Source organism: Cupressus sempervirens, chromosome 3 (assembly GCF_028749045.1).
Source record: "Cupressus sempervirens isolate cs-2001-9-10 chromosome 3, ASM2874904v1, whole genome shotgun sequence".
NCBI lineage: Eukaryota > Viridiplantae > Streptophyta > Pinopsida > Cupressales > Cupressaceae > Cupressus > Cupressus sempervirens.
Genome location: NC_143120.1, coordinates 1,060,694,542 through 1,060,838,720, shown reverse-complemented (window position 1 = coordinate 1,060,838,720; position 144,179 = coordinate 1,060,694,542). Strand labels below are relative to the sequence as shown.

Sequence of the window (144,179 nt, the reverse complement as noted above, 5' to 3'; positions counted from 1 at the left end):
GCTTATTTTAATTAATTGAATTTGATTATTCAATTAAATAGAAAAAGGAATTTATGAGGTCATGTCTCACTTTATTAAATTAAATAATATCTTTGAAATTCTCTCTTCAGTTAAAATGGAAACTCTGAGTGAACTACTTCTTGAATTAGAATCAATCTAGTTAACTTGCTCTCACACTTATGACAAGTTCAGTTAACTACTTATCACACTCAGATCTGAAACAATTAACTTCACCTGCACAAGAAAATTTCCATCTTAATTGAATCTTCTATCTAATCTTAACCGTTCATCAAGATTGATCTTAACTGTTGATCCATTCCTGGATTCTATTTAAGGGGCTCCCAATCCCCCATTACAGAGGTTGGATCTTAATGTTATTGAATTGCTATTTAATTGAATACTCACTTTCATAGCTTTATATGTGCTTCTACTTAATATCTTAATATCATTTAGCTTAATAATGCATACATTTAGCTTAGTTTCTTTTATTGTTTAATAGAATAAAATTGCATATCATATAGATTACTTGCATACTCATACTTGGCATAAATCCTTCATTCTAGAAAGTTCTATTTGCCTGCATCTCATTCTAAGAGCACATAAGCAAAATCATTCTAGTTAGAAGGAAATGGGTCACACTGTTAGGTGTCTTAGATAAAAAAAACTCCATGTTTATCCCAAGATGATTTCATAGGTAATACCATGTTAAAGTGTGTGTGAGGTTCAGAGGCCCACAAATTCAAGCATACATTTCTAGCACCCACCATGGGGTCGAGAAAATCAATTTCTCTAGCCTCATTCATCTTAATTTCTATCATTTTCATTATTTTGTCATACCTATCCATACAGTTTTCTGAATTTTCATGTGAGAAATTTCATTTTCACACGAAGATTTGATAGTCTCGCATGTTGCTCTCCACTTTCTCACATGAAAAACTGCCCTATTGAGCAAGTCTTCATGTAGTACCTTAGTTTCTCATGTAGGTTGGTGAAAGATCTCACACAAGCCTGCACAAGATTGTGCACAAAGTTTTAAAATAGCATAGTTAATTTGTCATTTTTTAGCATGTTGTTCATTAACTTTTACTAATGTGTTTTCTTTGAAGCATCATTATTCTATGTTTCTAGTTCTCTATAGCTTAACAGTTGTCTGCAAGATGTTTGATGAAGATTCCTTATACAAACTCTCCAAACATGAACTGGCTATTTGTTTGTAGGATGATTGTTGAAGATACGTTTGTCGAATAACAACATTAAAACCCACTAAACAATGTGTCTTCTTTCCTACTTTCTAAACATAGTCTATCTAGGGCTTGTAAACTTCTTAGGGTGCAAGATAGGGGAATAGGGGAGTACGCTCTTTACCACTTGGAGGTCATGACCAAGGGTAAATTAGAAACCTAGAAGCCTCTGAAAGATGGCATTTTGAGGAAGGAAAGTAGCTTAGTGGTTCTCTAGTATGAGTCCTTTTCTATGAAGGGATGATAATTTTATTTTAGGGAATCAAAATCTTGAGAAAGTACAAGTCTGGATGGATTAAGCTAAGTTAGTAATTAACATGTTCTGCATGTTTGGGTGAGATAATAAGGTAGAGGATTATGCTCTTTCCCCTTGAGGGAAATCAAAAACTCAGACCCTTAGATCCAGACCATCAGTTTGAGTCAGTCCTTTAGTGGGCCTTCTGAAATGATCCAACCTCTATGAATGACCCAAGTGAGCACACTCCTTTAGTCAAAGATTCCAACTCACTATAATCAAGATGCTTTGTAGAGAAAAAGACTCCAAATTCATATTAATTTCTTCCTATTTATTCTTGATATCACATATCAAGAGGAGGCTTTATCTATTGCACTGGCCAACACCGGCCCCAGACTTGCTAAGCAAGTGTGTGCATTCTCAAATGCTAGTGTGGGCTGCTAGTCTCAACTCCACTTGTAGAGACACTAGCGATTAATATGAATGAAAGCCAATTAAAAACCTTTATTTAGAAGCTACTTGATTCATCTTTGAAAGGAGACATAATCTTTGTGCAAGGAGGGGCAAGAATCTCTCCTATAGATCTCACCATAGGCATGCTACTAAGCATTTGAAGGTGGTATATGCACTTGACCCCTACCATAAGAGAATTCACTCAATGTATATGTAATTGAGCCCTTTGAATACACTAAAAATATGGGCACCCTCTAGGAGGTGACACGACTATGTGAGGTGCATGCATGCGCATAAGTTGTGGGACAAAGGTTTTTCCTTCTCTACCATTTCTATTTCTAGGGATAAAGTGTGTTTGTTATTGAGTCCTAAACATGTCCAAACCTGCTTAAACAAACTAAAAGTCAAGACTTCCCAGTCCTTCTAAGTTGCTTTGCCCTTAGTTGGATTATATTTGACTACTGATTGCTTCCTGTGTCCTATTGAAAACACTATTTCTTGTTTGAAACCCAATGCTACTTCACAAATCTGAAAATCAACCTTGCAATCTATCTGTTATCTATCAAACAAACCTCCAATCTATCCAAAGTAGTTCAAAATTGTTAAAAATCTCTTCGAAATCCAACTCTGTTGTCAATCTGGTCCTGAATTTCATGCACAATTTTCCAAGACTTCACATGAGATCCTTTTGTCCTATCACTTCCTTGTGTGGCTCTATCCAGGTTCTTGCATGAACAGTTGCACCTCTTCATGTGAGATCTTGCCTCAGTCTCCTTATTTTGTTGTCAAACTTTTCACTTCTTCATGTGGCCTAGAGCACATCCTCGCATGAAATTTTTATGATGTCTTGAGTCTTTGCATGGCCCTGTGTACTTTCTCGTGTGCCTCTTAGAGAATCTTCACATGAGATCTTGAATCTGAACTGTCAAGTTGGTCTGTTAGAGCTATTTGCACTCTATACCAAGTCTATTTCCTACATCATTTTACTACTTCTCTATATGAAAATAGTCCCAAAAAGTGGTATTTTGCTTAGCTAAAGATTCATGACATATACTTTGACTAGTCTCATCTTTTAGTTGTCTTGATTCTTGTTCTTTAGTGCTTTTCATACTCTATGTTATGATAATCATAATCTTTGGCTATTCTAGCCTTCAAATCAGACTACTCATACCTTAGTATATGGTACTCTTCCTTTTTCATTTTGAGACTACGTTTTAGTAATATCCTTGTCTTGGTTTTTTCTTCTTGTCCCTATCTATGATTATCACAACAAGAAGTGGCAACATGTTCTATCCTCTTATACTTAGGCAAGGTCACGCTAGGGGTCATAATCATGGCAGAGGTCACCTTCCTTTTTTTTACACAGTCTATATCCAATTCATCTAGTGAGGCATCTTCACGATTTCCCTCACCTATCAGATCACCTCGAGTCTAGAAAATGTCCTCCATAAACTTATGACAAACCAGGAATCCCTTGTATCAAGAGGATCTAGAGACTAGCAAATGTTTCATATTTCTGAAAAAAGTGTTTGACTTCCTTTTCAAAGGACCTTTCCAATCGCAACATGTTGAAACTAAACACATTCCTATAATGGATGATCATGAACCTAAACATGGTAGTCATAGTAGACACCAAGAACAACTTAGGAATGACAAAGAGAAAGACCATGATACCAGTGAGGAATAGGAAGAGGTGGAAATACTTCCCAAACACATGGAAAAATGCCAAAAAGACAAAAACTTTCAAAAGATCATGGAAATATTGCTCAATGAAGAGAAAGAAAAATACTTTCTCAAACTTGCCCAAGAGGGAGCCAAACTACCCTCTCATTTCAATGTGGAAACCATCATCACACCTGAAGAGGAAATTGAGACTTACAAACTCCAAAAATAACTAAAAATCATGCAAGGCCAACTAGCTTAGATGATGTGTGAGAAAGAAAAGCCCGAAAAAACATACACCTTAGATGCTCTTTGTCCATTTTCATTTGACAAGAGCACAGACATGCCTCCTTTCCCAAGAGGAGTAGAACTACCTAAGTATGACAAATACTTTGGAACCACTAATCCCCAAGATCACTTGTAGGAATTTGGTGCTTTGTCTATGGAATTTATGCATAACCAAACATATCTCATGCATTTATTCCTCAGAAGTCTAGGTGGTTAGGCTTTGGAGTGGTTCTCACACTTGCCTCCTGGTATCAAAATATTTGATGAAACAACTAACTTGTTTGTCTAGTAGTATTCTCATAACATTCAACACCTTTTCAATATTTGAGATTTATGCAACCTTAAGCAGAAGGTTGGGGAACCCTTCCTCACATTCCTCCAAAGGTGGAGACAACTTTACACTAAGTATTCATGCAAGATTCCAAAAATAGAAAAGCTTGACATTTTCACTGATAATATCTTACCTAATTTTGGGTATAGATTCCAACTTCAAGGTCCATGTACCTTTGAAGACATGATCACATAGGCCATTTGCATCAAGGAATTAATGGTCAAGAAGGGTGAACTCACTCTTTAGAAGGACACAAAATAGGGTTCCATATTCAACAAGGACAAAACCAAGTATGTCAACAAGAACTGAGAAATTGTGCATGATGAGGTTGTTGATAATGTCACTCCTAAACCTACTAAGGTAGCCTTTAATCTCATAGATAGTCTCAATGCAGCCAAAAATGTTGAGAAAGCTCTACCTGACAACAAAACATCTGGGAAAAAATTGAGAAACTCATGGGCTACATGCCATAAATGAGAGTATACACCTTTGGGTGAACCTTTTGATGTGGTTTACAAAACCTTGTTACAAAACAAGCTTATTTCACCACTGGAAAACTCTCGCCCTTATGATCCGCAACCACTTCCACCATAGTGGAATGAAACTACATTATGTGAGTGTATATGAGAAATATGTTAGCAAGTAATACTAATATATTAAGAGAACAAAGCATTAACTAGCATAAAAACCATAACATATATGAGAGATAAAGTGAAACCCTCAAATGAGAATATGAGCCATAGAATGGCTCTCCCAATGAGGATGGTCACTTGATTTAGAGATAAGTCTATTTGCTAGGATTTGGGATGTATGCTCGAGGATTCTCAAACTAGCTTCAATGGTGTTCTTGATGGATTTTGGCTTGGGTGAATGGCTTTGATATAAAACTTGCTCTCAAAATGGCATTATAACTTTAGCTCAAGGATTGTGATGATATGGCTTGGGAGGGGATTCAATTTATAGGCTAAGGGATTGAGGAATGGAGGGTTAAGATGCAAGGAGAGATGAAAGCTTAAGGAGGTATAGGATGCACTCAAAGGGGAGCAAATGGATTGTGCTTGTTTAGCACCAACCAAGGAGTGACACATGTCACAAGGTGAGTGGGTGGAGGAAAGGACAAGGATGAGTCAACGAAAGAGGCTCAAGGGATAATATCTTTATAAAGACCCTTCATTATGGCTTGTAAGAGCATTCATTGTTGGGTGGTTGGGATATTTTGGAGGGAGTTGAGATTGTTGACTTTTCTTGGCTTAGGAAAGTATTAAGCTTACTTAGGGAATGTGACAAGGTTAGGGGGGGGATTAGGAGTGATTTAGGATTAGACTAAGCTTGTTAGATATTTGCAATTGGATGGCATTCAATGAGGGTGGGTGAGTTAGTGGCTAAGCTTGGTTAGTATGGGTGGATGGGGTGGATTAGGCTAAAAAAGGGGTTTAGGATAGTTTAAGGGTTATTAGATTTGAGTGTTTTATTTATCAAATAGATTTATCTAATAAATGAGGATTTTGGAATTTAGATAGAAGAATAGGATTAATTGATAAATAATAGGTTATTTGATTTATCAATTAGGACTATAGATGATTAATTAAATTAATTAGCTAGGTGATGGCAAAGGATTAATTAAATAGGAATTTAATTAATGAATCCTTTAGAGATAACTAAATAGGATTATCAAAGCAGTGTAATCAAATTTAGGTGTCTACAGTGAGTACCACCAAAATAAGGGGCACAAAACTAGCAACTGTATAAACTTTCACCACAAAGTCTAGACATGATTGATGCTAGCAACATTGTGGTAGATGGACATAACAAGAATTTAGATCAAAAGGTGTTCAAAGAGCCCTTCCCAACTTATGAAAAAGGAGAGAGTTCAAAACCAAAACCTAACAATAAGGTCAACTATATATATTCTAACAATGATGATGAGATAATCAACATGGTTGAACATGTTAATTTTGAATACTATAATGTAATTACCATTAAGGGCAAGAAAGATAATGATAAATGCAAGACACCATTTATCTTGAGGGGACCTACTTCCAGTATAATAGACAACACACCTTCACAAAACTATGCTAACACTATTACATGCTCTCGTGCCAAGTTGGTGCTCAAAGGCCCTATGCCTTCTACTCCTGATCTTGAACAACATAAAGACAAAATCCTTGTTGGTCCATCTAGAAAAGGTGCAAAACCTGCAATGAATTTAGTAGCTACTAGCTATAGTGTTCTTGATCAATTAAAATGAACTAATGCTCAAATCTCCATCTTTGAGCTGCTTAAAATCTTGCCTGCTCATAGGAAAATCTTGGATAAAGCCCTCACTAAGGAAAATGTTCCTCAAGATCTTGATCTTGAGCAATTTCAATCTATGGTAAGTCACCTGACCTCACCCTAATTTATGACATTCTCCAAGGAGGATGATAACTCACTAAGTCACCCACACAATCAACCTCTACACATTTAGGTTATGATACATCAAACACGTGTTCATCAGGTACTCATCGATAATGGAACTAGTCTAAACATTGTGTCTACTACTTTGCCTAAACAATTGAATTATTTTGAGGACTACATTGATCCTTTCCACAAGATCACTATCAAAGCATATGACAAATTTGAACGAAAGTCTCTAGGTTTTTTATACTTACCCCTTTACATCGATCTTGTAGAAAGGGTTGTCACTTGTCAGGTCCTCGACATTCCCTTGGCTTATAAAATTCTGCTAGGATGGCCATGGATGCATGAGATGTGTGTTGTGCCATCCACATATCACCAATGCATCAAATTCTCATTTCATGGCTCCACAGTCACTATTCTTGCCACTACTAGCTATACTTGTAATATGCTCAAAGCTGCTAAGAATTTCATCCTTGCTAATAGGGAATCTATTGATTATCATGACAACAAGCTGAAACAAATTGAGTAGTGATTCAAGTTGAAAGAAATTAGCTTGGGGGAGTACCATATTAAACCAATTTTGTCATTAACATCTCTTCCTAAGTCTCCTTATCATTACAGAAGACCATCTGAGGCAAAGAAACCATTTGTACTGACACCTCAAACCAAGTACAATGGCACTTTTGTCAAGGCTATAGTTCCCTTAGAGGATGAAAGCAAAAATAGAGCCATTGCTACATGGCTTTACAACGGAGGGACTCTAGTAGACTTAAAAGAGCAAGCTCATGAGATCACTCCTGAGAAGTATGGTCATGATCTTAGACTCATGAAGCACTTTGGCTATAAGGGAATTGGTTCTATTGGATGCAATAACAATGGTCTAGTTGATCCTATCAAGGCAATAGCTCAAAGAAATAGAGATACATCTGGTCTAGGATTTAAGAAGGTTCCTTTTCATTTGGGGGCTAACAAATTCATACCAGAGTTTGAAGATTCATCTAAAAATGAGTCACAAGCTGAGTCAAATACTCAAGATGACCAATTTGACGATAAGGATACTTATCCTTATCCTATTCCTCATGATCTACCTAAATGCTTTGTTCAGCCTAATGACTTTGTGCCACATGTCAACATTGTAGATGATGCTAGTGATTTTTCTATAGACAATATTGATCCACACAATACTCATTCAGAAAAGGGAGAGTCTAGTCAATCATTGCATATTGAGTATTTGTGTAAGAACCCACATGATGAAGGTGAGTATGTCCCCATCACTATTTGGGAATTCTACAGCCTGTCACCATGTAGCACTAATTGAAAAGAATATGAATTTGACTCTCTTTTAGAAGCAACTACAGATAAAGACATTGACCAAGTTCATGTCTACACAAACCAACTCAAAGTGGGTGAAACATCTAGGGTAAGATCAGACGGGTCTAATCCAACTAATGTCCTTGAGTCGTTAGTTCCTGACATTAGTACTCAAAGGTATTCGAACACACTTTTGGATGATGTCACTCTAGGTCTCAAATCGCTAGTCCAAGCATTTAATGACTATATCATGAATGCAATTGAACTAGCCACTACTCTCTCACTCACACATCTTGAGCTTATAGATTGGAATCTTAATGCATCTAGTGAAGTCCCCACATTCTAGAATGACTATGCTCTTGCCTATTACCTAAACATTGTCGAACCTATAATGTCTTCCACCAATGAACAGAGCATCAACATGACTAAATCTAATATCAAATATCTCAGTCATACAATTAAAAATTAAAAATGTAAAAGGTCCAATGGTGAAAACCACATTGTGGCAATGTCAGAACCCAAAAAAGTAAAAACAAAAGATGTATCCAAGGGTGAAAATCTCTCTGAGGCACCTGTGGATGAGATATTTGATGCACTTCCAAATCACTTTCAAGAGAGATCATCAATGTTGATAGTGCCAACACAGCCAATCAACCTGGGCACAAAAGAACATCCTCATATGATATATCTAGCACAGTCACTATCTCCTGAAGAAAGGAAGGAATTCATTGCCTTCTTTTGAGAGAAGAAGATAAAGTTTTCTTGGACATATTCTAACATGCCAAGACTAGATCCTGACCTCATTATGCATCATTTTTCCATCACATCAGGCATTAAATTAGTTAAATAGAAACTTCAAAAAATGCATCCTGATGTCGCATTGCTCGTAAAAGTTGAACTGGAGAAGCTTCTGAAAGCCGGATTCATCCATGCAATTAATTATGCTGAATGGATATCCAACATTGTCCCAGTCTCCAAGCATGATAAATCTATTAGAGTTTGTACTAACTTTCATGATCTCAACTTAGCATGTACTAAGGATGATTTTCCACTTCCCAACATTGACATGATATTGGACATGACAGTTGGATATGAGATGTACTCACTTATGGATGGGTTTTCTAGTTATAATTAGATAAAAATTGTGCTAGAAGATCAAGAAAAGACTACTTTTACATGTGCATGGGGAACCTTCTACTAGAATGTAATGTCATTTGGCTTGAAAAATGCTAGTGCAACCTATTAGAGAGTGGTAACTGCAATTTTCCATGACATGATGCATAACACCATGGAGGACTACGTGGATGATACCTTGGTCAAAAGCACCAAACATAATACTGATCTACAAGATTTGGGACCCATCCTAGATCCTATGGAAAAATTTAGTCTTAGGCTCAACCCTAAGAAATGTGCATTTGACATCACACCAGGAAAATTACTAGGATATATCATGTTTACTAAAGGAATTGAGGTGGATCCAGAGAAAGTTCAAGCAATTATGGATATGTCTCCACCTCAAAACATTAGCCAAATGATAGGCTTACAAGGCAAACTCCAATCTATTCGCAAGTTTATATCATAGTTGACAAATAGATCACAACCTTTTACAAACACTTTACATAAGGGTGTGAAATTCAACCAGAGTTAGGATTGTGAGAAAAGCTTAACACAGATAAAACAATATCTCTAAGAGGACAACAATAACAAGGAAGGAGTTGTCTACTACTTGAGTCACACACTAATGTCTTATGAGAGGAATTATAGCATCATTGAGAAAGCTTGCTTGGTAGTTGTCTTTGCTTCTCAGAAGTTGAGACACTACATGCTTTCCCACACTATATAGCTAGTGGCTAAGATAGATCCACTGAAGTACTTGCTCAATAAGGTGGCTCTCACAAAAAGATTGCCTAAATGGGTCATGATACTCAGCGAGTTTGACATTCAATATGTTGAATGAAAAGCTATCAAGGGACAAGCAATTGTGAATCAGCTAGTAGATGCACCTATGTAGAGTCTTCTCTCGATGAACATTGATTTCCCTAATGAGTCCATTTTGTAACTCACACACAAAATGTGGGTGATTTTCTTTGACAGGTCCTTCACATAACAAGGATTCGGTGCCAGATTACTCTTCATAATGCCATAGAGATATTCATTACCCAAAGCATACAAGATTATGTTTCCTTTTACAAACAATATTTCTAAATATGAGGCTTTGATTAATGGTATGAAGATTGTAGTTGAATGGAGAGTGGACTAGTTAGACATCTTTGGGGACTTAGCTCATAATCAACTAGGTTAATGATGTGTATCAAACAAAGGATGAGAAATTGATCCCTTGAAAATTCATGGTTGATGATTTGAAGAAGTATTTTGTGCACATCACCTTCTAGAAAATTCCTCAAGTAGATAATAAAGTGGTTGATGCTATGGCTACTTTGGCCTCCTTGCTACAGATGCCTGAAAATGATCTCCAACATGAGTTCTTGGTGGAAGCATCACACTACCCAGCCTAGAACAGCCATGATTCTAAGATGATTTGTTCTATTGTAGGACAAGACTCATCTCGCTACCACTACATATATTCCTACCTTAGTAACCAAACCATTTTGGATGGTCTAACCCAGAATGAGAAATGTTACCTTATCTGTAATGCTTCATGGTATGTCATTATTGCTAATGATCTATTTAGGAGAGGTCTTGATGGAACACTCCTTAGGTGTTTAGAACCCGAAGAGTCCAAATGCACACTAATTGATGTTCATGAGGGCATTTGTGGATCCCACTCAAATGGCTTGACACTAGCTCACAAACTCATTAGAGTTGGTTACTATTGGCCTAAAATGGAGCAAGAGGCAACCAATTACACTAAGTCCTACAAGTAGTGCCAGCTCCGTGGGAATATGATTCATGCTCCAGTCAGGGAGCTAGTCCCATCTACCACAATATGGCCATTTCAACAATGGGTCTTCAACTTGGTGGGTTAGATTCACCCAACTTCTTCTAATGGACATAAGTTCATTATCACAGCAACAAACTACTTCACAAAGTGGGTAGAGGTAGTACCTCTCACAATAGCAAATGAAAAAATTGTAGCTCTTTTTGTCACAAACTACATCATCTGCAAGTATGGTGTACCATCCTCCATCATTACTGACAATGGAGGATAGTTTAAAAATAAAGATCTCAAGGAACTATGCAAGAGATTCAAAATCACACAACATTGGTCTTCTATGTATTACCCCCAGGTTAATGGCCAAGTCGAGGCATCCAATAAGGTGACCCTCAAGATCCTCCATTGCATAGTCAGCAAATCTAGGAGGGACTAGCACCTCCAGATTAATCCAGCCTTGTGGGCATATAGGACAAGCATTAGGACTCCAATGGGTACAACACCCTTTGCTTTGGTTTATGGAGTAGATGATCTGCTTCCGATAGAGGTCAAGATTCCTACCTTGAGAATCTCTATGAAAGGCCTTATTACTAATGAAGATTATAGGATGGCTTGGCTTCAAGAGCTAGTGCTACTAGATGAATGTTGACAAGTGGTGTGTGATCATTTGCAAGCTTATCAGTAGTGAATGTCAAGAAGCTACAATTGGAAAGTTAGGTCATGCGACTTCCAGCTAGGTGATCTTGTCTTGAGAGAGAAGCCTAAGAATCAATAGCAATGAGTCCAAAAAGGGAAGTTTAAACCAAATTGGCTTGGTCCTTACATAATCATTGCAATGTATGGATCTAGTGCTTACCAACTTTCTACATCTGAGGGAGAAGTACTCAAGGAGCCTATCAACACTCTCCACCTGACGTGGTTTTACGGCTGATCTAATGTCAAAAGCTCTTTTGTACATATCTATATGTTCTAAAAAAATCCTTTAAATTAGAAAAAGTCCTCAAAAAAAATCATTACCCTAGTGAAAACCTAGCAATAGGCACCTTGGTAATACCAAAAAATTGAAAAATTACAAAATACAAAAAAAATCAAAAAAGAGAATAATATAAAAAATTGAAAAGCAAGAAATGTGCCATTGGTGAAAACCTAGAAACAGGTATCATGGTAGCAAAAAAATAGAGCTCTACCAAGAAGGTGAAAACTGCGTAAATAGGCACCTTTTGTTCCCAATGCTCCATCTTGTAGCACATCTTTTGGCTTCTTGTATAGTTGCTTTCTTGTCTTTCCTTCTTTTCCGCTCACGTATCCATGGATTGAATCTTGTCGCAACTCTAAGACACTACCCTTCCGTGTCATAGGGTCTTTTTTGTGACAGTCGCTAGTTGTTGCAACTGCGTCTACCTATTGTCACTAGTGTCACTACTTTTCGAGATTCTCCTCATAGAATCTCTTTTGCAATAGTCACTAGCTGTTTTAGCTATGTCTGCCTACTATTTCTCAAGTCATGTTTCAAGATTCCTTTATGGAAGATCTCTCTTGCATCAATGACCAACCATTCTGGTTGTGTCTATCTACTATTGCTTGGTCCTCTTAGGTTCTTCACTTCGAATATTCCTCCATAACCTCAATCACCAGTCATTCTGACTGTGTCTACCTACTGTTGTCACGTTACTGAAGATATTTCTTTTAGCTATGTTCTGGACACTGACACTTGACATCAATTCCATGACAAACATTGCACTCAAAATGACATACTTGTTTGGATATGTTGAGCTTTTGTTTGTTTGTTTTTATTTTGCTTTCATGATGTCTCCTCAAGCAACTTGATGATGTCATTTATGACTAGAGAAGTAATGACTAGGGGCATGATCTTTTCTTTGCTTTCTATTTGTGGTTTAGTTTCAATAAGTTAAAACATTCATATAAGAGGGGTGTCCACTATAAGAGCCTCCATCTCATATTGGATGGCCATGTGTACCTCAACTCCTTTTATATGGATATCTCAATAATGGTGTCCCTTCTCCTTGCTTGTTGGAGTGAATTCTTCATGCTACAGTAAATACTGATACTCATCTTGCTAAGTGAACATATGTGTCACTGTGAGTATATCTAGCACACTTTTGTCTTAGGTTACGAATGCAAGGGTCGTTGCAGATAGAATACTAACTGAATACTTAGCATAAGATAGATCTCTTGTGTGTTTGGGGCATCTTCTATTGAAATAATGGGTGTTGCACACATTGCATAATATTGTTATTTTATTATTTTATTTTTATTATGTAATGTTGTACCTAAATGGACGTGCAACATGTAAAGATTCTCATGGAATATTCTTGATGAGTTGTATTGTAACATTGTGAAAATATTTCATGTAATTATTTAATATTGGGGAAAAAAAGAATTAAATGCCCAATATTAAATGTGGGGTCAGTGGGTTAGGTAGCACATTGTTTTAGCACATGGTTTATGTAATACCACTTAGTGGTTTTGTGGGACTTGCTACTATATAAGCAGCCACAAGGGTAATTGTTGTAGAGAGAAAGAATGAGAGTGACAAGGAGAAGACAAAAGGCAAGAGTCAAGCGGGACAAGGCTTGACAAGTTAGCCAAGGGAGCATTTGTGAAGGTTGAAAGCATGGCATGGGATGTGTGGATTCATGCTTGTTCACATAGTTTTTTCAATTGTGGCTATGGCCATGAAGGCTTCTATGGTTGTATGGCAATGGTATTTTTTGCTGAATAATACATGATGATGGATGCTTTTGGAGGTTGGGTTTTTCCCTCAATGAGGATTTCTCAGGGTATATCTTGTGTCACAATTTTGTGGGTATGTTTTCTATTCTCTTGCATGTGGATTTTAATTCCGTGTTTATTTCAGATTTATTATGGGTTATGTGAAAATGGTTATATTTTTTGTTGCCAAGTTTCCTTACAAGTGGTATTAGAGCTATGGTTTTATTATTTGTAACCCTAGATTGAATCCATGGGAATGCATGAGAGGATAAAAGAAAAGGGCAAGATATATGAATGATGTATTGCAGATCTAAAGGTTTTCGATTTTCTGTTATGATGGGATGTTAAAAGATTTGGGCATGTGAAATTGTTGGACAAAAGAGTTTTTTGGATGTTTCATTTAAAATGAGGGTTTTAGGGGGTAGCATGCAGAAATGACCTCCTGGGTAAAAACAGACCTCACCATTGGATCCGGGTGGACATTTCCATAAATTTTGATATATAATATGCCCTAGTTTGGCCATGTTCAGAGAAAATGAAAAAGTTTTTTGGTTTCAGCCCATGATGGCCGTCAAATTTAATCCCGTCGGAATTTTCATCACTGAAAAAATAAAAAATGAAAAATCGCACTAAAAATGGTAAAAAGACTGTCTTAGTAAAACGGCCATAACTTTCTCTCAGAATATTGGATTTCAGAGTTCTTACAGGCGTTGGAAAGCTAATTCAGAGAACTACAACATGGTGTAGGTTTGGTTCTATGATTTTGAGATTTTTTTAGGTTTTAAAAGTCCTAAAGTTAGATGTTGTTAATTTTGAGCACGGATTAGGGCATAACTTGGGCATATAGAGTTGGATTTTTGGACTTCGAGTAGTCAACGAAAAGCTCTTGGAGAGCTCTACACATTGGTTCAGATTTGGTACAGGTTTGGCATGATTTATTTGTTGATATATTTATCTGAATAGTTTATAGGTATATTTTGACTATGGTAACTTGTGAGTTTATGGCATTGGAGATTTAAGTTTTTGATATCATTGTATACTCAGTTCATATTTCAGATTGGTCTCATGATGATATGGTTATCAGTGTTTGGTTTGGATATGTATGATGACTTGTTGGATCTACAAGTTGTGTAGTGTTGTAAGCAGTCTATACTTACAGGTTGCATTTATAGCTTGGTTATGGGTTGTATTTGCCCATTGATCTTCATTATTAATGCATATTCAGATTGGTGGCTTGGATTTGGGTTGTCTATGCCCTAAGTCACATGATTTACTATTTTTTTCATGTAGAAGGGATGAGATGTTGTTACTAGGTACAGTCATGGCAGAGGATTGCGGTTGACTATGCTGACAGGTTGGACACTTTGAGAGCCAGATGCTTGGTTCATGGATGTGATCATGGTGTCATGGATTTTTGCATGATATGATTGGCTATACAGGTACATCCTTGATGTTCATTAGCTTGGATTTCTGATTCAGTTATGGTGGTATATCTTCTTGGTTGAGGATCATGGTTATTTGGTTTCTTTTGAGGAGCTCATGATGTGCACTTTGAGTTCTTTGATAGTTTGATGCCTTCATTGATTCTCATGGTTAGAGGATGGGTTTTTCATCATATATCATGGATAGCTTGGATACACAATTTAGTGGGAGCTTGTGATAGTGATGGGGTGACAGTGCAGGATTAGTTCCTGGTTTGGTTTATATCTTCTTGGTTTGGAGAGGATGGATTCTATGATGCCATAGGTGACTTGGTACCATGGTTGAGTGGGTGTTGTTGGCATTGATATATTTATTGAGTGTTTGCAGATGTTGGAGGTTTGTCTTAGATCCTATTGCTGCAGAAGCATCTTTGACATTTGCATGGTGCACTTGTTATCTTCATGGTGTTTGAAGATGGTTAGATCTTGAGGAATCATGGAGTTCTTGGTTATCTTCATGGTATGTGGAGATGGTTTTCTTCATGGTGTATGGAGATGGTTGCATCTTGAGGACTCACAGGGTTCTTGGCAAAGGTGTGGTTTATGCTTTTATTTGGCATGTTATCCTTGGTATGAGGATGGTTTCATTATTATGTCATGGTATACTCTTGATACACGTTTAGAGTTGTGACATGTTATGGTATGTTAATATGGAGCATGTTATCTCTTTTGTTGAGATGGTAAGATCATGTTGCCATGTTTATGTTCCTGAGGCCATGGTTGGAACTTTGACATTGATCTTGGTTTAGTTTCTTGGTATTGAGTACACTGATCATAAGCTGGATACTTCATGATATTGCTATGTTGCATTTGGAGTTGGCATGGATTGATTAGTTACAGGTGCTCATGGATACTTAGAGACGGTGGTGATGTTGTTTTCTCTTGGATTAGAGAAGTATTTGTTGGGACAATTGATGGTTTCAGCAGGAAGTCCGAGGGGCAGTCACCTGATATGGACTTGAGAGGAGATTGTTCTTAGATGAGTCTTGGTTGGAGACTTGGGTATCTTGATGAGCATTCTCATTCCCCACTCTTGGTCTACTCAGTGGTTTGCTACTTGAGAGGTATAGCCCATTATTTTCTCTCAGTTGCATTATATTTATGCTTATCTTTCATGGATATGGATCTTGAACTACGGCACATGAGTTAGTTCTGAAGGGTTCATTTGAGAGATGGTTTAGCATTGGTTATCTCCATGTGCATTTTTTGTTATGCTGGTTGAATTTGGGAGATGGTTTTATTGGGCATATTCCTTGGATTAGGAATGGTTATTCCTTGATTTAGGAATGGTTTTATGAGTTTGATCTTCTTGTGAGAGGCTTACATCCATGATGAGTTATATGGTATGGTTTGGGTGTTGTTGAGGCTTCTTGTTGGGGTTTTATGGAGGAGATCATACTTGCACAGTTTACATCTAGAGGTGTGTGTAGAAGGACATGATACAAGTTATGATTTGCATGGTTTCTCTGGTCTTGGTTATTTTCTTGGATGTTCAGTTTTGACTACATTGGATTTGAGATTGGTTGGAGATTGTGATCATTGGTTTGTGCTCATGTATGTCATGTGAGAGATGACATGGTTATTTCTTTATCTCTTTCCTTTTTTGGTTGTGGAGAACTTGGGAGACTATTGGAGACTTGTTATGAGAATTTTTCTTGTAGGATATCAGTTTATGTATTGTGGATGTCCTTGATACTACATGGATTCACTTCTTTGAGATGTGTTGAGTGGATTGGTTATAGATTTGACATTATCTTTTGCAGTGGGAGCTTCTTGGTATATATGTGGTAGGTATTTCTCTTGAGGCTTGTGATTGCAGGTTGTAGATTGGATATGTTGATGATATGAGATTCACTTGTTATACCTTTGAGGTATGGATAGTTGGATGGGTTTGGCACTTTTTGTGGGTGCTATTTCAGCTATGGATATTTTGACAACTACGGATACATGTGATTACCTTTGGATCAGGTTATTGTGCTTGGAATTTTAGTTGGTACAGGATTTTATGATCTTCTAATGTGACAGGTTGGGTGGCTTTCTCTTTGGATGGCTTCTATGTATGTCCAGTGGGAGTGGCATAATAGGAGGTGAGATCATTCATGTTCGAGATGCTGGATACTTTGATTTTGTTGTGGGTACCAGGATTGAGAACTTGGTGTATTTTGATCCATGATGGTGGATGTGCTTGGAGGGATTGTTCCCTTGTTCATTTTGTGTGGCTACGGATTGACCCTATGCAATGTATACAACAAGTGGGAGATTGTTGAGATAATGGGTGTTGCACACATTGCATAATATTGTTATTTTATTATTTTATTTTTTATTATGTAATGTTGTACCTAGATGGACGTGCAACATGTAAATATTCTCATAGAATATTCTTGATGAGTTGTATTGTAACATTGTGAAAATATTTCATGTAATTATTTAATATTGGGAAAAAAAAGAATTAAATGCCCAATATTAAATGTGGGGTCAGTGGGTTAGGTAGCACATGGTTTTAGCACATGGTTTATGTAATACCACTTAGTGGTTTTGTGGGACTTGCTACTATATAAGTAGCCACAAGGGTAGTTGTTGTAGAGAGAAAGAGTGAGAGTGACAAGGAGAAGACAAAAGGCAAGAGTCGAGCGGGACAAGGCTTGACAGGTTAGCCAAGGGAGCATTGTGAAGGTTGAAAGCATGGCATGGGATGTGTGGATTCATGCTTGTTCACATATTTTGCTTGATTTTGGCTATGGCCATGAAGGCTTCCATGGTTGTATGGCAATGGTATTTTTTGTTGAATAATACATGATGATGGATGCTTTTGGAGGCTGGGTTTTTTCCCTCAATGAGGGTTTCCTAGGGTATATCTTGTGTCACAATTTTGTGGGTATGTTTTCTATTCTCTTGCATGTGGATTTTAATTCCATGTTTATTTCAGATTTATTATGGGTTATGTGGAAACGGTTATATTCTTTGTTGCCAAGTTTCCTTACATCTTCCATGCAAGCAACATTCTAGTCATCCTATTATTTGTGCTCTGATGCTTATGTTAACTTGCTACATCAAAAGGGATACATGTTCTAGTCATTCTAACTTCTTGTGCCTCAAATGCTTTCATTTCATCCTAAAAAAACTATAACATATGTCCTATTCATATTTCCATGATTGCAATGTCAATGGGAATTATGACATATGGGATTTTGTCCTATGCTCGGTGATGATAAATTGTCAAGACTTGGTAACTAGACCTAGGGTTGCATTTAGTTTAGGGTTGCATATTGCATAGGATTGCATTACTCAATTCAGCATATGATTCAATTGCAGATCTACTTTCATCCTCTATACTAAGGGATTCTTAGTCTCTTCAATGTATCATGATTATTCATGTCTACACACACATTGGATTCTCTAGTTCATCCTTTTGTGCTCCTGGCTAAGATACCTATCACTGTCAAGCAAAAACATGGAACACTACATGAGATGTCAATCTATTCACCTATGCATTTCATTTCATACATCCATAAAGTCATTTCATCTACATAAACAACTCAAATTGAACACGCATCCATACATCAACATCATATTTTGCATTCTATGCTCATAGCATATAACATCTCATGTAAATCAAAGAAAAAGAAAAACACTAACAATGATGTGAACACAATAATACTTAGCTCCAAACTCTCATATAAATATTGAAGAATGTTTTAGTACAAAAAATGAGCACTACTCGAGTGCTATCAATCAAAAATGGTACAAAATGGTGTTGGAACACCAATCAATACATAGCCAGAATCACAAAATACAGAGGTACGCAAAGATCTAACTCTGTCCACCGCCCTCTCCTCTTGGAGGAGGAGGAGGTGGTGGCATGTCTAGCCTGGCTGGTGGGTGTGCACCTCTAGAATCTTGAGCATACTATGAAAAATGTGGCACCTGTTGAGCCTCATTAGGCACTATTGTGGAGTATGCTATGAAATAGTAGGCTGATTGGGTTGATTGAAGTCTAACCTCATCTTGTAGCATCTCCACCCTCTGCTCAGCTATGAAAACCTACTCTCGTAATCACTGGATCTCTTTATCGTGCTCTACTATCTATGTTTCCTTCACCGCCACCCATATCTACAACTTTCCCAACTATCAAGAGGCCTATCTAATCCTCTCCCTCACCCTCCTCAAGGCATCTTGAGGCCCCATACTAGGTTTCTCCTACATCTCCTCATCTAGTATCTTAGGTTACAGCTCAAGTTCTTGCTCCTCTTTTCACGATCTGTGTCATCAGCCCTACTCCCCACCACTACCACTAGCACCTGGATTAGACCCCATGTGGCATGGGAGAATTTACACCTGTCAGACCCTCTGTCACAATTGTGGTGATGGACCCTATGCTTGCTGGTACTATGTTGGCTATTGTTGTGCTGGCTACTACTGTACTAGACCCTATATGGGTGCTTGCTGAGGTGTCTATGTTGTCATCCCCAAAGGATCTATGAAACATGGGAAAGGGTGGCTAATGAAGTACAACTAGTATGCAGGTGTCACCCCTACATCTGATACCTCACTAAGGTAATCCCACTATGTCACAACTAGGTTATGGACATCAATCATGGATTGTCTAGGATCTAACCTCACCGACCAACCCTACTCCAAGTCTCAAGCCAATCTGGCATATGTGCAGTACTCCTGTGACATATCCTGAGGTCAGTCATACTATCATCACACCTATGTGATAGGAAACCTCTCAATAATCTATGTCACTCGGCCCAACATTGGTCGCGAAGAGAACATCCACCTTAGCTCTCTCAGAGCATCATCCTAATCCTCAATCTCTCTCCAGGGCCACCCTACAATAGAGACCAGGTCATCAAGATGGGTCCTCCAATGCTATGTCTTACCCAGACCTACCTGGGTAAGGTGCCCTCTATATCTACATATGTAGGGCTCTATGGGATCTCAGGCATCCTCAAAAATTGATCTACACACAGGAAGGTGCTCCCAGGCCCAGATCTAAAGCACATAAACACTGGTAGCCATACTTTTCTGCCCATGGTAGACAATCTCATGCATCTCATAGAACATGTGGGTGAGTATGCACTGGCCCCATCCAAACTACTTAGGTGAGTCAAGCATCCTCTGCAACATAACCCCCCACCCACACTCCAGTCCATGTTGTCCTCTGTTTGGCACTAGGAAGCAACTGATGAAAATGGCTAACACTGAAGCCAAGTTGTGTGTTGGGCCATATGTATGGATGAGCTCATCCCAAGTGATGGCTCACTCTATCACCAAATCCCACTGGAATATGGCCCTCAGTTCCTTTGTGCCTACTCATGGAACTATGTCGTATACCACTCTTAGTCCATGAAAAGGGATATACAGTATCTGGTAAATATTCTTAGGGGTGATCGTCATCTCTCCCTGTGGTAGGTGGAAGGTTTTCATCTCTGAATGGAAATGCTCCACCAAAGTAGTTAGCAAGTTGTGATTCACTAGCACTGTTGTGATCTGACATAAAGAAGATAAACTCAATCTATCTATGTGAGCCATGTCTACATCATCAAGGCTCCACAAGAGAGCTCCATATGGCAGACAGTGGGACCTAAACGCGACATCATCGAACAATCCTACACACATGAACAACAGCAACATGAAAATGGTCAATACTTGCTCAAAAAGTCAAAACAATGACAAAATGAACCCAAATTCAATGATAAAACATCAAAAGTGCAAGTTTAAATTCACATGAAATGCCATATTTTTGCACAAGAATGCATTTCTTTATACGAGAATTCATTTTTTCACGCAAGATTTTGCATCTTCGCATGAGAAACAAAAAAGATCATGAGTGAAGTTTGCCCATAATCTCATGCATCTTGCACAAGAGGTGGGTATCTCCTATGCAAGATTTCCCACTGACATGCGCGAAGAAACACCAAGATGGTGGATCTTCACATGAGAAAAGACTGGCTTCACACGAGGAAGGATAGTCCTGCACAAGAACCAATTAACCAAACCTAAAAACATGCTAAAAGTATGCTACAACTACCTCAAAATGCATTAAAAAATTAAATGTGAAGCAATATTATCAACCACTCATTGGAGATCGATAGTTTGTTGGCTAGCTGTGTTGTTAGGAGCACTTGAAACAATGAAATCGTACAAAAACTGCCATCTTCCTCTCAGACCTCTCCTTTTCACTAAAGACAAACAACACAAATGATTTGAAAGTGACCCCTTGGGCCCTTATATAGGTTTTGATCTAATTTTTCAAAGTACTTTGATTTGTGCAAAAGTCACCCCTGGCTAATTTGACTGCTCTAAATTCATTTTTGAGATCGAATTCAAAATCTAACACACCTAAGTAGCTCAAAATGCATTTTAAAATTTTGGGACCAATGCGATTGAACACTTGTGTAGTCTAAATTTTTCTGATACATTGCAATTCTTGGAATCTTTTCAACTCAAAATTCTTCATGTTTTCAAATTTTATGTTGGAAAAAGTCAACTCAAGTCAACTATGGTCAATTTTGGTCAACTTTTGGTCAAACTTGGTCTTCTAGACTTTGAAATCAGGTTGAATTGACTCTAAATTTTCTTTTGATCATTCTGATCTCTTCCACATTTTGTTGAATCTCGTATTTCTTCTATATCTCTCAGCATACCTCTTTACATCATATTTTTGGTGTGTCATCTTTCGATTTCGTTCCTGAGGGGGTAGGATGATTACATCATTGAACTGGAATTCCAAATCAATCTGAATCTTTATTGCTCAGGGGCATCTTGTTCCCATCTTATGTCTTCATCACTTGGGGCATCTCATCACTGGAGGTATCTTATTCCCCTCTTTTTGGCATCTTTTCCATCTATCACATTTTATAAAGAGTTCAATGGGCAAGTATTGGAACAATCTAAACCCCGATTCTTGAAGATCAAGCCTCATTCTGGGGATGATTCTATGACTCATAATTGGATTTTGTTATCTCTTATCAATCTTGAGTATCTTGATGTTCTGTTTTGGATCCTTCAAGGTTAAACTTTGTTCTAAAGAAAACCTTTAAAATGCTATTATTCTCAGGTATCTAGATATTCTATATGGATCCTTAAAGGTTAAAGTTTGTTCTGAAGAAAACCTTTAAAATGCTTATCAATTCAGATATCCAACTGCTCTACTTGGATTCCTTAGGATTAAGCTCTATTCTAGAGATGGTCCTTAAAAGCTTATCAATTGGTCTCCATAACATCAACTTTAGAACCAATCCTATTTCCTGCTCTATGCATCACACTTTCTGATTTTCTTTGAATCGAACGTGTTGCTCGCACATTCATTCAAAGAAGGGAAAAATGCAATACCCCAAAATTGGCTCATTTCCATAATCACCAATTTTGGTCTAATTTGATCAATTCTAAAGTCCTATTCTACTAGGCAATTCTTACTCTAATATTCACCACTTTGCTTAATTGTCAAATGCAAAAAAAATGCTAATCTATATTAATCATGCTATTTATTTAATTCCTAAAGTATTGACTTGTATTAGTCACATTAAACATATTGATTAAGATTTAATTTAATTTAAAGTATTTATACTTTAATTAGATTAAATTATCTCCTAAGGCTAATGTACTAAGGAATTAAAAATATTTAATAACTATGTGTATTTTAATTAATTGAATGTGACTATTCAATTAAATAGAAAAATGCATTTATGAGGTCATGTCTCACTTTATTAAATTAAATAATATCTTCAAAATTCTCTCTTCAGTTCTAAAATGGAAACTCTGAGTGAACTATTTCTTGAATTAGAATCAATCCAGTTAACTTGCTCTCACACTTATGACAAGTTTAGTTAACTACTTATCACACTCAAATCTAAAATAGTTAACTTCACCTGCATAAGGAAATTTCCATCTTAACTGAATCTTCTATCTAATCTTAACTATCCATCAAGATTGATCTTAACTATTGATCCATTCTTGGATTCTATTTAAGGGGCTCTCAATCCCTCATTACAAAGGTTGGATTTTAATGCTATTGAATTGTTGTCGAATTGAATACTTACTTTCATAGCTTTATATGTGCTTCTGCTTAATATCTTAATATCATTTAGCTTAATAATGCCTACATTTAGCTTAGTTTCTTCTTTTTTTAAATAGAATAAAATTGCATATCATATAGATTACTTACATAATCATACTTTGCATAAATCCTTCATTTGAGAAAGGTCTAGTTGACTACATTTCATTCTAAGAGCACATATGCAAAATCATACTAGTTATAAGGCAATGGGTCACACTGTTGGGTGTCTTGGATAAATGACTCCATGTTTATCCCAAGATGATTTCATAGGTAATGACCATGTTGAAGTGTGTGTGAGGTTTAGAGGCCCACAAATTCAGGCATACAATAGCTTCCTTCTAGTATTTGATAGCAATGTTATTTTCAATCATTAGAGTCCTTGCACAATCCATGATAGATTTGTTCCTCCTTTCAACTATTACATTCTGCTTAGGAGTTTCAGGAGCTAATACCTATCTTTTGATTCCTCTTTCAATTCAAAAGTTATTGAATTCATGGGAGATGAATTCACCACCTCTGTTTGATCTTAAGTATTTCAGTTATTTCCCTATTTCCTTTTTTACTCTGGCCAAATACCATTTGAACTTCTAAAGTGCTTTTGACATCTCTCTTAGATACATAATAGTCATCATTCTAGAGTAGTCATCAACAAAAAGAATAAAGAACTTTTCTCCAATATAGCTCTCAATTCCAATAGGTCCACATAAATCAGTATGCACAATTTCTAAAATATCTTCAGACTAGTAGTTTTTACTTTTAAAGCTAGTCTTTCCCATCTTACCAATCTGACAATTCTTGCATAGACCAACATTAGGTTTCTTTATACTAGGAATACCTCTTAATTTCCTCAATTTTTAATCTTTACCATGTTATCAAAATTCACATGACATAACCTTCCATGCCATAACCAACTTTCTTCAACTTGAGCAATAAAACATGAGCACTCACTAAGATCAAGATAAAACAGGTTTACCTTTTGTTTGTATGCCTGATCCAATCAGCTTTCCTTTGTCATCTAGTAGTCTTGCCTTTCCATGCATGAATTCCACCTTGAATAAAATATTGATTAGTTGTGCCATACTCAATAGATTATATTTTAGTCCTTCAACTCAATAGGTGTTATCACATACAAGCTCTTTGGTTAAGGAGATTCGGCCTTTTCCTCTTATACAACAAGGTTCATTATTTCCTAATCTTACACTACCACCATCATAGTCTTAAAAATGTTCAAACTTAGTTTTGTCACCAATCATATGATGTGAAAAAACACTGTCTATGATCCATGTATCATTTTTTCTCACGTGAGAGATAAGTGCCATCTTATCTTCCTTATCATTATCAGATTCATCTTTCATAGCAATGTAAACAATTTCATCTTCGCTATTATCAGAATCTTTAGAGTCCTTAGCCATAAAACATGTTTTCTTACCTTTGTCTTTGAATGATTTGAAATCTTTATTTCTATTGCACTTATGACCATTCTTCTCATCCTTGCTTTGCTTGTTTGGGCACCTAGCTACAATATGACCAATTTCCTCACATGATAAATAGATTAGGGGAACCTTACCTTTGTATTTTCCTTTGCCTCTAGAATATTTCTTTGCAAGTAGAGCTTCAACTACTTCAAGATCACTGTCAAAACTTTCTTTTGATTCATCTTCACTTTCTAATCGAGTGTCCTTTATTTTCTTACCCTTTTCTTTGAGTGAAATCTTGGTCTCAAATGTAGATTCAATGTTCTTGGAAGCTGGAACATAATTGTCATAGTTATCGAGCTCAAAACTTGTCAACCTTCCTATTATGGCATCCAAATTTATCTTATGATTTTCTTCAAATCTTCTTTCTTGAATTTCAGATACTCTAATTGCATAAATGGGAAGCAATGTTCTAAGAACTTTACTTACAATTGTTTCTTCCTTGATATTTCCTCCAGAAGCCTTGATTGCACTGATAGTTGCTTTGACCCTTTTAACATATTTGGCAATGTTTTCATCCTCTGTCATTCTCATCTGATCAAATTTTCCTTTTAGACTATCTACTTTGGCTCTTTTCACATTTTCATCACCTCCATAGATATCCTTCATCTTTTTCCACATAGAAAAGGTAGTTTTACATTCCTTGATATCATCAAATTCTTCATAGCTTAGGGCAGATGCAATGTCTATCATCATGGTGTTATGAGTCTTCTTCTCAGCAATGTCATTAATAGATAATTTATTAGAAAGAGTTATGTATTCTTCATCAAGGTATTTCAATCATGTATCTCCAATGGAAGCTGGATGAAGTCTCATTAGTTCCTACCATGCTGAAAAGTTATCTCGATTAAGCCTTGGAATTTCTCTCTTGTAAGACATCCTAATCTTCAGCTTAGGTCCTTGAAACCCTTCCTACAAGCACCTAAAGCTTTGATACCAATTTCTAGAAATATAGATGGAGTAACTAAGAGGTGGGGTAGTGAATCAGTTACCACAAAAAAAAATCCACATATCCCTTAGATGTCTGATAAAACTAGTTACTGTTGTCACTTAGTAAACATACAAAAAAATGATGTAATTCGGTAGATGTTGTGTATGTTAATTTTAATAGATTTTTAAACATTCACAATGATTAACATGTAACTATTAAAAAAAAAACATGAACACATGAGACACCAAATTTAATGTGGAAACCCAATATGGGAAAAACCACCAAGTAACTAGTTACTAATTTTCACTCTTCTAAAGTGAGCCCTGTTAGGAGCCAACCTAGTTAAAGGTTACAAAACACACTATTAGGTGTGACCTTATTAGAGGATTTAATCACCTTTTTAGGACTGGCCTTGCAAAATTTCTTAAAATAATTCAATGGAATTGTCACCTTGTTAGAGGATTTACAAATGGTTGTTAAACCAAATATGCAAAGAGATTTAGGAATCACTGCTACAATGGTGAGAAAGTAACAATGAAATGACCTAAATGAGATGCAATTGAATTGTTGATACAAATCTATGTTCTTCTTTATTAGATCCTTCCTAATCAAATATATCTTTACTACTCCTCAAAGTTGGCTCACACTTTCTTCTTCAATCAATACACTTGCATGCTTGCTCATCTGTACTTTTGAATTCTCAATTTTACCTTCATTTATACCTTTCAAATTATCAAGTCAGCCCAATTACAACATACGATTACCAATAATCATTACCTCAGTCGGCTACAAACATTACTTTAAATAATTAAACTTTATTTCTCAAAGTAACAAAATCCTTCATTAGCTGACCCTACTCGGTAAACACTATTCTAGAAATGATTTCCTATGTTAACCAAAAAAGGCTCGGTTAACATTGCAAACTCTGCAAAATCTTTTAGAGGCTGAGTGAACTTGGTAAACACTAACTTTCTTTTGTTAACCATGAGAGATTGGTTAACATTGATTTCTGCCACAAAATCCTTTGATGCTCGAGTGAGCTTGGTAGACACTGTCTACACAGATTAATGTCCAAGAATGCTTTGTTGACCAATTGAGCTTGGTTGACATTGAGAATTGGCTTGCTAACCAACTGAGCTTGGTAGACACTAACTGATAATTGATATGACATTTATGTAACATTAAAGACAACACATAATTAGACAATTGCATCCAATAGAGTGACCATACCATAGTTCAAAAGGTGTTACATTTGTTCCTTTCTTGACTTGGACTCGATTCAAGGTATAAACTGCAGTACTTACAACTTCTCTCCAATACTTTACTGCAACATTTTTTTGCATCATCAATGTTCTGGCACAGTCTATTATAGATCTATTCAATTTTTTTTGCAATTCCATTTTGTGGGATAGTTCTTGGTTCTAATATTTGTCTTTTAATTCCTTTTTTATTGTAGAACATCTCATATTCTTTTGATGTAAACTCTCCTCCTCTATCTGATCTCAGGCACTTCAGACTCTTTCATGTTTCTTTCTCAACTCTAGCCAAATACCACTTAAACATTTGAAATGCATTATATTTTTTCTTTAAGAACATAGTAGTCATCATCCTAGAGTAGTCATCCACAAATAACATTATCTATTTGTCTCCTTGGTAGCTTTGCACTTCTATTGGGCCACATAAGTCTTTATGGACTAATTATAGTACTTCTTTGGAAGTGTAGACTTTCCTTTTGAAATTTGACTTGGTCATCTTCCTTAATTGACATTTTTTGCACACTATGTTTTTAGGCTTCTTTAGCTTAGGCAAACCTCTAACTTTTTTTTTTTGCCGATGCTTATCAGATTGTCGAAATTAACATGACACTACCTTTTATGCCATAACCACACATCATCAAATTTAACAACAAGACAAGTTGCATCTTCCACATCTAGGTAAAACATATTACCCCTTGTTTTTTCACCTATTCCTATTAGATTTCCATCAGTGTCATAGATTTTGGCAGTTTTATTTCCAAATTCTACTTTACAACCTGCATTGCCTAAGTGTGACACACTCAACAGATTGTAGTTCAATCCTTCTAAATAGTATGCATTGTCACATGAAATTTTCTCTGTAAGTTTAATTGAACCTTTTCCTTTGATTTGACATGGAGCATCATTTCCAAATCTAACACTATTTCCCTCATACTAAGTAAAAATAATAAACTTACTTTTGTCTCCTATCATGTGATGTTAGCATCCACTGTCTATGATCCATTTGTCATTCTTGTCCACACAAGTTACCACTGTTGTTGCCTCATCTTCATCTAATTCATCCTTCATGGCTACATAGACTAATTCATCATCATTCTCATTAAAATCTTCTTCAACAATGTAGCATCTTTTTCCTTTGTCCTTGTAATCTCTACTATCATCTTCTCTTTTTTTCTTGTACTTGTTTTCTTCTTTGTAGTTCTTCTTCTATGTACACCTTGTAACAATATGTCCTACTTCATTGCAATTGAAAAAAATGATAGGGAGCTTACCTTTGAATTTACCTTTGCCTCTATGGAATCTTATAGCTAGTAGTGCTTTCAATTGTTCTACATCTTCCTCATATGTGCTGCTATCACTAGATGCATGTTTTCCTTTTCTACTCTTCTTCTTTGGTTTCACCTCTCAGTGTCTTTCAATGTTAGCTTAGCCTTGAAAGAAGACTCAATATTTTTAGGTCTATAGTTATCATAATTGGACAACTCAAATGTAGTAAGTCTTCCTACTATACCTTCAAAGGTTAGTGTGTTTCTTGGTACAAACCTTAGTTCTTGGATGGCTAAAAATCTAATAGCATAGATGGGGAGTAGGGTTCTTAAGTATTTTCTATTGACAGTCTCTTCTTGAAAATGAACACCTAGACTTCTTATTGCACTTACCACTTCTTTCATTTTGGAGGCATACTGAGCAACATTCTCACCTTCCTCCATTTTCATGTCATCAAACTTTCCTCTAAGGATTTCTCTCTTTTCTCTTTGAATATTCTGATCTCCTCCATAGATATCTAATAGGGCTTTCCACATATTGAATGCAGTATCACATCCTTTGATGTCATCAAATTCAGCATAGTTGAGTGTAGAAGCATTCTCCAACATTGCCTAATTGCGCTCCTTCCTTTTGTTCAAATCATCTATAGAGAGGGGTCTAGTTGGATCTACATGTTCCACACCCATTGAGGTTTTTGAATAATCACCTATTCATCAAAGGTGTAGTTTCATTAGACTTTGTCATGTAGTGAAGTTATCTTTGTTGAGCTTGGGAACTTCTCTCTTAGACATCTTGATCTTGCTACTTTTAGTACCTTTAAACTAAATTAGTAGATGGCTCTGATACCAATTTTTAGAAATTCTTTAGAATAACTGGGGGGGGTGGGGTTGAATCAGTTATTCAAGGTCAAAATGTCCAATTAAAACTTTTTCATCAAGTAAAGTGTGTCCATAAATCAATTCATTTATCCAAGCTTTAAACATTCCTACTCAGCAAGTTACTGTAAATCAACATGCAAGCATAACCCATGAAGAATCAACACATGACACAGTGATTTATGTGGAAACCTAGTTTAGGAAAAACTACCAGTAACATGCTACTCAATTCTCACTCTTCTAAAGTGATGCCCTGTGAAAAGCCTACCCTATTAAAGGCTAAAACACACTCTTAGATGTGACCTAGTTAAAGAATTTATCCACCCTATTAGAAGTGGGCCTAGTTAGAGGACTTTAAAACATTCACTTGGAATGTCACCCTGTTAAAGGATTTACAAATGGTTGTTAAACCAACCTAAGTTCATAGGATTTTTACCCTAACTGATACAATTTCTAGAGAGTAACAATAATGCCTTTTGACCTGATTACAGCTTTACAACTTATCTTGCAAATTTTAGATCACTTCTTTAGCTCATAACATTGCCTAGCTTTTAGTCTCTATAGCTCTGATAGCTTGTCTCCCTTTTTCAAGCTTTGTCTCCTTGAGTCTCCATGCTCAATTTTCTAGTGCAATCCTCTCTTTCTGACCACTTATCGAAGCAAATTATTTGTACTCTATTATTCCTTCTCCTTGATGTCTTCTCCTTGACACCCTTCAACCACTTCACAATTTTGGCATCCCAACAACTCTTGTTTCTTGGCCTGTGACTCCTTAAATAGAAGTTTGGAATTGCTTTTCCCACTTGATTCTTCCTTCCTTTAATTTTAGTTCGAGTGGATTAAGTAAAATTCATTGAATCTAACCCACATTTTTTTTCTTCTAGAAACATCATGAAGAATCCTCTTGAATTTGCTCAAAAATGGTGTACATAGAATTCTATGCTAGTAGCTCATCGTACTTATCCTCCAACTAGTTCACAAAATTCAAGGTAAAAAATTTGTTAGCTCAAATTTGGGAAATCTTTGATATTTCCAATAATGTAGTAGCTTGGCACTATTGAAATTTTGGTGCTCGACACACACTGTGTTACTCGGTATCAACTACATTTTACCAATGCTCGGCACCTACTATGGAATCACTCAGCATCCACTAAGTTTTTCTAATGCTCGACACATGTTACTTTTCTTATTTATGCTTTTGATGAGATTGTGTGTAAGTTTATTAGCATCAACATTTTAGATCATACTACATGATCCATCATCAGGATGAGAGAGCTAAGAAAAAACATAATAGGTTGCAAACCCAAACTGAATAAAAAGAGGAGAGGGGGCCAAGGAGGATAGCACATAAGTCAAGGAAACAAAAGATTGAAAAGGAAGACACCAAAGAGGTCAAAAGAGAGTAGAAAAGAAAAGATGATAAATTAATATAAAAAATTGAAGGAGAGCCTAAAAATTAAATATGATTAATAATAAAAATGAAAATAATAACAAAAAACTAAAATAAAGATAATAATAATAATTAAGAATAACAATAAGTTAAATTTAAAAAAAGAACAAGAAATAGATATACTAAATAATAACATGTTACTTTTCTCAACACATGAACACACTTGGCTCCTTCTATATCATTTGGCACACACTAGATTTTCCATTTTCTTGGCACTAACTGAAAATTTTCTCAGCTTAAACTAGCTTGCTCGACACTCACTAATGAACTTTGTTTAAGCTTTGTAGTCAACCTTGTTCCAACTTATTCCTCCAATGTTTCTAAGTGTGACTTGTAGACACCTAAAAACCTTTAGAAAATAAAGTATTTTTATTTTTCGAAAAATTCCTGATGACATCATCATTTATTAATTAATTAATTATTTAATTAATTTATTTATTTTTATGCCATTAAATCCCTTTATCTTAATTAAAAATATTTAATTAAGGAATCCCTCCCAAAAATGTTTAAATCTTATTTAAACATTATTTCCTTATTTATTAATTATTTAATTAATAAATTGACCAAAAAACCCAAAATAAATAAAAAAATTTATTTTTTGCCCAAAATTTGGACAATTTCCTTAAGACCACTAACCTCTTCCAAAATCTTCTAACCCTTCTTTAATTTTGATTAAAGGCTAATCCCATCATTTCCTACCCCTAATCCCAACTCAAAATATTTAATTAAGATTAAATATTAATCCTCATGTTTATTAAAAAAGTTTTTATAAATATCTCCTCAACCCAAACCCTTGAAATAAATAAAACTTTATTTATTTCCTAAAAATCTAATTTATCCTCATCCTAAGAAGTTCTAGACTCTTCTAGAAATTCTTCATCCTCATCCTAGAAAATTCTAGACTATTCTAGAAAGTCTTTATCCTCATCCAAAGTCTAGACTCTTCTAGAAGATGTCTTTAAACCTAATCCTAATCCCCTCCTAACCTTGTCACATTCCCTAAACATGAATTAAAACTTACTAACCCAAGCCAAAGTTAACAAATATCTCCTCCTTCACCCACCCTCATTAAATTCCATCCACTTGCCTATCCCTAAGCTAATCCTAAACCATCCTAATCCATCTTCTAATCATTTTCACAGTCCTAAGCAAGCTTAAAACCCTTCTAATCAAGCCCAAGTCGAAATTGCTCTCATCTCCCTCAAAATATCTCAACTATAAAACTTTATGAAGTCCACTAGGCCATAAATGACTCTTCCAAGCTGTTTTATTGCTCTTACAAGTCATTATGAGGGTCTTTATGAAGATTTTATCCATTGAGCCTCCTCTTTTGACTCATCCTTCCCCTTTCCTCCATCCTCTCACCCTGTGACATGTGTCACTCCCTAACTAGTTGTAAGGAAGCACAATCCATGTGCTCTCTTCTAATGCAATCTGAGCCCTCCATGAGCTTTTTCCCATCCTTGCATCTTAGCCCTCAATCCCTCAAGCCTCTTGCCTATAAATTGGATCCTCCCCCTTTGAAAAATAACACAATCCATGAAGTAAAGTCATAATGCCATTTTAAGAAGCCATTTTACATCAAAACCATACACTCACACCCAAATTCCAACTCCATTTGAAGCCCTTTTTTGAAGCATAAGCTTGAGCATACATCCTATCTATTTAGACAAAGCCACTCAACAAGAGAGCTTCTTATTGAGAGAGTCCATTAATGGCTCATATTCTCAATTGAGAGCTCATCTTAGTCTATCTTGAAGTTTATGAATTTTTTTTAGTTTGTAGAAGCTTTATTTAAATTTGCTTTCTATTAGCATACTAACATTGCTCATATACATTTTGGCACGCCCGGTGGGACCCCACATGGGTCATCTTCATTAGCTTTTTTAGTCAAGTTTTGTATGTCATTTGCTAATTTTGGCTAATTTTGTTTGTTTTTTTGATTGGTAGGATTGTATAAATTGGTTTTGTAGGTCCACATGAGCATGAAGAAGACAAAGGAATTCATAGTCTATCTCATAGTATTTGCAGATTTTTCAAGCTTATAGGTGGACAAAGCACTTGGAATCCTTCTTCCTCTTCTTGTCTATATTCTTCTTATTCCATCTACTTCTACTTCTTCTTCTTCTTCTTGTGGGAGATCTTGGCCATTTTTTTTTAAGGAAGCAAAATCATACACACTTCTTTTTAGTGCTTAAAATGAACCCCCAAATCATACTTAAATCCATTAAAAAGTTAAAAATTTGCAAAAAAGAAAAAAAGCCTTTTAACAAGTGAAACTAAACCAATTCAATCATTTGCATCCTTGCAACATCAAGGTTTTATATGCATTCATGCAAAGTTAGGAACACTTCATTCTTGGAAATTTAAAAAGAACTTCAAGTTTCCATTTCAAAAGGTTCAAAATCAACACTAAGTGCACACTAAAATCTAAATCAAACTCAAAGCATCAATCAAGGATAAAATGAACCTCATTTGCAAATATTTTAAAGTTCTTTTAAAAATCTCATGAAAACTAAGAGTCCTAAATGGTTGCCAAAAATTGTCCTAAAATCTTGAATATTTCTTAGGTTTTTCATGCATCAAAACAATCTAGGAATATCATTTTTGGGCTTAAAACATGCAAACTAGAACACAAAATCTTCAATGAAAACCAAAGTCCAAAGAGTCATTTTCACTTTTGAGTCCAAAACAATCTTGAATGATCTAAGGTTAAAACAAAGAACTTCAAAGTTCTTGAAACAACACACAAAATCTCAATCTTGAATGCTCAAAGGAAAAAACTTGAATGTTTAATCACTTATCTTTGAATGCATGTTGCTAAAATCACTCTTGAGTGCCATGGATTAAAATCAAGTTTTTTTTTTTTATGAATGCATGATTAAAACAAAAAATCCAATCTTGAATGACATAGATCAAATAATCATCTTTTGGGGCATAAAAAGAATCCACATTTTTGAAATCTTCTAAGTTATAAAAACTAATAAAGATGCTTTTAGTAAATTTGTAGTTGGACTCACCCTCTTTAATCACCCATCACTTTAACCATTGGTTGCAATCTCAGCGCCATCTATGGGGATGGGTCTACCTAAGAGGGTTTTAAGTGCTCCACAAAGATCAAACTCCACTCACTTGAGTCTTTATTAGTTTTTCTAACTTAGAAAATTCTTTGAATGCACATTAGGCTTGCTAACACTTCATTTGGACATTAAAATTGAACAAACTCTTGACGTGGAGGGCCTCCGAGCGCACGCTTGGCAATCGAGTTTCACACATCTTTGTTTTGGGCTTAAAACAAACTCACACTCAATCTTGAATGCCTAACAATCAATGAACATTGCATGGTTTGGACGCATTTTCAATGACGCTCGCATCTCTTATGTTGACGATCTCTCGACTTTCATTATGCTAACAATGCTGTCAAATTGGAATGAACATTGTATGCCATAATCACAAGTTTCTTCAATCATAGCTTACAAAATCTAAATCATAAATTGGAATAAGTGCATGTCTTTTAAAGCCCAAGATCATGTATGTGGTCTTGTTTTACACTTTTTAGGAGGCTTGCTTGGGGATTTCATCACCCCTTGGGATGACCTCAACTCCAGCATTCCAGCAGATTATAAAAATCGGGAAGTGAATCCAAAGACACCTCTCTTGGAATCAATATTTTTTCACTTGGGCTAAGCCTCAAGGAACTTTATACCCTTGAGAAGTGAAAGAGGAGAAGTGGGTTACCACTCCTCTCGGTTGTGTGACATCTTTTTGGTTTCATCTACAGATTTGGGCCTCATGTACCTTGTGTATATCGAGGACTCCCTAGCTAAACCAACTTTCATCCTTGTAGAAAGCTTCCTAGGATGTTGGCGTGTTTGATGTGCTTGCTCCAAACTTTTGTCTTCTTGTTTGTTCATAGCTTTTGAATGAATGTTTGCCAACTTTGTTCAAAATCCCAAAAAAGCAGAAATCTCCCAGCTCAAGGCATACTTAGTGTAGTCACTACCTCATCAAAAAATCATCCAAGCTCCCCCACTACAACCGAATCTATCTAGTTCCTTTCTTTAGAACAATCCCAAATCCAAAGTCTCTCCAAATCATCCCCCCCAGCTAGTTAGCAACCCAATCCAAAATCACACCCAAGCCTTTAGAGAGTTGTTGTCATTCTGCTAGAATTTTCTATCCAATCAATCTGACCAATCCACCAACCTCACCAAGGTTATCCCTTTGACAGAGCTTTGTCTAGGGTAATCTAGCTTTGTCACTTGTTATCCCTCATCACCTTAAGCTAAAGGTTGGGATCTACAAGTGGTCAATCTCGTGTCATGCCCATAGGATCATTAGTTTATCCTTAAGTTGACACAATCTCCACCAATCCAGCGCATAGGAAAGAAAAACTCTCACTTTTTGACAGCATGCCCTTGAAGTCTTCCATCCATAGGAAAGCCAAAAATCTCCAGCCAATCCTCCCTAGGTATGTCATACAGCTTTGACTCTCCCTAGGAAATCCTTCATCAACCAATCCAAAATCTGTGCTTAATCCAAAATCCAACCATGAGCTTCCATGTTCATCTGTATGCAAGACCCCATTCCCATCTGACTCATCATCAAAACATGAAATCCCAAACCTATCATGATGTGTTCGGTCGTATTGTCCTTGCTCCTACCACCTCCTATTCCAATGATGATGAAAATCTTGTTGACTATGCTGAGTATATTGAAAGCCTTAGAAACATTCCCCCAAGCATCCCCCAAAATCCAAGAGTTATTCCAAACTATCTAGTCATGCCATCTGATATCCCAGCTTCTCCTCCATCACCCAATCAACCAAGCTTCCAATCTTCCACCCTCATCACACTAGCTATTCCTATCAATCCACCACCTCCACCTCTGACACATGAGTCTCCAAGGAATCTCCTAGAGGAAATACAAGAAAAGCCACCTCCAATAGTCGATAAGCCATGTCATCTAATCCAACCATGTGAAGTAGTCAGTGATGAAGCTTCCCCATCTATAATATCATCCCCATCTCCCATAGCTATCATCCCCATACCATCCATCAAATTGCTTAAAATCCTTCCACTTCCCATAAGCATCAAATTCCCACCACCCATCGAATCGCTCCAAATCCCATCCACATCTCCTCCTCCAAGCATTATCCAAATCCCATATAATGAACCTCATGCATCCACTCCCATCCATTCCTATCAAGATCTTGTCCAAAAGCATGTTGAAATATCCTCCGACAGAACAGCAAATCCTGCCATCCCACTTATTCCCCTACATGATCCAGTTTTACCATCCCCTCCATATCTAAATCCTACCATCTTACTTACTCCATCTCAAGATCCCTTTCCCTTAGCCTTCCCAACTCAAGATCCTATCCTCCCATCTCCTCTACTTCATGATCATACATCTCCCATAATCCATGATGATAGATCCATCAAAAAAGAACTAATTATCATATCCAAAGCTCCAACTCCTTCAGCTAGTAATGGACTCACATCTTGTGTTCCAAATAATGAACATCATATTGAAAAAAGAAATGAAAATGTATTTATAGATGTTGGTATCCCCGCTATTCCTGCATGGTCCCAAGTCCTTCCATCTCCACCCCAAAGTTCCCATCCATCTTATTCCACATCTATTTTGAGCCCTCATCTTACTCCTTATCTCCAACCCTCCATTTTGGGTCCATATATCCCTTATCTAAATCCCACACCCTTTTCATCCATTTTGGGTCCTTGCATACCTAATATGAATCCTTTATCCCCTCCATCTATTTTGGGACCTACACCTTTGTTGTTTCCATCTATTTTTGGCCCATATCCTTCCTTCCCTCCATCCATTTTGGGCAATTATATCCATCCATATCCTATGTTCCAATCTATCCTTCCATCCCCTCAAATCCACCAGCTAGATCATCAAAGGAACTCACCCTTGAATCCCTTCCAACCTTTAAACCCTATCACTCCATCAATTATCCCTCCATCTCCTCCATGCTCTTGTTCCCATCCCATGGCTAATAGAAGCATATTGGATGCCAAAATACAAAAGCATAAATCCAAAAATCCAAGTCTCAACATGTCCCTTCTAAAATACATGTTCAAAACAAGAAACATTTAATCCCAATCAAAGAAAAAGTCAAGAGGCCACAAAAGCCAAAGCTAAAAAAGTCAAAAATCATGTGGATACCCAAGATGCTCATAAAAGAAATGCATCTCAAAGAAAAATCTCAATTGGCATCCATTAATGCTACTCAAAAAGCCTCATCCATCCATCCTTCATCCAAATCCCCATATAAGAATCCTTCATCCCCCCAATCCACTTTTAGTCCATCTGCTTATTATCCTAAATTTCCCATCCTCCATCTTCCAACTCTACTTTTAGTCCTTATCTTTCTCTTCCTCCATTTTCTCCTCAACCTCGCTCAAAACCATCTTTCCCACTACTTTATCACCTCTCAAGGTGTGTGCCAATGATGATCTTTCCATTTTCCTCATCCATTTACCCACAAGCCTTATGTCTTTGCATCCATTATCTGTCAAACTCTTACCCACCATTCCACTTGTTCAATCCAATCCTTTTTCATCCATCCTACCAACATCTATGAGCCAAAAATAGCTAAAGAAAGCCAAAATCATTCCAGCTAAGTCCAAAGTCAAAAAGTCAAAAAAAAGTAAAGAAAAATAAAGCATCCACTGGTGAAACCTTGGCAATTCAAGCGCCTTGGACAAGTACCATGATGAAAACTTGGAAAACAAGTGTCATGCGTAATCCAACCATCCCCAGCTTAGCTTATCATCCTCATGCTTTTGGTCACATCTTGCCATCCAACTCCATCTTCCAATCTATCCACCTATCCTCCACCCTCCACCTTCCATCTCACACCATCCACTTATCTCCTGCAGCTTCAGCCAACCATCCCAGCTATCATCCATCTCCCTAGCCCCTTCAGCTTTTTCCATCCTAGCTTCAATCCTATCACATCCATCATAAGACCTCCTTCCACATGTTATCTTATTATTGGGGGCACTATATTCCTTGGAGATCTTGTCTTGTCCATCCTCCCTTGTCATCGGTATCTAGCTCTAGGCTATCCTCATGCAAACCCAATGTCATCTCTTTATATCCATCATAATCCTAGCTATCTACCATCCTATCTAGCCATCTCATCCTGCTCCTCTAGCTATCCTTGGTCACAAAATCTCTCATCATCATTGGATGCATCCTGCCAAATCCATATCTTTCGCTATCACTCCACCCTTAGCTTTCACATCTTGCACAACATCGAACCATCCCACTATCCTATCATCCTAAGCTTTTGCCTGCTTGTAACTATCTTGGTCAGCTTCAACTTGTAAATATCTTGGTCTGTTAGCTTGTACATCCTCTTTAGCTTAGTACATTGTACCTATCCAGCTTTTGTGTTAGTTCCTCCTTAATCAGCATCTTGCACACATCGTACATCTTGGTTAGCTATCTCAATGCATCCTTTAGCTAGATCTCCTGTCACCAAAGTGTTATCCTTCTTAGTTCAGCTTGCCAGATGCATCACTCATCCAGATCCACCAGCTTAGGTGCTCTCCAATAGATCCTTGTAGGATATAGCTTTCCTCATGTCTGATCTTGGTCCGTTAGTACCTCGTCCTACCCATCTCGTTGGCAAACGGTTCTCTTTTTTATTTTCAATTTATTTTGATTTGGACTCTTCCCTGTTGGGTCTTGAAATATCTTTTCCAAGCAATCTCCTTGTTCCCTCCTCAAGGTTTCCATGATCTTCCATATCATGGTATACTATGAATGGGGCAATCAGAGCGTAAGGTCTTGATCATATCTTTTGCTTGTTTTCTTTTCTACTTGTGGGTTACCCAGTGTCGTTTCCACACTGCTTCCTCTAGGATTTATGTGTGATACTAGGGCAATCCTTGCGTGTTTGTTTTGAGTCAGTTCATCAGTCCTCTGGATAGTTGGTGAAAAGGCCTTGATGTTCTTGGTAACCTTGGCAATTAACCAACAATCCTATAGCAAATCTAGTGCTCAACTACATGGTGGTACTTCTCTTTGAAGTATCCCCCCGCTCAAAAAACTTTAATGGTTTTCCTTCATCTCCATTATCCCCCATCCATATCCAGCATTTGTCCCTCCTACCCTAGCTTATGCATCAGTATCTCTTTGAATCACTCCTCACCTTTAGCTTTAGGGATCCACAATCCTAGTCTTAGGGATCCACCAATCCAAATCAATCTACCAAGCCTCATCTTTCGAGATCCACAATCCTAGTCTTAGGGATCTTCGAAACCCATCTTTCGCCAATATGACTCTTTGAAATCTTGTTGCATCAGATTTTTAATCCCCTCATCCATCTCCCCATCCTGGATTCCTTTTATAGCACTCTGCTCCTTCATCCTCTGCAATCCCTGAGATCTTAAGCTTGCTTCCTCTTGTGCCTCTGATTCTCCCTTTATCATTCTCCCGTAGTGAGAGTTTGAGCTAACTAAACCTCTTCTCTTAAGCCAATCTGAGTCTTCTTGCTCATCTCAAATTCTTGTACTTTTCAAGAAGTCGTCGAGCCTCGCTTTCTCTCCCTGCCACCTTCTTGAGGGGGCATCTTGTAGTCCATTCTCTCCTCTTCTGCTCTAGGCTTGGGCATCTTATTTTCTTATCTTTGATGCCATGCCACTTGTGGCATCACATCAAAGAGGGGAAAAATGTAGACACCTAAAAACCTTTAGAAAATAAAGTATTTTTATTTTCTGAAAAATTCCTGATGACATCATCATTTATTAATTAATTAATTATTTAATTTATTTATTTATTTTTATGCCATTAAATCCCTTTATCTTAATTAAAAATATTTAATTAAGGAATCCCTCCCAAAAATGTTTAAATCTTATTTAAACATTATTTCCTTATTTATTAATTATTTAATTAATAAATTGACCAAAAAACTCAAAATAAATAAAAAATTTATTTTTTGCCCAAAACTTGGCCAATTTTCTTAAGACCACTAACCTCTTCCAAAAATCTTCTAACCCTTCTTTAATTTTGATTAAAGGCTAATCCCATCATTTCCTACCCCTAATCCCAACTCAAAATATTTAATTAAGATTAAATATTAATCCTCATGTTTATTTTAAAAGTTTTAATAAATATCTCCTCAACCCAAACCCTTGAAATAAATAAAACTTTATTTATTTCCTAAAAATCTAATTTATCCTCATCCTAAGAAGTTCTAGACTCTTCTAGAAAGTCTTCATCCTCATCCTAGGAAATTCTAGACTATTCTAGAAAGTCTTTATCCTCATCCAAAGTCTAGACTCTTCTAGAAGATGTCTTTAAACCTAATCCTATCCCCTCCTAACCTTGTCACATTCCCTAAACATGGGTTAAAACTTACTAACCCAAGCCAAAGTTAACAAATATCTCCTCCTTCACCCACCCTCATTAAATGCCATCCACTTGCCTATCCCTAAGCTAATCCTAAACCATCCTAATCCATCCTCTAATCATTTGCACAATCCTAAGCAAGCTTAAAACCCTCCTAATCAAGACCAAGTCGAAATTGCTCTCATCTCCCTCAAAATATCTCAACCATAAAACTTTATGAAGTCCACTAGGCCATAAATGACTCTTCCAAGCTGTTTTATTGCTCTTACAAGTCATTATGAGGGTCTTTATGAAGATTTTATCCCTTGAGCCTCCTTTGTTGACTCATCCTTCCCCTTTTCGCCATCCTCTCACCCTGTGACATGTGTCACTCCTTGATTGGCTGTAAGGAAGCACAATCCATGTGCTCTCTTCTAATGCAATCTGAGCCCTCCATGAGCTTTTTCCCATCCTTGCATCTTATCCCTCAATCCCTCAAGCCTCTTGCCTATAAATTGGATCCTTCCCCTTTGCAAAATAACATAATCCATGAAGTAAAGTCATAATGCCATTTTAAGAAGCCATTTTACATCAAAACCATACACTCACACCCAAATTCCAACTCCATTTGAAGCCCTTTGTGAAGCATAAGCTTGAGCATACATCCTATCTATTTAGACAAAGCCACTCAACAAGAGAGCTTCTTATTGAGAGAGTCCAGTAATGGCTCATATTCTCAATTGAGAGCTCATCTTAGTCTATCTTGAAGTTTATGAATTTTTTTTAGTTTGTAGAAGCTTTATTTAAATTTGGTTTCTATTAGCATACTAACATTGCTCATATGAACTTTGTTTAAGCTTTGCAGTCAACCTTGTTCCAACTTATTCCTCCAATGTTTCTAAGTGTGACTAACCTTTGTATCTTCAAGTATGCTATCAATACGTTATTTTAAACATTGTCTTAGTTGATCCTTGCACTTCATTACAAAACCATAACTCAACCTTTCCCTTAGGTGCTCTTGTTACATCTTTTTGATTAAATCCTCTTCATAAATCAACTAAGTGACAGTACTTGGATCTTATAAGCAATTGTCATTCTAGAAAATAGCAAGTTTGACATCAATGACAAAACAATGATTGAAAACATTCTTTTAACAAAAATCTCCCTCTTTCAATCAATCTTCTTCTTACAATGATCTTTTCAATCAGATTCCCAACAAAAGGCAAGAACCAAAAAGATACTATATGCATAATAAAAACTTGTTTATCCAATAAAATTGTAGAAGTCTTAGTATGTCTACAAAATTTCTATTTAGGGCTGAAAATTGGTGTCCAATACCTTCTTCAAATTTTTGCAACTTGTATTTCACCATGAATGACATAGGTTACTATTTTTGCTTCTTGAAGGTTGGTGGCTTCGAATGTCTCGTAAGGCTTTTTGGATGCCTCCAATCATTTTAATTCATTTTCCTTGAATTAAATTTTAGGTGAGAGTAGAGCTTTTAGTAAGGAAAATACTTGGATCATTATGTCTCTCTCCCTTTGTAACATGATTGCATCAAATGTCTTATTTACAACTGTAGAAATTGAGAAAACCAACTTCATAGATCCTCAAGAACACCTGCATGCAAATATCTTGCAACGAAGAGAAACCAAAAAATAGAAAAAGAAGATCTTAGAAATTCTCAACAATATTAGATCAAAAATTTATTCCAAGTTATGAAAACAAAAGTACAAAAGTTCAACCTATAAAGTTGAATGAAACCCTAGAGGGAAAAAGAAACTAGATTTGTGCAATATAATTAATATAAAATATTAATTATATGCACCTAAGAGAGCTTAAGAACTAGAGTAATAAATAACTTACTCTAACACCCCCCTTAAGCGAAGCTTAGGAGGAAGCTAACCTAGCAAAGCTATGAAAGTAAGAAAATGGGTCCCGGCAAGAAGGCTTGATTAGGTACCCAAAACAAGGAAATCTCTATAAACTAGAGACAAATGAGAAAACATAGTGGGAAAAACCCATCTCCAAAAAGAGATAGAACAAACATGCTGAAAAAACATGAAGGAATGATGGCCTCAAGAAGACCCCACAAGGACAACTTCTAAAGCCCCAAGCAGAGACCGCAACTGAAGATAGTGTGGCGATGCAAATGACTTGGTGAAGATGTTGGAAACTTGTGCATCATTGGAAATGTACTCCAAAGAGATAACATCATCTTAGATCAAATGATGAAGTGCATATGAAGCTCAATGTGTTTAGTGCATTGATGCTCCACTGGGTTGCAGGAAATATGAATGGCACTCTGATTATCGCACCATAGAATAGTGGGATGATCAAGAGGAAAACCAAACTCAGTCATCAACTATCAAAGCCATAAAATCTCCTAACTTGCAAGTACTGTGGCTCAATACTTAGCCTCTATAGATGAAAGTGTGTGAGCCTACTACTTCTTGCATGACCATGTGATAGGACTAGAGCCAAGATAGAAAACAAAGCCAAAAGTAGACTTATGATCATAAACATCACTAGCCCAATCTGAGTTAGTGTAGCCAACAATGTGAGGTATCCTTGATGTGTAATGAATGCCATACATCAGTGTGCCTTGAATGTATCTCAAAATACACTTGGTAACTTTCCAATGACTCTCATGAGGCTCATGTGAAAACTAAGAGACAAGATCCACTATGAAGGAGAGATTAGGACAAGTGTCTGTCAGGTACAACAAGCTACCAACCAACTGCCAGTATAATGTGGGATCCACTGAAGGTGAAGTACAAGAGGTAGAAAAAGTAACACCTAACTAAAAAGGTGTAGGAGTAGGCTTCCAATCAAGCATGTCAAATTGTTGAAGCATTTCAAGAGCATACTTCTGCTGGTAGACAAATATTCCAATAGGGAACTAAAAAATCTAGAGACCAAGAAAATAGTGTATCAGTCCAAGATCAGTCATCTCAAACTATTCCATCAATTCTCTCTGAACATCCTTAATCATAAAAGATGAGCTACCTATGAGAAGAAGATCATCAACATATAGCACAAGGATCAAAACCTCAGCCTCAAGATGCTAAATGTAGACTGTAGGATCAGAATGGCAGCGTGTGAAGCCTGTAGAGAGCAAAAAAGAGTCCATCTTCTCATGCCAAGACTAAGGGGCCTATTTGAGACCATACAATGAGCATCAGAGTCTACAAACCAAGGAGGAATCTTGTACAAATCCCTGAGGCTGCTCCATGTAAGTCTCCTCAGTAAGAACACCATGCAAGAATGCACTCTTCACATCCATCTAAAAAGTGGGCCATCCCCATGAAGCTGTGAGGGATAAGACAAGGCGAATAGAGTTCATCTTGGTGACAGGGGCAAATGTCTCAGTGTAATAAATACCCTCAACCTATGAAAAACCCTTCACAATAAGATGAGCCTTGTACTTATTAATGGAACCATTAGCAGTAAACTTAGTATGATACAACCATTCGCATCACACTACCTTTCTTCCCTTAGGAAGAGAACAAAGATCCCAAGTATGATTCTTCATCAAAGAACAATACTCCTCCATTGCACTGTCCCACTCAAGATGTCCTGTCGCTACTACAAATGTCTAAGGATCATCACAAATAGCATAACTGAGAAGACTAGAACCCACATTATGTGAATAGGTGTGACGAGAAGTGGTAGGGTCACCAGCTAGCGATCTTGTAGCCTCAACTATAGCTCTAGCCCATTTAGGCATCTAGGGAGGATCCTGTGGTGGAAGTAAATGGGGATCAACATGATCATTGTCCTCATCATCTGAAAAAGAAACTAGAAAGGATGAGGGAGTGGTGATAATTGAAGTAGACTTTGGAGGTAGGGTATCTACTGCAGGAAGGTGATCATCAAACTAGACATCCCATTGAAATAGGACCTCTTTGGAATCAGGATCAAACAACCTATAGGCCTTAACATCCTCACAATAGCCAACAAAAATGAGGTGTTGGCTCTCCTACTCCATGGCTCTCCTCTGAGCATCTAGTATAAATTCCCATGATTCACTACCAAAAACTCAGAATGAAGAAACATCAGGCTTGACATGAGACCAAGCCTCCTCAAGAGTCATATGTTGAACTACCTTGTAAGGCATCTGATTCTGAATATAGTTGGCACAATTGACTGCCTCTACCCAAAAACATGAATCCATGGACCTAGACTAAATCATACAATTAGCCATCTCCTAAAGGGTTATATTCTTTCATTTAGCCACAGAAAATTGATGCTAAAGACCATGTTCAAAGCAAAAATCCCTAAAAGCTTGGTTCACATACTCCCCCCCATTATCTATGTAGGTCCAATGAATAGAAAGACTAGACTGCTTCTCAAAAAATGTCTTAAAGACTCAAAATGAATCAAAGACATTAGACTTGTACTTCAAAAAGTACACCCATGTATGTCTGGTGAAGTCATCAATGAAAGTAAGCACATATCTAGCACCTGAAAAAGGAGTGGGAAATGACATGAGGTCACTATGAATCAACTCTAGTGGTGCTAAAGCACAAGTGGCTCATCCATGTGGAAAAGGATTCCTATGTTCTTTGCCAAGTGCACAACCCTAACAAACACCATCTATACAGGGAATCTGGGGAAGCCCAAGAACAAGTGCATGTGTGCTCATCTGCTGAAGATATCTATAATTGACATAGCCAAAATGCTCATGCCAAAGTCTACTTACTAAATCTGCATGTGCAACAAGACATAAACCTATGTCATCAAAAGACTCAAATCTATCAAATCTATAGAGGCAAGATGTAGAGTCAACACTCCCAGTAGCCACAATCATCTCAGAATCATGTAAGTCCTAGATAACCACATCATATGGTGAGAACTCAACTATCTTACTAGAGCCAAAGTGGCAAATTTGATAAATAGATAATAGGTTCATCGATATATTAGGGACAAGAACAACATCTTGAAGAGACCCCCGAGCTAATGCAATAGAACCAAAAACCATAATAGAAAGATGTGATGAGTTCCCAATAGAAATCTATGAAGTAGGACAAGAGGCAAGTGAGGTGACCAACTGTTGGGTGTTTTTCATATGCTGAGAGGCACCAGAATCAAGAACCCAAGTAGGCCTAGAAGTCATAGCTCATGCAATAAGAGCATGACCTTTCCTTGCAGGTGGTGATGAAGACTTAGGAGCTGAAATGTGATGCCCCTACATGGCTTCTTCTAAAGCCTCCAAATTTTTCCAACACCTAGAAATGGGATGTCCATCCTTTCCACATAAATTTTAGGTCTCAGTTGATTTCTTCTTAGTCTTGGAGGTAGACTCAGTAGACTTTGAAGAAGATTTACCCTTGGAAGGGTTAGCTAAAGGTTTGGCATCAATTTTTGGTGTATCTTTCTTCAGTTTGGCTTTCTATTTTGGTTTTCCTTGAGAAGTTTAAGCAACCAATGCTTGGCTAGAAGAGCTAGAGGCATCCACCTATTGGATCTTAGCCTGCTCTCATGTCAAGTGATCACAAAATTCTTAAAAGAAGGAATCTAATGTCTATTACCCAAGGCATCCATAGTAGAGTAGAAAGTGGAAGAAAAGATTTGATACTATCCTCACAACTTTAAGAGTATCAAAAAAATGCACTCATCATCTCTTTTTTTTTTACCACATCCTTGCAAGACTATACGCAGAGGTTTGAACTTCATCAAAAAGTCTTCAATAGCAGGAAAGCTAGCTAGTTTCAAAAAGGTCAACTCTACATCAAGCTATAGTGCCTTGAACTCATTCACTATGCCAAACAATGTGTGGAATTTAGTCCAAATAGCCAGTGGAGTGGTCAGACCATCCAAATGAAATAGTAGACTATTTGAGATGTTCAATACAATCAGTCCCATGGCTTCATCCATTTTGTTTCTGTGTTGAAGAACCTCAAAAGGGCACTACAGAATAGGTTGGTTCACATCTAGACATGATCAATAGCCTCTTGACATGAGAAGCCTAGCCATTTGTGTCTTCCAAGTGTGATAGTTGTGTGGCGTGAGTCGGATCACAGAAGGATCTGACATTGAGAGAATAAGATAGAAGTAGAAGGATATTATTCTAAAGTAAATTATAGAATAGAAAATGCTCCCCCCACAACGAATAAATATATCCCCCAAAAACCAAAGCAACAACTATTGAAAAACACAAAAATTGAGAAAAGAACTTAGAATTCAAATGTAGAGAAGAGGAAAATAGAAGCCTCTACTTCAATGCAAAAATTGGAAGTTTAAATGAACTCAGAATCAAACAAAACTAGCACCATTGTCTCTATTTTTGAGTCAGCTTTTCGGCACTTCTTTTGAATCAGGAAAAGACCTTTGTATGCTCAAGTTATAGCCGAAAAATTGACTGCTACTCCAAAAAGACCACCTCACTAGAAAATTACAGTCACTATGTTAAATTTGATGCCTATATGGCCATCACTAGGCCATCACCAGAAAAAAAAAATTGGTGGCTGGATTGCTGACATCAACAATCAAATTGATGACATCACCTCATCAAAAAATGATGTCAGCACAGGGTTTGGCAGTGATGATGTCAGCAACTAATAAGATGATGTGATAATCCAAAAATTGATGTCAACACTAGTACGGTGTCAAAAAGTGACATAAGCAGTCTACAAGTGATGTTAGCATGTTAGAACGATGACAAGGAGAAAACTGCCAGTATGGCGCCTGGAAGGAGAACCTAGCAGTGCCACTATCTATGGGAAAGTGGAGGCGGTGATCTGGTGGCAGGTCAGCATCGGAGGAGCTGTAGTAGGGAGTTGTAAGATGGTGGTCATCGAGCATTCGATGGGTGGTCCTACAGTAGTGCCTAGGCGCGATGGTAGTGGCCACCCAAAATTTAATTTTTTTTATTTTTTTTGTCTGCGTTAGTACGACTGTACTAGGGGGGCCAAAAAAAATTCCAAAAAATGCCCTGTAGCCAAAAACAAAAAATTTTATATGAATCATGACTGGAAATGGCCTTCTAGATCCAATGGCAGTGCCCCTTTGACCCTAAAGTGCTCCAAAAAATCACCCTTCACCCTTTTGAAGAAAAAATGCTAAAAAAGCTAGGGTTTTTGTCTTTGAATTGTGGCTTCAAGAATCTTTAGCTGAGGAAGTAGCAAGTCCTCTCTGATACCATGTAGAAGTTGAGAAAACTAACTTCATAGATCCTCAAGAACACCTACATGAAAATATCCTACAATGAAGAGAAACCAGAAAACAAAAAAAGCAGATCTTGGAAATTCTCAACAATATGAGAGCAAAAATATACTCCAAGTTATGAAAACAAAAGTACAAAATTTCAACCTATAAAGGTGAATGAAACCCTAAAAGGAAAAAGAAACTAGGTTTGCACAATATAATTAATGTAAAATATTAATTATATGCACCTAAGAGAGCTTAAGAACTAGATTAATAAATAACTTACTCTAACAACAACCCTATCCAATTTTGTAACACTTTGATTTGATTTCTCAAAAAAAATTGTAGTCTTCTCTAACTTAACTTCTTCTTCCTTGATTTCCTTATCTACCTCTCTCACATGTTTAATAGAATTTATAAAGTAATGTAAAATGTATTCCCTTCTTCTACACATTCTTCAATGTCTTTGATGTTCTCACCAATTACCTTCACATCATTAGCTATAGAAGCACATACCTTGAGGAATTTCTCTACTATGTACACATTTTCTACTTTTTCCTTAGTATATTCCTCTAGATAAATGAATTTTGTATCAAAATCATTAATAATTTTTTTCTAATTATCCACAACATCACTACCTTGAAGTGTTATTTGCATAGGCAATGTTTTTCTCAACCTATCCAATGCTCTACCTAGAATCCTTGTATGTTTTTTTTTTATTCTTTCCTAATTTCTCCTCAGTTTTAAAAAAGTTTGTCAATAAATATTTACTAAGGTATATTCATCATATTATTCTAGATTCTCATCATTTTCCATGCTATCAATTTCTTTTCTCAAGTCACTACCAAAATTGTCTGCATACTTAATGAAGTTGAAGTCTTTGTTATATTGTCTAGTTTCTTTGTCTCAACCTCTGCACTAACTACAATTTTATCATGTGTAACTATGCCTTGATATGATGGTGTGACTGATGAAATGTCACTTTGGTCAACTATATCAATCATGATGAATGAAGTTTTACCTTTGTATATCATCTCCCTTGCCTCTTCTTCAGTTATAACCTCATCCTTCTCTTTCTTGAATTATGTTTCCTTATCTTTCTCCTCTTCATTACTAATTTTCCCTACCTTATTGGTTTCTTCAAACATGATGTCTTGAATTTCATTGTTAGATACAAAAGTTGTTCGCAAAATTTTGTTTTTTTCTTCTTTTTGCTCCTCTTGCAAAGCATCAAGTGTAATCAGTACACCAAAAATTAAGAACTTTGGTTTCTTAACTATGCTAAAGAATTATTTTACATATTTTGTCTCTTCAAGAGGATTTTCTATCTACTCTCTAATAGATATGTTAGCTAACTTAGGTGGTGATGGACTCTTGTAATCAATCTTCTTCAATACTTATGTTATGGTCTTTTCAGGTTTTTTTGTTATTTCTTCATACATTCTAGCCATGATCTTGACTAATCTCATGTTTTTCCTCATTTTTTTGGCTTTATCTAAGATCCTTTTTCATTTCATCAATTGCAACTAGAGTACATAGATCAAAAAGCGTTTGTTCTCAAATTCTTTGATCTTCTTCCAAAAATTGCCTTCTAATATCTAGCTTGTCATTAATAACATCTAGTATACTATTATGATCTCTAACAAGTTCCTTTTGAAATTTAAAAGATATCTTACAACATAGTTTTATGTAAAACTTGGTCACTATCCTCATTCCTTTCATAATAATTCTCAAGTTGATCAATCTTGCCTTCATTTTCAATTATTATTGTGATCTTCTTCATATTTGGTTTTGATGAGGGCATGACTTGAGACATAAATGAGCACAATAGAAATGGAAATTGTCACTATCTGAAATAAGAAGTTATTACATGAATTATAGTATAAAAAATCTCAACCATATATCCTATGGGGTGCAACAATATTAGATTCTTCAGAAAAAAAAACCCTTCTTATAGTACTTTCTCCAAAAAATTCCCACTAACTATCTTTTCACCACAAGGATGGGTCTTAAATAGCCTATTTTAGTTTTTAGGGGCCAAAAATCAAAATTAAATTATGACATTTGGTGGTTGAGTGCCAAAATATAACATCTAGAAATCAAATTAGAAGTAGCTGCACAAATAAAAAGCTTCCAAAAATAGTGGTCAAACTTTAGGGAAGCATAAATTTTGATATGGGACTCTGATTGATGAACTATTGATATTGTCATAAATCTCTTTGAGTGCTTTATAGCCCTAAGGATAGCCTATGGTGTCCCATATTTTTTTAGGTCATATGAGGTAATTTAGTTCCTTGAATCTAACTCAAAAGGGTTTCTAGGAGGTCTTTTGGAAACTTAAAACTACAATAACTTTTAAATGGTGAAACGTGTTGACCTGATTCTTTTTATAGAGTGCTTAAATTTTGCAATTTTATTGTGAACCACACCCTTAAATTATTCATAATTATAGAACTCCAAAAATATCTCATTTTCCTACATTTCACATTTGACAAAAATTTTCACGTATGCCAAAAATGCTAGTACAAAAAAAGTAATAGTGGAAATTTGAGAGTTGGAATCTCTAATTTTCCTGATGAGTATCCATAAATGAAAACACATCAAATTGAAATTGTCACTAGACATATTTTTGTGTGATATAGGATTTACCCAATACCATTGGATGCTCATGCATCAGGTTTACATTTCTTATTTCATCCTTATTACTTGTTTCTACAACTTCTTATTTATCTTTTTCATTTTCTTTATCCTTTGTTTTAGGTGCTTCATTAGGCTTATTAGTCATAATCTTTGTGACCTTATCTTTCTTGAGACTAGGTCCTTGAGATTTATCCTTTTTTCTCATTGTTCTTGTAGGTGTATTTCATTGATTTCTCTATTTTAGCTAGTGGAGTAACTCTTATGTAAATCCTTGTATCTTTTTGAGGTTGAGGTGTAACATATATCTCATCAACCCCAATGATGGGTGTATCTTGTACCTCTTGTTCTTCCATACCTTTTGCTATAATGCCTAGCTATCAATTTGTGCCTTTGCAAAATCTTCACTTCCCATATTTAATGATGTCCACCATTAATTAGTGATCCCTTCCTTTTCTATTATCTTACTTTCCTTTTCCTAGGACCTCTATAAAGTTCTTCTATGATTTAGTTGAACTTTTCTTTCTATGTACCCAATCTTTCTGCATTAGTGTCTCTTGGTGACACAATCATAACCTTGGTATATTGTTCAATCATCTCATTATTTACTTCATAACCTAGTAAATATATCCAATCTTGTATTGCTCCAACTATTTACATGCAAGTAAAGTTTGTTTCAACTATGAAAAATATTGTCTTTGCATACTTGTCAACAAGTTTCTTTGGAATCATAACTCTTTGTCAAATAGTACTCTCAAACCATTAGCTAAAATCACAAATCCCAAGTACACAATCTCCTCTTGCATAAAAGAACACTTTTTTAGATTAATCAGCAACTTCTCTTCTTTCAACCTCTACAATACTTGTCTAATATGCTCAAGATGTTCTTCCTTAGTCTTACTAAATATCATAATATCATCTAAATAAACAATCACAAACTTACCCAAGAATCTTTTTAGAACTTTATTCATCAACCTCATGAAAGTACTAGGTGCATTAGTCAAACCAAATTTATAAAAACCATCTTTTGTCTTGAAAGTAATCTTCCATTCATCACCTTCTCTGATTCTAATATGATGATAGCCACTCTTCAAATCAATCTTGGTAAAACACTTTGCTCCACTCAAACAATCCATTATTTCATCCATCCTCAACATATAGATGTGATATTGTTAATAGCTCTAGAATTAGTACACATTCTCCATTCTCCATTCTTGTTAGGTGCTAATACAACATGTACAGCACATGGGCTCAAACTTTCTCTAATCAAACATTTCTGCAACAATTCATGCACTTTTCTATTAAGTTCTTCATTCTTTGTATGTGTCAATCTATATGGTGCTTTGTTTGGAAAAGTAGCTCTAAGAATCAAATCCATACAATGACTTATGCTTCTTAGTGGAGGTAAACCATTAAGAATATCCTCAACAACTATATCTTTATACTCATTCAACAATTCTACAATTTCTGTTGTCACTTTGTCATTACCAACTTCTGCTACTTAGTCATTGCTACCAACACTTGGTCCTCTAGGAATTCTAGCAAAACAAACTCAATTCTTCTTTACATCCTTTTCAAATTTCTTTCCATTAACCAAACAAACTTTCATTGCAATACAACTGACCTCATCTAGACTTTCAATCAAAGGCAACAATGTTTGTTTCTTCCCATTTACCCAAAGAGTATGTTGATTTAATCTTCCATCATGCACAACATATCTATCATATTACTAAGGTCTACCCAACAAAATATGACAAAAATCCATAGGCATAATATCATACAACACTTCATCAAAGTAATGGCCAATCTTGAACTTCACAATACATTGCTCACTTACCAATATCTTATGCTCATCTTTGATCCATGAAACATGATAAGGTTTGGGATGTTTCAGCCTCTACAACTAAAACTTTGTAACCATCTCTTCTGATGCACAATTTGTAGAACTTCCACTATCAATGATTACCTTGTAGCATTTTCTAGCCATCTTATATCTAGTCTTGAAAAGACTTCTTCTAAGGACAGGTTCCTCATCACTTCCCTTATTACATAAGGTTCTTCACACCATCAGATTTTCTCTAGCCTCAAGTCCACTTGGTGAACTCTTAATGTCCTCTTGAATCACAAAATTTCTATTATCCTCCCTACTTTCAAAAGATCTACATTCAAAAGATCTATGCCCTTCTTTACCACATCTGAAACAATTACCACAAAAACCACCTCTAGGATAAAAATTGCCTCTTCCTCAGTAAGATCTTGTAACTCCTTGGTATGAGCTACCATCTTTCCACTTGGTCTTGTCTTGGTAATCATTCTACCATTTAAATTTTCTTTTATACTGCACAAAACTTTTAGATCTGCCACCTTCACCATAAGATCTACCTCTGCCTCTCTCGAATCTACCACCTCTACCTCTTTATCTTTGTTCATGCTTCTTTGTCAAGATCTCCTTAGCTTTCAAGGCATATTGATATGCTTCTTCCACACTTTCCAACTTCATAAAAATTATTTCATCTTGAATTCCAAACTCAATCCATTTATGTACCTTACAATTTTTTTGACATCATCATTGATGTATCCAAATCTGATGTCCAATCTATAGAATTCCTTGATATACTCCTTCACAGTCATGTCCTTTTATTTCAAATTTTGCATTTTCTCAACAAGCTAACTTGATAATCAGTAGGAAGGAATTTTTCCTTTACCTTGTTCACCATCTTTGGCCAAATTTTGGTCTTCTCCTTTCCTCTCCTTTCTCTATCAATTTGCAAATGCTCCCACTATAGTGTTGCATGACCTTTCAACCTAGTAACTGCAATCTTCACCTTTCTATTATGAAGAGTTTTTTCATACTCAATGAACTTCTCCATATCTAAGATGTAATCTAACATAGCATTGGTATCCAATTTTTGATCATAAGGAACAACTTCTACAACAAGCTTTGAATTTTCCCTAGACAACACTCACAACAATCTTTCCTCGTCTTGATCTTCTTCAGGTTCTAGATTCATCATCACTTACATCATCAAGATGTGCTTCTCTCCTCTAGTCTATCTCCACAGCATCTAATCTGGCTATAATTTGTTTCAATTGATCCAATATAGCATTATCAACATTTCATCTACCACAAACCATCTTTATAAATCAAGTTCCTATAGGATCATAACCCTTTGCAAGTTATAGGCCAAAAACCACAGATTTGCAACCGTACAACCAAATCCAAATCAAGATTCTACATGATCCAATCTCCACAAGGATGAACCTCAAGCTCTGATGCAAGAAAGGATAGGGAAAACTAGGGTCAATGGCACACCCAGCTCTCTGAACTACCCTACAAGAGTTAACACAACAGAAGCAAACACAAAGAATAGCAATCAAAGGAGGAAGAAGAGTAAAATATTTTTTATTGATTCTTCAAATATTCAACATACATGCCCAATTGTAAGGCCTTCTAGGTTATGGCCTGATAAAAAATACATTCATACACAAAGATCTAGTATCAAATTCGCACTTTCCAAATTTTCTCTATAATCCTTTTCAAAATTGCCTTAAAAACTCCCTCGCTCTAAGCCTAAACACCCTATTTATGCTAGCCAAAATGGATTATAAAACATTCTAAAACATAGATAATCCACAAGTTGTCTATTAACAAATATTAAATGAAAATAAACTTAACATTAAATATTCAAGTCAGTCTGCATCAACAATTAGCTATCTAGAAATTGATATCTGATAAAAATTGTGATATCTCCTAGCTTTGATTAAGTTAGAACTCACACTTTGAATTGTGGGTAGATATTTTGGTTCTATACAACTCCTTTATTTTACAAAGTTTGATTCATCAAGGAAAAGTGTGCGTCCATTCTGAAAGTTGAGCACAGAAAAATGTCTCGCAAAACTACCAAAAATTGATGTTCTGGGAGAATTGTCATATCTCCCATCTCATAAGGAGTTAAAATGTGTGCCTTTGATAATATATATTACTCTAGGCCCTCTTCAATCCTTAAAGTTTTATATCCTTCAATCATCGTGTAAAATTAGTTACACAATCTGTAATAGGCACCCAAAAACCAGAAAATACAACTTCAGCAAAACATAATTTCAGCACCAAGATAAAAATTGAAAACATGCAGGACAACAGTGCAACCCAGGATGCTCTTGTATTAGTATCAAAGCACTTAAATTGAAATTTTTTAGTACAAAAATTGAGATTTTTTGGTACATAAATCGATTTTTTTAACACAAAAATGGAGATTTTTGGGCATACAAATCAAGATATTTTGTACAAAAAATGATCTTTTTCATACACAAATTGATACTTTTGGTATGAAAATCAAGACAATTCTGTACAAACTTGTCATTCTTCTTGAAGTGCTTTTGGTTCTTTGTAGATATGCTTCCCGAGATTCTCTAGCATGTAAATTGAGATAATTTTGTATGGAATTGGTACAATTCTTGAGGTAATTTTGGTGTTGGTAGATGTACTTCTTGAGGCATTTTGGTACAAATATCGAGGCCATAAATATTTTTATTTTCCCTTCTAGCTCTATTTTGACCTACATGTGGTTTTGTGGTCGTAATTTGCTCATCTAGACTCTATTTTTTGCAAACGAGATATTGCCAAAAAGTTGGTTTCGAGCCCGTCATGATGTAGTTTATTTGGATTTTTGATGTTGTTTGGTTGCCAGTTTATCTAGTCAAATTTATAAGTTCTATTTTGCACTCCAAGAGACATATCTTGAGACATTTTTTTTCCAGATTCTACTCCAGTCACATCCCATTCATTTTTTTACTTTTTTGCATTCTAGTGGATATCTTGGTTATTTTGGGTTTGGAGATTATTATTTTTTAGATGATATTTCATGGGTTGTACTATCTCTTGTATTAGTCTTATAGCTCTTTTGATCTTTATTGACACCATATTGTGGTATTTTTGCAAATACATTGAGATAAAGTGTCACTCTATTGCATTTCAAGATCTTGCACATCTTTGAGTTTTGTTTTACTAACACTAAATTATAAAGTTCCTTGGGGAAATTTCATGTTGGTTATGTTTTCCATATTCCTTTGTCAAGTGAGTGTTCCTTCCATGATATTAGCCTCATGATGTCTTGATGACATGTGCTATTATAGGTGTTTGTACTTCTTTTGCACTCTTGATGTTCCTGGTTCTTCTTTCTATAGGAGATATTGCATTCAATATAAGTGTTCATATCTTACCTCTTAGAATTATAGGGGGTTATGTTGAATTTATTTCTTTCTTGGTTGGATGGAGTGATCCATGTATTTAGTATTTGATTCTATGTACTAGGTGATGGCATTAGCTAAACACTTATGCTTTTCAGTGAGATGGATCATTTACCATATAGATATTCTTTTATCCCTTCTTTTGGAGGTCATGAAGATACCTTCCATCTTCAATTGATCAACTCTTCAAACTTAGTCTTCTCTACTTGGTCATGTTCTATATAGTGGTGGTTCTTCAAATCAGCAATTTGAAAGTGATTTTAGCTTCATGCTTCAGTGGTGTTCTTAGTGATCATTGTTTTGTTCCCATCTGCTGGACATTCTTTCCATCTCTTTTTGGAGTATGTTTTTTCCCATGTGGTTTTCTCTATTTCTCCTCTTTTTAGAGATTTAGTTTTACTTGGGTACCTCATTAGGACTTGTTGTTGGGACCCAATTCTTCCTTCAGTAGTATTTTCTAGGCTTTTAGCTACTCCTAAGTTTATCTTATGCGGGGGTGTTAGAGTAGTAAAATATTTTCTTATTAATTAAATCATATTGATTCAATTATTAAGTCACTTATTATCTCTAGTTTACTTAAGCTAAACTTTGGGCATATAATAATTATTTCTTTTATTAATTATTATCATGCAACCTAGGTTAGTTACATGTTAGGGATTTGATATTTTTTTATAAGGATTGATCTCTTTGTAATTTATTAATTCACTTTTGATAATAGTAATCTCTCTCTTTTTGTGATAGGTCTTTACTGGCAAGTGATTCTTGGGATCTATAGGGTTGATCTTTCATCAACTTCAATAGTACTTACAAATACTTTTGCATACCACTCCCTAAATATTATTAGTAATACTTATCCATCCTAGGGAAATGTACATGTATATTTTCTCTATGGATAAGGTACCGTAGTCCACCCATAGAGAGAAGAAACATATTTACTCTCTATGGTGATACCAAGGAATTTATCCACATGTAGACACACATACACATACATGAAAAAGACACCAAAATGCATACAAGAATGACTACTAGGTATACAAACATGTTAGACCATTTAATCCTTCCTTTTTTTTGTTTTTGGCACACAAGATTAACTACCAGGCACATAAACTTATTAAACCATTTGATACTATATGTTTTTCATACATATTAAGCCACAAAAACCTTATTGGTCATGATAATCTCTCTCTCTCTCTCTCTCTCTCTCTCTCTCTCTCTCTCTCTCTCTCTCTCTCTCTCTCTCTCTCCCCCCTCCTCTCCTTTTATGTTGGTAGGATATAATCGTGAGGGGTATGATCCTTTGTGATGCTCTTGCATTTCCTATGTGATCTTTTTTGCTTTGTAATATCTTTCCAAATATTATATTAATGGGTGATAATTTTCTTTAGCTAAGGTCTCTTTCACTAGTTGATTTGGGTTTTAGTTTGTGTCTTTTTATTTTTCTTTTATTTCTTTTATTTTTCTTTTTTTTATTTTTTATTTTATTGTGGTTTCACAACACACTCCCAATTTCTCCTAGAAATGGGGACCCCGTAGTAAATTTTTATTTTCCAGACCCTTAGTTTAAGGCCTTGATCATTTTGGGACTCCCTCAGGAGTCTAGATCTAGCTTTTTTTTCTCTACCTGAGAAAACCCCCAAGTGTCAAAACTAGAGAATTTGGGAGATTTTCAGGTGTTTTAGTGCATGGATGCACACTAGCACACTTAGCACACATGCACACCTATCCAGGGTACACAAGTGTGCTAAAGACACAAGTGCACACCCATTTCCTTTGGATATGTGCACATGCACACTTGCACATGTGCACACCTCTAAAGGGTGTGCACACCATCCATAGGCCTATATAAGCCCATGACCCCCTCTCCTCTCCTCACTTCTCCTAGCAAGCTCTTGATTCCCATACCTCCACACCTCCAAAGGTGTGCTCAACCCTACACACACCACCAAAACACATAAGTGTTAAAAAAAATCAAAGGTTCAAGGTGCACATATATGCACCTTTTTTCCATATTTTTGCAATGTAAAAACCTAAGGCATCAACACTTAAGGAAAGGTGTGCATGTGCACACCTCCCTAAGGTGCACACATGCATACCTTTTATAAGAAACCTTAAGGAATGCATAATCAAGGTGCGCATGTGCCCACCCTTTGCACAAAAAAACATTAGGGACATTTTTTCCCCTTTGCACCTAGAATGCACATATGTGGTAAAATGGTCATAAAATAACCATTAAGTGCACCTTGTGCACGTATAAGGGTGCACTAGGTGTGCTATTTTTCATTCTAGGATTTTGTGTGAGAAATTGACTGTTCTAATTCTTTTCAAGTTTTTTGGGATAGGTTTTTTGTTAGTTAGGGTTTTTTGGGGTTAGATTTTTAGCTCTACAAACTAATATATTCTTTTTGTACATATAAAAATGTATCCTTAACTTGTCAAGGTCATAACTTTTGACTTAGAGCTTGGAATTCAAAACCATTTACATTGTTAGAAAGAAGAACTAAAAATATAATTTCAATCTCTAAAATAGTGAGCCTTTGGCTTCCCAGTTTTAAAGATTGGTGAAAGTTTCAACTTCAAATTTTGAGTAGAAGAATCTGAAAAGGCTAGTTAAAAATGCCTAGAAAAGCTTATTTAAAAAGATATGAAAAAGTTTCAAAAATTTGATCATTTTGGATAATCTAGATTACCTGGTCTCTAACTAAGAAGGATTAGGCAATCAGAGAGAATAAAAAATCAACAAATAGAATTCACAGTGCACAAAGTGCACATAATATAGAGGTGTGGCACATAATGTGCAAGTACATGGATCATCATAGCATCTTCATTATCAACAGAAATAGAGATCTCACCAAAGCTGGTAACCTTCACCTTCAAAGGAGTCACATATAAGTTTTGATTCATGAATTTACACTGAAGATCAAAGATATAGAGGTTGGACATGTGAACCAAAACAAGTTCCTCATCTTATGAAACTATTAATGACATGATTCAATATAGGTGCCTTGGGATTTTAGATAGAAGAAGTAGAAGGAGTTCAAATTTATGAAAGTATTTGGCTATAAAGAGGGTATAAATCATCAAAAAAGGGAAAACTAAGTACACAAGAGTGCTCCCAAACTTAGAGAACTTTGATATTTTGGTGAATTGAGCAACTTGCACAAATTCTCTTAAGGTGCATAGGTGTGTAAGGTGTGCAAGGTGCATTATTCAAAGAGGTGCACTAGTAGTTAACTACCAATTCCAAATTTAGAACTTTCCATGCACTAAAAACTCATTCTGACGACAATTCAACTCCTAGAAACTCCTAAAAACTCGAGGTCAATATTTTAATGCAATAATATATGCTTTTGGTACTCTCATTCTAAGTGTAGTTATTCTTTTCAAAGTGTGTTATTTTTGTGGATTATTGTTCATGATAATAATGGAGCCAATAGTTTTGTTGTGTTGATTTGATTGCGTGATATTTTAGTTTTGGTGTTTGTTGCATATTGATGAATTTTGTTGACGTATAGAGTTGGAGAAAAGATCACCCTTTTTTTCTTACATAGCTTCTCATCTCACATGAGTGCACTTTCCATGGCCTTGTGATTTGATAATAAGTAAAACATCTTTTGGTTTTACTAAGTTTACATCAACGATTGCACAGTGGATTTGAGGAAGTGATGCTCCTACTTTCATTGGTTTCCTACTAGATCTTTTCAATGATTTAACTTGCAGACATGTTGTTACCATGGTTTATGTCCATTAGGAATTTCCCTTTCATGTTATTTACTTTCATCTCTCCCTAACTTATCTTTTCTATTTTATTTTCTAACCCTTGGTTAAACTAGGAATTAATATAGTTGCATTATTAGATTGCATTCATAAAAAATAGAAAATACCCTAAACATATTTTTTTTTGTGGTTAATTTTGAAACGACAAGAAAATTGATCATCTTATCTGAAATTGGTTCAAACCAGAAAAAGACTCTTTGTGAAAAGAAAACTTAGCTTCAACTAAGAAGATTTTAGTAGGTTACAAGATTGCCCAAAACCTTGGAGTTGATCCTAGATCAGCTTTTCAATAGAGGAGTTCAAAAGGATTCCTACCATTAAGCATCATGCAAAATGACAGCTCAACATTTTTCTATAGGGCTCTTATACATGGTAAAGGAGTTTGGATCCTAGGTTTGGGGGATTATTCCCTTGAGATTGGTGATTTTCTATCTTTTTGTGACTTTTCATTTATCTCTTTGTCTCTTCTCCTTCTTCCTTTATCGAGAGTATGACTTTCCTCATACTCCCACTAAAATGGGGGTTAAATATACAATCTTAAAATGGAAGCACTTAATTTTGAAACCTTTTATGACTCCTTAATTTGGTTTTGATATCTATATCTTATTCTCAATCTTCCCCAAATTTTTGGGTCATTTCTCATCTTTCGACATGGTCCGTTAGGTGTTATTTTATAATCTTTTTGGTCATATCGTCTAGCAATTTTAGAATCTTCTAAATCTTTCTACATTTCCTCTAAGAATCAAAGACCTCTATTATTTGACCTCCTTGGGAATAGATTTACCTAGTTCAACCTATTCCAAAATTGGTTGACCCAAGTGGACCTTTTCCTAATTTTTTTAACTTTGGCACTCAAAGTGTCTCAAGTCTCTCAATTGTTTGACTTTCCTCTTGGTTTGACTTGCTTTTTTATTCATCCCAAAAAATAGTATATAAGGAGGCTTGGTAATTTTTTTGCATCCACCAAGATATCTTCATCATCCTACAAGAAACCAAGAGAAATTTTAAATAGACGATGAAGAAGACATTGCCACCCACATAGTTGGGGAACCAATCCCACTATGCACTAGTGCAATAGCACCTAGGGTAAGGTCAAACCCTAAGTCTAGTTTCTAGTTTGTTGATGGTCTAAAAAATCATGGGGTTTATAAGGAATAAAATTAAATTCCCAAGGTGTGTTTAAGAGATTTTAGTTGAAAGTTTTTTGATTTAGGAGTCTAATTTGGTCAGTTAGGTCCTAATAGTTGAACATTGCAAAAAAATTCTCTAGGAGGAAAATTGAGGTAAAATGATAGAGAAGAGGGAAATGAGTGCATTAATATGGCCCTTATATGTTCTAAGTTCATTGTAGGAGGTTTCATAACATTATTTTCAAGTTTGGAGAGTCTAGGAGAAAATTTGCAAAAGTTGTCAAAAAGTTGCATTGACAACTTTACAATTTTGCAAAACTACTTGACAACTTTTTAGGCAATTTTGGAAAACCAAAAATTTTGGGTAGTTATGGTTCAGATAGAAGTCTAGAACAAATAATGAAGATTATATAATAATTTTCCAAGTTAGTTCCAAGGGTTGGACAATTGGATGTACGGACAACATTCAGCAACAGGACAGTTTTGAGCATTTGAGCATAGTTTGGTGTTTTTGGTTGGATTTTTGGATTGAATGTAGGACTATTTTTGATGAAGTATAATCTTGTGTAAATTTCTTAAACTTTTGTGTTATTTTTTTGGTTTCAAGTAAGCATTCAATAATGTTTTAAAAATTATTTGTTTTTGTTAATCATGTTGTCAAGTTTTGAGTAACAATCATGAAATGGGCTATAGCTTGAGTGTCCTTGGTCTAATCACCATGACTCTTGGAGACCAAGAAATAGACTTTTTACATATTTTAAATAGGGTTTTTTGAGGTTGTGGAAGGGAAACTATATTTTATCAAGTGAGCCCTAGGCAAGCTGGCAAGCTTGGCAAGGTGCAAGGAGATGGTTGTAAAGAGTTCTTGTGAAGAATAAATGATTGTCTAGGGTCAATATTGAATTGGTAAGGTAGGGGAAATTTGTAAAGGAAGCCAAACTCAAAGGAGGAGAGTGGATATAGATTTTGATACTTGCAAGAGATTAAACACTGGCATCGCTTCCAAAACCCTTAAAATTGGGGTTTTCTAAATTTGTACAGTACAAACATTGTTGGAACCCTAGACCTACAAAATCTTAAAGGGTTGTGTTAGCCAAAAATACCCTACCACCAAAAATGAAATTCAAAAGATAGGCCACTCAATAGTCACCTAGGGCTTCATTTTTTCAAATATTTGAAAGTTCCTCATGAAATAATTTAACTTTGGCTATATTCTTTTATCCTAAATCTCACGGCCCTCATTTCTATTTTATGCCTTCAAGTTTAAGTTGTGACCATGTGATCACCCCTTAGTCACATAGTTGTAGCAGATTAAGTGCTAACTAGAGATTAAGTGGTGAGGGTGCAATTACACTATGTTCACATCGTTATAGAGTTAGTTGGCATAATGAAGGTTAGGGTCCTGACATGGCAACTATATTATTTTTCTTAGTCACAAGGTTAAATTGGCAGACTATGGTTTAAGTTGCAACAATGTGACAAGGGAAAAATCTTTAGTGCTTCAAAGATACATTCTACATTGTTAGATCTACCAGGATCTACAATCTATGCACCATCATGAGGATTTAAGCTGGAACTATAGTTAGAGTTTTGATCGAGCCATTCCCTTTGTTTCGCTCGGTCACAAGCTTAAGAGATGAACCTCAAGTCAAAGTAGCGATGGTGCAAGTGTAGTTAAGTCCCAATCTTCCTAGGGTCAAGGAGGTTAGTAAGAAATGACAAGAGCAAGCTACAAGATAGTGATAATAGTGTGTTCACACAGTCCCAAGCATTTGGTGTTAGTTGAAAAGAAAGGGGGCAATTTTGATTGTGACTATATATAATGGTCAAAGTAGGAAGACTTCAAAGCTAGTAGGACATGACAATATAATTGGTCCACATGACTCTTCTTAGGGTGGAAGCTATTTGAGTTATGCTTAAGCAATAAAATCACATTCTATAATCTTTTCAATTGATGACTCTTCTCTATTTTCTCCAACATTGCTCTACAAGTTCACTATAAATTCATTTTTCCTTTTGACTTAATGATATTTTGCCTTGTCTCTTTCAGCCATTGATGTACTGTGTAAGATTTATTTTCCTCTCTTCAATGTTTTGTGGCTATTTTCAACTTGCATGATTGTATATCTTTTGGCGTATGAATGATATATAAGTGGACTCTCTTCTTCGTTATATTATTCATTTTGTTTATCTAATCCACATGTGATTGTTGGATTTAAACAAGTTTGAATCTATATATCTTTGATGTCATAATATTTCAATATGTGCATGTATGGGTAGAGGTTAGTTTGAACACTCTATTTTGGTGCATCACCTCCTTAGGATAGACTAGGTAGTTTATTTTCATGCATTCATTCTCCCCTTTTCTCTCCAAGTATAGTTTAGGTGCATCCTAATATTATAGGAAGTCGACCTTCTCTGGAGACTCAACCTCATAGTTCAAGTCCCATAGCTTGGAGGTTGTTTTTTTGTTTCACAAGCTTGTCCTTAGGTAAAAAATTTGGACAAGAGAGAAATTTTTTGTGACAATATTTTTTGGCACACCCAGTGGGACTATCATATTGAAGATTACAATTTCATTGGTATCAAAGAAAGATTCCATGCCTATGCTAAGGAGATAGTACTACATTCAGTATTCAAGCCTTCAAGTGGCTCTTTCCTTAAGTACTTGGTGACTCCCAACTTCAAATACATCTAGTCCCAGACCAAGTTGTTGTGATTCATGCCCAAAGTTTAAACAAGGGCATCTTCTAGAGGTAATTTTCAATACATGGAGCTTTCATTTTCAAATCCTAGAAGAAGGAAAGATAGGGTATCTCTATCACCAATTAGGAGTGCAGTAGTAGCACATAGACCTATGAGATCCATCTTTTCCACTCTTCCTAATAGATCTCAACCTATGATACCATCTTCTTGTATCAATAGATCACTTGTTTATGTGGCCAAAGCACATGAATTTGCCACCTTTAATGGTTGAAGCTCTCTCTTATTGCCTCAAAGACATGATATACTAGTATCAACCCTTAAAAGTGTACCTAATTTTACTAGTGAAACCTCTACCTCCCCTTGTGGAACATATTCAAGAGGTTTCAAATGTTTGTAATATCCATGTAATTACAGAGGATGATGTTTCTATTAGGATTCTAGCTTCATCCTTAAAAGGAAAAGCATTTCAATGGTAAAGAGGTTTGCCTCACAACTCTATTATTGATTGGGATTGGTTAGGAGTAGGGCTTTGTAAGCATTTTGAGGACAAAAGTGATCACCTATCACTTTTAGAGCAACTGACAACCATCAAGAGAGTACCCCATGAATATATGATTGATTTTAATTATAGGCTTAAAAATACATGGGATAGAATACCTACTACAGTAAAGCCTTCCCTGAGTAATGCATTCTTGTATTATCTCCAAGCTTTTAATAGTGATATTGCTACCACTTTGCGATATATGGGAGGGGATACTTTACCATATGCATATGAGATAGCAATAAGGGTAAAAAATATCTTGATACAAGGAGGGATGTTATCTCCAAGACCTCCAATGCCATTCTTTCCTAACATTCCCAATCATCAGCCTATTGTATCCCTTATTCCTACTTCCTCTGCAAGTCAATCCCTTACTATGGTCCCATTAGCTTCCACTTCTTCTAATGGAGTTGATAAGATTGAGGCCATAATGCAAACATTGATGTAGAATATAGATAAGAGGTTGTAGGATCATGAAAGGAAGATGGAGGACAATAGTATAGTGATAATAAAAATGAGCAATGAGTTGGTGACTATGAAGAGGAAACAAGTTCAAAATAATAAGCCTTCCCAACTCCAATATCAAGGTCCCATACATAATAGATCCCCAAACTAGAGTCATGTTTCCTACAATAAAAAAGACCTATCAAAAATTGTAATGCTACAAATACAAACCTAAATTCCCCTCACAATTATAATAGACCTATAAATACCCCCTTCTATGAATACCAACCTAAATAGGGCTTTAGTCCCTTAGAACAATCTTGATCAAGATTAAGATTCCTACCCTTCTTGTAACTACTATTATGGATAGTGCATATATTAGAAGGAAAAGGCTTACTTGGCATTAACTACACAAGAGAAATTTGTTGCAAGTATGAATGTTGATGATATTTCTATGGGGATCATTGTAGATATGTTACTATGATGGTATGTTACATTCATGACTGAGTTTTTCATTGATGTCAACATAGTCATTTTTTGTGGCATCTAATAGAAGAACAACGAAAAGATCAAGCTAGTACAGATGACTAGTTTAGTATTCTAACTATCTGAAGTTATGGGAGATACTTATAACTATCTAGTATATGTAGTTAATGTCAAAAGAAGAAATGATAAATCTAGAAGAAGTTATGTAAGTTTTGGTGATGTCTATTGTAAGATAGAGTTTACAAAGGCATGTTCTAGTAAACTTGTTATATCTCTTAGCAGAGTTGTTATTCTAAGAATTGAGGTTGAGGATTTGAAGAAGACATGTTGGTGATGATGTGGCTAATATCACTCATCATAATATTGTGTGTATAGAAATATATTCAAGTTGCAAGGTGAAATATTAATGATATCACTAAGTGTAATGTATTCTTAAAGTGGTCCTATAATGATTAATTAAGAAGGTCTAATAGAAAACTCAGGGAATTATTTTTTGGACTTGATATAAAGGAAGGAAATTTTCCTTTATTATATGTCATGGTTGATGATTAATGATAAGTAGTAGTAAGAGAAAAATGCAAAGTTAAGAAAAGTAGTGCGGAAATGAAGGAAACTTTATTATCGAGGTTTTGCTAAGTGATCGGAGGTTTGATATTTGGATTCAAGGTTTATGACCTAGTCAAAAAGGTCTAACAATGATTGGTTTAGAAAAACAAAACAAAGGAAATAAAAACATAATAGTAAATTGCATGTTTGACCAATGAGCTCTTCTTGTAGTTGAAATTGCATGTTTGGGCAGTGGGATCTATTGAATACAATTGATTAATTGTGTATTGTCTTTGATGTTACACATAATGTCATATCATTAACAATTAGTGTATTTTGAGCTCACTCAAGAAATTAAGACCATTTTTTGTGTCTACTAAGCATTCTAGAGTTTTTCCAAAAAGCCAGTGTCTACCGAGTTCACTCGGGTGTCTAAGGAAAGTCTATGGAAGATGAGTATTAACTGAGCTCACTCGATTAATGAAGGAAATTCTGAATGGAACTAGTGCTAATCAAGCTCACTCAATTACCAAAGGATATGTTCAAGTATGCAATTTTGACTGAGTTCACATAATTAACATAGGAAAATCATTTTTGAGTTAGTGTCCACCGAGCAGGGTTGGCTAACAAAGGATTTTCTTATTTTGGCATATTGAGTTTAATTGATTTGATTAATGGTTCTAGCCAACTAAGAATAAGAATATTAGTAATTGCAATTTGTATTTGAATTGACTTGACAATATGAAAGATATAAATAAAAGATCAAGTTGAGGATTAGAATCAAGAAGATGGATATGTGAATGTATTGAAAATTTGATGATAAAAAGAGGAAGTGAATCAGAAGGATAAGAAGAATATCCTTGTGGAGCTAAAAAGATATATTTGATCAAGAAGGATCAAGTATACAAGCTAAAATTGAGATTTGTAAGCAACAATTTAGTTACAACCAAATTAGTTCATGTCATTGTTACTCTCTAACCATTGTAGTTTTGATCTAAATCTCTTAACAGAGTTGGCTTAATAGCTATTTTTAAATCCTCTAACAAGGTGGTAGTTCTATTGAATTGTCTAAAAACCTCTAACAAGGCCATTCCTAATATGGTGATTATAACCTCTTACAAGGTCACACCTTATAGTGTGTTTTTAACCTTTAATATGGTTGGCTCCTAACAGGGCTCACTTCAGAAGAGTGAAAATAGTAACTAGTTGCAATTGGTGCTTTTTCCCAAATTGGGTTTCCATGTTAAATCTTTGTATCTAATGTGTTCATGCTATTTCTTTTCTATGTTTGCAACTAAGTCAAAGAAATGGTAATCATAGATAACATCTTAAGATTTGCATGCTAAGTAATTACTAAGCAACTATAGTGTTTACCGAGTTACAACATTTCTTTGTTTGCCGAGCATCAATAGAATCAAGTTTTGACAAAATAATTTTGTACTGACATCTAAGAGATCTAGGATTTATTTTTTGTAGTAACTAATTCACCCCTTCCCTCTTAGTTACTCCACTTTTTTTTCCAACAATTGGTATCAGATCTTTTGTTGCTTGTAGAGAAGGTTTCAATGACCTAAGCTAAAGATCAAGATGTCTTACAGAAGAGAGATTCCCAAGTTGAACAGAGAAAATTTTGAATCATGGCAAGGACTTATGAGGTTATATTTGGTTACTATCAGTGATTTAGGTTGTAAGTATCTTGATGTTGAATACAAAACTCTCACTGGAACATTATCAGTAGAAGATATTGCTGAACAAAAGAATCATAACATCATGATGATTGATATTGCATCTGCTCTTAGTTATGTTGAATTTAATGAAGTAAAAGATAGCAAAACAGTGCATGAAATGTGAACCAAACTGAAAGACATCTATGCATGAGATGAAAATGTAAGAAGAACTAAAGTATAAAGTCTCATAGGTCATTTTGATTAGATGAAAATGAGAGAAGATGAAAACATTAAAAAATATGTGGAAAGAATCAAAGAAAGTGTGAGCACAATCAAAGAATCTAGAGGAGACATTGATGACAAAATAGTTATAAGAAAGGTACTCAGAACTCTTCTTCCTATTTATGCAATTAGAGTATTAGATATTCAAGAAATGAGATGTGATCCAAATAAAAAAATATCTTTGGATGCTCTAGTTGAAAGATCGACAACTTTTGAGTTACATAATTATGATAACTATGTTCCTAATTCCAAAGGTATTGAGTCTGCACTTGAAGCTAAACTCTCACTTAAGAAAAGGAGTAAGAAATAAAATGTCAGTCAATCAAGAAGTGAAGAAGAAGAAACAAAAAAAAGTTCAAATAGTGATCCTGAAGATGTTGAAGCCCTGCTTGCAAGAAAGTATTCCAAAGGTAAGGTTCCTCTTATCTATTTTTCTTGTGAAGAAGTTGGTCACATTGTTGGAAGGTGTCCAAACAAAGAAAACAGTGATGAAAATAAAAGAAATAAACATAAAAGAAAGAAGGATTTCAAGAACTACAAGAACTACAAGGACAAAGGTAAGGAATCTTGTTTTATAGCTAAAGATTATGATAAAAGAGAAGATGAAATGGTATATATTTTTGTAAATGATGAGTCTGGTGATGAAGGAGATAAAATGGCACTTATCTCTCATGTTAGCAAAAATGATACGTGGATTATTGGTAGTGATTTTTCACATCATATGACTGGAGATAAAACAAAATTTGAGAACATGGAATATTAGGATGGTGGTAGTGTAAGATTCAGAAATAATGAACCTTGTAACATAAAAGGAAAAGGATATATTTCTTTGACTCAAGAATTTGTATGTGATAATGCTTATTGGGTTGAAGGATTAAAGTATAATCTATTGAGTGTGTCATAGTTGAATAACATTAGATTTAAGGTAGAATTCATGGATGGAAAGGCAAAACTATTGGATGGAAAAGAAAATCTAGTTGGATCTAGCAAGCAAACAAAAGGTAATTTATTTTATCTTGATCTCAGTGAAAATTCATGTTTTAATGCTCAAGTAGAAGAAAGTTGGTTATGACACAAAATATTATGTCATGTAAACTTTGATAATTTGATTAAGATAAGAAAATAGAAAAGAGTAAGAGGTATTCTTAGTTTGAAAAGACCTCATATAGGTCTATGCAAAAATTGCCAAATTGGTAAGATGGGAAAGACTAATTTCAAAAGCAAGAACTATCATTTAGATGAAGTCTTAGAGCTTGTGCACATAGACTTATGTGGACCTATTGGAATAGAAAGTTATAGTGGAGAGAATTTTTTCATTCATTTTGTCGATGATTATTCGAGAAGGATGAGTGTAATGTATCTAAAAGAAAAATTAGAAGCTTTTCAAAAATTCAAGTGGTAGTTGGCAAGAGTAGAGAAAGAAACTGGAAATAAATTGAAATGTTTGAGGTCAAATAGAGGTGGTGAATTTATCTCTAATGAATTCAATGAATTTTGCATAGAAAAAGGAATTAAAAGACAAGTATTAGCCCCTGGTACACCTCAGTAGAATGGCCGAAAGAAGAAACAGATCCACCATGGACTGTGCAAGAATATTGACGATATAAAAGAATAGTCCAATCAAATATTGGAAGCAAGCTATCAGCACTATAGTTCATACCTTGAATAGAGTATAGCTGAAGAAAGACTCAAATCAAACTCCTTATGAACTATGGTATGGCTATAAAAGTAATGTAAGTTCCTTGAAAGTATTTGGTAGAAAATGTAATATCTTGAAAGAATCTAGAAAAGGAAAATTTGATGTCAAAGGTGATGAAGGCATATTTTTAGGATACTCCTACAGAAATAAAGCATAAAAATGTTTGAATTTGTCTACTCATAAACTCATAGAAAGTGCACATGTGAGAATTGATGAGTTTGTAGAAAAGAGTGAAGAAGAAAGGAAAAAATAGCTAGAAGATTATAGAAGATTTGTTTACTATGAACTTGATAACATGCCAAATCTATCTAAAAGAAAGGAAGCTTCACCTCTTGAGTCCCCAAAATCTCCAATAGTTACTAAGTTGCAGGCAATACAATCTAAGTCATAGTCTAAAGGACCTGATTCAGAAGGTACTAAGCTAGAGCAAACCAAGTCTAAAGGACCTGAGTCACAAATAGTGGGACCTAAGCTTGATACTAAATTTCATGATAAAATCAATGAAACTCATTCCAAATCCAAAGAACATGTGTTAGCAAGACATGTCAAAAGGCATCATGCACCTGATCAAATCATTGGAGACAGATCCAATGGAACAATGACAAGTAGCAAATTAAAAGGTACATGTTTACATGTTGAATTTGAACCTAGAAGTGTTAAAGATTCTTTGGAAAATGAAAGTTGGATTGAAAAAATGAATGAAGAAATAGAACAAATAGAGAAGGACAAAACCTAGACTCTTGTTCCTAGACCCAAGGATAAAAATGTAATTGGCACAAAGTGGGTATTCAGAAACAAGTTGAATGAAGATGGAAAAGTATTTAGAAAAAAAGCAAGGTTGGTGTTAAAGGCTATTGTCAAGAAGAAGGTATTGATTATGATGAAACTTTTGCTCCTAGTGCAAGATTAGAAGGTGTTAGAACTCTACTAGCATATGCAGCTCACAGAGGATTTAAAATATATCAAATGGATTTAAAATATACATTTTTTAATGGAATTCTTGATGAGGAAGTCTACATTGAACAACCAGAAGGTTTTGTAGATCCTAGCAAAATGGAAATGGTCTTAAAATTACATGAGGCATTATATGAACTCAAAAAAGCTCCTAGAGCTTGGTATAAAAGACTTCATAATGACTTGATATAGATTGGCTTTTAAAGAACAAATGATAACAGTAGTCTATATATCAAAGAAGGACCAGATAAAAGGATTGTGTTGAAAGAAATATTTGCTGATGATACCTTATTCACAGGAAATGATGACTTGAGAAAATCATTTTCAAAAAAAATGAGTAAAAAATTTGAGATGCCTATGTTTGGAGAAATAAAATTCTTTGTTGGATTATAGATTTAGTAGAAGAAAGGTGGTATCTACATTACTCAATCTAAATATATCAAAGAAATACTAAATAAATTTGGAATGTAAGATTTAATACTAGTTGGAAACCCTATGTCTACTGGATATAATATTTCTAAAAATAATGATTCCAAAGAGGTAGATCAAACCACATATAGATCAATGATTGGAAAATTGTAGTATGTAGTGCATACAAGGCATAATATTGCATTAGTAGTTGGTGTGGTGGAAATATTTTCAGCAAATCCCAAAGAAAATCATTTGATGATAATCAAAAGAATCATGAGATATTTGAAAGGTACTAAAGACTATGGCTTATGGTACAAAATAGGAGGCAATTTGGACTTAACGGAATTCACTAATGGTGATTAGGTAGGAAGTATTGATGATAGAAAAAGCACTAGTGGAGGAGCATTCTTTCTTGGTAAAAGACTAGTGTCTTGGAAAACCAAGAAACAAAATTGTTTCTCTCAATCCAGAGCAGAGACAAAATATATGGTAGCATTAATTAATTATTCTAACATTATTTGGTTCAACAATTGATGACAGGTATGAAGGTAGAGATCAAGGATCCAGTAGTCATATACTGTGATAACATTAGTGCAATCAATATATCAAAGAAGCTAGTGATGCATATTAAAACAAAGAACATTGCTATAAAATATCTCTTCTTAAGAGAATTGATGCAAGATAAAGAAGTCAAATTGGAATATGTGAACAGAAAAGAACAAATTATAGACATATTCACCAAAACATTACTTATGGATGCATTTTTGTGTCTAAGAGGTAAGCTAGTGGTCATTCCCATATCTAAAGCTCATTAAATAAAGTTTAGTAATACATCAACCAGAGCATGTTGAAGATCAATCAGTTGGTGCAGTATTGACAAGGGCATATGACAAATGAATCAATACTTAAGGTACATTAATTTTCATCAAGTATGGAGAAGTATACTATCATATCTCATAGAAATTTTGTTGAAAAGATGGAGAAGTGTGCTATCATAGTAAAGAGATGTCATAGAGGGAGATTGGAAGAGAAGAATTATCTAAAAGAGAGAATGAACTTGGCAGAAGTTCTTTGAAGACAATTTTTTTCTAAAATAGGGAAAAACTAAAGGTAGAAAGAGTTCACACTAACAAAGGGAGTTCTCATGAATGAGAATTAGAATGAAACTAAGGATATGTTCCTTACTTTATTCTTGCTCCAAAAATTTCATTGTAATATGACATGTGTTTCCATCCATGCCAAAGAGGGACATTGTTGAATACAATTGATTAATTTTGCATTATATTTGATGTTATACAAAATTTAATATCATTATCAATCAATGTATGCTAAGCTCACTCGAGCAGTGGAAATAGTTTTCTATTTCTACTGAGCATTCTAGAATTTGTCTATTTTAGAAGGTAGTTTCTACCGAGTTCACTCAAGTGTCTAAGGAAAGCCTACAAAAGATGAGTGTTAACTGAGCTCACTCGCTTAACGAAAGAAATTTTGGATGGAACCGATACTAACTAAGCTCACTTGGTTACCAAAGGATTTGTGCAAGTATGTACTATAAACTAAGTTCACTTGGTTATCATGGGAAAATCATTTATGAGTTAGCATCTACCAAGCAAGGTTGGCTAATGAAGGATTTTCTTGTTTTGGCATATTGAGTTAAATTGATTTGATTAATAGTTCTAGTAAAAAAAAAGATGAATATTAGTTATTGCAAGCTGTATTTGAGCCAACTTGACAATGTGAAAGATATAAGTTGAGGATTAGAAGTAATAAGATGGATATGTGAATGTATTGAAGATTTGATGATGAAAAGAGGAAGTGAATCAGAATGATAAGAAGAATATCCTTGTGGAGCTAAAAAGGTATATTTGATCATGAAGGATCAAGTATACAAGCCAAAATTGAGATCTGTAATTAGCAACTCAATTGCATCCATATCAAGTCATTTCATTGTTACTCTTTAACCATTGTAACAGTGATCTAAATCTCTTAATAGAGTTGGCTTAATATCTATTTATAAATCCTCTAACAAGGTGATAGCTCTATTGAATTTTCTAAAGACCTCTAACAAGGCCACTCCTAACAAGGTGATTAAATCCTCTAATAAGGTCACACCTAACAATGTGTTTTGTAACTTTTAATAGGGTTGGCTCCTAATAGGGCTCACTTCAGAAGAGTGGAAACAATAACTAATTATAATTGGTGGTTTTTCCCAAATTGAATTTATACATTAAATCTTGGTGTCTAATGTGTTTGTGTTATTTCTATTATATGTTTACAATTAAGTTAAAGTAATGGTAATCATAGATAACATCTTAAGATTTTCATGCCAATTAATTATCAAGCAACTATAGTGTTTACTGAGTTACAACATTTCTTTGTCAAGCATCAACAGAATCAAATTTTGATAGAATTATTTTGTACTAACATCTAAGGGATCTAGGATTTATTTGTTTTCGTAATAGGTGTTGATCTCATATTGGTTTTGACAATTGAGTGTCAACACACTTAATTCATTTACTTAGTTCATGTCAAACTAGTAATGCATGTCGAGTATAATATGTAAATACAAGACTATACCAAGTTGCAATGAGTGTCAAGTCACTCATGTGGTGAGTCACTCAAGTGTCAAGTAGATAGACCATGCCAAGTGATTCAAGTGCCAAATGAATAGTAGATGTTGAGTAGTTTAGGTGCTAAGCCAAAAGTAGAATTACAGTTTATGCTGAGCATCAGTAACTATATATGTCAAGTAACACAAATTGGACATTTTTTTTTTATGACACAAACAACTATGTAAATCGTTTTTCAGCCAACATAAGGTTAGATTTTGATTCTTTAAAGATAAGGACAAATCTACATGCAGAATCCCTATGTAATTACATGCAGCCAATCAGAAAAAGGGAAGGTTTAAATGGCAAAATGGATGAATCTTAGTTGTAGATTCATACTTAACTGTAAGCCACCTAAGTCTTCTTAAGGAGGATGAAGCCCTAAACTTTTTATGAGAGACAAGAGAGTTGAGAGCATTGTGAAGGGGTGAATGATCGAAGGTGTGAACAAGATAGTTTGCAGAGTATTCAAGGTGACTTAGTAGTGAGAATGAATTTCAGAATTAGTTAAGTAAAGAATAGAGGATAGAGGATATAGCATTGTTACTTTGTAATTAGGGACATATCTCATAAGTTTTATCAATCAAGTAGACTAAATAGTGTATTTTGCATTGCAGTAGATGTGGGATATAAAATTGTGAAGAAAGATCATACCTATGATCTAGCTAAACTTCAATTGCAACAAATAATGGAGAACCTTGGAGTAGTCAGGAAGATAAAGAGTTCTTAGTGCAAATTTGGATCAATCCTAATTTGCATATTTTTCTATGTACAAAACCCATTTCTATCTTTTGGTAAAATAGGATGGAAGACTAATAGGATAGTTATTTCCCAGATAAATGAATACATTGAGCAGATGGATGAGAACTTTGAAACTATCATGACAAGCTATTTTGAAGACTCTAAGAAGACTATGAAGCATAGGATGAGGATACCTATTTCCTTAGTTGAATAGTATTACAATGACATATTTTTTCTTGTTGATATTGATTATACTTATGTACAGGCTACCATACCTAGGGTAAGATGGCTAAGACCTTTAGGATATGAGATTAATGTTGATGAAGCCTCAGCTACCATCACTACACTTCTTGTTCAAGAAGTTGACAAAATAGCCAAAATATTTCGAAATTATGATGTCATGAAGTCCAAAGTAAAAATGGAGTTAAAGATAGCCTCCACATTTAAAAATAAGGATAAACTGGTTAAGAAACTTAAGGCAAAATTTGGTGAAGGTGTTGAAGAAGAAGAGGAAGGTGATGAAGAGGATGAAGAGGATGAACATGAATAAACTAAAGAACCTCTTACATTAACCCAAGGCATGGGTGAGGACAAAGAAGAAGAAGAGGGTGTCAAGGAAGAAGAAGTCAAGGAAGCACCAATACATGCAAAGCCCAAAAAGAGAAAGGACAAGGCACAACCTATGGTCAAAGATAAGAAGGTTTCAAAACCTAGTCCAACAAAGCCAATAGCACCAGCCACTAGAGCAAGCACAAGAGCTATAACTCAAAAGGCCAAGGAGAAAACAAAAAAAATAGAACAAGGAGACCAAGAGTAGATGAAGCAAAGAAGGAAATACATTTCTCAACCAAACTCAGATGAGGAAAAAATTGAGTCAGATGATCAAGGCCAATTCAAAGTGGTAAGTCATACACCACTTTCTGATCTTGAAAATATATATAAGAATGATAGAAATAATGCAAATCTATTTGGTTTCAAAAATATTGATTTTGAAAAACTTGGAAGAGAGGAGAAAAATCTAGTTGAAGAAGAAATATTACAATGATGTTTAAATTCAAGAACACTCCACTTGAATTTGACAATACCATACCGAAAGGGTTATATGACATTGTTGAATAGAAGTGGCATTATTGCTTTAACCTGGAAAAACAAATTAGAGAATCAACATTAGCCCAAGTTATGCTAGAACTATCAAAAGGACAAATTACTAAGTCAAATAAAAAATATGGTGGAAGTTTGACACCAAAGTAGAGAGCCTTCAACATTCTCCAAAATAACATTGACAATGTTCTAAAGAAATCACCCAAATGTGGAAATTGATTTATGGATTAACAACTATTAAGAAAGGAGAGAAGGACCCCTTTGAGGTAAAGATGATGATAAAGAAGAGGATGACAATGAAGATAGAAAGGAAGAGAAAAATACAGAGGAAACTAAGAAGATGGACACTAACATGGCAACAATTGATCAATAGCATGAGGAATAGAGTTTACAAGACACACAAATGTCAAGTGCTAGTCCTCTTCATGACAAAAATACACCTATAGAAACTATAATTTTCAAGGATGTCTCTAATGCATCAGCTTAGAACATCAATCCATTAACTATAGAAGATTTGAAAAATATTTTAGATCAATCTACACTGCAAGCTCAACTTTGCACAAATCTAACTTTGATTAGTGTAGAAGAACTTCAAAAGGTTGTAACTGAAGTTACAAGGGATAAGGTGAACACACAAGAACCACCTTCCTCCATCCCTATTATTACTAGTAACCAACCCTTGATTCAAAAAATTGAAGATACATCTATCGAGGCTAACACAAGTGCCAAAGAAGACATAATTAAGTAGGGGTAGATAGCCAAAGAAGAGGAAAAGGAGACAACAACAGAGCAAATAAGATAGATAGATACATTTATACCTATAGTATAGACACAAGGTGAAACTCAAGTCATTGTCATAGATCAAGAAAAGGCTAAAGAAGGTGAACAAACACTAAAGGTAAAGGATCAAGAGGTTATTCAAGCATTAGTAACTTTACCAAAATTAGGTTCCTCACCTACAAAACTTCTTTAGAAGCTGAGCACAGAAGCAATACCCCTGTAAATCTTAGTGCTAGGAATAAGCTTGTTTAAGGTTGAAAAGGTAATTCACTATGGTGATATAACTTTAGATGAAGAGATAGTGATTCCAAAATTTGATTATGACACAATGACTATTGATCAAATAAGCATTTTGCAACAACCATTAGAGAATAAGAAACAAAAAGAAATGCTTAGAAAGGAGTACAAACAAAAGAAAGCTTTACAAGAAATTAAAGACATCTTCTTAGATGCATTCATCTTTCCCACTCCAAAAGAAACCAAGCCACTATTGGAACAATTGTAAAACATTGTGGAGATGATTAATAATGAAGAACTAGATATAAATGACAAACTTTTGGAATAGTCTAAAAGAAAGTTCCAAGGAAAAGTGAATGAGAAGATATCTAGTGATATAGCATTGACACAAGTTGCTTTGGAAAATAAGGTTGAGGATGTGAAGAAGGTACTTGAGAATATTTTCTCATTGTACACAAAACTATATGATCCCACACTCTTCACCCAAGACACCAGACATAGAATACTGAGCCTAGAGAATTTAAGCATATCAAGAATACATCTACCTAAGAACCTAGCTTAGAGTGAGAAGCATTTCCACACATTGCTTCAATCATTGAGTCAATTAGCTATGTTAATAGTAGAAGAGGCTAATATAAGAGCCAAATTGACACAAATTCAAGCCTCTCTCACCCCACACATGGACATCCTCCACAAAGAATTAGGCTATGCAAAAAAATTATTGAAGAAAGATCCCAATCTATCTACATGAGATGGCCTAGTACACCTTGTAGCAAAGCTCACCATCTAAATGAAGTCATTAGATGTTACATGTGACAATTGGGATGCAGTTCTAAAGTTAATCATGGAAGTTCATAAATCATTTTTGTACAAATACACTATAAGTGTATAGACCCTTTTGACATAAGTGTCAAAAAAGGGGGAGATAAAATAAGCAAGGGGGAGACAGATTACAAGGAGGAAGTAAAAATCCAAGAAGAAAGTGGGGGAGATACAATAGAATCAAAAAAAGAGATGAATAAAGAAAATGAAGAAGAATGAACAAAAGGGGAGTAATCAGAACTCCAAGTAATATACATTTTTGAGAAATCCAATGCAAGAAATAGAGTAGAGTAGATATTAGATAAAGGCAGAATATAAAGAGTATAAGTGCATTGAAGGAAAAGAGTATCATTCATCAGAGACAAATCTACTCAGAATGGAGAATAGATTTTGGATACATAAGAGACACATTAACTTAGAGGGAGTTATACATTTTTGAGGTATATATATTATTTTCAAAATTTTGAAAATTTTGAAGTTTTCTATATAAGTCAAGTCATGGTTATGTTATACTCGAGAAGAACATATTGTTTGTATATATTCAAGTGTTTTTGACACTCATGTCAAAAGGGGAGATTGTTGATCTCAAATTGGTTTTGACAATTGAGTGTCAACACACTTATGTCATTTACTTAGTTCATGCCAAACTAGTAATGCATGCCGAGTATAATATGTAAATACAAGACTATGCCAAGTTGCAATGAGTGTTGAATCACTCATGTGTCGAGCAGATAGACCATGCCAAGTGATTCAAGTGCTAAGAGAATAGTAGATGCCAAGAAGTTCAGGTGTTGAGCCAAAAGTAGAATTATAGTGTATGTCGAGCATCAATAACTACATATGTCGAGTAACACAGATTGGACATATTTGTTTCTTATGGCACAAACAACTATGTAAACTATTTTTTAGCTAACAGAAGGTTAGATTTTGATTCTTTAAAGATAAGGATGAATCTACATGCAGAATCCCTATGTAATTACATTTAGCCAATCAAAAAAGGGAAGGTTTAAGCGATAAAAGGGATGAATCTCAGCCATAGATTCATACCTAACCCTAAGCCACCTAAGTCTTCTTAAGGAGGACAAAGCCCTTAAATTTTTATGAGAGATAAGAGAGTTGAGAGCATTGTGAAGGGGTGAACGATCAAAGGTGTAAACAAGATAGTTTGCAAAGCATTCAAGGTGACTTAGTAGTGAGAATGAATTGCAGAATCAGTTAAGTGAAGAATAGAACATTGATACATTAGATCATGAAGGATCAATTGGAGACTAAATAGAGGTGATCTATTATTAGGTAAGCAAGTGTCAATTGCAAGATCTATGCTGAGACATTTTGACAGGTAATTTTAGTTAAATCTCCAAGTGGAGTGATCCTAATAGGACTTATCAAATCCATTAATAGGGTGACATTCCAAGTGAGTGATCAAAAGTCCTTTAATGAGGCACACTTCTTATAGGTTGTTGAAATCCTCTAACAAGGTGGGACTTAATAGTCTTTGTAAGCCTTTAATTAGGTAGGTCTTTCATAGTTTCATGGTCAAACAATTGTAGCCTTAATTGGCTACACTTTATTGTTGTAGTAGTGAAGATATGTGGTTGGCATCTGCACCCTAGCTTTTACCTTCTTATTTGGAGGTTTTCTAGGTAATCATATCTAGTGTCAAGTGTGTGTATTTAATTGCTTACATATTTTGGATGCATTTACATTACTTGTTATTTTAGTATGTTAATGCATGTGATGTATGAGTGGTAAAAGTTTTGTGGGTCCAAGTTTAAACTCTTGATTCACCCACCCAATAGTTTACCTTTCCCACTTGTAATTCCAACAATAGATTCACCCCTCCCCTCTCAATTACTCCTCTTATATTTCCAATAGGCTCTTCTTGCATACATTATACCATAACTCCTAACATGAACTCAAAGTCTCCTAACAGGGACTCCATGTACTAAACGTTGTAATAGACTCCTAATAGGGTCCATCCTCTAACAAGGAATATTTATATTTGTACATCATCTTGTGGGCATCATTCCCACATGGGTTTTCCCTCTAATCAAGGGTTTCCCTAGTCAACATATCTAGTGTAATTGTCTATGTGCATCTTATTATGGCTATTGTTTACTTTGGTAATTGTTGGATAATTGATTCACCCCCCCCCCACCCCCCCCAAACTATTATCATGGTGGACTATTGTTTCTAACAACTGGCATCAGAGCATCAGATCCTTGAAGATAAAGTTTAACAAATTTGGGAGATTGATGGCAAGCATTTTTAGGAAAGATAGTTTGAAGTTCGGTGGAACAAATTATGACAAACAGAAAGAAAAGATGAAGACACGTCTATTTTGCATGGGTCCAAGATATTGGATCTTGACAAAATAAGCACAGACAATCATTGTTAAAAAGGATTTGGAAACTTTTACCAGGGTAGAAAGAGATATTTTTATGTGTAACATAAGAGCTAGAGAAGAACTATTGATTGCACTTCCTGGAATTGAATATAATTAGGTAAAGTCACTTGCTACTTCACATTTGATTTGGAAATCTTTGGAAATTAGTTTTGAAGGTGATGCACATTCTAAGAAGTTGAGGCTACAAAGTTGGATTTGTAATTTCAAGATGCTAAAATGATGGAAGATGCATCTGTAAGAACATATATAGGCAAGATATCAAAAATTACTGCAGGTATTAAATCTCAAGTAGGAACCAAAGAAGATGATGAGGTTATATGGAAGATATTGAACAATCTAACACCACCATTTAAGTCAACAGTTTAGATGATATAGTTGTTGATATCTTGTACCAAAGATTTCACAAAGGAGTCATTGCTTGGAAACCTTGAAGCAGTTGAAGTGAGCTTAGATAATCTAGATAATTGACCAAAATAGAGATAGCTTTTAGTGCCTTGAATATTCAACCTAATTTATCAAGGAGCACAAGTGCCAGAGGAAATTTTTTTGGAAGCAACAGATCTAAGGAGGACAGAAAGATTGAAGGAGTAGCCCTTATAGTAAAAAGAGAAAAAGGAGGTAAGAAAATCTTTAAATGTTGGACTTGTGATGAATATGGTCATTATGCATCTAAGTATCCTAAAAGAGAGAAAATTTGTAAGGGAAATTACAAACCTAGAATAGATAGAGAGTGCTTGTATGCAAATGAAGATAATGATTGTAAGGAACAAACAATGAGTGATAGTGATCATGAAATTGGATTTGTGGAAATTAAAGAAGAAAGTCCAAAGAAAGTAGCTTAGGTGTCATAGGTTTAGAAGAAATATAATTGGATAATTGATAGTAATTTTTCACATCATATGACTAGTGATATGAACAAGTCAAGATGGAGGCATTGTTAGATTTGGAAAAAGTGCAACATGTCAAGTTGAAGATATTGGATCTATAACTCTTGATAGTAAAACTAACAGTGAGGATGTATATTTTGTTGATGGTTTAAAGCATAATCTTTTGAGTCTTGGAAAATTAGTGGACAAATATTATCAATTGCAATTCACAAAGAAGACATGCATGATTAGAGAAAAAAATGGAAAGGTAATTGGAATAGGAACTAGATCTAGAGATAATATATTTTAATTGAATCCTACTAAAATGACATGTTTCGTTGCAAAGGTAGATGATAGTTGGTTATGGCCTAAGAGATTTTGTCAAATAAAATTTGATAGTATTGTGAAGGCTAGTAGTATCTTTGCAGTTAGATATTTTCCTAAGATTGTAAAGCCTACTAACACAATTTGCAAGGAATGTGTGTTGGCAAAGCATAACAAAACCTCTTTTCCCTACAAGAAGTTTAACACTATAGAAAAATTGGAGATTGTATGCACAAATCTTAGTGGTCCTAAAAATACTAAAGGATTCTATGGTGAAAGGTATTTTATGATTCTAGTTGATGACTTTTCTAGAATGATGTGGGTTGCATTTCTTAAAGAGAAATCTGAGGCATTTGATAAGTTTAAGATATTCAAGTATAGAGTTGAGAATGAATCTGGTAAGAAGATTAAATGTTTAAGATCAGATATGGGAGGAGAATTTACTTCAAATGAGTTTAACATGTTTTGTGAAGAAAATAGAACAAAAGATAGTTATTAGCTCCAAGAACCCCTGAATAGAATGGCATTGCAGAGAGAAGGAACAGGTTAGTTATAGAAGCAGCAAGAGCTATGTTAGAAGAGAATGATGTATTGAAGACATTTTGGAGAGAAGTTGTGAATACAATAGTCTACACTATGAAAAAAGTGCAAGTCAAGAAAGACACAAACAAGGCTCCTTATGAACTGTGGTTTGGTCACTCACCTATAGTTAAGTATTTTAGAAAATTTGGGAGTAAGTGTTATATCAAAAGAGATGATGATGTTAGTAAGTTTCATGCTATAAGTGATGATGGTATGTTTCTTGGTTATTTATTGAAAATAAAGCCTTATAGATATTATAACCATAGAACAAAAACTATTATGGAAAGTGCAAATCTAAGAATTGATGAGAAATTCAGAATACAAGAGAGAATAGTTGATTACAATTTAGACGATGGTTTTGTTACTAAGCCAAAGAATGATGAGTATTTCTTGAGACTAACAATGATTTGCAGAATGAAGGAGAGCCAAGGTAGGAACAAAGCTTGGAACCTTCAATAGAACCAAGAGTTGAGATAGCAACTCCTACATCAGGAAAGAATATGATAAAGAATCACCCATCTGAGTAGATCATTGGAAGCAAAGATAAAGGTGTGATGACAAGAAGCAAAGTCAATGAAGAACTATGTTTGATATCTCTCAAGTTGAACCTAAGAATGTAGATAAAGCATGTAAATATTATTATTGGAAACAAGCTATGAAAGAGGAATTGGATTAGATAGTAAAGAATGAGACATTGGAATTGGTCCCCAAACCAGCAAACAAGAATGTGATAGGAACTAAATGGGTATTGAGGAACAAGATGAATGAACAAGGTGAAGTTGTAAGGAACAAAGCAAGATTGTTATGTAAAGGTTACTCACAGAAAGAAGGAATAGAGTATGAGGAGACATATGCTCCAATGGCTAGAATAGAAGTAGTAAAATAATTCTTAGCCTATGCAGCATAGAAGAAATTCAAAGTGTATCAAATGGATGTCAAGTCAACATTTTCAAATGGAGAACTTGAAGAAGAAGTGTACATTGAGCATCCTAAAGGTTATACTTTGATAGATGACAAGGATATAGTATGCAGATTGAAGAAAGCATTGTATGGCTTGAAGAAAGCACCCAAAACCTGGTATGCAAGGTTGGAAAAGCATTTGATAAAGCTTGGATATAGCAAAGGTATGGTAGACAGTAATCTCTATTGGAAAGAAAATTGATAATGGTTTGATGATTGTAATATTTGTTGATGATATCATATTTGGAGGAAATAATGAAGAAAGTGATAAGTTTGTAGAAGAGGTGAAGAAAGAATTTGAAATTAGTATGATAGGAGAAATGAAATACTTTCTAAGATTACAGATTGTATAGAACAAAGAAGGAATTTTTATTTCTCAAACTAACTACTTGAAGGATGAGACACCTACTAGAAGCATGCAAACCCATCAGAACACCTATGGTAACTAGACACAAGTTATCTACTAAGGATGAGACATCTACTATTAAATAGAAGAAGTATAGATCTATGATTGGAGGATCACAATATCTGACTCACACAAAGTTAGATATAGTAAATGTAGTTGGAATTGTGGCAAGTTTCTAAGATGATCCTAGAGAAGCACATTATACAACAGTTAAAAGGATATTTAGATATCTAAAGGGAACATTTGAGTTTGGATTTTGGTATGATAGATCTAATGATCTTACTCTAACTGCTTATACTGATGTTAATTGGGCAGGTATTATAGATGACAGAAATAACACTATGGTGAAGCCTTCTTTCTTGGAGGAAGATTGGTTTCTTGATTAAGCAAGAAGCAGGATTATACATCACAAAGTACAGTGGAAGTAGAATATGTTGTAGTAGTAAATTATTGTAATCATGTTTTGTAGATGAAGCAGATGCTAAAGGATATAAGGATAGAAATTAGTAAACCTATTGTCATACATTGTGACAACACAAGCATGGTAAATATGTCTCAGAATCCAGTGTTGCACTCAAGGACTAAGCACAATTCTATTAAGTATTAGATGTTGAGAGAGAAAGTTGTAGAAAAGGAAATTAGATTGGAGTATGTGAGAACTAAAGAGTAGATTGTAGATATATTCACTAAGCATCTTCTGAAAGAGACTTTTGAGTATTTGTGAGGTATGTTTGGGGCTATGCCCTTCCTACATCAGAGTAAAAGATGCAAAAGTGCATCTGTCTGGTGTAAAAGAGTGCCATTATTGACTGGACTAAATGTTGATTCTTCTTGTATGGGGGAGTATCTATGATGGATAGAGTCATTTAGGACTCTTGTTGGATATTTCTATGAATAGTGTCTTTTGACACTTGAGCTAAGAAAGAATCATTTGTTGCAGAATTTGATGCAGTAAAGTTGGTTGTTGAAACTTTTAACATTGATATCAATGGGGGAGAAGTTCAACATGAAAAACAACATGGAAAAATAGCATGTATAGCATGATAGTTGGAGAAGTTTGGCATGAGTATAGTAAGTTTAGAAGAAACATAGAATGGAATATAGTTTTATAGAAATCACATTGAGTTATATCAATGGGGGAGAATGATTGATGGAAAAGATTTTTTTTTTTTAAAGATGAACAGTCTTTTGTTGGTATTCTTGGAACTAGATTTTTTCATCTATGTTGCCATCAATGCCAAAGGGGGATATTGTTGCAAGCATGAATGGTATGGGGGGGTATTGTAGATATGTTACTATGATGGTTTGTGAAATTCATGACTAAGTTTGTCATTGATCTCAACATAGCAGTTTTCTATGGTATCTGACAGAAGAACAATGGAAAGATCAAGTTGGTATGGATGGCTAGTTGAGTATTCTAACTATCCAAAGTTATTGGAGATACTTTTGAGTATCTAGTATATATAGTTAACATCAAAAAAAGAAATGATAAGTCTGGAAGAAGTTATGTAAGTTTTGGTGATGTATATTCTGAGATAGAGTTTATAGAGGCATATTCTGGTAAACTTGTTATATATTTTAGCAAAGTTGTTATTATGGTATTGAGGTTGAGGATTTGAAGAAGACATGTTGGTGATCATGTGGCTAAGCTCATTCATCATAATATTGCATGTACAAAAAGATATTCAAGTTGCAAGGTGGAAGATTAATGTTATCGCTAAGTGTAATGCATTCTTAACATGGTCCTATAATGATTAATTAAGAAGTTCTAACAGCCAACTCAAAGGGGGAAAAAATTGGACTTAGTATAAATGAAAGGTATTTTCCTTTATTATATGACATGGTTGATGATTGATGATAAGTAGTAGTAAGAGCAAAATATGAAGTTGAGCAAAGAAGTGTGAAAGTGAAGGAAACTTCATTGTTGACATTTTGTTGAGTGATCTAGGATTTGATATTTGGATCTGAGGTTCATGACCTAGTCTACAAGGTATGAAAATGATTAGTTTGGTAGAAAGAAAAAAATAAAAAGAACATAATAGTAAAATGCATGTTTGAGCAGTGAGCTCTTCTTGTAGTTGAAATTGCATGTTTGGGCAATGGGCTCTTCTTGTATACATAGTACCACAACTCCTAAGAGGGTTGGAATATCCTAACAGGGATTCAAAGTCTCCTAATAGGGACTCCATGTACTAAATGTTGTAATAGACTCCTAACATGGTTCATCCTCTAACAAGGAATATTTATATTAGTACATCATCTTATGGGCATCATTCCCACCAAGGTTTTCCCTTTGATCAAGGGTTTCTCTAGTCAACATATCTAGTGTAATTTTCTATATGCATCTTATTATACTTTTTTTTACTTTGGTTGAATGGTTAAGTTTGTTTAAAGAAGATAAATGTTTTAATTTTTGGATAACTGATTCACTCCCCTCCCCCCTTAGTTATCTTGGTGGACGATTGTTTCTAACAAAATAAGTTGACCAACAACACAATGCTAATCAACCTATTGATGCTTGTCACCTATGATAGAAAGGTGATTAATCTTTTATGAACCATCATTCAAAGGAACACTTCCATACCAATCATGGCACCATATCTCACAACACTAGGAGTAAGAGAAGAGCTATTGAGGATGTCATTCCTCCACTAGTTCAATCTTCATCTTTAGAGGTTGCTCCTCATGTATCAGTGATGACTGGAAAATCTAATGTTACCCCTCAACAAAAACAAAATATGATCAACCAAAGGTCCACTAAACCTTAGACTTCTCAACATCAACCACATGTCCATACAATTCCTAAAGTTTTAGTCAAAGTAGTTGGTGCTCCTCCCTTCAATGTGGTAGATCAAATGAAAAGGAATAATGTCAATATCTCTATATGGTATGTTGTGGCTACTATACCTTCATAGAAGAAGTTTTTGTAGCAAGAGCTAGAAAGCATAGAATAAAAAATCAGCTACCTAGAGAGGAGAATGTGACAAGCCTGGTGCAACCAACCAAAGAAGGAGAAACAAGTAAGAAAACTACGCCTCCTCCTTTCTATGTCTCTTTAATCATAGGAGATAAGCTAGTCCATAATTGTATGATTGATTCACGGGCTAGTAGTTTGACAATGCCTAAGTGTGTTGCTAATGTCTTAGAAATGAAATATGAGCCCATTGTAATTTGAAATGGCCCTACATGCTTTCCCTAGTTGTACCTCAGTTCAAGATATATCAGTTGTCAAAGTTAAGCCACACTTTTCCATCTATCTTTCATGATATTTTACCACACAAATGGGTGGCTAAATATCTTCTTATTGGTCATACATGTTTTTTAGAACAAGATATGGGGCTAAAGCTTTAATCATAGTAGAACCTTTGTCCCTCAATCATATTGATCCCTACACCCCTATTCCCATAACTATAAATTACACCACTTATGAATAAGAAGGAGACATAGTAGATGAGCCTACTACATCCATAAGAAAGATATCTAATTTCCTTTTAGATGAATGTGTTAGTGCATATTAGTATGATCCTATATAAAAAAACCATTGAGACAGGGCTTGGCACATATTGTATAGCAGATAAGGATGCTCTTGTTCCCAAACTAATGAAGTTCAAAGAGGATACAAGTGGGATATGGAGCATGTACTTTAATGTGTCAAATAATAAAAATGGATCAGATTCTTGTGTGATGTTAATTTCTCCTGCACTAGAAAGGTTTGCATGGACATATGATATCCTAAGGGGTTTTGACCCAAGTCTATTTCAGTATACCATACATTTAAATGATAATGTCAAACCAGTAAGGCAAAAGAAAATGCCAATGAATCTTAGGATTGAACCATTAATGAGGAAGGAGTTATCCAAATCTATTGAAGCCAATATCATTTTCCCAATCAAACACTCATCATGGGTAGCTAAACTTGTCCCTATTAGGAATAAAAGTGTAGAAATCAGACTATGTGTAGACTTTAGGGACCTTATCCAAGCCTCTCTTAGGATAACCATCCCCTTCCTTCTATGGAAAAAATCCTATCTAAGGTTAGTGATTCAGAAATGTTCTCATTCCTAGATGGATTTTCAGGCTACAATCAAGTGTTAATCAAAGAACTGGATAGATATAAGACTGCATTCACCACAAAGTGGGGCACCTATGCTTATAGTAAGATGTCATTTGGACAAATGTAGGTGCCACTTTCCAAAAGAAAATGGATATGGCCTTTAAGAATATGATTAAAAAAATTGTATTGGTCTATCTTGATGATATTAAAGTATATTCCAAGAATGTGATAGATCGCTTTGGCCATCTTAGACAAGTCTTCTAAGATGTAAAGAGTTTAGTGTGTCTTTAAACCCAAGTAAGTGTATCTTTGCTACTAACCAAGGGAAGTTATTAGGGAAAATTTTATCTAAAGATAGCCTAACTATTGATCATAAAAGAACTAAGGCCATTCTTTCTCTCTCCCTTCCTAGCCACAAGAAAAGGCTGCAAAGTTTTCTTGGTCGGATAAATTTTGTGAGGAGATTTGTTCCTAATTTATCTACCATGGTGAAACCTCTTACAACTATGCTCAAGAATAACATGGTATTTTTATGGACCAAGGAAGGCAAAGAAGGTTTTGAAGAAATCAAAGTAACCATTACCTCAGCTCCCACTCTCATTAACCCAAACTTTTATAAGGATTTCATCTTTTACACCTTAGCAGGTGAGTCAAGTATTTCCTTTGTTCTAACTCAATTGAATGGTGAGGATGAAGAACAGCCCATTTCCTTCTTTAGTGAAGGGCTTAAGGAGTATGAAGATAAGTATAGCTATGTGGAGAAACAAGCCCTTGTAGTCATAAGATCTTTGAAAAAAATTAGGCATCTCTTATCCCAGAACAAGATCCATTTGCTAGTGCCCCATGCAAGTGTCAAGGATTTCCTTGTGAGAAAAGATATCAATGAAAAAAGAGCATATTATATTACTAATATGATGTGGAAATCCATGTCACTAAATTGGTATGAGGGAAAGGATTGTATAAATAGATGATCTCATCTTGAGAATCAGATGATGAGGTTGCCTTGGTATTAATAGATCGGCAAGAAGTAGGAGATGAGAATTCAAAGAGCTAGATAGATGACATGATGACCTTCTTGTTAGGAAATGGATATCCTAAAGGGCTAGATAAAGCCAAAAGGAGAGTTTAGATTGCAGCCAATCCCCTATGCCATAGTTGATGGTATTCTTTCTTAGAGGAACTTCGAGGAAACATTATTGAGATGTGTAGATTCATTGAGAGAATGATTAAGGAGATCCATGATGGTCCTGATGGTGACCACTTTTTAGTAAGAATAACTACCATGAAGATAACAAGGGCAAGTTACTATTGGCCATCCTTGTTCCATGATTGCCATAGACATGTAACGAAGTGTGAAAAATGTGCCTTCTTTATAGGTAAGAAGAGGTTAGCAGCCCTCCCACTTCATCCTATTCAAATTGATCTATCATTTTCCCAATGGAGATTATATTTTATTGGTCCTACTAATCCTCCTTCTAGCTCTGGCCATAGGTGGATTCTAGCTGCTATAGATTACTTTACCAGGTGGATAGAGGTGATTGCATTAAAGGATGCTACTAATAATTTAGTTTTTAAATTCTTAGATGGTATTACAAAAAGGTTTAGTGCTCCTTCTACTATTTATTTAGATAATGCTAAATCATCTATAGGAACTTAGATATGTTCATGGGTTGTAGATCATGGAATTTACCTCAACACATCTTCTAACTACTATCCTCAAGGTCATGGATTAGCTGAATCATCTAATAAAAACTTGATCAAATTAATAAAGATGACTATTGAGGATAATCAAAGGTGTTGTTATCAGAAGTTGACAATAGCCTTTTGGGTTGATAGAATAACACCTAAAAGATCCATTAGGAACTCTCCCTTTATACTAGTTTATGGAAGAGAAGCAGGGCTTCATATCTCATTGGAGTTCCCCACTCTAGAGCTAGCCCATCAATTAGAATTGATTAAAGATGATGCTATAATATTAAGGACAACATAATTGATGGAGTTGGGAGAAAAGAGACAAAAGGCTTTGCAAACCTTAGAAACACACCAAGAGCATACCAAGAAAAGTTTTGAAAGAAAGGATAAAGCCAAAAAATTTAGAGCAAGTGATCTTGTACAGAAATAAGATGAAAACAAAGAAAAGATAGGGAGACAATCAAAATTTGATGCCTTTTGGACTGGTTCCTATGTGACAATTAGTAGCAAGCAGGCCAATGCTTTTTAGTTAAGTAGGCTTAATAGTGAGATCTTTCCTATTCTAGTCAATAAAATATATCTTAGACCCTATTTTTGATGAGGGGTGTTGTTTAATGTATATATTTAGAGTAGATTTATTTATGTTCCTTCCTATTTTCCAAGAAGTGTAGAGTGCACATCATGTTGTACCTCTGGAGCAATAGTCTAAAAGGTTTTGCAGAGTTGCAGAGGTAGAAGGGCATGTTTTATGGCTTAGAATATAGTAAAGGTAGTTGAATGGATAGGTTTTTAGAGTTTAGAGACTCCATAGAATAATGGAATTTTAGGTGGTTACTAGTCATATACATAGCAGACTTGCATCCCCTCTGAGTCACCAAAAATGCTAGCCAAAAATGCCCTCCCAACAAAAATCAAATTCAAAAGATAGGCCACTCAACAGTTACCTAAGGCTTTATTTTTTCAAATATTTGAAAGGTTCTCGTGAAATGTTTTAACTTTGGCTATATTCTTTTATCCTAGGTCTTGTGGCCCTCATTTCTATTTTATGTCTTCAAATTTAAGTCATGACCATGCAATCACCCCTTGGTCGCACATTCATAGTGGATTAAGTGCTAACTAGAGTTTGAGTGGTGAGGGAAAGATTAAACTATGTTTGTATCATCACATAGTTAGTTGGCATAATCAAAGTTAGGGTCCTAATAGGGAAACTACATTATTTTTCACAGTTGTAAGGTTAAATTGGCAAACCATGGTTTAAGTTGTGACAATGCAATGAGGGTGAAATCTTCAGTGCTTTAGAGATACATTTCATGTTGTTAGATCTCCTAAGATCTATAATTTGTGCACCATCATGAGGAGTTAGGAAGGAACTATAGTTAGAGTTGTAATTGAGTGATTCCCTTTTTTTTCAATCAATCACAAGGTTCAGAGATGAACCTCGAGTCAAAGTGTTGATGGTGCAAGTATAGTTAGGTCCTAGTCTTCACAAGGTCATGGAGGCTAGTAAGAAATTATAGGAGCAAGTCATGAGTTAGTTATAATGGTGTGTTCACATAGTTGCAAGCATTTGGTGTTAGTTGAAAAGAAAGGTGATGAGGTCATGACTATATGTAATGGTCAAAGTAGGAAGACTTTGAAAGGTAACAAGACATGAAAATATGATTGGTCCACATGACTCTTCTTAGTTGATTGAATCCAACTGACTGATGACATGGTTGATTGGCATACTAATAAATAGAGGAAGCAACTTTTTTGGTAGTGGATCTAGTCTTGTGATCTCCTACAACCACTGTCATTGTTCCCTAGGTCTAATAATATGAAGGAATACTCCATCACCACCTTTTGATCCATCTACTTAGTCAGAATGTTAATGGTCACCATTCCTCTCTTCTTAGAGATTTGTTTGGTGAACAATTGATCTTCCTATGCTTGGATTTGTGCCATGGTCAGATCTTTTCCAACTTTGAAGTAATTCTTCTCTACAAGTTGAATGTAGTTGTTGAGTTCTATCTTAGGGTGGAAGCTATATGAGTTATGCTTAAGCTATAAAAGTACATTCTATAATCTTTTGAACGATTGACTCTTCTCTATTTTCTCTAATATTTCTCTGCAAGTTCACCATGTATTCCCTTTGCCTTTGGACCTAATGACATTTTGTCTTGTCTCTTTTAGCCATTGATGTATTGAAAGCAAGATTTATTTGTTTCTCTCTTCTTCCTTTTATTATTCATTTTGGTTATCTAATCTATGTGTGATTATTGGATTTAAAAAAGTCTGAATATGTATATCTTTGATGCCATAATAGTTCAATGTGTGCATGTATGGGTAGAGGTTGGTTTGAACACTCTATTTTGGTGCATCACCTCCTTAGGATAGACTAGATAGCTTGTTTTCATGTGTTCATTTTGTTGGAAATAATCAAGACTAACAAGGTTACTGAGAGGGGAGGGGTGAATCAGTAAATCTTAAATCTTAAATTAATTTTGCATAATAACATATTCACCATCCATCTAATCTACTATATGCATGAAAAGATAAACATATATGAACACACTGATTTGGTGACCCAGAAACCTTCCAATTAGAAAGTAAAACTAGGGTGGGGATGATGCCCAAAAAACTTCAATACTACAGTATAAATTTGGCCTGTTAAGGCTTACAATGATCACTTTTGATGATCTGCCCTATTAGGAGCAATTAGAATTGCTAGATCCACCTTGTTAGAGAATTTACAAACATACAATGAAGTATGCACTCTATTAGGAGATTTAAAAAAGACTGGTAAGTCTACCCTATTAAAGGATTTACAAACTGATTCACCTGTTAGAATGAAGCAGTGGATCTGGTTACAACTTATTTCTGATAAGATCCTTTATGCTCTAATCACCTGATGTGATAGATATAACTTTTCTGCACCAATGTTGATCTTGTTGTATTCCTCTGTTCTGCTACTGATTTTCTTTTTCTCTTCTCAAAAATATTGCAAAATAAAATCCCATCCAATTTCCTATATATTTACAAATGATATAATACATCACATACATACCATTCCAATATTTACTTAACAAGGTCCACCAAACACAAGTGAACAAAACATTACTGAGTCAGCCAGATGGTAGAAAACTTGGGTTCCTCAAACTAACTTGATGACCTTCTGATACTCGACATCCACTACAATACACCGCATCTAATGCAAGAGCATCCAGAGGTATAAGGGCAATCCTGTGTCACCCAAAAAAAAATGTACTTAGACTTAGTTTTTGTTTGATGTGTTTTCATTTTTGGATACCCATTTGGGTAAAATAAAGGTTCCAACTCTCATAGTTCCACTATCAGTGCGTTTGAAAATCTTAAAACAATAGGAGCATGTATTTGGGCCATCATTTTGGTAAACTAGAAGGCGTGAATTGGCTAGATGAATATAATCATGATTTAGAGCATTCCAAAAAAAGAATCAGGTCAATAGGCCCCACAATTTGAAAGTTATTACAGTTTTTCAAGTTTTGGAGACCTCTTAAGAATGCTTCAAAGTTAGGTTTGGGGCATTAAATGACCTTGAAAAGGGTCAAAAAATGGGGGACGAGTGAAGCTGGTCCATAGGGCTATAGAGCACTTTGAGAGCTTTCCAAAAATGTAAACAGTTCGTCAATCGGAGCTATGGTTCAAAAGTTATGCCTCCCAAAAGTTCGGTTACTATTTCTGGATTCTTCTAGATTTGCACCGACTTCTAACGTAGCTTATGGAACCTTCTATTTTGTTGGTGGATGCCTACTAGCACTTTCTAGAATGTACTCCTAGTCCTTAACCCTCTGGGGTCTATTTAAGGAGATTTTTGGCATTATAAAAGGCAATTCGGAGTGGAGTTTGAGAGGAGGTACTGAAAGGAGAAATTATCTCCAGATTTATGCTATTGTAAGCCCTTAGGGCATGTTCTGAAGTTTATTTTCTCTGTACTATTTGTAATAGCTTATTTTCTTAGTTAATATAATTTTCCCTTTCTATTGTGTCTATGTTGTTCTTGGGTTGTGTCACCATCAAGTGGTATCAGAGCTGGTTTTCCTGAGTGTGTAGACAGAGTGCCGACTGTGAGGCAGTTTGCACTAGGACTGTTTGGTTGTGGGTTTGAGTTAAGAAGATGCCTCCATGAAGAGAGCATGGTAGAAGAGGTAGAGTTGTTAATTTTGAGGAGGTTAGAGCCCTCCAAAGGCAGGTACAAGCATTGCAAGAGGAGCTCCGTAGAGGAGCAAATGTTACCGCAGGTGATGACAGTGAGGATGACAATGAAGAAGAATAAATGGGACCAGAAGGGGAACTTGATGTGAAAGTTCTGAATCCTATAGAGGAAAGGCTTTTTAGGGCCATTACTAAGTTTTGGAAAAGACCTACAATTGAAGTGGGTGTATTTTCAAGAAATCTGAAACCAGATGAGTTGATCAATTGGATCAATGAACTGGAAGAATACTTTGAGTATGAGGATATTAGGGACCTAGATAGGGTTAAGTTTGCAAAGGCCAAACTGAAAGGCCATGCCAAAATCTAGTGGCAAGAGGTTCAATTGGAAAGAAATAGAAGAGGAAAGGAGAAGATCACAAGATGGGATCACATGGTGGACAAATTGAAGAAGCAGTTCATTCCTGTGGACTACGAGCTTGATCTGTTTAAGAAGATGCATGGGTTAAAGCAAGCAGGAAGATCAGTCCAAGAATATACATAGGAGTTTTACCAACTCTTGATTAGAGTGGGGCATGTAGAAGCAAATAAGGAGAAGGTTGCTCATTATATCAGTGGATTGCGACCTAGCATCCAGGAGGAATTAAGTTTGGTAAGAATGACCAGCATTGAAGAGGCATACCAGTTTGCCCTACGTGTTGAAGAGAATTTGAATAAAAGGTTTGAAGGAAGACAAAGAGGGCACGGTCAAGGAGGAAGGGGAAGCCGTAGATCATCTGGAGGCCACAATGAAACCCAAAAGAAAAATGAAGATGTAGGTACTAGCAGGAACCAGAGGAATGAGGGTTTCAATCGCTCCCATGATCAAGACTTTTGAAATCAAAGAGGAAGAGGTAGAGGACATAGACAACGAAGAGGAGTCTTTTGTGGTACCTATTTTCATTGCAATGAAGAAGGTCATCGTGCCTTTGAATGCCCTCAATGACAAGGAAGGACAGATAGGAGAGCTAAGGGCCAAGCTAGGGTTGCTCATGTGGATGAGGATGCACAATCATCACATTCAGAGGATGCAAAAAGAGGAGAGACCTTGGTAAATGAAAGAGTCCTACTAAGTGTTGAGATTGAACCAGGACAATAGAGGAGTTTGTTCCGTACCAGATGCAAGTGTGAGGATAAATGTTGTGACATGATCATTGATGGTGGTAGCACTAATAACTTGGTATCAAAAGAGATGGTCTCTAATTTGAAGCTCAAGAGGGAGAAACATCCACAGCCCTATTGGATTGCTTGGGTAAAAGATGATCATAAGGTCCTGGTAAGTGAACAATGTTTAGTAAAATTCAAAATTGGGAGTTACCATGATGAAGTTCTCTGTGATGTTATTTCGATGGATGTTTGTCATCTATTGTTGGGTAGACCATGGCAGTTTGATAGACATGCAGTGCATGATGGACATGCAAACACATACTCTCTCACAAAGGATGGAGTTCGTCATAAATTGAAGCCCATGAAAAGGGAAGATGAAAAGGTATGTAGCAGTGCTAGGATTTGTCTTGTTGATGGAAGGAAGTTTTTAGATGGCATGAAACATCAGCATATGTGCTATGCTTTGATTCCTACGAAAGATAAAGAAGGTAGTAGTGAAATACCATTTGAAGTTTTAGATTTACTAGGGGAGTTTGGAGATATTATCTCTGATAATGTTCTAGATGGATTGCCACCAGTAAGGCAAATCAGTCATCAGATAGATCTAATTCCAGGAGCTAGTTTGCCTAACAAGGCTACTCACAGGATGACTCCTACTGAAGCAGAGGAGCTAAATAGACAAGTTCAGGAGTTGTTGAGGAAGGGCTTGATTCGAGAGAGCCTGAGTCCATGTGCAGTACCTGCAGTACTTGCACCAAAGAAGGATGGAGAGTGGAGGATGTGTACAAATTCTTGAGCTATAAATAGGATCACCATCAAGTACCGGTTTCCTTTGCCAAGGATGGATGATATTATGGACTGCTTGAGTGGAGCTCAGTACTTCACAAAGATAGATCTAAAGAATGGTTATCACTAGATACAGATTCAAGAAGGAGATGAGTCAAAAATAGCCTTCAAAACCAAGGAGGGTCTTTATGAGTGGTTAGTCATGCCCTTTGGATTGACAAATGCCCCAAGCACCTTCATGCGGCTCATGAATGAGGTACTTAAGAAGTTCTTGGGAAAATTTGTTATTGTCTATTTGGATGATATTTTAATTTTCAGCAAGACTTTGGAAGAACATTTATTGCATATTCATAGTGTCCTTGAAAGGCTAAGGGAAGAGAAACTGTTAATTAATCTGAAGAAGTGTAACTTTGCAAAAAGGGAGTTAGTCTATTTGGGGTTTGTTATATCACTTGAAGGTCTCAAAATGGATTCGGAGAAGGTAAAAGCCATCTTGGAATGGCCTACTCCAAGGTCTGCTACTGAGGTAAGATCATTTCATGGTCTGGTTACTTTTTATAGGAAGTTTATTAAGAATTTTAGTGGCATATGTGCACCCCTAACTGATACAATAAGAGGGGATAGAAAAGAGTTCAAATGGACTGTAGCAGCTGCGAGAAGTTTTGAATTGCTAAAGAAGAAGGTAACAGAACAGCCTGTGTTGGCACTTCCAAATTTTAGAAAGGTTTTCCAGGTAGATTGTGATGCCAGTGGCAGTGCTATTAGGGCTATATTAAGCCAAGAAGGTAAGCCTATTGCATATTTTAGTGAAAAATTGAATGATGCAAAGAAGAAGTATTCTGTTTATGATCAAGAGTTCTATGCAATAGTTCAGGCCTTAAAAAAATGGAGGCATTATTTATTGCCAAAGGAATTTGTTTTGTATACTGATCATCAGGCATTACAGTACCTAAATAGCTAAGGTAAATTGAATCAGAGGCATATGAAGTGGGTAGAATTCTTGCAGAGTTATACATTTGTGTTGAAGCATAGAAGTGGAAAATCTAACAGGGTTGCAGATGCACTAAGTAGGAGGCAGTCATTGCTTACAATAATGTAGGTTGAAGTAGCTGGGTTTGATGAACTCAAGAATTTGTACCCCGAGGATCTTGATTTTTCTGAAGCATGAAAAGCTTGTAAAGAACCTGTTGTTGTAGATAGAACCAAGTGGTTAGACTATTTGATTCAGGATGGCATGTTGTTCAAAGGTAGTCAATTGTGCATTCCAAGGAGTTCCATGAGGGAAAATTTGATTAAGGAGAAACATAGTGGAGGGATAGCAGGACATTTTGGTCGGGATAAGACCATTTCCATTCTTAGAGAATATTATTTTTGGCCACAAATTACACAGGATGTGAAGAAGTTTGTACAGAGTTGCCAGGTTTGTCAAGTTGCCAAGGGGTTTAGTCAAAATACTGGCCTATATCAGCCATTGCCTGTTCCATCAAGGCCATGGGAGGACATAAGTATGGATTTTGTTCTTGGATTTCCAAGGACACAAAGGGGTAATGAATCAGTATTCATGGTGGTTGATAGGTTCTCCAAAATGGCACATTTCATTCCATGCCACAAAACTCATGATGTTGTCCATATTGCAGACTTGTTTTTCAAAGAGGTGGTAAGACTACATGGTCTTCCAAGGAGTATAGTTTCTGATAGAGATACTAAATTTGTGGGGTATTTCTGGAGGAAATTGTGGAAGAAGTTGAGAATAGACTTGAAATTCAGTTCCATGCATCACCCACAAACTGACGGCCAAACAGAAGTGGTAAACAGAAGTCTGGGCAATTTGCTGAGATGTTTAGTTGGGGATAAGCCCAAGGGATGGGATTTGATTCTACCACAAGAAGAGTTTGCTTACAATAACTCTTTAAATAGGACTACTGGAAAATCACCATTCCAAATTGTATATGGGAATAGCCCAAGGACTGCACTAGAATTGAGGAAGATAGAGCAAGGGGAGAGGACAAGTGCTGAAGCGAAAGAATTTGCTGAACATATCAAGTGTCTACATGAGGAGGTTCAAGCACACATTACCAAGATGAATCAAGAATATAAAGCTAGGGTTGATCAAAGGAGAAGACATAAGGAATTCCAAGTAGGGGATCTAGTCATGGTGTACTTACGAAAAGAAAGATTTCCAGTCGGTACTTACAACAAGCTAAAAATCAAGAAATTTGGCCTCTGCAAAATTTTGAAGAAACATGACTCAGGAAATGCATATGAGGTGGAGCTGCCAAATGGTATTCACATTTCTCCCATTTTCAACATTGCAGATTTAACAGAGTATCATGATGATGGTGTAGATGAGGAGCTGGTGTTAGAGCCATGTCCAATTCCTGCTTCTAAGAAGGAGGAGATAGAAGACATTCTAGATCATCGTGTGGGTAGGAGTACCAAAAATAGGCAGTATGAAGAGTATTTGGTCAAATGGAAAGGACGGTCGATCAAGGACTCAACTTAGATTTCAGCAGCTGAGGTTTCCCATTTGGGATTTCCTCTACCATCCATAAAGTGACAGGGTCACTTTTCAATCTACCCTGGGTGTCTGATGTAGGAGCATCCAGAGGTATAAGGGCAATCCTATGTCACCCAAAAAAAAATGTACTTAGACTTAGTTTTTGTTTGATGTGTTTTCATTTTTGGATACCCATTTGGGTCAAATAAAGGTTCCAACTCTCACAGTTCCACTATCAGTGCGTTTGAAAATCCTAAAAAAATAGGAGCATGTATTTGGGCCATCATTTTGGTAAACTAGAAGGTGTTAATTGGCCAAATGAACGTAATCATGATTTAGAGCATTCCAGAAAAAGAATTAGGTCAATAGGCCCCACGGTTTGAAAGTTATTGCAGTTTTTCGAGTTTTGGAGACCTCCTAAGAATGCTTCAAAGTCAAGTTTGGGGCATTAAATGACCTTGAAAAGGGTCAAAAAATGGGGGATGAGAAAAGCTAGTCCATAGGGCTATAGAGCACTTCAAGAGCTTTCTGAAAATGTAAACGGTTCGTCAATCGGAGCTACGGTTCAAAAGTTATGCCTCCCGAAAGTTCGATTACCATTTCTGGATTCTTCTAGATTTGCACCGACTTCTAACACAGCTTCTGGAACCTTCTATTTTGTCGATGGATGCCTACTAGCACTTTCTAGAATGTACTCCTAGTCCTTAACCCTCTGGGGTCTATTTAAGGAGATTTCTGGCATTGGAAAAGGCAATTTGGAGTGGAGTTTGAGAGGAGGTACTGAAAGGAGAAATTATCTCTAGATTTATGCTATTGTAAGCCCTTAGGGCATGTTCTAAAGTTTATTTTCTCTGTACTATTTGTAATAGCTTATTTTCTTAGTTAATATAATTTTCCCTTTCTGTTGTGTCCATGTTGTTCTTGGTTTGTGTCCCCATCAGCATCGTCATACACTCGGTAAGAGTAGAGGCACGGTTCATACTGACCATTGTAAGTAGCTTGAAACTCGATAACCATTGGTGACTCGGTGAATATTGTGTCACTCAGTAAAAACTGAATCCATTGATAACCTTCTTCACTTGGTAAACATTGATTCCTTCATTTACCTTGTTTACTTGGTAAACACTAAGTTCTTTGTTTACCTTGATCACTCGGTAAACACTAAATTCTTTGTTTACCTTGATCACTCGGTAAATACTAAGTTCTTTGTTTACCTTGATCACTCAATAAACACTAAGTTCTTCATTTACCTTGATCACTTAGTAAACATTGCAAAGCTCAGTGACCACTAATTTCTTGGAGAACACTGTTCTGCTTGGTAACCAGTATGAACTTGGCAAACATTGCTGAACTGACCATATGGTCAGTTTCCAAAGGAATGCTCGGTATGAGCTCGATAAGCATTCAGAATCAAATAAGTGTTGTAACTAATGACAAATATATCATAATTCCAACAATCTGCCCCTTAGCATTAGTGACCAAAAACACTTATGAGCCAAAATTATATACAACATCTAACGTACTGATGACTGATTTTGCTGAATATACATGGCTTCCTTACATATAACTCCCCCATACAATATACACAAGGTATTTACATGAGTTATATGACTTTTATTTATAGTATCTCTTTGTCCCTTTTGTACATTTATCTCACCAATATTTCTTCCTGAGTATCTCTTTCTCCCCCTTTTTTTGACAATAATGCCAAAGAATGTATTTACATAGAGACACCAAAATGTGAGATAAACTCAGAATGTACCTGGAGAATGAGTTGCAGAATTTTATCCCAATTCTTTTGCAGGATTTTGCATGTGGGTAGAGCTACTTGAACTTCTGTAGAGAGTTCAATCACATGTTCTGCAACAGAGAAATTGTTGTCATGGATCAATTTTTTTGAATGTGCAATGTGCTTCTACATTGTGTCCATGATGGGAAGGATCATATTCTGAATATCTAACAATATAGATCGGATCCTTGCCTCTTCTCTCAACAATTCTGCCTACTTCTCTGATAAAAATTTGATCTTAAGGTGATGAGATGAGCTTGAACTGGGGTCAAGCTTCAGGTTTTGTGCGCTTGCCTTCAGATCCTCATCTATCTTATTCAATTTCTCTCTTATCTCCTTAGTATACTCAGTAACATCACAAAGCTTAGCAAAAAGAGATGTTACATTATTAAAAGAATTTTCAATGTTGGCCAAAACTGTGGTTAATTCAACCTGTTTTATTGCTATATGCTGAGCAATGTGCTCAAGCACTTTATTATCAAACTTCTTTTCTGCCTTCTCCATCAACTTTTCTTGACCGAAGGTATCCTCATTGAATTTATTGACTGCCTCTTCTAATTGTATCAAAATGTTTTGAGAAGTATCAACATCAACACCTATAGCCTCAGTAATTATATTCCGGGCATTCTCAATTATTCTATATTCCTTATCCCTTTCAAACCTTAGCTACTTCTGTGTAGCCTTCATCTCAATTAGTTGACTAGCATACCTCATTTCTTCAATGGTAGCATTTTCATAGTCAATCTTTGGGATTACTATCTCTATGTCTAAGTCAATATCTTCAGGAATTTCCTTTCTAGTGATCATAAGCCTTAATGGTTGCTTTTGTTTGACATCTGTGATGATTGGTTTGACCTTAGGAATAGACACAATAGTAGAGATGGAAGGACTAGTAGTGAAAACTGGGATGCTTGAAGGTTGAGTTCCAATACGAGTATATACCGGATCAAAAATTGGAGTACTTGCCAAAAATGGTGATACACTCGGTAATGCAGAATCTAAACTAACTGGGTCTGAAGTAGATGCAGATAATGCTGACAAAATTGTAGAACAAATTAGAATTGACAAAATTGTGGAACTTACTTCTATATCAACTGATGATGATGGAGCTGAGGAAGCTAGCTCGGTAGCTGAAGAAGAGGGATGCAGCTTGGTAGGTGAAGTGGTAGACACTTTCATTGATGATACCTAGAGCTGAGATGTGGTAGGTGTAGATGATAAATCTGATGTAGATGTTATCAAACCTGTTGAAGCTGACTCCAACCTTGATGATGTCATAGTTTTAGGTGGAGAGTGAAGAAGGGATGCAATCACTGCTGCTGCAATTTTCACCGGATCATCTTCCTCCTTATCTCCCTCTTCAGCTTTTTCCTCCTTCTCTTCTTCCTCTTTATCTTCCATCAGTGCATGCAGCTCTCCTGGTGAGACTGTGATGGATGGAGTGCTCTCAAACTCATCATTGTTGCTACTATCATAATCTTTGATTTCTACTGGATCTTCATTGGGCTTATGTAGATGATAGATGTTTTTCCACATGTTTGTAGCATCATTTACAACATGTTCAATGTCTTTAATCAAAATCAAACAGGTGTGGAATCTGATCATCATTTTACCTTCATGGCTTTTCATCTTAGTTTTTACTTCTGCTCCAGTGAGACTTGGTCGAAGATTTTTCAAGGATTGCTCATAAATATCTTTTACCATTTGGGTGGCTAACTCCCATCTTGGTTACAATCTCTCCAGTAGTTCTTTTGAGATTTGAGGGGCAATCTGGTCTAGGGAGTATTTCCACTTACCCATCTTATTGAGTACCAGTTCCTCAATCTGCATTTTCTCAGCATCTGTTCTAGTTTCAAATTTCAATGCCTTGAAATTTTTGATGCCAGCTTCTTCTTCCAATTGTTTGAGACTTTGCTCGAATTTGGGTGCAGGCCTGACTAGTATAGGTTCCTGCTTACTTTTTTTGGTTCTTATGGTGAATACTGCAGTAGGCTTTTTCTTAGGTTTGGTAATGATTACCTTACCTTTCTTCTTTGGCTATTCTTCTACAGATTCTTCTTCTTCTTCTTCCTCTCCTCCTCCTTCTTCTTCTCCTCCTTCTTCTTCACCTATTTCATCTTCACCTTTTCCTTCGATGAGCATAAGAGGACCAATTGAAGTTTTCAATTTGGCTATTTTCCTCTTGCCCTTGCTTATGGCCTGTGGTAGCTTGATTTCAAGCTCAATTCTGGCCTTAGCTTCATTATAGGTTCCAAAAATGTGTTGCCTTGGGTCTACTAGCTCATTTACCAATGCTTCTATAATATCTCTGGCTTCATCAATATTTACCTCATAGGGAAGAGGTTTCACCCATGCAACTCGAGGTCTGACTGCCTGAATGTATACCTTGTCACAATCAACCATGAAGCATACATCATCCTTATAATCTTCTACAAGCTTGGGAGGAATTTTGAATCTATTATTCATCCTCTCTTTTAAGTCTTCAAAATATTTATCCATTACCTTATCAAAATTTATACCCATTTCTACAATAAACTCATTTATTTGATACAAAACTGGAATATATTTTCTCCATACAACTGTACCTTTAGAAGGGGAAAACTTGTGTACATAGAAAAATAAACAAACTAACAAAGAACCAAATTTACAAGAGTTGGTTTTTTAGGTTCTTATACTATCCATGTTCTTATTTAGTTGTTTCAACAGCACATCTGCTAGGTCAAACTCCATATTCTTCTTTACAATCTTATAGGCTAAGTCCACAGCCTCACAGGGCACACTATTCAATCTGTTGGAACTATACATCTTATATGTAATTAAATGAATTCCAAATCTTAGCTATACATCAAATAAATTGTTAAGTTTCAATCCTCTGCCATCCCATTTAGCTAGGGTTAACTTCTGAAGTTCATCCTGACTTAGGGTTTTAGTGGTTTTGGATTTGCTTAACATAAGTAAACCCATGATCTTATGAATCATCTTCTTTTTTATTAGGATGGGTTACTCTAACCACAACTGACCATTATACACATGGCTTAAAATTTATTTTATCCATTTCATTTGAAAATTCCTTGGCAAGTGTGGGATATATGTCAAACCTTTGGTTTCCAGATGCTTGTGCTCAGGTTTGAGGGTTCTATCCACACATAACTCAGCTAGGGCATTATCCATATCTAGTGTCCCTATTTCTTGAATAGTGCATTTGAAATGAGTACGAATGTCCTTTATAAGTAGTACCTTTGGTGGAATCTACGATTGAGCTCCGTGCGGGTCAATCAATTTAGCTATGGCAGGAATGAGCTTAAAGCTAGGTGCTTTCCATTCCACTCCCTTCACAAGCATTTCAGAGCCTCTCTTTGCCTTGTTGTTGCTGGTGCTTGCAGATACCATTGTTTCTTGGTGAGTGAATGATTTTGCAAAACAAATTCTTCACTGGAAAATTACTTCAAATCACTTGAACTCACTTTCGTGCTCTTGGAGATCTCTTCGCTCTGTATATTCTAAATTCACGGTGAAAAATGAGATCGAATTCTACCTATTTGATAAAAAAAAATTCCATTAATGCTCAGGTATGAAGGTAGATGAGATGACCTAGGGTTTTTCAAATCGTCATTGACTTACTCGATAAACCTTGCAACTCGATGAACAAACAAAACTTTTCATATTCCCGACCTAGCTCGGTTAAGTCTAAAACCAACCTTGCTCGGTAGATGCACCACAGTGAACTATGTCTTATATCTGGTATACTGACTTGTCATTTACACTCCTTCATTCTAGAACTGCTTAGGATATTGCTTTAAGATGTAGTCCCTGATCTTCCTTGATGAGTCTAATTAGAAATGGTGAAGTCACCCACTTCTTGAGTGACATTGCCATTATTTGAACTTTCTAGGTCGGTAGATTTAGGAATCCACTGTTGTCTCATCTGTTTTCGAATGTTGTTAGCTATGGCTTTCTTTTCATCTTCAATTCTTCCTATGTTCATGCAATTCTTGGATATATGACCAAGTTCGGTACATGTATAACATCTTATAGTAGTATCTTTCTTCCTTAGGTGATGCCTTGCACAGTTAATTCCAATATGTCCATATTCTTCACAATAATGACATCTGCACCAAGTATTGTAGTCCCAACCAAATAATGCATTGAAAATTTTTTTTGCTAGATTGAATGATTTAGATTTGCACTTAGATGCCTTGTGACCTTCTTTCTTTCATTTGTGACATTTGCCTTCAAATTTTGGTTTCTCTTTGCATTCATTTTCTTTGTGACCATGTTGATTGCAGTTGTAGCATTTACCATTGAATTTTCCTTTACCATTGCTCCAACATTTGTTTGATGTATGTCCTATCTTGCCACAGTGATTGCAATTGGGTCTTTGATTCCTTTGAGCACCTTTTTGGAGGTTTCACCTTCTTCCTTGTATCCAAGACCAGCTTTACCTTTTTGTCTATGAAGATTTTGCTCCTTTTGCTAATTCAATTGATCCATATTTGCTTGAGATTTTATCATCCTTTCATTGACTTGCTTTTCAACATTTAAGTCATTTTCCAAACTCTCATTGATTTGTCTTTCAAATCTTAGATCACTTTGTAAGCTTGCATTGATTTGTCTTTCAGTTATTAAATCATTTCTCAAACTTTCATTCTCAGATCTTAGATTCATAATTTGTTCATTTACATTAGATAGCTGACCTACAAGATCTTCATGCTAAAGGGATTGATTATTTCTTACCTCTAAGTCTTCATTTGCCTTGTTTCTCTATTCCAAAACTTCACATAGCCTAATGGATTGGATTTCTTGTTCTCTTTTGAGCTTTCTTACTTCTTCCTGCAGAGAACCATTCTTTGCTAGGAGTTCCTTGATTGCTTCATTGGCTTCATTTGAATTGCTTGATGGTAAAAGGTCTTCAATCTTTTCTTCAATATACTGATGATCATTCATTTGTCTTGCAAGTTCCTTCCTTCTTTTTAGAGATTGAGAAAGATGCTCCTTTGCTTCTTTGAGTTGAGCCATGACCATTTCCAGATCTAGCTTTTCATTCTCAATAGATTTGTCAAGTCTGAATATCTCCATTTTCCTTGATCTTTGCTCAAGCTATCAAACTTTATCCTGAGAACCACAATGCTCTGATACCAATTGTTGGAAATAATCAAGACTAACAAGGTTACTAAGAGGGGAGGGGTGAATCAGTAACTCTAAAACCTTAAATTAATTTTGCATAATAACATATTCACCATCCATCTAATCTACTATATGCATGAAAAGATAAACATATATAAACACACTGATTTGGTGACCCAGAAACCTTCCAATTAGAAAGTAAAACTAGGGTGGGGATGATGCCCACAAAACTTCAATACTGCAGTATAAAGTTGGCATGTTAAGGCTTACAATGATCACTTCTTATGATCTTCCCTATTAGGAGCAAGTAAGATTGCTAGATCCACCTTGTTAAAGGATTTACAAACATACAATGAAGTATGCACTCTGTTAGGAGATTTACAAAAGACTGCTAAGTCTACCCTATTAAAGGATTTACAAACTGATTCACCTGTTAGAATGAAGTAGTGGATCTGGTTACAACTGATTGCTAATAAGATCCTTTATGCTCTGATCACCTGATGTGATAGATATAACTTTTCTACACCAATGTTGATCTTGTTGTATTCCTCTATTATGCTGCTGATTTTCTTTTTCTCTTCTCAAAAATATTGCAAAATAAAATCCCATCCAATTTATTATATATTTACAAATGATATAATACATCACATATATACCATTCCAATATTTACTTAATAGGGTTGTCCAAACACAAGTGAACAAAACATTACTGAGTCGGCCAGATGGTAGAAAACTTGGGTTCCTCAAACTGACTCGATGACCTTCTGATACTCGGCATCCACTACAATGCACTGCATCATCATGCACTCAGTAAGAGTAGAGGTATGGTTCATACTGACCATTGTAAGTAGCTTGAAACTTTGTAACCATTAGTGACTCGATGAATATTGTGTCACTCGGTAAAAATTGAATCCATTGATAACCTTCTTCACTTGGTAAACATTGATTCCTTTATTTACCTTGTTTACTTAGTAAACACTAAGTTCTTTGTTTACCTTGATCACTCGGTAAACACTAAGTTCTTCATTTACCTTGATCACTTGGTAAACACTAAGTTCTTTGTTTACCTTGATCACTCGATAAGCATTAAGTTCTTCATTTACCTTGATCACTTGGTAAACACTGCGAAGCTCGGTGACCACTAACTACTTGGAGAACACTACTCTGCTCCTATGAACTTGGCAAACACTACTGAACTACCCATATGCTCGATTTCCAAAGGAATGCTCGGTATGAGCTCAGTAAGCATTCAGAATCAAATAAGTGTTGTAACTAATGACAAATATATCATAATTCCAACACATTTTCCCCTTTTCTCTCTATGTATAGTTTACATGCATCCTAATAGTAAACGAAGTTGGCCTTCTCCAGAGAATCAACCTCATAGTTCAAGTCCCACAGCTTGGAGGTTGTTTCCATATTTCACAAGGTTGTCCTTAGGTAAAAAATTTGGACAAGGGTGCAAGATTTTGTGAAACCAGGTTGATGATAGGAAAAGAAATTGTAATATACAACAAGGGGCCTTATTAATGGTTTTTGTGGGTTGAAGCTATTCCTTGTTTCTAAGAGGGCTAATAGGGGCTCTTAGGGCTACAAGGCCTAACAAGCCAATTTGGTGATTTGGGTGAAAGAACCTTGAAAGGATGATACAAAATATGGGGAAAGAGTTAAAAACCTCAATAGGGGTGTTCAGTCTTATTTTTGAGGCACTTGGTGTTCTTGTGGAAGTTTTGGTATTCTAAGTCAAAGGATGCATTCTAGGTGAATTGAGAGAATGATATTGAGGATTTAAATTGGTGGCTAAGTTTCTTGGGGAAAGGGAATTGAAGAGGGATCCACTGAGTTAGAGTTAGGAGAGAATACCCTATAGTGGGCTAGGAGTAGCCTGGGAAGATCTAGAAGCTCTAAGTTAAAGAATATCCCCATCAAAGAGGTATCAAAGTCATAAGATTAGGCTTGTGGTGGCATGTTGTATTCCACTGAGTCAAGTGGATCTTCTAAGATGGTGAGTAATGTAGAATTAGAAAAAGAATTAGATAAGTAGAAGAAGCTCTTAGAAGAGAAGACTAATGTTCTATATGAGGCCCTAGAGAAGGTAAAAGACAAGTTGAAAGAGATAGAGGATGTAGCCCAAGCTAAGGAAGATGAATACTTTGTCAAGGGTAAGGAGAAGGTGAGTTTGGAGGATGAGATACCTAGACTAGATCCTCCACTTGGTGAGCATGAACCATTCTTGAAAAACCTCAAAGCATTTGGAGGGAAGATTCTAGAGAATGTATCTTTATTTCATGGTAAGTGTTAGAAATAGGGAATCTTGAGAGGGGGGATGAATCAGTATTATAAAAAAAATTATTGCCTACTGGATATTATTAATTTATTTGAACCATGATTAGTAATAATAACCATGCATAAAGAGAACTCATAACACCATATTTTGTTAACTAGGGAAACCCTAGTCAAGGGAAAACCCTGGTGGGGATGATACCCACTAGATGATATACCGATATATATGTTCCTTGTTAGAGGATGGATCCTATTAGAAGTTAATGAGAAAACTCAGTATATAGAGTCCCTATTAGGAGACTTTGAATCCATGTTAGAAGATTCCAACCCTATTAGGAGTTTTAGTACAATGGATGCAAGAAGAGCTCACTCATACATTTCCAATTACAAGAAGAGATCACTGCCCAAACAAGTAACTGATCTTAAAGTTCCTCAAATATAGATGTATAGATGTTGTAACTTCTTCTTGACTAATCTTTGACCTTAGCTCAATCTTGGATCACAAAATTAGGTTCTCAAAAGCTTTGCATATATCACTTCACAAAAAGTTCACATATCACCTTTTTACATCTAAGATGTACAATTAATCTTGTAAGATATCCTTTGTATAAATATCATTCATTTTCATAGATTGTTGCTAGGTCAGCTAAGACCACAATATACTTTTCCAACTTAGAGTAAACATCTAGGATGTTGGCCCCAATTGGTCAAGTAATTATTTGTAAACAAAATAATTGCTTAACATTTAAATCCGTTGTGTTGTTTAGTGGTAAATTGTGAATATCTCTTTTATGTATTATTCGTACTAATGTTTGAGGTTATACACATCACCATCAACATGAATACTATCTCCATCTATCTTTGCTAGTCATAATGTGATGTCAAAAACATTTCACATATAAAACAATATATTGTTGTAAACCAATTTCATACTTAGACAATTTCCTAAGTACCAAAAGCTAAGTATCTTTATTTCTAAGGTTTTCTACAAGTATGTACATCATGTATTTCCATTAATGAAAATAATTACATCACTGCATATAGCCAATTGTAAACAATCTTCTTCTTTGGCATTGATGGCAAAAAAGTAAGGAAAATTGGTTAAGTGACAAAACCTTAACAAAACTTACAATACTTATCATCTATTACATTACATATACTTCATATCTCAATTTCTCAATTGCTCCCCCTTTGGATACGATTTCTACATACATAACTTAATACATGATTTTCTTCTACAACTTCTCCCCCTTTGTCAAAAATTCTATCTTGTTGCCTCAAGCTGCTAATATATTCATACAATCATCAAAACTTGCCTTCAAATTATTCATACCTTTCTCCCAAGTTTCCTTTACTACTTTTGCAGTGGTGAGCATATCGCATAAGGCATATGATGCAATTTCAACTACATTAAGGTTAGAGTAGGTTGCATAAGTGTCATTTGCTTTAACACATTGTTCCAACTGTCTCTCAAAGTTCAAAATCTTTAGAGCAATAGATTCTCTAAATTCTAATAGTCTTCTCAAAATTAGTTCTTTTTCAAGTTCTAGTTTCCTCATGTCTATTTGAGCATCGGTAACTTGTCCTTCTAATTCATCAACTCTACAAGAGGGTTTCTATATCTAACTAGTTAGAGCTTCCAAATCACTCAACTTCCCTTTAATATTTCTATCTAAATCTCTAGTAAACTTATGACATAAAGTACATTTCATGTACAGTACCTTGCCAACTTGTTGACATCTTCACAGTTCCTTGATACAAGTATCAAGGCTCAACAAATCATTCTCAATATTTTGACAAATGGTGCTAAAAAGATTAGCAGCATGTGAAATTTGAGCCTTAGACTTAGCAACATTCAATAAATTTGTAAATTCATCATCAAATGATTTTATAACTACTTGAACTCGTTGTTTGTGGTATGCTTTAGTATGTTTGGCTATGAGAGCGTTGTGCAATCTATCAGTCACTTCCATTAATGCTCTTTATAGACTTTTGACCTTTCTGTTCTTCTCAAATAATTTTTTCAAGGATGAGATCAAGTTAGATTGATTGCCATCATCACCTGTAAGGTTAGCAAGAGATATAGGAGAGGATGAGCTAGATGCTTTCACCCCATCTTCCTTTTGTTTCTTCTCTATTGCCTTCTTTGATTTTCCCTCTTCTTCTTCCTTCTTTTATCTTTCTTTCTTTTATTTTTCTTCATTTTTTTTTCTTTCTTTTCTTCCTCCAACTTTTTCTCTTTTTCTTCTTCTCTCCTATTTTCATCTTCTTTCTGCTTCTTTTCCTCTTCAAGAAATTTCAACTTGGCTTCTTCAATCTTCTTCTTTTCTTCCTCTAGTTTTCTTTTCTCTTCCTTCATTAGTTTCAACTATTCCTAAATATCTTCGTAAAGGGGCTCACATTTATCATAACTTATGAAAGGATTATCATCAATTTTGACTATGACACTAGTTTGATTGATTTGCATAGTATCACCACTTATTGATACTTCCAAATTTTTCTATAGTGGTAGGAGCTGCCTCTACCTCCATAATCATTTTATTTATAGCTATAATAGTTTCAATTCTTAACACATTCTTATCACCACCCATAAATAGAATAGGCCGCATTTGGTTCTATAGATAGGGTGCTAGTTTACCCATCAATTTATTTACTTCTTCATCTTTATTCTATTGTAATTACAAATGGGAAACATATACTTCTAAGAGGGGGGTGAATTAAAAGTTCAAACTTTAGCTATTAAAACTTTCACTTTTCATTAGATGCATGTAATATATGAATTGAAAATAACATGAAAAGTAAATGCATCTAAAACATGTAAGAATTGAACATACACACTTAACACTGGATATGATTACCCAGAAACCCTCCAAAGAGAAGATAAAATTGGGGTGGGGATGACACCCACAAATTCTCACTACTGCAGCAATAAAGTGTAGCCACTTAAGGTTATAATGGTTTGACCATGAAACATGATCTACCCTATGAAAGGCCTACTCTATTAAAGGCTTACAAAGATTGTTAAGTCCCACCTTGTTAGAGGATTTCAACACCTTGATGGAAGTGTTCCTTGATAAAGGACTTCAAAACATCCACTTGGAATTTCACCCTATTAAAGGATTTACAATAGTTTGTTAAGACTACTCTACCTAGGAGATTTAACTAAAATCACCTGTTAGGATCTTTCATCATACATATTGTGATTGGCTCTGGTTTCCTAATTAAAGATCAAATATGTACAATGTCCTTCTTGATCCTCCCTAATCTAATGTAACAATTCTTGTATCCTTCTGTTCTTTGTTGTTCTCTAGCTGATTCTGCAATTCACTCTTACTACTAAGTCATCTTGAAACTCTATGTAAGCAAATTTGATTATTCACTCCTTGTTACCTCCTGTAACATTATCTCTCACACTTTCTATTCATTTACTTTCTCTACTAATTGTTGGGGCTTCGTCTTCCTTATAAAGACTTTGGAGGCTTAGGGTTAGGTATGAATCTACGACTGAGATTCATCCTTTTTACCGCTTAATCCTTCCTATTTTTTGATTGATTGCATGCAAACACATAGGGATTCTACAAATAGATTCATCCTTATCTTTAAAGAATCAAAATCTGACCTTATGTCAGCTTGAAAATGGTTTACATAGTTGTTTGTGCAATCAAAAACAAATATGTCCAATCTTTGTTACTTGGCACTTGAAATTATTGATGCTCGATACATATTGTAATTCTATTTCTAACTTAGCACCTGAACTTCTTAGCATCTACTATTAACTCATCACTTGAATTTCTTGGCATCTACTATTCACTTAGCACTTGAGGCTACTCAGCACATGAATTACTCATCACTCATTGCAACTTGGAACAATCTTTGTATTTACATGTTATACTCGTCATGTATTACTAGTTCAGCATAAACTAAGTAAATGTCTTAAGTGTGTTGACACTCAATTGTCAAAACCAATTTGAGATCAACATAGCCTTGCACATAGTTCTTATCATTGATTTCTAAAGTTCCATATCTTCTTCCTAAACTAGTGCGTTCTTTGTTATAATTTTGTCATAAACTTTCTAATTGATAAAGCCTTTAATATTTTCAAGTTTCAAGTTATTTAGAATCATCTATCTCACAGTAGATATATCAATATGTTTCTTCTCAATATCATTATACAAACCATAAAAACTTATTTATCTACACAAAATTCCCTTCATTAAAAATGGTTATGTTAATCTTCTCTATCTTAGGTTTCTAGGGTTGCCTTGTTTTACCTATTGGATGCTTGGAAACAATGACTTTCTCTAGTTGTTTGTCTTCTTGTTCCTCTTCTTCTTCATCATCACTAGAGTCTTCAACTGTCAAAAATGTCTTCTTTCTTTTCTCTAGTCTAGTAGCTTGCTACATAACTCTTTTAGACTACCTTTTAGATCCACTTGGTTGCTTAGTTGATACAACAGTATATGGAATGCTCTATTTTGTAGCATTTTCTACAATAGATACATTGGATGCTTGGCCAACTTATAGAGGTGTCACATATGTTACACCTTGTTCACCATTCTATCTTAGTCTGAAGATTTTTTTTCTAATTGCATGTGATTCTTCTTCTGACATACCATCCTCAAATAGTTCTTTCTTCATTATAGATGCAATCTTCTTATGAGATGCCTTTTCTAATGATGCCTAGTAGGCTAACTGGGTTATCTCCTCATACATTCCAAATCTGTATGATGTTTGATCTATTGTGGATTTCAATAGTAAATAATTATAACCAATAGCTATATCATCACTTAATTCATAACCTAGGGGCTCAAGAAATGTTTCCCAAGGTTCTAATTCTTCAATATAGGTTAGGTCAGTATCCACCACAAAACATATATCATTCTTAAATCTATCAATGATTATAGGGGAAATTTTGAATCTCTGTTTCATCTCATTTAAAATGTCCTCATAATCAAATTTATGCTGTCCAAGATTTTTTGTGTAGGATGCCTTCTGCACACATTTGTTATCTTGTCCATAGTGCATCTTTCATTACTTATAATATCAATAACTAATAAAAATGGAAATCTCAAGACATGAAAGAAAATATGATTAATCAGAGACTAGAATTTGAATACACCATTCTTAGCTCTCTTAATCTTTTCCAAATTCTCAAGGAGTTGTACTCTTATAATCTCACTCAAATTTACTTGTTCTTTCTCAACACACATCTTATAAGCTACATAAATGAAACTTGCTGACAACTTGTCACTTTTAGAACTTGCACAAATAGAGTATGTAATGATTCTGCTCAAGAATTTCACATCATGTTGTCTAATGGTGTTGATTACTATTGTTTACCATTATAAACTACTTTAGTGTAACTTTCAACCTTTTTTTAAATTATTTTCTCACCAATAGGTACACTACCTTGTTTTCTAAGACCAATGACCTCATGAATAAGGTCGCCAAAGATGTCAACTACATTGTCTCCCATCCAAATCTTTCCATTATGAATTCTACTTAGTATGATTTGATTCCATTCTTCAGTATCAAGTTCATGGTAAAATGATATCTAATAAGTCTAAGTCTTTCACATGCTCATATCTAAGCTTAATAGTCATATCATGATTGAAAAAAATTTCCATATCTTTGTTCATAAACTCACTTCCAATGGTTTCAAACTTACTACACAAGTAGCTTCCTACATCTTCCAAGAAAACTATATTGTCTAGAGTAATTGATAAAGTGGAATTAGGTTTGTCTACTAGGGATTTCATAGGAACAACCTTTAATTTGGGTCTCTCAACATTCTCAACATTCTAAACAATTAATATATCCATCATTACACTGAATATAAATTTATCAAAAAAAAATTGTGTGAAAAATGATAAAATACCTTTTTTCATAGTAGGGCTTTGCTCGAAATCACTTTTTCTAAATTGCTTCTAAGTGCTTTAAGATTCTAAGGTGATTGGAATGTAGAAATAATAAAGTTTGTACTCTATTTATTCAGCTAGAACTTGCATTAATTGTGTACTTTGTCAAATTGAAAAAGTTGTTAATTGCATTCTAAAATCAAATATCTACTCAAGATCTTCTATTTGATCTTCTAATGCTATCTGAGGTTCACCATAGCTTCCTTTCATTATGACAATGCTCCACAAAATTTGTTGTAGAAATATGGATTTCATCTTCTGTCACAAAGTAAACTTTCTTTATTACAACAGTAACTCTTATTTCCTTTGTAACTTGTTTCAATAAGCTTCAAATTAAAAGCAAGCTAAGGTACAATCCAAACTCATCATGATACATCTTCTCTCAACCTCGCTACTCATAGCTCGATCTCTAAATGAAGGTTCAGATTTTGGTGTAGTGAACAAGCTTAATTCAACATGGTTGAATCAAACTCGATTGTGATTTTCCTATTTTAGCATCATCTAACTTTTCCTCTAAAATATCTAATCCCTTTACAAATGCCTTATTAAGTTATTTTTGAAGTTCACTTACTACATTTGTTTGATCTTCATTGTCTTTCTTATTTCTAGAGTTACTTTCATGATTCCTCCAATCACTTCCAAAGTTTCTTCAATTATTCATGTTGCATAATGTTGTCCTTGATGTCATGAAAATTTCATATCAGTCATTAGTCTCAAGTTCACCGAGCTCAGACAGTTTGTAATACAATTTATAGTGCCAACCGAGCTCACTAGGTCATCGAATGAAATATGGAAGACAGTGTTAATCGAGCTAACTCGGTCAACGAAGGAAATGTGAAAAGCCAGTGTTAACCAAGATTCACTCGGTCTCCAAAGGTTAGTTTCCACCGAGCTCACTCGGTCATCAAATGAATTATGGAAAAGTCAGTGTTAACCGAGATTCACTCGGTCTCCAAAGGTTAGTTTCCACCGAGCTCACTCGGTCATCAAATAAATCATGAAGAAGTCAGTATTAACCGAGCTTCACTCGGTCCCCAAAGGGTAGTTTCCACCGAGCTTACTCGGTTATCTCAGAAAACTCAGTACTTACCGAGTTCTCCCAGCAACTGAAGGATTGTCACAAAGTTTGTTGTATACACCGAGCTCAGTCGGTTAACATAGGAATTATTTTCTGAACAAAGTTTTTCGTGCAGGTTCGGCCAGTATTAGGATGTGCAAATTAGTTACTTCTAGCTGACTATTGTAATTGTTTGAATAATTAGTAATTTGAGCTGACTTAGATAATTTGAAAGGTATATATGGTCATTCAAGTTATGGATAAAAGTGTGTAATTGTGAAAGAGAAGTTATGAATGCGAATTCTAGTATGAAGAGGCGAATGTTGAGAAAAGACTAATGAAGGATCAGATGTGTTGAAGGAGCTGAAAAGTTGAATTTGATCAGTAAGGATCCAGTCAAGCATAACAGAGATCTGCAATCAGCAAAGATAAGTTGCACATTATATCAGGTCATTTCATTGTTGCTTTCTAACCATTGTAACAGTGTATTCAAAATCTCTTGAAAGAGTTGGTTTAACAGCCATCCAATAAATCCTCTAACAAGTTGAGAGTTTAGTTGAATTGTTCTTAAGACCTCTAGCAAGGCCACTCCTAACAAGGTTATTAAATCCTTTAACAGGGTCACACCTAACAGTGTGTTTTTGTAACCTTTAACAGGTTTGGCTCCTAACAGGGCTCACTTCAGAAGAGTGAAAAAGTTACATTGGTGGTTTTTCCCATATTGGGTTTCCACGTTAAAACTGGTGTCTCATGTGTTCTTAATTACTGAATTACTTTGTGCATGATAACATATCAGTTCTTAATATTTATCATTTGTTGCATTATCAAGTTTCAGCATTTTATTAATCAGATCAAGGGTATATTTAGACATCTTAGGGACTGTGGAAAGTTTTTGGAGTAACTAATTCACCCCCTCCCCCTCTCAGTTACTCTATTCTCATTTCCAATAATTGGTATCAAAGCTTTTGGTGCTTGCAAGAAAAGATTTCAAGGATCTAAGCCAAAGATCAAAGATGTCTTACAAAAGAGAAATTTCAAAACTCAACAGAGATAACTTCTCCGCATGGCAAGGATTGATGAGACTTCATCTGGCTACTGTTGGTGATACTGGACTAAAATACCTTGAAGAAAAATATGAAGAACCTCCTGGCACATTGTCTATCAATGACATTGCTGAAAAGAAGACTCACAACAAAATGATGATAGACATAACATCCACTCTCAGTTATGAAGAATTTGATGACATTAAGGACTGCACAACTGCCTTTGAGATGTGGAACAAGCTAAAAGAGATCTATGGAGGAGATGATAATGTAAGAAGAGAAAAAGAAGAAATTCTAAGAGGACAATTTGATCAAATGAGGATGAAAGAGGATGAAAACATTGCAAAGTATGTTGAAAGAGTTAAAGCATGTGTGAGTGCAATCAGAGCATCTGGAGGTGATATCAAAGGAGAAATAGTTATAAGCAAAGTTCTCAAAACCTTGCTTGTCATTTATGCAATCAGAGTTTCTGCAATTCAGGAAAGAAGGTGTGAAGCAAATCATTAAATAAATCTTGAGGCCATAGTTGGAAGACTAACTGCATTTGAACTAGATAACTTTGATAACTATGTTTCCACCTCCAAAAACATTGAATCAGCATTTCAAGCCAAGCTCTCACTCAAAGGGAAAAACAAAAAGGAGAAGGAATCTTAGTCAGAAAGTGAAGATGAATCAAGCCAAAGTTCAGACAGTGACTTCGAAGTGATTGAAGCTCTACTAGCAAGGAAATACTCTAGAGGCAGAGGAAAATACAAAGGTAAAGTTCCTCTAATCTATTTTTCTTGTGAAGAAATTGGTCATATTGCAGCAAGGTGCCCAAACAAGCAAAACCATGATGAAAAGAAATGGAATGGCAAGAAAGACTTCAAAACATCCAAGAACAAAAGTAAGAAATCATGCTTCATGGCTGAAAATTCTAAAGATTCTGATAATAGTGAGGATGAAATTGTTTATATTGCTATTAAAGATAATTCTGACAGTGATGAAGAAGATAAAATGGCACTTGTTTCTCATATAAGTAAGAATGATACATGGATTATAGACAGTGGTTTCTCACATCATATGACTGGTGATAAAACTAAGTTTGATCAGTTTGAGGACTATGATGGTGGCAGTGTAAGGTTTGGTAATAATGAACCTTGTTTCATAAAAGGAAGAGGAAGAATCTGTCTAACCAAAGAACTTGTATATGATAATGCCTATTGGGTTGAATTTCTTAAACATAATTTGCTAAGTGTGGCACAGTTACTCAATATTGGATTCAAGGTGGAATTCATCCATGGAAAAGCAAGATTATTGAATGAGCAAGGAAAGCTGATAGGATCTGGCACCCAAACTAAAGGTAACTTGTTCTATCTAGAACTTGCTGAAGGCTCATGTTTTATTTCTCAAATTGAAGAAAGCTAGTTATGGCATAAAAGATTGTGTCATGTCAATTTTGATAACCTGGTAAAAATAAGCAAATTCAAGAAAGTAAGAGGCATTCCTAACATTAAGAAACCTGAGTTTGGACTATGCAAGAATTATCAGATTGGTAAAATGGGAAAGACTAGTTTTAAAAGTAAGAACTATCAGTCTGAAGATATATTAGAAATTGTGAATACTGATTTATGTGGACCCATTGGAATAGAAAGATATACTGGAGAAAATTTTTTCATTCTTTTTGTTGATGACTACTCAAGAATGATGACTGTCATGTATCTAAGGAATAAATCAAAAGCATTTGAGAAATTCAAATGGTATTTGGCAAGAGTAGAAAAAGAAACAGGAAAAAGACTAAAATGCTTAAGGTCAAATAGAGGTGGTGAATTCATCTCACATGAATTCAACAACTTTTGCATTGAAAAAGGTATTAAAAGACAAGTCTCAGCACCAGGAACTCCTGAACAAAATGGAATAGCTGAAACAAGAAACAGATCCATCATGGATTGTGCAAGAACCCTGATGATAGAAAAGAAGGTTGCTATTAAATACTGGAAGGAAGCCATCAGCACTGCAGTTCATACCTTAAACCGAGTACAGTTGAAGAAGGACTCATTCAAAACTCCCTATGAATTATGGTATGGTTACAAACCCAATGTAAGTTATCTAAAAATATTTGGAAGAAAATGTTATATCTTGAAAGAATCTAGAAAAGGAAAATTTGATGAAAAAGGTGATGAAGGAATATTCTTAGGATATTCTTGCAAAAGCAAAGCATATAGATGTTTGAATCTATCCACTCACAAAGTCATAGAAAGTGCACATGTGAAAGTTGATGAGTTTGCAGACAAATCTGAAGAAGAAAGCAAAAAGGTACCTAAAGATTATAGAAGATTTGTTAACATTGAACCAGATATTATACCAAGCATTCCATTCACTCAAGAATCCTCAACTCCAGAATCATCAGTAACTGAGTTGCAAATAGTTCAAACCGAGACACAGTAACATTCAGTATCTACTGAGTCTGAAGCGCCTGAGCCAATTCTTACCGAATCAGAACAGCCTGAACATGAAATTGAAGCACAAGGAGATAGCAATGAAACTCATTCAAGAGGCAAAGAACCTGTATTAGCTAAATATGTTAGAAGACATCATGCACCAGATCAGATTGTAATACCCCAAAATTGGCTCATTGCCATTTCAACCAATTCTAGTCTATTTTTGATCAATCCTAAGACCTATTCTAATAGGAAATCCTTATCCGGCTACTCGCTACTTGACTTAATTGTCAGATGCAGAAAACCCAAATCTGCATTCATCATACTCTTTATTTAATTCCTATAGTATTGACTCATATTAGTCACATTAAACCTATTGATTAATATTTAATTTAATTACTGAGTATTTATACTTTAATTAAATTAAATCATATCCTAAGGCTAATGTACTATGGAATTAAATTTATTTAATTCAATAAATGTGCCTATTTTAATTAATTAAACAAAATTATTTAATTAAATAGAAAAAGCTATTTCTAATTAATTAAATAAAGTTATTTAATTAAATGGGAAGTCATTCCTAATTAATTAAATGAAGTTATTTAATTAAATGAGAAAAGCGTCTTTTATTAATTAAATAAAATTATTTAATTAAATGAAAAAAGTAATTACGAGAGCATATCTCATCTTATTAAATTAAATTTGGAAGAGAATCTATGATGCGTCATAAGATTCCTCAACGCACTTAAAGCCAAGAATCTATGATGAGTAAGTCAAATAGGGACATGCGTAAGAGGTAATAATGACTTCAATCCTCACCGTTGATTGAAATTGATCTCAATCGTTGATGGATTCTAGGAAAGTCTATTTAAGAGACCCTCCTCCCTTCATTTCAAAAAAGGATGAATTGATTTGCTATCAGATTGTTGTTGAAATTCATGCTCACTTACATTTCTTGCATGCATTCTCATTCTTAGTTTGATCTCATTTTAGTTTAATCATGCATATGCTTAATCTAGTTTACTTTATTTGTTCTTAGATTACATTGCATCTTTCATTCTAGATTAATCTGCATTCTCATATAGATTAGTCATACTTTGTTACAAATCCTTCATTCTTAGAGGGTCTAGTTTCTTAAACACCTTGAAACTGAGGATATCTGATAAGCAATTCCCTTTAGATAGGAGGCAACAGGTCGCTTTGCAGGGCTGATTTTCGGATGAACAATCCAATGTTCATTCTGGGATGAATCCGCATACAATGACCATGTTGAAGTGTCTGTGAGGTTCAGAGGCCCACATTTCACAAGTACATTTTTGGCACCCACCTTGGGGCAACCCACCTTTGCTTGCTAGTTTTTGTGCAGATATGTTTGCAGACTCAAAGAAACCCTGGATTTGAAATATTTTCTCATATCTTTCAAACGGATGCATGTTTTGATCTGAAATTTTTTTTTCAGGACGGTGATATATCCAAGAAGCTTTGGTCCAATTTTCAAACTTTTCCAAAAAAATTTTGAGCTTTTATGATATTTTCTTCATTTTTCATAAAAAATCATTTTCAGGCGTAAATCAGCACATTTTTTGGAAAAATTTACAGTTTCGGAAAGCTCTTGGAATTTTAAATAGAGTTGGTTCTTTGTGTTTCAATTTTAGAGGTCATATTATGGGTCAATAATTCAATTTGCAAAAACTGGTCTGTTTTGACAAAACAACTCCCTAGGGCACAAATTAAAAGATCTTTTCAAAAAAAATTCATTTTTGGAAAGCTCTCTAATTTTTGATAGGGGTTACTTTTTTGTATTTTTATTTTTGGATCCGAATTCATATCATGTAGATCTTATCTTTATGACTAAGTCAAAAATCAATTGAAAAAAAAAAAAGGCATTGAATGAATAGTTTGCATTTCATTTTTACAATGAATCAATGCATAATGTGGGCTTTCATTTGGGTTACTTTCTGATTATCATCACTCTTAAAAATTAGATTTTCAGATCTAACCTTGATTTTGCATGAGTTGACATATATTGCATTCATGAGTTTCTTGCTTTGTTCATTGCGAGCGAGCGATCAAGTGTAAACGAAAGGTACAACAAAGAAAAGATGCGTTGCAAGGATTACCAGGTAATTTTTTTGACTAATAACACTTCATTTGGAGCTAAAACAAACATCTCTTGTGTCAAGATTGTGTGTGTATTTCTTTTCATGTTCTCATTTTACAACACATGCATAATTTGATACTAGGTTGTGATCTCCATTAGTTTCCATTTAGCAGGCTTAGTTACTTGTGATAGATCTAATTAGCTATCTTGGGTTATTGAACTCGCTAATCTATCGGCCCCTTGTTCCACCCTGTGGTTGCAAGCTCAGCACCACGTTAAATAGGGGAGGGGTCTACAGGATAGAAGAGTTAAATGTTCCACTAGGCAACCCTTTTGTGCTTTTTAGAACTCACTAGTTTCTGAGTTGTGGACTCATTTTGTCTTGTGTGAGGGGTTAAATGTTCCACATCTTTGGACTCACCTCACATTAGTTAAAGTGTTAAGTGTACCACCTTGTGCTCTTTGGTTTCTTTTGGATAGATTTACTTTCAGGAATTAACATCTATACACACATAGTAATTAGGCCTCATGAAAACTATTCGTGGATCTTGAGAGAGTGTGTTCCTAGTGAAACTCCTCTCTATGACAGATTCCTTGTAGGTGGGGAGGATACTTTGAGCATCTCATAGATAGATGAATCTTCAACTTGTTGATTGAGGCATCCTTTCTTCAGAGAGGTTGATAGATCACTGGGAGTTGATATCATAGATCTTTAAGAGATACTCTTAGTTTAGCATGTCGAATTAATATGTCTGCTTTGATTAGGCTAAAAGTGAAAAGGTGTCAAAACCTTGGATCTGGAAGCTAAGTCCCCTTGTGGTACACTATTGTGAGTCGGTCACCTTTAGAGAGGGTTAACCATAGCAGACAATCTCTTTACAAGGAAAACTGCATTGACGAAACCTCAAGCAGTAATAGCCATTTTTGCCATGGTAGTGACAACTGCTATATAAATGTCCTTGTGGAAGAAATCTCCATGGGTATGGTTCATTGTGGGTTGTCAAATCTCCCCAGCAGCTCTTGAAGATTAAGTTCTCAGACTGTGTCAAAACCTCGATGCGTCGGGATTGGAGGTCACCCTTGTGAGTCATAAAATTTGCAGAGTCAAACCATTACTAAAAACCTTAGAGAGGCCAAACTTTTTCATTTTCTAAGAATGTGTGCAATGATTGCAAAACTCTTTGAAAACATACACAATTAGCTCTCTTAGGGATTAGCACAAACTAAGTCACTTGATTTTTCATGGGCAAGGTTGCTTTTTCCTTTGCTCATTATTTTCAGACATGCTTGATATCACCTGCTTGCTATTCTACATGCCTGTTTATCTGCCTTGTTACTAAAACGAATCAACAATCTGTCCAAAACTGTCTAAAATCTTCAAAGTCTTTTCAAAATCCAGTTCAGTTGTCAGTCTAGTTTCCATTTTCGCACACAGTTTGCAAACTTTTGCGTGAATACTTGTTGTCCTACTACTTCTTCACGCAGCTTTGTCCAAGTTCTCATGCAAACAGTTGCACATCTCCATGTGAGATCTTTATGCTATCCAAGTTAACCTTGCACTACTTTGTGTGGCTTACATCATATCCTCGTGTGAAATCTTTATGCTATCTAGAGTCTTTGCATGGCCCTATGTACTTTCTCATGTGCCTTTTAGAGGATCTTCACGTGAGATCTTGAGTCTGAACTGTCAAGTTAGTCTGTTAGAGCTATTTGTGCTCTGTACCAAGTTTGTGTCTTGCATCAATTTACTACCTCTCTATCTGAAAACAATCTGAAATAGTGGAATCCTTCTTAGATAATGACTTGTGATCCATACTTTAACTAGTCTTGTCTCTCAGTTATCTTGATCTTGTCCTTTAGTGCTTGTTGTACTCTTTGTTATGATAGTCATAATTTTTGGTTGTTCTAGCCTTCAAATCAGACTATTCATGCCTTAGTATACAACACTCTTATCTTGTCCCATTTAGACTAAGTTCTAGTGTGGTCCTTGTCTAAGCTTCTGCTTTTTGTCATTGTCTATGACTGTGGCAGCTTGACTTATGTTCTAAAACTTGGCTGTCACTACTTGAAACATAGTACATCAAAATGGCTAACAACAAATGTGCTAAATCCAATATTCCTAGTGAGGAAGAAGGGATTCTAATTATAAACATGAAGAAACAAATTGAAATGATAAGTGCTCAACTTCAAATACTAAAAGAAGAGGAAAACATATCATCGAACAAATTCTCTTTGAGAGAAATTTTCCCTTTCTCCTATGACAACCAAAAATCACATTCTTGTGATCTTGAATCCAAGCTATCTGAGAACACCTCACATACACCCAAGAAATCTAGGAATATCTATGAAAACAAACCTTGGGAACCTAAACCAAAGCATGATTTCACACCTTTGAGAAAATCTTATGAATTAATCTTGGAAGAACTTCTTGAAGAAAAACTCATTACTTTACCTAAGCTCACTTTGGCGGGAGTTTCCTTTATGAGTAACTATTGTATCTATCATAGACATAATTTACATAAAACTTCCCATTGTAAGGAGCTGAAAAACAAGATCCAAGATCTCTTTGACAATGGTATAATTCAAAAATCTAAGCTCTCAACTACTAAAGATTATACTCTCAAGAAGGATCAACCTCATGAAACCATGTCTAATAACGGTTCAAACACAACTTCTACTTCCTCCAACATACATCCACTTTCTCAATTGTCCAATCTTTCCAACACATATTCACGAAAAGAACTCACTACTCCCCCAGTTGACTATGTGTACCCTCAAGAACTACCTTTAAAGGAAACTCAAGCTAATCTTAACTTAGCTGCAAACCTCTCCCATACTACACAAAGAAAAGATCCAAAACCTCCCTGTGTTGCTCCTCCTATTATCCCCAATCCAACTATTCCTCCATTGTCCCTTCAAGAGCCTGTTATGGAGACTCTAGAAATATATTTGAATATAGATTCAGATACTCCCTCATCCTTGGATTTGGTTTCATGTCAAGAGGACCACTTAAATGATGAAGAAACAAATGTTGATCAAGACCAAGATTCCTTCATCCCCTTTCAAGTCTTCCAAGATCTTGTGCCTCCATCTCAAGAGCCGCATAGTCCTCCATCTCCCATGTCATACACCTCTACTAAGCAAGATCAAGATGTTCCTTCCACCATCCTTAAGGAGATTACAAAAGACCAAGAGAAGGATACTTTTCCTATGTTACCCAAAATTCTTTTTGAAGAGAAAAGTGTTCCCTCGCTCTCCTATTCTACCTCGCTACATTCACTTCCAAACTATGCTCAAGCTTTAAATACTCCTGTCAAAGGTATTTCTCCTATAACAGTTATTCATAAATCTATTTATGACTTTGGTCATATTGCTCACTCTAAAGATGCTGATATCCCTACTCATGGTCCATTCACATCTTCTAAATCTATCCTTGGTCCCTACCCATCCAAGCTAAAATATTCAAGTCTTCCATCCATATTGGGACCTTATGTTCCTCTATCTCATATTGCCACTACTAGCTCATTACATATTCTTCCTACCCTACCCCAAGATCAACAAAGATACACATACTTGAACTCTTCACATTCACCTTTCCATCCAAACCAGTCATATTGGCCTCATTCATCCACAAGTCCCAAGTCCTTTGGGAGAAATCTGGATGATCAACTCAAAAACAAGTGCATGAATCCATCCTCAAAAGTTCACTATGTCTCCTCTAATTGACATGTGAACGTCAAGAAGGAAAAAAAGAAAAAAGAGACCACAAAGGTCCACTATTCAAAGAGCTCAACCAAAAACAATGTGGGTTCTTAAATTTGTTCTTGAAGAAATGCGTTCCAAAGCATCTAATGAAAAATCAAAAGCTATATGGATTCCCAAGTCTCTTTTGAAGGACTTGAATATTGAAAACAAATCAAAGTTGACATTCAAGTTTCCAAAGGCTTCCACTCCATCTTCTTCCCAACATCTTCCTAAAAAGGTGTCAAAACCTTCTACTCCACCTTCCTCCAAAATGGATTTGCTACCTCATATATCTAAGCCTCAATCTATTCCATCCATATTTCCTCCATCATTCCACTACCCTTCAAGGTGTGTATCAATGTTGATCTTGCCCACTTTTTCTTCTCCCCTTGCACATCCCTTTCAATACCCTATCCACTCCACCTTCTATACTCCTCCTTTTATCCTTCCATCCCATTTATCTCATCCATGGCCTAAACCTTGTCCTCCATATACCTTTTCTACTATCTCCCTCCATTACCTTATCAAGATCTTTGAGCGTACCTTGCTATGGCCTTGGCTTATCATAACTTATCTTTCTTATAGGAGTGCTATCTCATTTGAGAAAGGCTTGAATTCTTTCCAAAAATTCTAAAAATCAAAAAAAAAAAAAAAAAAAGTGCCTTGGTGAAAACCTGGAAACAGGCACCTTGGTAGCAAAAGTAAAGAAAAATAAATCTGTCCTATGGTGAAAACCATTTCTTGTGGCACCTTGGATAAGTACCATGATGAAAACCTAGCAAACAGGCATCATGCATAATTCTTCCATCCATGACATCCTATCATGATCTTGCTTATCCTTCAGATGACCTCTTTTCCAAAGTCATTCACTCATAAGCTCCATAACAAACTTTGTTATCCTATTCAGTTAACCCTTTGGTCTTGATCAATGAAAGAAAGAAGAAAACTCAGTTCTTAGCAATCCCTTGACATGGTCATTTTCTTTGGTTACTTACACGATACCCTTCATTACACCATGAGCTTATATCCTTTTCCCTAGCTTGGGTAATCTTGTGAAGGATTTCCTTGAGGGTAACATTCACCGCTTCATATTCTTTGTCTATCCATCTCTGCTTATCCACTCTCTTGCTACTACATCTCATCTTACACCTTGCTAGACACTAGAACAAAATCAAGGTGATCCTTCTTGAGAGCTAGTAATCTCTAAAAATATCTAAAAATTAGAAAAAGTCCTGAAGAAAAAAAATAGTTATCCTGGTGAAAACCTAGCAATAGGCGCCTTGGTAACACCAAAAAAATTGAAAGATCTCAAAAAAAATACAAAAAAATCAAAAAAAAGAGAAAAATACAAAAAAAATAGAAAAATAGAAAAGTACCATTGGTGAAAACCTAGAAACAGGCAGCATGGTAGCAAAAAAAAAAAAAAAATCTTGCCAAGAAGGTGAAAACCTGGTAAACAGGCGCCTCTTGTTCCCAATGCTCCATCTTGCAGCGCATCTTCTAGCTATTCTGTACAGTCACTTTCATGCTTTTGCTTTCCTACTTTTCCTTCTCATGTATCCATGGATTGAGTCTTGTTATAGCTCGGGGCATCCCCCCTTAGTGTCACTCTTTTTGAGGTTCTCCTCATAGAATCTCTTTCGCGATAGTCACCAGTTGTTTCAACTGCGTCTGCCTATTGTCTCTAGTGTCACTCTTTTTGAGGTTCTCCTCATAGAATCTCTTTCATGACAGTCACCAGTTGTTTCAAACTATGTCTGCCTACTATCACTAGTGTCATACTTTTTGAGATTCTCCTCATAGAATCTCTTTCGCAACAGTCACCAGTTGTTCCAGCTATGTCTGTCTCCAGCTTCATTTATGGAAGATCTCTATTGCGTCAGCCACCAGTCGTTCTGGCTGTGTGTGTCTACTATCGCCCAGTCCTCTTTAGGTTTTTCATCATGAAGATTCCTCTTTGATGTCAGTCACCAGTCATTCTGACTGTGTCTACCTACTGTTGTCACCCTACTAAAGAGATTTCTTTCGAATGTATTTTGGACATTAGCACTTGACATCAATCCCAAAACATTGAACTCAAAAATGATGTACTTGTTTGGATATGCTGAGCATTTTCTTTGATTTCTTTGTTTTGCTTTATCATATCTCCTCGAGCAACTTGATGATGTCATCTTCGACTAGAGAAGTAATGACTGGGGGCATGATCTTTTTCTTTGTTTGTTGTTTGCGGTTTAGTTCCAATAAGTTGATCTACTCCTATAAAAGGGGTGTCCACTATAAGAGCCTCCATCTCGTATTGGATGGCCATGTGTACCTTGACTCCTTTTATAAGAATACATCAATAACATTGGTGCTTCTCCTTTTTTGTTGGAGTGAACTCTTCATGCTATAGTAAATACTAATACTCGTCCTACTAAGTGAATGTATGGGTCACTACGAGTATATCTAGCACACTTTTGTCTCAGGTCATGAATGCAAGGGTCGTTGTGGATAGAATGAATACTAAATACTTAGCATAAGAAAGATCTCCCATGTGTTTGGTGTGCCTGTTATGCAAGCAACATTCAGGTCATCCTAGCATTTATGCTTTGATGCTTATGTTAACTTGCTACATTAAAAGGGACAAATGTTCTGGTCATTCTGGCTTCTTGTGCCTCGAATGCTTACATTTAATCTTGACATCCCAATAACCTATGTTATATTCATATTCTTATAATTGCAATGTCAGTGGGAGTTGTATAACATACGAGCTTTATTTTATATCCAATGATGATAAATCGTTGAGGCTTGGTAACCAGACCTAGGGTTGCATTTAACATAGTCTTGCATTACATACTTCACTTGCATAAGCATGTGATTCAATTGCAAATCTACTTTCACCTCCTCTAATGAGGGATTGCTGATCTCTTCAAAGTATCATGTTCTTTCACGAATTGCACAATGATTGATTAATCACCCTCTTGGCTACTTTGGTTGCTCTTAACCCATTTTTCGGGATCAAATTCAAAATCTGACACACCTAAGTGCCTCAAAAATGCATTTTAAAATTTTGGCAACCAATACAATCGAACGCTTGTGCAGCTCAAATCTATCTAATACTTTATGATTCTTGGAATCCTTTCAACTTTACATTCTCAATATTTTCAAAATTCATTCTGAAAATAGTCAACTTAAGTCAACTATGGCTGAATTTGGTCAACTTTTGGTCAAACTTGGTCTTTTGGATCTCGAAATCACTTTGGATCAATCTCCAAATTTCTTCAGATCTTTTTGATCTCTTCATATTTCTTCAGATCATTTCTTTTGATCATTCTGATCTCTTCCTATGTCTTCAAATATTTTTGATCTCTTCATATTTCTTCAGATCATTCTGATCTCTCCAAATTTCTTCAGATCGTTCTGATCTCTTTATATTTCTTCAGATCATTCTGATCTCTTTATATTTCTTCTGATTGTTCAATCTCTTCTTTATTCATTCTGATCTCTTCTACATTTTATTAAATCTCAGATTTCTTCTACTGCTTTACATCATATTTTTGGTGTGTCATCTTTTGATTTTGCTCCCGAGGGGGCAGGATGATTACATCATTGAACTTGAATTTCAAATCAATCTGAATCTTCATCGCTTGGGGCATCTCATTACTCGAGGAATCTTGTTCCCTTCTATTTGGCATCTTTGCTATCTTTCTTATCTTTTCATCAATTGATCAACCTTATAACAACTCTTCTTAGAGTTTGATGGACGGGTATCAGGACAGTCTAAACCTCGACTCCTAAGGATCAAGCCTTGTTCTGGGGATGATTCTATGACTCATGATTGGACCTTGTTATTTTTTATCAATCTCAGGTATCTAGGTGTTCTATCTGGATCCTTGAAGGTTAAGCTCTGTTCTAGAGATAATCTTCTAAATGCTTTCAATCTCAAGTATCTAGGTGTTTTAGCTGGATCCTTGAAGGTTAAGCTCTGTTCTAGAGATAATCTTCTAAATGCTTTCAATCTCAGGTATCTAGGTGTTCTATCTAGATCCTTGAAGGTTAAGTTCCGTTCTGGAGATAATCTTCTAAATGCTTTCAATCTTAGGTATCTAGGTGTTCTATCTGGATCCTTGAAGGTTAAGCTCCATTCTGGAGATAATCTTCTAAATGCTTTCGATCTCAGGTATCTAGGTGTTCTATCTGGATCCTTGAAGGTTAAGCTCCATTCTGGAGATAATCTTCTAAATGCTTTCAATCTCAGGTATCTAGGTGTTCTATCTAGATCCTTGAAGGTTAAGCTCCATTCTGGAGATAATCTTCTAAATGCTTTCAATCTTGGGTATCTAGGTACTCTGCCTAGATTCCTTGGGATTAAGCTCTATTCTAGAGATGGTCCTTAAAAGCTTATCAATTGGTCTTTGTGTCATCAATTACAGAACCAATCTTGTCCTCTTGATCTTCGCATCACGCTTTTCTAATTTTCTTTGAATTGAACGTGCTAATTGCACATTCATTCAAAGAGGGGCAAAATGTAATACCCCAAAATTGGCTCATTGCCATTTCAACCAATTCTGGTCTATTTTTGATCAATCCTAAGACCTATTCTAATAGGCAATCCTTATCCAGCTACTCGCTACTTGACTTAATTGTCAGATGCAGAAAACCCAAATCTGCATTCATCATACTCTTTATTTAATTCCTATAGTATTGACTCATATTAGTCACATTAAACCTATTGATTAATATTTTATTTAATTACTGAGTATTTATACTTTAATTAAATTAAATCATATCCTAAGGCTAATGTACTATGGAATTAAATTTATTTAATTTAATAAATGTGCCTATTTTAATTAATTAAACAAAATTATTTAATTAAATAGAGAAAGCTATTTCTAATTAATTAAATGAAGTTATTTAATTAAATGGGAAGTCATTCCTAATTAATTAAATGAAGTTATTTAATTAAATGAGAAAAGCATCTTTTATTAATTAAATGAAAAAGGTAATTACGAGAGCATATCTCATCTTATTAAATTAAATTTGGAAGAGAATTTATGACGCGTCATAAGATTCCTCAACAAACTTAAAGCCAAGAATCTATGACGAGTAAGTCAAACAGGGACATGCGTAAGAGGTAATAATGACTTCAATCCTCACTGTTGATTGAAATCGATCTCAACCGTTGATGGATTCTAGGAAAGTCTATTTAAGAGACCCTCCTCCCTTCATTTCAAAAAAGGATGAATTGATTTGCTATCGGATTGCTGTTGAAATTCATGCTCACTTACATTTCTTGCATGCATTCTCATTCTTAGTTTGATCTCATTTTAGTTTAATCATGCATATGCTTAATCTAGTTTACTTTATTTGTTCTTAGATTACATTGCATTTTCATTCTAGATTAATCTGCATTCTCATATAGATTAGTCATACTTTCTTAAAAATCCTTCATTCTTAGAGGGTCTAGTTGCTTAAACACCTCAAATTTGAGGATATCTGATAAGCAATTCCCTTTAGATAGAAGGCAATAGGTCGCTTTGCAGGGCTGATTTTCGGATGAACAATCCAATGTTCATTCTAAGATGAATCCACATACAATGACCGTGTTGAAGTGTTTGTGAGGTTCAGAGGCCCAGATTTCACAGGTACACAGATCATTGGAGACAAATCTGAAGGAACCTTGACAAGAAGCAAGCTAAAAAATACCTGCTTACTTGCTGATTTTGAACCTAGAAGCATTAAAGATGCATTGGAAAATGATAGCTGGATTGAGGCAATGAACGAAGAAATAGAACAGATAGAGAAGAACAAGACATGGACTCTTGTACTGAGACCTAAAAATAAGAATGTAATTGGAACCAAGTGGGTATTTAGAAACAAGTTGACTGAAGATGGTAAAGTATCCAAAAACAAAGCCAGATTGGTATGCAAAGGATACTCTCAAGAAGAAGGCATAGATTATGGAGAAACCTTTGCTCCTGTTGCAAGATTGGAAGGAGTCAGAACCTTACTTGCATATGCTACTCACAAAGGATTCAGAGTTTATCAAATGGATGTCAAGTCAGCATTTCTCAATGGAATATTGGATGAAGAGGTTTACATTGAACAACTTGAAGGCTTTGTTGATCCAGATAAAAAGGACATGGTCTGCAAATTACACAAGGCACTATATGGTCTGAAACAAGCCCCTAGAGCATGGTATGAAAGATTGCATAACTATCTTATTCAGATTGGTTTTCAAAGAACTAATGATAATAGTAGCTTATATATAAAGGAAGGACCAGATAATAAGATTGTCTTGGCAGAAATATTTGTAGATGATACTATTTTCATAGGGCATGATGATCTTTGGAAAGAATTTTCAGAACAAATGAACAAGAAATTTTAAATGTCTATGTTTGGTGAAATAAAATTCTTTGTTGGTCTTCAAATTCAACAGAATAAGAATGGCATCTACATCACTCAATCAAAATACATCAAGGAGATATTGAAAAAGTTTGGTATGGAGGACTGTAAACCTATTGGAACTCCTATGTGTACTGGATTGAAACTTACCAAAGATGATGAATCCAAAGAGGTAGATCAAACATTGTATAGATCTATGATTGGAAAATTGCAATACGTAGTTCATACCAGGCCAAGATTTTCAGCAAAGCCAAGAGAAACTCACCTGATGGCAATCAAAAGAATAATGAGATATTTGAAAGGAACTGAAGATTATGGCTTATGGTACAAATTTGGAGGTAATTTGGATTTGAAAGTGTTTACTGATGCTGATTGGGCAGGAAACCTTGATGACAGAAAAAGCACAAGTGGAGGAGCATTCTTTCGTGGAAAAAGATTAGTTTCCTGGACAAGAAAAAAGCAGAATTGTACATCCCAATCTATAGCAGAGGCAGAATATGTTGCTGTAGCAATAAACTGTTCAAATATCATTTGGTTTAAGCAATTATTGCAAGGAATGAAGATGGAAATCAAAGAACCAATTGTCATGTTCTGTGACAATACTAGTGCAATCAACATATATAAGAATCCAGTGATGCATTCCAAGACCAAGCATATTGCAATAAAATATCATTTTGTCAGAGAATTGGTGCAAGACAAGGAGATCAAATTGGAATATGTCCATACAAAAGAGCAAATTGCTGACATATTCACAAAGCCTTTACCTAAGGATGCATTTTTGTATCTCAGAGGTAAGTTAGGGGTCATTTCCCTATCTAAAGTCCACTAAAATAAGTTCTAGTGATGCATCAACGCATACAGGATTGAAGATCTATCTGTTGATGCAGTTTTATTAGAAATCATTGCATATGAATCAGTACTAAAGGTACATTATAATTCACTTAACTTCTGTTGTCTTTGGCATGTGTTGTCAAAGAGGGAGAGATTTTACTGTCATATCCTTCTGAAATTTGTGAAGATTTGAAAAGTTCTCTATGAAGTCCCTTAATAGAGGGAGACTATTGAAAGAGGGAGAAGTATGTTATCTTGATGAACTTGTTTTCAAAATTTCATTTCTATTATGACATATTGTGTTTCCATCAATACCAAAGAGGGAGATTGTTGGATAATGCTGTCCTTGATGTTACGCAAATGTCATATCAGTCATTAGTCTCAAGTTCACCGAGCTCAAACAGTCTGCAATACAATTTACAGTGCCAACCAAGCTCACTCGATCATCGAAGGAAATATGGAAGATAGTGTTAACCGAGCTAACTTGGTCAACGAAGGAAATGTGAAAAGCCAGTGTTAACCGAGATTCACTCGGTCTCCAAAGGTTAGTTTCCACCGAGCTCACTCGGTCATCAAATGAATTATGGAAAAGTTAGTGTTAACCGAGATTCACTCGGTCTCCAAAGGTTAGTTTCCACCGAGCTCACTCGGTCATCAAATAAATCATGAAGAAGTCAGTATTAATTGAGCTTCACTCGGTCCCCAAAGGGTATTTTCCACCGAGCTTATTCGGTTATCTCAGGAAACTCAGTACTTACCGAGTTCTCCCAGCAACTGAAGGATTGTCACAAAGTTTGTTGTATACACCGAGCTCAATCGGTTAACACAAGAATTATTTTTTGAACAAAGTTTTTCGTGCAGGGTTGGCCAGTATTAGGATGTGCAAATTAATTACTTCTAGCTGACTATTGTAATTGTTTGAATAATCAGTAATTTGAGCTGACTTAGATAATCTGAAAGGTATATATGGTCATTCAAGTTATGGATAAAAGTGTGTAATTTTGAAAGAGAAGTTATGAATGCAAATTATAGTATGAAGAGGCGAATCTTGAGAAAAGTTTGATGAAGGATCAGATGTGTTGAAGGAGCTACAAAGTTGTATTTGATCAGTAAGGATCTAGTCAAGCATAACAGAGATCTGCAATCAGCAAAGATAAGTTGCACATTATATCAGGTCATTTCATTGTTGCTTTCTAACCATTGTAACAGTGTATTCAAAATCTCTTAACAGAGTTGGTTTAACAGCCATCCAATAAATCCTCTAACAAGGTGACAGTTCAGTTGAATTGTTCTAAAGACCTCTAGCAAGGCCACTCCTAACAAGGTGATTAAATCCTTTAACAGGGTCACACCTAACAGTGTGTTTTTGTAACCTTTAACAGGGTTGGCTCCTAACAGGGCTCACTTCAGAAGAGTGAAAAAGTTACATTGGTGGTTTCTCCCATATTGGGTTTCCACGTTAAAATTGGTGTCTCATGTGTTCTTAATTACTGAATTACTTTGTGCACGATAACATATCAGTTCTTAATATTTATCATTTGCTGCATTATCAAGTTTTAGCATTTTATTAATCAGATCAAGGGTATATTTAGACATCTTAAGGACTGTGGAAAGTTTTTGGAGTAACTAATTCACCCCCTCCCCCTCTTAGTTACTCTATTCTCATTTCCAACAATTCCTTCTATCCATTTATCAATACTTTTTTGTATGTCTGAAGTTGTTGCATAACTAACATACTGAGGTTTTTCTTTTAGGATTCAATTGATCAATAGGTGCTTGATAATTCTGGGTAATGTGTCCAAAGTTGTTACACTTATAACACATAATCTTCTTTGTTTCATCATAAGGTCTTCTTTCTCTTTACGCTCTTTCATTATATCTTCTTCTATCTATAGGGTTAGTATTTCTAGACATCCTACTATTTCTCATATCGTTATCATATTTAGGTTTCCTACAATCAATTGCATTATGACCAATACCATGATAATTATGATAGTAAAACTTTGTAACACAATTAAATGAATTATTTGTACAATCTCTTTTTATATGACCTATTTTATTACATAAAAAACACTTACCTCAAAATTCATACCTAGTTTCCTTAGGAGATTCTACTTTCTTAGTTTCCTTCTCTCATCCAACTTCTTTGGATTTATCAAAAGATTGACTTGATTCAATATTATCATTAGATTTATCTTTCTCTTTCAAATTTGTTCTACTTTCATGTTTCTTTGTAGACATGGTAAACAAATAACCAAGACTAGTCTTATCACAGGTAGGTCTTTCTATTGACATTGATTCATCAAGCTTTTCTCTAGTAGTATAAAGTTTTTAACACTAGTACATTTGCACTTGTTTTACTAACCAAAGTTTTTGACCAAAGCTATGATTCCATCTTTTTTTTGGTTTCCATCCTTGTGATGGTTGAAAATAAAAAATTTGTGCCCTCTTTGGTCAAAATTTTGACCAATTTAAGTATTCATTTAGACCAACTTCAAAATGGCATTATGTTATAATAACAGAAAAAAGAAAAAAATTTATAATTCTATGTCGCAATATATTTATGAATCTTTTTATAAGGGTGGGGGGCTTCATTCATGCAAAATAGTAATTTATTGTCATAACGCAGGAGACTTAGGAGAGGTCCTCCAAAATTTTGATTTCACAAGGCATGGCCAAGGGGCATGGTCTAAAAATATCTAATGTCTCAATATTTCCTTCAATGGTGAAAGACCACAAGCATTGCCTTTTTTTCCCATTTTCTCTTTGTGGAGGTAGCATATGTTGAGTGGAAAATTGAAAATATGCCCCAGAAAATGACGTGATTCCCAACTCTCATATACATCATACCTTCACACTATAGCAAATTTCCCAGTTCTATATTATGAAATATCTTTCATTTAGTGAGTCATTTAATTCTATTGATTTGTTAAATGTGTGCAAGAACTTTTGATTTCATTGCAGAGAAATTAGAGGCATTTGTGTTGAGTGAAGATGATAGTTTATAGCCTCTTCATGAAAGGCATCTAGAAAATATAGATGCAGCAAAGAAAACAACATCTAGGGCAGAAGGAGCAAAGGTAGCATAATATATAGAGACATCATGCACAAAGGCAAGGGTAGGAGGTTGTGTATAGGGTGGCAGGTGTAATCCAATGGTTCTGGTGGGCCAACTAGGTTTTTAAGGCTATATGAAACTCTGACTATCAAGTGTTGTTCTTTTCTTCCTCCTCTCCATCTCTTGTCTGCCTTCTCCCATTCTCCCTCCTCCCCATCCCCCCTCGAGAACTACTACTATTATATGGACACCTACACCTGGCCATACACTTCGAAGTTAAGTGCATCTGCCTTGGAGCTTGGCTTTACTTTTTCTTTTCCAACAAAGAAATTATCTATTTCCTCAGGCACAATCATCAAGTGGAAAAAAGGATTTGCAATTTTAGACACGGTTAGTTTTATATCTCAATCCATTAAATCTAAAAAAAGATCTAGTTATCTTTGTTTTGACCTTCCTAATCTAGAAAGATGGAATGTTATATAGAGAAATTGATGGCTAGAAATGTTGACTTCTTTCTTTAAGATAACCAATAGAATATGATGGAAAGTTGTAAACCATGCATAGAAAGATTAGAAAATATCTATGATATGAAAAAAAGGAATTAATATTGGAAGAAATTTATCTTTCCTCATCCATGTGAATTTTGAAGATCATTTTTTGGACGCTCATGCCTTTATGAGCACACAATAAACACATCTATTTTTACTAGTATTATTGTCTAATGTAGTCAACCAACCTTGGGTTGATCTCTTGACATAATCTCAAGCATTGATCAACTATCAAATTTAGGGAAGAAGTATATATTGGCTATTTTTATTTAATTTACATAGCACTTAAAGATTTTGTTGATCTTTCTTTAAATCTAGCTATGGCTTTCACATTGAATTTTTGGCTACATGTCTCACTCTATAGACAAGGAGTCTTCTCTCTCTCTCTCTCTCTCTAGCCTAGTCCCTTCTTGGGCACCCTATCTTTATGTGGCTGAGAAAGTTGGATGCTTCACATGAACACTCATATTGCAAAGGCCAAAGAAGATATAGCTGAGTAGGGCCCCAATCTGGCTATACTATGGTAGGAAAATGAATGATGTTTCCCTTATTAGGTCAGTGTTTCCTTCAAGGTTGTTTCTCATGATACCTTCATATATCATATTCTTAACTGTCACATGTCAACTAGGCATGTCAAAAATCTTCATTTTATTGTATAATTCTTTGACCTATAACTAAATCACTCTTTATGGTTTTTAATATGTTCTTCATGGTGATTATCTGGAGGTTCTACAATCTCTACTATTACTAGGACTTTTATCACATGCTTTTTGCTTGATTCTTGGTATTCGTACCCTAAAATTGTCCTTAGAATATTTCCCTCAACTTCATTATATAAAAAATCCAACTTGTATGTCCTAAAAAAACTCTTGCTTATATTAGCATTTAGTCATATACCGTGCACTATCAATGGCACCACTACTTGTAAGTCTACCACATCCCCTAAACATGATCTGCCATTATCACAAATCCTCTTTTTGAGGGATGTCAATTGATTATTCTCTTTTACCTTGTCAAATCTCATACAAAACCTCAGTAGGTTGTTATCTACCTATTGAATGATCTCCTTCACTGACACTCAATCATAGTGCTTGCCACTATTGTACATTGATGCATCATATTACAAAAGTTTGTCACTTATTTTTCTATATTGTTTCATGGTATTAAAATTATAATGACTACTCCTTATAGATTTCATACACTAGTACTAATTAGATGGTCATCATTATCATCAGTTGATAATCTTTTCCACCTTTATGATTGTTTGGCCCTATAGGTCAAGCTTGTGTTTAGATGACTGTCATGTAATGATCCTCTCTGCCTCTGATTATTTTGCATGTAGGTGATCCTCATTTTGAGATATGACTATCATAAACATTTTTTTTGTGCTTCCCTCCAAATTATTGCTCCTCTAGCATTCACAAATTAGTGTTTTGGCATGTTTTTCACTTGATCCATCTTGTTCTCAAGAAAATTTGTTTCTTAGTTGTGACCTTGATTGAAAAAAATGATGGGGCTCTTAAATTTTGCTCATAGCTTTGAACCTCTATTCCTTTCATCTCCATCACTCCTCACTTGCATGGTGCTTTCTATTTGTATTATGGTCTAGCAGTCCTTTATGACTTCTTGTTGACTTTTCCCTTATAGTGGTTTTACCTTTGATAGTCTTCCCAATACCACTTAAGACTGCATATGGTTATTAATATCAATGTTGCTATCTTTCCTGGTTATTTAAGAGGAGCAACTCATGTCTAAGGAATCTATTATTGGGCATCGATCTTTTGATGCAACAACCACCCTAATTTTTATGAAAATACTAATATGCCATTTCTAGTTAAATACTAACAACATAGTTTTGATGTGTTGGGCCACATCTAATATTTTTTTCTAGCTTGAGCAGGTTGATCATTTGAAAAGTGGGTTAAATCTAGTGACTATCAATAATTTTTTCTTTGATGGAAAATATCCGAAGACTGTAGTAACAACAAGACTGATAAGTGGGCTTGTCACACTCAATGTAACCATTACTCCTCTCTTATTATATTTACGTACAATTGATTATTCATTTAGGCTAATCTAGGTGAAATAAAAAATAGGAAGGAATAGCAATTGGTAGAAGTTTTGGGCTCATTAAGAACTACCATATTGATGGCAATAAGGAAATGATTGCCTTTGGCATGATGAACATTATAGGTCCATGTTTCTCTTAATACCTCATAATGGGTAAGTCTTTGGGCTTCTTATTTTTTGGACTCCTAAAGCTTTAGGTTTTGAACTTAGTATGCCACTAATTTTTTTGTGTTTTAGTACTGAATAGCCTTGCTTTATTATACATGAGGTTTGTTCAGGTGTCTTTTCAAGGTCAACTGTAAACTTCAATGTTGGCTACAAGATAGAAGTATCAAACATTGTGATAGCCATTGGAGTGATGGTAACTCTCCTCTTCTTGACTCCACTCTTTCACTACACTCCCCTTGTAGTCCTTTCTTTCATTATAATTTTAGCCATGCTTGGCTTAATTGATATCCCTAGAACTTATCATCTCTAGCAGGTGGAAAAAATTGATTTCTTAGTCTACATGGGAGCTTTTTTTGGAGTGGTCTTTGGAGATATTGAGATAGGTCTTATCATGGTGGTACATTAATAATTCTTATTATTTCATTGCCAGGGACCCATGAAAAAAGAAGTATACATTATATTTGTTTCGATAGTGTTAGTTTTGAATTTAGTACCTCTTAAAACAAACTAGTAAAATAAGTAATGAAGTGCTTTCTTTACCCAACAAAGTTTACATCCTTTCATTATAGGTGGGCATCTCTATATTGAGATTGATAATGGTCGTTTCAAGGCCTCGTACTATAGCTCTTGGAAATATCCCAAACACCACAATATACAGAGATACTAAGCAATATACAGATGCCATAAGAGTTACAAGAATTATCATTCTATGCATAGATTCTCTAATATATTTTTCCAACTCAAACTACTTAAGAGAAAGGTTAGTTATATATTTATTAGTTAAACATTATAAATAAAATCTTCAAGAATGGATTCATTTTAAGTAATTTTTGAATCATTCATAGTAATGATTTACACCCACAAGTTTTCAATAAAACATAGTACATGATCCTACACATTTCATCTTCATAAAGTATATTTATAGAAAAAAATTGTCATATCACACATATTTACATGCCATGATCTACCATTGAACATAGGTTGATGAGATGGATAGAGTATGAAAAGGATCTTCGAGTTAAAGAAGATATTTTACATTATGTTATTCTACATATGTCCTGTAAGTTGTGAAATCCACCCATTTCTTCTACTTGCATAAATCTTGTTATCTGTTAGCACCCCATGAAAGAGGTTGCCTTCAGATGAATCAATTCCTCAATTTGATATTTAGTGTCATGTGGGTCAGATTAAATTGACTTGTTTAATTAGTTCATATGAAATTGTACTAACTTTTTAAGCTTCATCTACCACTTTATGTGATTCTAAATGATCTACTTGCACAAATCAAAACATGTTTCAATAGTTCATATGAAAATGTGTTAACTTTTTCAACCCGATCTACCTTTTCATGGGGATTTCAAACAATCTAATAAAATCTACATACTCTAAATTCTGGCACATTGAGTTTAAACTACATTTAAATGATGCACTCCTCTATTTTCATTCTTGAAGTTGTGGCCAACATTGACACCAGCAGAATTAGAATGTTGCAAGAGCTTAAGAGGTTCCTTGATAACAAGCATCTTCAGGTGACAAATCATATTTATTTTTAACTTCAATTTATATATCAATGTTACAAGGTTCATGTAATTACATAAGAAACCTACAATTGATTTTAAAGTTGATAAATAAGTTTTTTCAAAAGAGACAATGTTTTCATAGGAGAAGTATGCCCTTATATAAGACAATATTCTACTTAGTTGAGCTTATATGGGTTTCAGCTAGCATTGGCCAATCTTGGTGTGAAATTGATGGAAAAATTCAATAAGGAAAAGTTTATAGAGTTTCTAGGCCAAAACTACTTGTTTGTGACTATTTCTTATGGTATGACAATTTGCAATTTTCTCCTAAATGCTCCTAAATAAGAAATACATGGTGGCAAAGATGAACTAAATGTTCTCAATACAACAGTAGCTTGAGTGGTAAAACTTTATCCAAACTCAAAGGAAGATAATATTTGAGACTTTTTAGTTTTTCTTTGTCTATTTGAAGACAAAGGAAAGAAAATAGTTGAGACAACAAGGTGTTCCAAAGCATTACATTCAATTTCATGGACCTTACCAGAAGTTTAGATGAATTCTATTACCACTGTCATACAGAAGTACCTTACTGGTCTAAATGTTAAAGAAGGAATGTTCATAGCTTCAAAGAAGGTGAAGTATTCTTTGGTTTCATAATGTAAACTATTGAGAATCAAATGGAAGGACTCATATTTTTCTTCTAACTCCATGTAGAAAATTGGGTCTTATTTCTTCAAAATTGATGCCAGTTTAGGTACTCAAAGTGAGTAATTATGTTTGTTGTAAGCCTATGTGTATTGGAGAGTTGAGTGCATATCTTCCACAACTAATAAGTAACAAAAGTTTCAAAATTTTCTATGTTGTAATTATGCTATCTAAACTAAAGAAGGAGGTGGTATTTTCTCCATTCTCCAACTTCACTACTCAACCCAATGTTGTAGAAACTTGATGGCCTTAGTGGCATTTTCAAACTTGTCACCTAAATCCTTAATGAAGTTCTCTATATTTACTTTCTTTCTAATCAATGCCTTTAATGTTTCCTTGATGCCCCCATATTGTCTCCAAGAATGAAAACCATCTAAACTCAAACTCGATGAATGGAAAAGAACTTAGTGAGACTAATGCTACATTTTTTCATTATTAATTAGATCCTTTCTCATTGATACCAATGTTAGATAAAAGGTCTACCACATTGTTATGTTCATGTAGCAATGGGCAATAGTTTATTTGGGAAAACTACCTTAAATATCCCAAGCTTTTTGCATAATCTTATTAAGCCTCCAACTTGTTGAATGCCTGTTGTGCATACAAAGGATGATAATAATCAATATCTTTCAATATAAATCTTTTTAATGATACATGATTTAGCCAAAAGGAGAACATGGAGAAGAATATTTGCCTCTCTTTTATGGTTTTTTCTAGGTGGAAGTTTCTTGGAAGCTGCCTTTATTATTGTATTGTGGTCATCCCTGATAACACTACCAACACTCAAATGTCATGAGTTGCCTCTTTTAGTTCCATTTAAAGTTTAGTGTGAATTTCCCTTTGGAGCCTGGAGTTTGTTTAATTTGTGCTCTATTGATGGAGGAGAGGAAGCTGAGGGAAGAGGCGGGTGGTTTAACCCAAAGATCTCATCAACTGGAAAATTGGCATCAAATTCTGTGTAGATTTTGAAAATGCAACAGCAAACCTAGGATAAGCTCAAATAGTTACAGAAAACATAGCACTAGTAAAAAAACAAAAAATATATATCATTCAAATTCTCCAAGATTGATTACATTTAGTATTTTAGAGACTCGTCATTTTTACAATAGCACAATAATGCATTGTATTATAAAGGTTGCAGCCTTGTAAACAAATCATTCTTTCATACTAAATGGATGATTACCAAATATTATTCTAGTTGATAACATTCCATGTATTCAAGATGAATTTTTTTGTCAAGTTGTTGTAACTAGCAGATCCAAAAAAAAAATGAAAACTACCTCTCAACTAACTATTAAAACATCACATGACAACGAATACTAAAAGGCATTTGCATGGTTGTGTATGTGGCTTCCTCTAATTGGTAGAATGGGACAAGGATCATATTAGCATCAGTTATGTGCATAATCATCCTTGATTCTGAGACACACTTTGATTTTGAAGTTTTGAGAACTAGACCTTTGCAACTTGATGTGGTACAAGATAACTCAATTTGGTTTAGTCCAAATCTTTGCAACTCATTATGCAACATTTCTAGCCAACTCACTATGCAACACTTTTTGTAGATGTCAAGTGCCCATTTACTCATTTTTCTTCTTCATGAGAGATCACTAGGTTTTCCTTCTTAGATTAACATAGAGAAAATTCATGACATTTTAACCTGCTAATCATAAGAAGTAGTGATCAACTACTTGACTCAAACATTCAAACCTTTACTCACCCCTATTTTTGTTTATGTGCAAGTATTATATCATATTAATGAATGATATTATTCTGTATTAATGAAGTTTATATCATATTAATGAATGTTATGTGATTGTATTGATTGAATGTTATAGTTCATAAATGAATGAATGAATGAATGAATGAAGTATGTAATTAGATGATAATGGGTAATTTAGATTGATGTTAGGGGGAGGGGGTGAGGCCAGATGAGCTTCCACCTTCACGTGGTTGGCCTTGTTAAGTAGAGAATATTATAGTATTCTTGAAACCAAGTGAAGCTCAAATTGATATACCAAGGAATTACAAAACCCAAATCCATCTACCTCTCATCTTCTCATCCCAATAAGTCATCTTTTTTGTCACTTTTTGTATTTTCAATATTTTATAATTTACAATCTTGATAATGGCAGCCTCCATCTTGTTAGCAAGTTGTTCCTGTCCTATCCTTTTTTTTTTAAATGTGTCTATTTCTCTCCTACCATAACTTCCATATGACAATAGATGGTGTTGCAGTCCACAAGACACCATAAAAATAGTCCTTATTTTGAATAGATGTTTGTCTTTAGTCTTAGCCATTTTGTAATTAGGTAATTATAGCCCTCCTTAGTGTTCTAGTTTGTAGTAGTCATTTGATATTTTCTCTAAACAACCTCAACCCCATAAGAAATCTGCAAACCATAGTGGATGAGGACTACTAGAGCAACCTTCATTACTACATCCAAACAAAGATAACCCATTTACTTTGTTTTTGTATACCATGGAAAGACTTTTAAACTTATCTCCATATTCCAACTTTATTAAAGTAATTTCTCCTCTATCTCTTTTGGTGCTTAGAATTGGTATTGCTATTCAAAGATAGTAGCGAAGAAAGAAGTGTGTGAGTATGCAATATTTAAATGTAGCCTTCATTTGATAACATTGTTGGGGTATGTTTAGTTTTATTTGTTACTTTTGTATCTAATTTTAAATACCTTTCTAGGTTTGCATCTATGTTTATAGAGTTCAATAGAATGGTCTTACTAGAACATAATTCATGTTCATTTTCTATGGTTTCTAATTTCATAGTGCCCTTATAACTACATTCAATGTGACAAATGTTGTAATAACATGTGGGTATGTACTTTCTATAGCATGATCTTAAATTCTAGATCATGAAATATTATCTTTATTTATGCTTAATTTACCCTCTTACTTAGAATGAGCAGTCAACTATCAAAAGATGTTGCTATTAGATGGTTGTGGAGGCCATTAGTTCAAATTTTTTATATGTGTTTGGTTAGTTTATTATACTTCTAATAACTTTCTTTTCATATTCATTTTCACAGGTGACATTGGTACTATTGATGGGCAGGGATCTATTTGGTGGGATTGGTATCATAATCATACTCTAGGTTACACCTGCTTTCACCTTGTTAAGGTGGTAGATTCAACTGATGTCCTCATCTCAAATCTAACATTCCTAAATTCACCATTCTAGAATATGCATCCAGTGTACTGCAGGTTTGCATTCAAGTTAGTTTTTTAATACTATGGATGGTTTCTATATGCTTGTGAAACCTTTTCATTACTTGCATATGCTATTCACCAATCTCTCTGTAGACTCTTGTTGTCTGTTTGATAATTTGTTTCATCAACTATCGTTATAATATTGTAATTTGAATGGCATTTATGGTGAATGCAACAATGTGCACATTAAAGGTTAAACCATCCTTGCTCCATCGCACTCACCAAATACTGATGGAATTGATCCAGGTGACTTGATTCTTTTTTTTATTTTAACAAAGATCAAATGTCTCAATATTTGTGGGGATCTAGTTCCTTATTCTTTTAGTACATATTTTGAATTTGAATTTTAGACAGCTCATTGAGTATTGTATTTTAAAATGTCATCAATGACACTAATACTTTTAAAACTAATAAATCTTTGGTAAGCTTTTGTGTTTATAGATGTTGAATATTTATCTAAACTTTCTCACAATAAAATTGTATTTGGTGCATATATTTTTGGTTGTTCCTCTAAATTCTAAAAGTAGTTCCTTTATGCTTTTCAAGCTACATAAACTCTTAAAGTATAATTGCATTATCAATTTAAACAAGGGAAATAAAAAAATCCTTAGTTATGCAATCAGTACAATAAAATGCGGCATGACATGGCTATTTGTACACTTATTTGCATCATTTCTCACTATTGGTTGTGTTCTATAACAAAGGGAGACAACAATGCAGGCACAAATACATTTAACTTTGCTTAGCAGATACTGTAGACACCTAAATCTAATTACATCAATAAGTAATCATATTTAGTCATCTCCTAGGATATTATTGATTAAATATTAACTATTTAATTAATTAATCGTCATCCCCTAGTTAATTTATTTATTTAATTAACTATAGTCCAATTGATAAAATCAAATGATCACCCAAAATCAATTTATCAATTAAATCCCTATTCCTCTATTAAATTGGATAAATCATTAAATCTATTCAATTTAATTCCATACTCCCCATTTTATTAAATAAAACATTTAATAAAATATCTAAATCCAAAAGCATTCCTAAACCTTATCCTAAACCCTAATCCAACCCATTCACACATACTAAACTCACTTAACCACCTAACTAACCCATCCCATCAAAGTCAAATCACTCAACACCTAACCCCCCTTCTAAGCTATTCCTAAACCTCTTCTAATCATGTGCACAATCATAAACATGGGTTAAGACTTGCTAACCCAAACCAAAGTCAACAAATATCTTCCCCTCACCCTCCAACATAAATGACCCTCAAATATCTCTTACACTCCTTGTAGTGGCTCTTACATCTTCACTCATGACTCTTACATACTCAACCACCCTCATCAATCCTTTGACCAACCCTTATCCTATCCTCTCACACTCATCCTCCTTGTGACAAGTGTCAGCTCCCCATTGGTGCTAAACTAGCACAATCTATGTGCTCCCTTTTGAGTGCATCTTGACCCTTCCTCACCATCTCATTATCTTGACATCTTGGCCCTCCATTTCTCCAACCCTTGGCCTATAAATTGAACCCTCCTCCTTCACTAAAATAATCCATCCTCTATGCAAAGTTATAATGCTATTTTTAGAGCTTAGAAACTACCAAAATACATTATAATGTTGAAATACCTCCATGAATCCCTTGTTTGAAACCCTCACCCATACACACACTTGGTAAAAACCTCCATCCATTGGAAGCTTGAGCACAAAGTGAGCAGATATCCCCTCCCATCAGGGACATAGCTTTGTCATCATGAGAAGCATTTGAGGAGTTTACCATTCTTGGTCTACTTTCCTCAATTATGTCTTCTTTGGTCCTATCATAAGTGTTTTCCATGTTTAGTATGGTTAAAACTTTCATTTAATAGTTAGTTTTCAATTTGCACTACTAAACTAGGTGATACATTTTGGCATGCCGGTGAAACCCCACATTTGGGTCAATCTAATCAATTTTTGGGTTTTTTGTGTTAACTAACCAAATTAACCTTGTTTGCTTGTGTGTTTTTTTTATAAGTTTGCTGATCTTGTTGTAGGTACACAGGTCATCCTTTGGAAATCGTGCTCATAGTGAGCTAACCATTTTTCATTTTTGAGCACCTAAAAATTAGCTTGTTTTGCGATCTCGCGACCCCAAGAATGTGATCTGACGATCGTAGAAACGCGGCCATTACCAGGCGAGAACGTGAACTCGCAATCGTGAGTTCATAGTTCATCACCAAATAGCTTCTGCCACATGTCCTAAAATTTTCTCTACATCTTTGCTGAACTTTTCTTCGCGAGAATGTTAGAACTGTCTGTGGGATCGCTAACATTTGCCTGCAGGAACATTACCTTCAACTAGTCAAATCTTTTAACTCATTCCTATCCTTGACCTCTCAAACCCGCTGATGAATTACCTTGCAAGAACGCTGATAAATCTGCCTTTGAGATCATTTTCTCGTAGGATCACACTGTGATTTTTAACTCGCAGCCTCTAATTTTTTTATCACCAGTTTTCTGTCCCACATTCCCACTGACTATTTTTGCATTCCTATGACCGCAAGATCACAGCATTAACTCGCAGGATCGCCTTGCCTTTTTTACCAAAACTCTGCTTCACATTTGTCATGTTCCTACTGACAATTCTCGCATTCCCGCGCCTACAGGAACATGTTCTTAACCCGCAGGTTCACTTCACTCTGAGATTTGCTTTGTTCAAATTTCTTACATTTTCTGGTGAATATTTTTATTCTAACTGGTTTTCTGGAGGTTTTCTCATCATATCTTTAAGCTCATAATCATAATCATATCTAAAATAAAGTCAAAAAAAAAAAAAAAGAGTATAAATCAAATTTTAACTTTTGGTGGTTATGTAGGATAGGGGTAGTTCTAATCATTTTTATGCCTATGAAAATTAACAAAAAAAATTAAAAAAATCTCCACCATAGTTAAACTTTAATTTTGAAAATTTTTGGGTGACTAATCAGATCACTTTTTTGTAGCATTGCAGGTTGGATCATCTTACAAACCTAATCATGTTTTTTGTAGGTTTTTCTTAGAAGGAACTTGCATGTTTAAACACATCTCTCATTGAATGAATGTTTCTCAAATCACTCTCGAATCCCATGGACTAAAATCAACTTTTTATTAGAATGCATGCTTAAAACAACAAACACAATCTTGAATACAAAGGATCAAATAATCATTGCAATATATCACACTTCAAATTTGGGCATAAAACACTTTAACTCAATCTTGAATGCCTAAAAATCAATGAACATTGCATGGTTTTGACACACTTCAACGATGCTCGAATTTTTTATGTTGATGATATCTCAATTTCCATTATGTTGACGACGCTGTCAAGTTGGAATGAACATTGTATGCTATAAACATGAGTGTCTTCAATCCTAGCTTACAAAATCTAAATCATCAATTGGAATGAACGCGTGTCTTTTAAACTCAAGATCATGTATGTGATCTCATTTTACACTTTTTAGGAGGCCTGCTTGGGGATTTCATCACCCCTTGGGATAACCTCAACTCCAGTGTTCCGACAGAGTATAAAGATCGAGAGGTGAATCCAAAGACACCTCTCTTGGGATCAAGATTTTGTCACTCGGGCTAAGCCTCAAGGAACTTTATACCCTTGAGAAGTGAAACAGGAGAAGTGAGTTATCGCTCCTCTCATTTGTGTGACATCTTTTTGGTTTCATCTACGAATTTGAGCCTCACATACCTTACATATATCGAGGACACCCCTACCTAATCTTGTACATCCTAGCAAACCTTATAGGGCTATTGGTGTGTTTGACATGCTTGTGTGTTCAACATCCTCCCCATGTTTCAGAAAAAATCAAATCATTTTGCTAAAGAGATCACTTGTCTATCCTTTGAAGCAGTTGTTAGCAAGTCCATTCGTAACAACCCAACCATTGGTCAGTCATTCAACCCCAATGAAAGGCATACTTAGCGTAGTCACTACCTCATCGGAGATTCATCCAAGCTTAGACTAGTAACATTTCATCCCCACCCAGCTCATCATCACAACATGATGTCACAATCCTATTATGATGAGTTTTGTCATCCCACCTTTTCTCCCACCTCATCCTATTCCAATGATAATGATGATCTTGTCGACTATGATGGGTATATTGAAAGCCTTAGAGATATTCCTCCAAACATCCCCCAAATCCAAATATTCCTCCAAACTGCTCCATCATTCCTCCCTGCATATCCACTAGTACTCCCTACCCTACCTTTGACAAGGGAAATCCATTACTATCCTCATCCTTACCTCCTTCCTATATTGTGCCCACATATTCCTCTTATACATCAATCATATCTCCATCTTCCTCTACCTTCATCTCCTAGCCTCCCCCATTCTAGAACAATTCTAGTAGCTACATCCCTAGTCCAAATCCACCATCCCAATCTCTTCCAAATCCTCCAACCAATCCTATTCATACAACACATCACCCCAATCCCCTTACTCCTCCTAGTTCAACACACCCATCTCCAAGGAATTTTACAAGGAAGCCCAAAGCAACTCCCTCTCCCACACCATCACTCCTCTTACATCGTCCTATCACTACCATCCCTATCGCATCCACCCCACTTATCAAACCCCTT

At 35.2% G+C, this 144,179-nt stretch overlaps 1 pseudogene; it reads left to right on the top strand.

Annotated features, from left to right (window-relative positions):
- The first annotated feature begins 46,369 nt into the window (after positions 1-46,369).
- LOC149570393 (sulfate transporter 3.1-like) lies at positions 46,370-135,965 on the top strand (annotated as a pseudogene).
- Positions 135,966-144,179: the final 8,214 nt, after the last annotated feature.